Here is a 122,364-nt window from a genome sequence, read left to right as displayed (position 1 = left end):
CAATATACTGTCACATTTTATTGTTTGTGTGCTGGACGTTGTGTGCAGAGCTTTTTACAAACATCTATGGTCGAGTGAAGTTAGAAAACTTTGTTTTCATCCTACCTTATTTATCTGCAATGAAGATTTTATGCTCTGGTCAACTGTTTATTCAAATGTTATTATTTTTTAACGTACCACATGTCCAAATCTCACCCAATTCGACACTGCACCTCCCTGGACCACTAAGGACACACACACAAAGTGTTTAGGTGTGATGTCGATTAGTTGAACAATTTGTGAAAAAACGCTTTCCACAGTCAGACACACGTTTTTTGGAATTGAAGGTAGATTCGAAAATACAGTGACAGCAGGTTTGAGCAGCGTGTCCGTGCTCCTCCTGCAGTGAAATATTGACAGTGGGTTTTTTTTAAACTTTCTATGAAGCCTTTACTCTACACATTACACTCACAATCAAATGTGCAAAATTTACTCATGCAGAAAACAGCCCCTTTTTACACCTTTTCACTGTTATTAGAAGAGCTACAGACCACCAGGCTATGTTACTGCCCAAACAGACCACCCTCATACACCACACTATATATCTAATTCCACTCCTGTTGCACAATGTACGAATATTATCCCCTGTCTCAGACCGCCCTTCCCTCCTGTTCATCTCCCCCTCTATCAGCTTGCGTTGTGACTCATGTATTATTGTAGCGTTAACGTAGGGAAGCACCCGTTGACCGGAAGATCTGCTTCTGGAGATTGAGCCAGTTACTAAACGACACTTCCTGTCTCCCACTCCCCAATCCCCCCCTTCTAATGTTGCCTCACAGAACCATTATATTCACATTAAACAGTTTGACTTAATGATTTCTACCCTTTTGAGCTGTAGATAAGAGCTGTGCACTTATATAAGCAACACAGAGAACAATATTTTAATTCATTCTTGAGTAAATATTTCAAACAGTCAACCAACTTTACCTGCACACTGGCTGGGGATTGGGGAAACAGTGTGATTTTCCCTTAAGGGAACAGCATACCTTTGCATATTTTACGCCAAAAAATGTAGTTTGCATGACGAATATTTGTCACATTCTAATGAATCGTGACAAAATAAACAGTTGAGGGGAAAGTACAGCGAATCCTTTGTGAGACATCCTCCTTCAGACATTTTGCGTACAGACTTTGCCCACCACGATCCCCTCGGCAGAATGCCATATGAATCAGGGGTCGCAGGTCACAGCAGGTTTGCATTGAATCAAGCGCCAAATACACCCGGACACATGTTACAGATGTATCCTCCACTTCTTACCACCAATACATCTACATTTACGTCAAGGGGTTGTGGAAAAACTTAAGTTCAGGCCGAACGGGCGGATAATCACAACCAGGCTGGCTGAGGCTAAAAGAATAAGGGAAGGCTCGGATGATGGGGGATCAAAGAAGAAGGGGACGAGTGGAAGTTGTTGCCTTGCTCGATGTTAAACGGCGGGGTTAACCGCTCTGATGTGCGTGAAGGAGAAAGGTCGGAGCACAGCGTTTCATGGCGTTTGCCTGGGTGCGGCCGAGCGGCAGGCGAGTGCGGGGCGAGCGGGTCTGCAGGATTGAGATAAATTCAGAGGGGAGTCGAGAGGAAGCGCTCTCACATCACTTCCTCTCTTTGTTTCAGCCGCTATTTTCAAGGCTTGGAATGTAGTTCCTGCAAGAGGTGAAGGAATTCAAAACAAGTTCATTAACCTCTGCGTAGGGGAGCGTCGAGGTGGGAGAGGACGCTGGACGCGAGTAATTTGTTGTTGTGTTTTTGAATGAATTAGTCTTAACAAGAGTGCATGTGTTACTCTGTGTCTGTGGCGTTTATGAAACATTTCCCCAGTCAGTGTCAATTAACCCAATCAAACGTGGTTTCCTTACAACTGTGTGTGTTGTGTGTGTCCCAGGGTCTGTGGGAGAATGAGCGAACTCGAGCACCACGCCCTCATCACATCCTGTGGCAGGCCTGTCCTTGTGTGTGTGTCTCAGGCTGTGGTCCGCAGACACACCAAAGTCCTGCTGTCCCAGGACACTGACAAACACTGATCCCTACAAGGAAGCCTGTGTGTATATGTACATGTATGTGTATTTGTGTATGTACATGTGTACTCGCAGACTTACTATGCCCGTTACACATATTTGCTCAACTTTTTCCCATCAAACGAAAATTAATTTTGCTCAACAAGCACTGTATCTTCCCACAGCTCCGAACACCTGACACTTCCATTGTGTTGCATTGTTGCAGACAGGATGTCAGTCGTGTATGTCGACAGGCTTTTATTAGTAAGTGGGTACGTCTCTCTTGGGGACGTCTCCGTGCCCGGTTCTCTGCTCACAGACGTACGGAAATCCACCATTCTTCTGATAAAAAAAAAAAAGACCTCAGCCCCTCTGTAATGACTCTCTAGGAAACTGCAGTCAGCAGCAGAAGGATTTAGTTCTAGTTTGACAACCTCTCACAAATGTGAGAAAAAGGAATTCCCTATCTTTGGCCCTGTTGCCCGTTAATACAATGTGGTGTATTTGTAAGTTTTATGCGGTTGTAAATCTGTAAGTCTTAAACAGTCCAGTCAATAAATTTTCCTCTTTCTAATTGTTTAATCTGGATGATTTTTAGACCCCTGAAGATGTAAAGCCGCCAAGTATTTGACAAGAAATGCCAGAGTTGAGACACGTCTTAAAATAAACACAATTTTATTGTTCTTTCTTGTTTTTCAACTACATATCCCACATATATTTTCATCTTGACACTTCTACAGTGAGCAGACTTGAGCTGAGACATGTAGATATACTATGAGCGATGTAGCATGACCAGCGTGTGTGGGATTTTTTTTTCGTGTTGTAAGATTTAATCTTTTTTACAGGTAGGATGATGTTTTTAGTGATATGTACACTGATATATTTATATATAGGTTATTGTTAATTGAATTAACTGTCAGCTACAATACGTGAGAAAGTCTGTCAACAGTGTCTTTCACTTTGCTGCTTTGTGATACTTATGCTTCATGACTATGTTATGTTTTGCTTGTGACGAGCCAAGGGATGTAAACTAGCTTTAAGCTAACTCTGCATCAAATGGCAACATTTATGTTTAATAGTGACCATGGTCCCTTTACAAATAAAAATAAATAAACTGTTGTTTGTTACTCTGAGGCTAGGTTAACATTTTAGTACTGTTCTGCTAAAGGCAGCTAAATTGAGAGTGGCATCCACCCAAAAAAGCAACAAGGAGCATTTCCTGAAATGTCAAACGGCGCCTTTAGCAGACAAAATGGCGCACTGGTAAATAAACACACCTCAACATGTGGATGCTTTTAGTCTGGCCTGGTTAAATGTAGTAAGTGTTTCTCTTTATAAGGAAGGAACCCATTTGGATCATTGTTAGATACAACCTAACAATTGTTTTGCTGATGGCTTGTTTATCTTGAACGGGAGCTCGGCCTCCCTTCCTGTGTTTTACCACCCTCCTTTGTTCACATTTATTTCTTAACACCATGCCGTTCTTACCTTTTCTCCATCTGTGCCATCACTGCTGTTGACGGGGTACTGCCACTCTCACTTTGTGGGCATGTTAGGGCCCCCGTTGCTAATGTCTTTGACATAGTTATGAGAGCCCCTTGCCTCATAAAGCCTGTGTGCAGCAGCGTGCAGTAGCTGTAAGGAGAGAGGCCCATTTGTCAGCCTAGTTTACTGAAGCATTTTGCTCCTCGTGCGTTCCGGACCCATCGAAGTTTACAAGGCCATTATTTCTATTTTCATGGTCTCATATTCAAATGATTGACAACGTTAAGGAAGCAATGCAAAACCTGTGGGTATATTTTTCTGATTGTTTCCAATCTGAGGAGGTACGGGACCCAGTGCCCCGTGTGTGTGTCCCCCTCAGTTCAGCAGGCACATTCATAGAAATGCTGAACCGACTGTCACTTTAGATTTGCACCGATTTGCTCCGCATATAATCACATTTATACTAAATGGATGTCAAGGACGGTGGAGCTTTGGATCTCGTGTACAACTGGAGACAGACAGAGGATCAAGTAGCTGTAATGCTGAGACGGTTGCTCGGTGTTCCTGGGGGTCGGACATAAATCGCCTCCAGAGTCGCTCTGATATACCATAACTGCTTCTTTGCCATCTGTGCTCAGTTAGCGAGCTAGATACCTTTTTAATGAACCCATCATTACAACGTTAGGAGAAAGTGACGGCTTTGGGCTGGTATTCCCTCTCTGTGGTCCACGCATGGCTTCCCTACATGCAACTATTCAAACAGTACTCTACTGCATTATAGAGCTGCATTGCTCCAAACTTAGGGAAAAGAAAAAATCTCAATCCCCACATCAATGAGAATCAAGTTATAACCTGAGCAAAAGAGCAGGGTGGGGGTCGTACACACATAGCTGGATTCTCATAAACATCTCATGAGAGCAAGGAGTCATGCTGCTCCTCCTCTGGCACCACTTCACTCTAAACCTACAATCCTGCATGTTGCATTAAATGTTCCGACTTCTCTGCCACGACATGAACATGTGAGGGGAAACAGAGACAGAGCTGCAGCCTGGTGAGGACACACAGTGTAGAAGCAGAGCAAGGGAAGAATGTCTTCTTTTTCTAAATTAAACCTCAAAATATATAAATATCCATTATGTTGTGCAATCAGAGTTTACATTTTGGTTGTAAAAGTTGCGCTTGATGCAATAAATAGTACCAGAAATTGTGGAAATGAAATCAGGCAGTTTCATTTTCCTGAGTGGCAAAATCCTATGAATAATTTAAATTGATTAAATTTCTCATTACACTTGACGGACCCAAAAACTGAGAGAATACAAATATCACAGAGGTGCAATACACACAAGACACCAATTAAGAAGACACGTTTTTTTTGAGTTTTTGGTGATTAAGGGCCCGTGTAGATGTGCTGTAAACAAAAACATGTGATTTCCACAGTGGAATTTATATTTCATGTCCTGCCTCCTGGACGCTCTACAAAGATTCCAGCCCTTACCTGAATGTGACAGATATTTTCCTGTTGTTGGGTCTGATCCACACAACCTCATATGTGAAATGCAAACTAAATTGACACAAGACAACTTTAAACATCACAACCTCTATATGGTCATTTTCTGTCTCTTTTGGGTAGTTCTTACCCCTTTGTTGTTGTTTTGTGTGTGTTTGTGCAAATTGCATCTCTTTGTGGTTGTTTTGTGTCTCTTTAAGGTCATTTTTCATCTCTTTGTGGTCATTTAGAGTGTTTTAACTGAGCCCTATGACTTAACAGTCACAGAGGCTCTGACCCAGGGGCCCCCTGACCTCTTGGGCCCCTGGGCCGGGGGCCTCGTACGTCCAATCGATTAAACCCCCGGGCGCCATAAGGAAGGTCAATATACTGGGAGGTTGTCATTTTAAGTGAATGGTTGTTATTCACTTCCTGCAGACAGTGAGCAGATATCTGTTTAGTGTGTTTGCTGAAGTAATGAATGTACACAAATGAGTACTGTTCCTGAGGATTAAGCAGGAGTTATACATCATTATTGAGATTAGTACTGCAATGATCAGGTTAGGTAACTAATCTATTAACCAAACCATAGTTTTGATAGTTGATTTGTTGTTTTAAACAGCTGCAATTAATATTTCTGTATTAACAATTGATCACATGGCTTCTTGCCTGTGAGCCGGCCCCTGAAGTGACCAACAGACAAAGTTAGCAATTAGCATAGTGAATATAGTGATGTGTTAGAAGAGGGGAATGTAAATGAAAATAATAGTTACTTGTAACCGTAGACAAGATTATTTTGTAACTAAAGCAAACCTTGAGTAAAACGAGCTTGTTAACAGTGATAGTGCTTAGGAGGAAGCAGTCCATGTGTTGGGTGGTCTTGGTCTTAATGGACCAGTACCCCCTCTCTCTCCCTGAGGACAGCTCTGAGACAGATGGCTGAACAGAAACCTTCCTGCTCTCTGCTCCTCCCTGATGTCACTCAGCCTGCTTTGATGTAGTACCCCTCCATTCAGGAAAGAGGACATTATATTCGTGGCACGCATCAACAATCTATGAAATCAACTGGGCTCAGTCACAGGAAGATAATCACTTGTGTTGAGCTGTGTTCTTAAAGCACATTTACCATAACAAGCCTATTTGTCAATTTATCATAATGTTGAAGAGAAGCGAGGGGATGAATCTGTGGTAAAAAAAGGAGGGCAAATTAAAATGGGATTGCAGGATGTTAAGTAAAGAACAATTAAAAATGAATGATTCCTCTGTGTTGACCTGATTTCTACAAACAATAAGCCGACAGATCACAAGTGCTTTGCAGATGTCCTCACTGACAGAACCGTTTCCATTTGGTTCCAATGGAGATTTGATCGCCTTTTTAATTTACTGTATATTTCTCAGAGGTTCTGGTCTCTTTATAGGAACATTAACATGACACAGCCCCTTTTCTAACCTACAGCACTGAACAATTACAATCAGCTTGGAGAAACAACAGTACACTATGCTGGCAAGAAAAATGTTTGTGCGTCGGTCCACAGCTTTGGTCCAGACTGAAATATCTCAGAAACTACTGGATTGCCATGGTCTTCGAGGACAGGGGCATTGCAACAGTGTAGAAATAACAGACAGTTGATTTGAGCCTTGAGCTGAGAGGACCCAAGTCATGTGGGGCCCCAAGGTCCCTTTTGCATTGGCCCCCAAGTCCCTTGAAATGCGCCTGCCAGAGGATGCTGACTTCCATTATTCTCTGATAGTTCCTGTAGCACCACGAGATTTGCATATTTAGTTTTAGTGAAATATCTGAACAACTATTGGATAAATTGCCATAAAACTTGGTGCAAAACTTCATGCTCCTCTGAAGATGAAATGCAATCACAGTGGTGATCCCCTGACATTTCATGTCTCCAATGTTGTGTTAACTTTATAGTTATATAATTAAGTTTTTGACCAAATACCTGCAAAACTATAATTAAATTCTAACCAGATTATTTTAGCATATTAACACATTAAATATAATAATGTTTATTATTATCCAGTGAAATAAGCTCCACATCTGCAATACTAGAAGGGAGCACAGAGGGGGCATACCTCCACCAAAGCTAACGCCCTATCACGCCATGTTAAAGTAAGTGAAATAAAACTTCCTGGATCTGCTCGTTTATCTGTATCCACTCCAAAATTTCACGGAAATCGGTTCAGTGGTTTTTGAGTCTTTGAATAATCCTGCTGACTAACCATGCAGCAGCAATGAAAACATAACCTCCATGGCAGAGGTAACAAATGACGTCAAACACAACATGTGGCCTCACCATTCATGGTTCCAAGATGATGTATCCTCATGACTTCAGTGATCCCCTCAACATTTACTCCAGTGTAACCAGCAGATTGAACCTTTATACAAATATTTATGCGCACAGCACATTTATTTCAAACACATTTGATTAGATGTTAACAGTTGTTATTTGTGAAAACATACATGCTTCGTGTCTCCTTAACCATTCTTGAAATTATTAATGTTCTCACGCCGGTATCATTTCCCTGTTTAGTCTACTCCTGCAAAAGTTGGATAATAATCCTCAGAGGAAATCTAAGGATAACCCTCTTGGAAACAACACACACAGAAAAAAAAGTGTAGAATGGTTAATACTGCTGCTGACAAGCCGTCATTACAGTTGGCAACATGAAGACACATTTAACAGCCAAGAAATATTACATTTCTTCTTGTAACACTGCTCCTTGCTAAAAAAAAAAAAGGGTAGGAAAAGGAACATTTGATTATTCTGGAACAGGCAGGAGGAAATATTTGAGGATTATTGTGGCAGCACTTTGAGAGCGTCCACACTCGACACTCTTGCAGCCTCGAAGAACAAATCTTGGGAGACCCAGGGCCACAGTTGACATGGCCACTATTTCAAACTGTAGCCTCAGAGTGGGAGATTTTAATTACAACGGTAAATCAGACTCACGTGTTCCTGGGACACAGAGTTTGGTGGAATGTGTTTAACTCCCTAATCTCTCCGCACTGTTGATGACAGACTGACAAGGAGAGCTGGCAGCGGGAGGACGGAAATGCTGTGTGAAGTAGAGGCCATTAAAAAGGCCATTACCGCATGGATTTGTGAAGAAAATGCCCACACGAGACAAAATTAGTCGAGGATGTATTCGGTCTGGTCGGGTCTCTCAGAACTCGACTGCAGTTTTTGAATGATGTATTTTAAAACTGCCAGTGGACGTCGGAGCCGAGCACAGGAAGTCTTTGCATTTCCAGGAGGGCTGTGGACGAGTGCATGCCTCGGCTTTGTGTCATGCTGAGGGTGACAGGGGAGTGATGGGATGGTGGCAGGCCTTGGACAACAGGATATCCTGTTTGGCTGCTCAGCATGGAAATCCTACGCAGCAGAGACGCATTCTCCACCTCCAGTCTTGTTCCCTGGTCATTTGTGAATCAGCAAAGTTGATCAAATCTGACATAATGGTCGGTTTTTTTTGCAACATTTATTTGGAAACAAATAAATCCAACACTTGATCGACAAACTCAGCTTGAAGTTTAAAAATGTGAGGAGAGGTTGGAATGTTGCTGCACAACTTTAGTGATTTTCCATGTTGTCATACACGTGTCTGCCTATTTTACAGTAAACCACAATCACCCAGTGTTAACTCTGGCCTCACTTCTCTAGACAGTAATACATGTTATATCCCTATTGAAGTAGCACATCTCTAAAAGCTGTACTTTCTTCATTCTACTCCAGCTGTTGTGCTTTCCATTTTCAGCAAACAAAGTACAAGACTCACAGCAACGACACTCTGTCAACATGATTTAGGAAAGACACGTTATTTATCTTAAATACATTGGTACAATCAAAAGTTTGCTTTCAACAGTTGGCATTTCGAAGCTAGATTCTAGAATCCTACTGAGAGAGTGGGAGGTCTTTAGCCTCACTTGTGAATGTTAGGACCAATTTCATAATCAGACTAATCGCTGTAAATTGTAAACGGCAACATGAATGGAATAATCTATTAGCAACTCAAGTAAACATAATGTTAAAAATAATGTCTAATGTCTACTATTGGTGTCCATGTATTTAATTAAAAACAAAAAAACGGATAAATTGAATCTTCAATTTATGTTCTTGCATGTACTCTCTATGTTATGTTTCAATTGCATATTTTTAATGTTGTCATTGTTCCGGGCAATTCAAATAAAACTAACTCACCATTCTGATCAATTTAAATAAAATAAAAATGAAGGAAAACATGTGAACAGACGCATGTGCCTTCTCTCTTCAATCGTTTCCATAGTCACCAGATCTCTGCCCATTTGAACACAGGGGGTGACTTTAAAAAGTCTGTTCAGAGGAAAACAGACATGTCCGTGCTCACATGGACACACACGTGCAAACCAAAATTAAATATAGCAACAAAAACAAACTAACTGTGACACCAGCAAAAACATTAAGATGCACACAAGATAAAATCAAGATAAAATAGGAAGCACATGAAACACAATAATATTTTATATCTATTATTTTGTCTACCACATTTCCATGATTGCTGCATCTGTTAATCCTCTCGTCATTAAACTGTTTATTGTTCCCTGTTGAACCTCCCTTCTGTGCAGTCACACAGACACCTCCCTTGCTCTCTGTCGATGCAACACTGAGTTGTAATCTTATTATCTGTATTAAAATGTCTTTTTTTTAAAGCTTTTTTTGCGTTATTGTTGTGCGCAGCTGCCCTCTTGTTCGTGCCCCATCCAGGGTCACTGCTACTGCCCTTTAGCAAAGTCTGTCAGGCCCTCTCTGACGCAGATCCTTTTCCTGTCCAAGTGAGATTTTTATTGTTCCAAGGGTGCAGGCTCCGCAATCTCACTCCCCCAGCCTTTTCCCGTTTCCCCTTGAAGAGGAAGCGCTGCTATGCTTCAGTTTTTTTTGTTTTTTTTCCTCCCACATCTTCTCTGGGACAAATCTGGAACAACGACTGCGAAACTTTGCTTGTGTCAGCCAAGTCTTGATTTCAAAGAATGAAAAGAGTTCCTTAAAAAGAGGAACACACACACCAATGCATTCACAAACAGGCAAACACTGATTTTGCATCCTATATTTTAATGCGGCCCCCGAGCGTTCAGCCTTCTATTCACCTGCATCCCTGAATTGAAGCGTTCCCATGGTTCTTCAGCACGTAGTAGCTCATACAAATAGCTCCTGGAATGCAGGAAGGGTCAGACTGTTGGTAACTATGAGCACTTATATGAACACTTAAAAAAAATCCCAAACATTAGATACTCTAACAATAGACACAGACGTAAACCTTAAAAAAAATACAGGTCTTTTAAGTAGAGGAGCCGCCCGTGTTCTGGTTCATGCCCTCTGAATCCCAGCCACTGAACCATAACCAGTTACCACACACATGCACACAAAAAAGCCTTCCGTGAGTATGCGTGCACGCTTGCATGCACATTTGAACTGTGTGAGTGTGAGCGCCTGTTCTGCACGTACTTAGAATGACAAATGAGTCCTGGTTGTCAGACTAATCTTAGTCAAGCTCAGCTTCAAGGCAGAGGAGGAGCAGCCTGTCTGATTCGGTACATAGCAGCTACCACTGCTGAAAGCTTTTCTACATTAGGTACCTGATCTGAACCTGGAGGGTCTGAAACCATCAGGACAAGCTCCACAACCCTTAACTAGAATGACACTCAAAGCACACACACACACTTTCACCACGGCCCAAGAGTCTCCTTATGAAACCACCTTTGATTTCACTTTAACATTTTTATTTGCATCTGCAAGAAAAACACAGTCATATATATCAGTCCTGTAAACATGCCTGTTTTTATTCTCTGAGAAATCAACCAAAATGTTCAAAAACATCTCACAACTTTAAAGAAAGTGAAAAATAAATCTTGGACAGAACGCATACCTCTACCAAGACCTAACAGTTCCCTTAAATCCAACCAAGCTGCACCACATTCCACACCCTCATAGATACCAGTCCCTTCAATATGCCTGATGTTTTCATCAAGATTCATGATATAACCTGGAAAAACATTGAGAATGTTGAAACCCATCCTTCAGCTAAATCTTGTGGGAATCCGTCCTGTAGTTTTATGCGTATGTGTAAACAAACCAAACAACAAACAAACAGACAGGAGTGAAAACACAACATCCTTGGTGGAGGTGAATAATTTGAGTGAATTTGTGAATGTTTTTGATTTTTAAATGAATTCACTCTCCATGGAAAATGCCTTATCATGAGTGTGAAGAGTTACTCTGAGCAAACAATGAACAACATACATGGGCCATTATCCAGACCAGCACATATATATCTTTTGCAATCTGAGTGTGGATGAGTGACGGAATTTCTGTCTCTGAGCAACAGAAGCAACAGAAGCTCACAGCGGGAGGAGGAGGGAAACGAAACACACTCCTTATCAACGTGTTTGGCTTTAACAAGCTGCAATTTGACAGATTTGATCTCACAGTGACCTTAAACGCTGTAAACATGAGCCTATATGTGCAGCCGCTGTGCCATTAGCGTCAGTATGTGAGACTACAGCGAGTGGGGTTCTATCAAGCTCAGTTAATAGAAATAAACAGTTGATTCCTGTGTGTCCTCTCTGGACTGTGAAGGCAGCAGAAGACCCTGATGTTAGAGGAGCCTCTCGCTGCCCCCTTCAAGATGTCTGACTGCACCACAATGGTGGTGGTGGTTGTTGTTGGGGGGAGGCAGAGACATGCTTCAAAAAATCAGATTTGCGAGGCGGTTTGAGCAGGATGGAGAGTGTTTGTGCAGGAGTGGGGTTTTATCAGTGGCGAACACTCACAGGAAGTCCGCTTTGGGATTGTCCGTCCAATTCCTGCGTTCCACAGGAAGCCCTGCATAAAAAGCAAGTGAAAAACGCCCAAAGACATTTCATTTGCCACCAGTCCAGTCACCGGCAGCACCTCGAATCAGCCCGAGAGCTCCTTTTTCCACATGAAGCCACCGAGAAGAGCTTTAAAAGACATTGGCACCATGGAAGAAGCCTCTAATGCACCGCTCCGGCGGCTCGAGCCCAGGGCCGCCGCTCAGCCTGCCCACGCACCCGATGACCCCATTCTACGAGGGTAAGATTATTCTCTAATTTACTCTTTATTTTTTTCACGCTTTTCAAAGACCACGTTCATCTCCAGGTTTGTATGTGATGTACAAATGGGTTTTAAAGCTTATTTTCCTTTATACAATTTTCAAGAGGTTGGAATGTTTTATTTTGGCTCTCGATCAATTATTTTGATCAAACACTGTTTACTGTTTATGCATGATTAGGAAACAAACACATGTTCAGCTTAACAAAACTAACAAGCTAAACATATCAACCTGTCCACACAGGTCAGATACTGTAATGTAGGGTCGCACCTACAGTGCAACACTGTTGTATATAATGTTGTCGATTTAGACTCATGTGTAACAGTGGAAGAATCATTATGTGCATATTTCTGCACCATGTGGGCTACTGTAAAATATACTGCTGTGCCACAACAGATCGTCACTAATTTCTCTACAAATGTGAGAATTGACATTTAATGCAGGGTCTGTGAGCTGTAATCATTTACTAATGGGACTAACGGCGATGTAGTATTAGTACTTTGCACTAGTTAAGTAAAGTATGACATAAATACAGGCCTAACTTCTTCCTCTTGGCTTAGTATTACATTTATTCATTAATTCCAGCCTGTCAAATACTAATTGAACTGATTGACCTTAAGCATAATTTCAGCGGAGAATGATTGGCACATCAGCAATGACCATAAAAAAAAAAGAAACACCATTAAAAGCTATTAATGGCGGTAAATCAAAATAAGAAATTGACAACCAGGAAGTGTTTTATTCTAAAAGATATGTTTCTTAAAATTCACTTTCCAAGCAACAAAAAGAGAATTAAAAAAAAAGTACGGTAACTTTGAAAGATACTCACTTATTAGATTGGAAGCATGTTAGGAAGGAATCCCATAATTACAGATGATCAGTCTGTATCAGTGCAACACAGACACATGTCAAAGAAAATATTTTACTTTATTTCTCTCTTTTGTTATATTTTCTAAATGCACCGGGATTTCCCTCTTGTGGGGGATGAACACACACACACACACACACACACACACACACACACACACACACACACACACACACACACACACACACACACACACACACACACCTTAAATTAGGGCTGGATGATGTGGCCAACAATTATACCAAGACAAACAAATTCACGTCAGTCGATATCTTTCATGTCACATTATTATGTCTTTTAAGTTTGAAGATTGATTTTTTTCTCCTGAGTGAAGGTTGTGGTTTTAAAAGCTTGACATACAAATCTGAGGTTGATCACTTATAGGCTACTTCCTCTCCAGATTGTTGATATTGTTTTATCGCTCAGTCCCATCTTATCTCAGCTTCGTGCGTAAACCCCCCTCTGCAGTGACTCCGTACTCAACAATCAGCCCATAAACTCTGTGCTGGAAACGTCTCCGCAGGCTATAAATAAAGAAGTGAGGTGCTGACGTCACAGGGGGGTCCTCAGTACAGGCAGTGTGAGCTGGGACCCTCAGCTGGAGCAGCAGTAGTATAGTAGTAGTAGTAGTAGTAATAGTAATAGTAATAGTAGTAGAAGTAGAAGTAGTATCAGGAGGAGGTGCTTCCATCACCCCCCACGCTGTGTGAGTGTGAGCCGCAGGACAAACCTGAGGAGCAGCGGACTCTTCATCACCGGACCCTCACACTCCTGCAGCGGATTAAACCGGGACCCTCTCTCCGCCTCCTGCACTCGACCTCTGGGTTCGGGCTGGATTCACTGTAGGTGAAGCTGATCGTTCACGTGCACGGTTTGTGTTCATTCATGTCTCCATGCATGCGCACCCGCGGATATTATTGCCCCGCGTTGGCATGTGCGCGCGTGTCCTGCAGCATCTCTTCATGGTCAGTGAAGGATTGGTTGTTTGTTTGTTAGTATTTACTTTTGCGTGTATATCTTTAGTCGAATTCGAGTGTGCATGTAACTTTGCGTGCGTGTGCGTGCGTGAGACGGAGCTCTGAGTGAAGCGTGTTGCTCTGAAAGTCTCCTGGTAGGCTATGTGCAGGGCTGTAAAACAGCGCCCTCTCGTGGCGACTATGATGAGTACATGTGTCTGCTGAACTTGCTCCTTATGTGTCAGTAGGACACAAACAAAAACACTCACTGATCAGTTTTCCTTTTAGATCACAAGCATTAATTTCTATTCAGTTTAGTTTATCTTTTGCTAAACATAAAGAGATCTATTGAAAATAATATTTCACATAGTAACAATAAGAATACTACTACTACTAACATCAAAGGCAAGAAGCCAATTAATACAATGTCATTTAAAATCAAAGTTTAAAAATGATATAACACAACATTTAAAAAAAATACGTAATGAAAATTTAAACTCATAGACAGCAGATAAAACTATCACTTAAACATCACTGCTCGAGTAAAGAATAAAAGAAACATAAGTACAGCTAAAAGCAATCAAATAAAAGCCCTTTGGTAAAAGTACATTTGAGAAATCATTAAAAAACTTCAGGTCTGAGTTAATTTTGTAAAACTATTCCAAAAACAATTTTAAACTATTTGTATCCCCTAATTTATTAAGCTGAGCACCATTAGTTCAGTGATTTGTGAAGAGTCACATGAGTTTTTAATGTTTGAACAGCTTCACATTACATCATCATAATAAAACTGCCTTAATCCAATCACACAGCCGAGGTATTTTTATACACCACACCCATATAGTATAAACTTCACTGGGGAAAACGTTTCGCCCTGCAGCATCTTGTGACACTGCCAATTGTAACACATGTGCACTCAAGCGCGCGCGCACACACACACACACACACACACACACACACACACACACACACACACACACACACACACACACACACACACACACACACACACACACACACACACACACACACACACACACACACACACACACACACTTTGTCTTCAAAGCCCCCTCCCACCCTCGCTGCAGTAATTTGTGAATGAACACAGTCTTTAGAATGGGATCAGAGAGACATGTAGACTCGTCCACTGAGGCTCAGCATCACCTCAGAGGAGTCAACCTGCCATCACACCGGCTGGCTTTAATGCCAACGATGGAGGTTTCCCTGGGGGTTCTGTTAGGACAATATCGGAGAAAGTCCAATAAGCTGAGTGTTACACTCACTCTCCCTCCTCACAAACAGCCTGCTCAGCACTTCTTTTAATCCTGTACAGTATGTAACAATCTAATTTGGTGTGAAGGCATCCGGAGGGTTCTCTGTCTTTTGTCCCTGTCTTTTGTCTTTTCGTCTCTGGGTCTGTGCAGGTCAGCGAGAGTTCAGCCTCCTTATGTCCACAAGAACTCACGACTGACACAGGTTCAGCCACTAAAACCGAAGTTCTACATCTTTTACTGACTTACTCTAACTGAGTGGTTGCATCCCAACAAGTGTCCCCAGCAACATGTTATCTTCTCCTGGAGTCCAGTGTTGCATTGTGTGTGGTGTCAACATTAACCTCACATAGCTGAGCTGTGGTCCTCTCCTGAGATTAGCTCAGAAAACCGATCTTTACTGCTGCTCATAAAACGGTTTCAGACTTGAGGATGTAGTGCAACTAAACACGTAAGATCACGCCTCCCCAAACACACACTCAGGTTTATAGACTTTAAAATGGCTCACGAGGGAAAGACACTGAATCTATGATGAAAATAAAAATTTTGAAAAAGGTTAGAATTTCAGAAATTGCACAAATGATGGCAAACCTTAAAAGATTATAATTTAATTGTAAAAACTAAACTAAATATGACCAAAGCAGGAAATGCTAATAAAAATAGTGATGTAATTCAATTGTTGGTTGGCATTTTAATTCAAGGAAAAGTCCCACTTTAGGGTATAATAAAAATAATAACTTAATAATAACTTTAGTTTTATAGCAGCTTTAAATTGAGCGGTTACAAAGTGATGACACAATTGATAAATAAAAGATCTGAGGCTGCAAGCTTCGGTTCATATGGGGCCAACACTTCTGCTCTTTCTTTTAAAGTGATCAGTAAAAACTGAAAAACCACTGCAGCAGCTCTATGTTATACCATGGTGTCCTACTGCACAGCTCAAATTCATCCAACTAATGTGAGCACATTTTTCATTTCACAGTGGGACGTGAAGACTTCCGCCTCTTTCATATTCAGGGTTGAAGAGAAACAAGTCTGCGGCTTCTCACCCTCTTACCTCACCTGCTATAGTCGTAAATCACAGAGCTCCTATAGACGAGTGGCGGGTTACAAACTCTGATTTAATGTGCACTCATGCTTTTGAGAGTGGTTGCTGGTCTCACAGACATGACACAGCTGACTGTCACCGTCCATCCCTTCACTGCTCTTCAAAAGAAAAGCAGTTTTGTACTGTGGCTGCAGAGGAATGAACTTTCCATTTATGTTTCTGTGGGAACTTTTTAGGAGCTGTCCACTTGTTCACCTCACTTCTCAGCTCAGACCCCTGATGTGCCAAATCTGTCCTAATCTCTCGCCTCCTCTCGTTTACAGGTAGCTGGAGTTGTAATCCTCCTGGAGGAAAACGTTAAGAGACGTTAACTTCTATCCAGCAACCCCTCCCTCCTCCTCCCTCTCCTTCATCATCCTCCTCCTCTCCTCTTCCCTCCAACTGGCCCTGAGACGAGTGTGAGAGCCGGAGCGAGGGGGAACGTGGGAAAGAGGAAGACGATGTACCAAACGCTGCTTCTCTCCTCCTCCCTCTTCATCCTCCATGTGATGGGCACTCCACAGTTCTTCGCTCACCACGGGTAAAGGCTCGCTCACTCACTCCTCTTCCTGTGTTGTCGGTCAGACTCGTTCTGCTTGTTTCAGCAACGTCTTCACTCCACTCAACATTCTCTCCTGCCGGGAATGTATACAAATAGGTCAAATGACATTTAGATATTGAAGAGTGCGCTGTCTCTCGGGACCACAGCTCCGGCGGCTTCAGGGAGAGTCCGCAGGCTCACGCTGTCATTTTCAAAATAAACCGAAAGGTCAAGTGGAGCCAAAGAGGTCAAAGATCAGCTCTTAACTCTGACACATTCACGAGTGATTACATGGGTTAGTCAGGAGCAATTAGGCTAAAATCCAACATGTAGAGAGAGAAAAAAAACCTTGACACTTTAATCTGGACTTTCTCAAGCTTTCTGAATCCTACAGGAACAATTTAGGATCCAACCATCCCTGACGAAACTTCTCGTCTCAACCCAGATGCTATTTGCAGCCCAAACTCTGAGCTCCAGGTCACTTTTTAATATTTGATTCTCACGTCTCCCGTTATTTTCTGCAGGAGGAGGGTGTGTGGTCGAGACCTCCGTCACACTGTTGTCATGGCGACGGAGTCCTACATTGAACCGGTGCACAAGCCCTACATCACCGTGTGTCAGGGGCATCGCCTCTGCAGCACTTACAAGTAAGACGAGCTTCTCTCCCCATGCAGCAGCACAACAAACACATCAAACACATCAAACTCGCTGCTCAACAAGCAGAGTTGGACACACACAGATAATGTTGGCTGAACCGCACGTTCAGGCGTTCAGTGCACATGAGGACTGCGGTCAAAACTGTGTCGAAACTGTGTTCTGATGAAACCGTGATAAGATGTTTATTTGATGAAGAGGTAAACATTGCTCTACATGTTTAGGAAGGGAAAGCAGCCATAAATGGATCTTGACTTCCTCACACACACAAACACACACGCACACGCACACGCACACAGGTCTGCTCAGCTATCCTTATTAGGACTTTGCGTTGACTTCCTTTAATTGTGTACAGTCCAACCAAAACCTTATCTTTAACCTTAACCAATTCAAACCTAACCTTAACCTAACCACAATTCATATCTTACCGATTTGTAACCAGTGTTTATGCTGGAAAAAGTCTTAAGTCAATTTTCCTTTATGTACAGGACATAGACAGGATTGAAATGCTGTTTCCCTGTGATCCCTGGTGTAAACATATCAGTAGACATAAGTCCACAGTCAAAAAGGCACAGGATAGATGGGATATGAACTGAAGAATATGATTGTTCTACAGTTCAGCGGACATTACATTGGTAACATGGTTACTCTTTGCCTATCATTACCATAACCAAACTTAACCTTTACCTGAACCTGAACATAACCTTAACTAAACCAGAACCTAACTTAACCTAACTTTTAAAAATGTCATTAGATTTAAAATGTAATGATTTGCTTGTTGTCCCCATAAGGAAGACACGTCCACATAATGTGGTAAACAGATTCAGGTCCCCACAACATGAGTAAAACCTGGACCACACACACACACTAACATGTGTTTCGCTCAGAACTGGGTCATGATGGCACATATTTGGGAGGAATCTAAATATCGGGTACTTTGTGTAACTACGGGAAATGAAGGGCCGGCCTGCAGAGACCGCCGCTCTGTTTATTTTGGACTGTGTCTCCCTCCATACTTACACACTCTCAATCTCTCTCCAGCTCTGATGCTTTCTAGCTCCCCCTCCACATTCCCTCCATTTTAATCCTTCTTTTTTTTTTAAACTCTTCCCTCACAAACCAAAGTTCACTTTCACTTCTGAATTCTTGTGCACACTGTGTGGCCAGGTCTCAGACACTTACTCTAATCCCATCGCTTTGATGAAACGGTCACTCTGACTTTTGATTTTTAACCTCTTGCCTCAGTTTATCACCCTGCATCTCCTTTCGCAAACCAAACATACCAGAGTCTCAGCAGACTGCAGCAAATCTCAAATTTGACTACTGACTTTGCATCTCTCCTCCTGACCCCCCTCACTCCCTCCCTCCATTAACATTTCATCTCTGAAACACTCAGTGGTTTCTGGATTCCACCGAAGTCCCGTTCTTTCATCAGCGCCCTGGCAGCCTGACAGAGCGGGGGGGGAAACTGGAGGGGTTCCACCTCACACATGGAGGCGCTGATGGCGTGATTACCCAGAAACCCCCTAATGTCTGCTGGTGTCTGTGTTTTGTCTCCGCAGGACTGTGTACTCGGTGGCGTACCGGCAGGTGAGCAGGCTGACGTCACCTTCCCATCTCTACCCAGAGTGTTGCCCGGGTTGGAGGAGGCTTCACTCTCACAACTGCAACCAAGGTAACACAATGCTGATCCATTTTGGGAAATTCACTTGTACCTTAACATAAAGACTGGAACAAGAGAGAAACTGCTAGCCTAGCTTTATCTCAAGGTAACAATGAAAACAGATTTAATTTTAGGTTGTGGTTTGGCTATTTCTATTCGCAAATTAGCCATTTCCCAGTTCCCATAATGTTCATCCAGCTGAGAGACAGTCAACCACATACTCCCAGTGAAACCACAACTTTCCCACACTTCCCTTCAAATGTGTCTTACAGCCGTGTGTGGACAAACCTGCGTGAACGGAGGAACTTGCTTAAGACCCAACCAGTGCGCCTGTCCGCTGGGCTGGACAGGGCACCAGTGCCAGTCAGGTAAACACACATTTACTTGCACGAGCACACAAGTTCCGTGTGCATATTCCCATACACAAACCTATTTCCCCATCTTTCCCTGTCTATCAGATGTGGACGAGTGCAGCGAGCGGAGGCCGTGCGACCAGGAGTGCGTGAACACAGCTGGCAGCTATCGGTGCACGTGCAGGGACGGCTTCAGGCTCGACGGAGACGGCCGCTCTTGTCAAAGCCTTCCTCCTCCGCCTCCTCCTCCTGCAACGCCTTCCTCTCCCACCCAGGCAACAGTGGGTGGCCACACCGACACGGGTAAATGATCTGACGTGTTGCGGCCTTGGCGTGCGCTCACACAGTTTGTGTCTTGCAGCAGCAGCAGAAGAGAGGAACACAGCCAGCTTCGCGGTCCATTATTACTTTTGGTACGCGCTATGCCACTCTCAACTCGTACCGTGAGTAATAATGCACTGCGACTGGTGCAGACTCCAGACAGATGGCTCGTGGTCTCGGGGCCCCCACGCGGCGAGAGACGGGGACCAGTCGGACTCAGTAAAGCAAACATCTGACTCTAATAGAGCTCCCATGCTAATACAGACATATTTTCATCCCACACACGCCATAAAATGTTGCAATGTTGTCTCCGACCGTGTGTCTTAGCAACAACACAACCCCCTCCTCCTCCACGGCTACGTGGACCCCAGGTCATTCTTCTTTTTTTAATCCCTGTTCTCAGTCAGCGTTGTTGCTCTTTTGGGAATTTACGCAGCATGAAATAAAGAAGACTTCTTTTTAACCTCTGAGGGATGTTTTTTTTATTGTGAGTGACTGTAAATCTGAAGGCAAGGCTGACTTGTGTAATGTCAAAAACAGAAAGAAATATATCTCTATAATAGTGCCAGAGCGCCAAATTTCTCAGGCTTGGCTCCAAACTCCCTCATATTTATCAGCGTAAGGATAAAATCACACAAAATAAAACTCCTCATCTATAATGAAACGGCTCCCCCCCATGACTCAACATGATCAGTATTGCTGAGTCATCAGAAAAAGCACACAGAAAGAAGGGGGTGAAGAATATGACAGATTTTTCTACTTGTTGAAAGTGATGGATAGCTATCTGTGGGAGTTTCACCGCTCAGCTCTCTGTAAAAAATGCAAAGCCTGTAATTGGAGATGTTTCGCTCGAGGCTGCATCACTTTTATCTGTTCACAGATGTTTGAAGAGATGTAAGAAATGTAAACACAGGTTTAAAAGCAGACCCGACGCTCTGACACTGCCCCGAGCTGCTGCTGGAGTAGGAGTGTTGGACAACATTTCTGTCTCTCCATCTTCCTCTTTTTCACCTCCACGTCTCCCTCTTTTTCACCCTGCTCTTGGCCAGCACTTGTGTTCTCATTCCAGCTCCGTCAACCTCTGTCTGCTGGGGGTCATTTCCAGACAACCCCTCCTCCTCTTTCTCCTTTCTTTTTCCTCCTCACCCTGTTTCTCAACTCCTTCTTGTCTCATTAATGGGCCACATCTGGGAGAGATTGAGCCACGCTCGGTCTGCTTCCCTGCAACCGAAAGAACGGATGAGTCCTCGTCTATTTCGAGTTACCCCTCTCTTCGGGCTTGTGTTTTGCGGCCCGTTCCCATATCCGCTCTGTGCCCTGAATTCCTCTCTGACTTCCCTGCAGCTCTTGCGGCCTTTTTCCTGGTTTGTAGTTTTGAAACGTTGCAGTGACCATGAATCAAGAGAGAAGAGGGATTGCTGAACACAGGATTTCCAAAGGGAACTTCTAAGATTCAAACCTTGATGTATGTGTCTGTATTTGTATGGTCTGCACAGGTGGAAGTTTCAGCCAGGTGGAGAACGTGACGGAGGAGGTACAGAGCCTGAGGGAAAGAGTGGAGCTCCTGGAAAAGGTATTAATACATGAACAGGTTCACACACACACACACACACACACACACACACACACACACACACACACAGATTCCCCCCAGTCGTGCTCCCCATGAACACCTCTGATCCTTTTTTGATGGTCTGATGTAAAATTCTTGTTTCAAACCAAAGATTCTTTGAAATGCCAGAACAGCCTTTTAAAAATGTTTATGGCTTTCATTGAAATCCCGTCTGTGTTCAGTGCAAGAAGCACAAAGGGTAAATGAGTATTTTTTGAGCTACTTTAGATTTTTCATTAGTTGTTTCTTCCTCTCCTCCTCTTCCTCACTCCGTGCAGAAGTTGCAGTTGGTCCTGGCCCCCATCACGAGCTTCTTCCCACTATCGCTGGACGAGGGTGTGTCCGAGAAGACTACCTTGCTGTCCCACTCCTTCCAGCAATTAGACCGCATCGACTCCCTCAGCGAGCAGATTGGCTTCCTGGAGGAGCGCCTTGGCACATGTGAGTGACCGCAGGCTGACATTCGATGGTGCACAGATGAAATCGTAGAAGTGAGAGGAGGGAAAGTCCGATATTTAGTTGAACGCCATTGAAACTTTGTGTCCTTCCAACTTAAAAAAGATCAGTCAGTAAAAAGTCAAATTCTTCAGCTGTCTATAATTGAATTAAATCAAATGTTGTAAAGCTCAGATTAATAAATATCCAATAACATGATAAAATATTGTGCCTGCACTGTAATAACTTTATTTTGGCAATGATATGTCAAATGGTTCAATCAAAGTGGATCAAACTATTAGTGAAATCAAACATTTGCTCCTTAATTTGAACCTTAGAAAAACATTAAAGCTTCTTTTATATGCTTTTTGGTCATAAACCAAAATACTGGAGAAGTTCGACCTGTTTAGGTCACCAGAAGAAAAGACAATGATTCACCCTGAGGAGTCTGCACAAAGTTTCATGGCTTTTTCATCCAGTAGATGTTGAGACATTCACAAAATAATACAATTATCAACCTCATGGTGGCGCTAGAAGAACAGCGGAGGACCACCGGGTTTGCAGGAAAACATGGTGTTTCGAATGTTATTCTCCATTCGGCTATTTCACCATATTTTCAAATGATCACCACACAAAATAAAAGCTGTGTACTACAACCCTGACCTTAGTAACTATGGTAAACTGTGCAATATTATGGACTGTGCAATAACCATGTGCAATCTATGCACTTTATGATGTGAGGATCATTGGCACTTGATTTTACCATGTTATATCTTGTGTCTTTTTCTTTTTATGAATGTGTTCCTTATGCACCAAGTGGAGTGGCTCTATACATTCCGTTGTATCACGATGACAATAAAGCCTTTCTATTCTATTCTAATTATAGGGGAAGTTTAAATAACTCTGGGACTCTGATAATCCTTCAAGTCTGTCGTATATTGAATTGGTCCTAAATTTAATTCATTATGGTCTTTAAAATATCTTGTTGCAATAATTTGTTGCAACCGTGTGAATAGACGTAACACAGACCATCGAGTTGGAAAATCTGTTATCAATCATCTTTAGACCATTTATAGTCTGTACATTGTTTGGCTGCAGTAATTACTGGAGCTGTGCTCACAGCTCAGCAAAAAAATATGAGACATTTCATCCCACAAACAGAAATGTCTTGACAGTCAGAAGCAGAGAGGAGAGGAATTTAGTCTTTTCCATGGTTCAAGGAAATAAAACACCATGGTCATTTTCTCACTGATGATTTGAATGAGACATTTATCCACAGTGTCATTATCAGGCTAACATGTTGTTTAGCAAGTGTATCATGTTCTTCTCTTAGAGATAAATATGAATTATTGCCTTTTGCACGTTGGCGGGTGCACCTCATCTGTGGAGAACTTGCATGCACAGGCTCGTGGTTTGTGCCTCAGGTTCCCAGATGGCGTTGTGCCAGGCCACTGTTCGTGTTCTCTGGCGTTGCTTCGCGTGAGGCACCTCCGGGACATCGGATGTAGACATTTCATGTGTCGCTCGGATGAGTCAGGGAGCAGCATCGTCGACGCTTTAGCTCAGAAAGAGATGCACCCGCGACTCATCCAGGCTCAGCAAACACTGGAGTCCTACATATGAGCTGCCTTTTTTTAAATGAAATGATAAATGATAGTGGCTTTATCTTGTATGTCTTGTTTTTCTTTTAAATGCTATAAACCCTTTGTGATCCTGAAATAAAGTTTGATTGAATAGGTATGTATTTCATTCAAAAAAACTGAGCAGAATTCATTGTGTTTACCTTTTCTCCCCCTTCTCCCCCTGCAGGTTCTTGCCAGGAGAATTAACCACAGAACATCATCATTCTCAGACATCTCCCCCCACGACCCATGGAAGCACCACAGCATCCAGTGTGTGTTTGTGTGTGTGAGAGAGAGAGAGAGAGGGGATGGCAGAAAGCCGACACACAGCCTTGGTCTGTGTGTGTTAACACTGTGACGCAAACGATCTGTGATTTTCATTATTCCCAACAGCTTCATTTTACTTTTCTCATTGAATCACTGTCAAATGTGTGATTTGGTAACTGTATCTGTGTCTGGGTCAGTTTCTCCCCCTTACATCATCCCTGTAACTTCTAAATCAAACCTGCCTGAGGGGTCAAAGGTGAAAGTGGCCACTTTGTCTCTTTGTTTGTTTTGCATCGGTGCAGCTGTGTCCTCTGTCGGAGGCCCGGGGCAGATGTGGACATCTGTATTTATCTATTTAAATTATGATTATGTTCAGTTAGACATTTGTACCTAGTTTTGTAACATTTTGTAATAAAAAAAGTCTTAATCGAAACATGTGTGTGGATCACTGAATAATGTTTGCAGGTATGTGATCATGTCGACGCTGCTGATATAAGATTAGACAAACTCTCGATGCAGCTAACACAACACTGCAGGTCTAACACTGAACTCGACTCTATATATTCTCTAAACAGAGGTGGATGAAGACTTCAGATTCTTCACTTAGATAAAAATATCAACACTGCACTCAGCTCAGGAGGTATAGCGGGTCGCCCACAAACCATAAGTTGGCAGTTCGATCCCAGTCTCCCCCATTTCCTGTGCCTAAGTGTCCTTGTGGAACTAGAACGTCACTCAGTAGACTGCATAGCTCAGCCAAGGCCCAACAGCCCCCTAATGAAACCAGATCAATATCAGACTCCTAAACATGCCAGATTTTTTTTTCATCAAGATCCATGAATTATTCTAAGGAATCAGATTAAAATGTTGAAAATCTCACAATGTAAAAGAAAGTGGCTAAAAAAAAATGCTCCGCAACTTGATTCAGAGCCGCACCGAAATCGAATGGGTTATTCTCCGGGTCATGTCCCACCCCTCCACAAATATTCATGAAGTCGATCAGTAGTTTTTGCATAACCTTTGTGTGTGGTGCATTAATGAGTAAAAAATAATCTGGCGGTGTACAAATCAATTTAAAATAGAGAAACACAATAGACGATGCTTCGAATATTTTTAAAGAAAAATGTCACATTGTTCTAGTAAATCCATAAAACTGACTTCTTGTGAAACAGGCATTGGCAGACATGTAGAACTTAATAGAAAAGTAAATTAGTAGGATGGAAACATTTGCAAAGTTTGAAGGATGTAAAATGTTTTTAGTAGTTTTTTTGCCATTCACCCTTTCACACAGTGCATCTATGGGCAGCACTTTCTTTTCCTATTAAGGTCAATTTGGGGTTCGGTGTTTGTCTAAGGACACTTCGGCATGCAGACTGGGGAAGATTGAGATTGTACCACCGACCTTCTGTTCAGAGGACAACCTGTTCTAACCCCTGAGCCACAGCCGCCCCCGTCTTCAGAACTATGAAGTAGCAAAAAAAACTAAATGCTCAGGTAACATAAATGGAAATTGTGCTTAGTTAGATTGTACCTGTCACTGATTTGAATATAAACCAGAGCAGAGAGCCAAACAACTTAAGAAAAGAAAGAAAATCTTTATTTATTCTTTTGCAAGGCATTCACGTCTACCCAGAAGAGCTGAAAATCAAGAACACTACATCATCAATGTTAACCCGATAATATAATGAGCATCTATACCGTGTGTGTATTTACACACATATACAGTAAGGGACCACACATACACACACACACTCACGGCTCTGCAGCATGTCAGCTCAGTTTCTCATATCCATCTAAAGCTACCGCCAATTACACTTTAATAGCTTTGGTGAAAATCAGAGATAAAAAACTTTAAGTCATCTTTTTGTTTTTCAACCCAAACTCAGCATGAAAAGTGCTTTATTAAGGTTCAGAATACTTTGAATCTTTTTCCCTCCCAATATCTTACATATTAGTTTGTAAACGGGAAAAAAAATGAAATAAAAATTGCAGGGTTATTGCAGAGCCGGTTTGGTTCAAGCCCATGACACAAAGCTCACAAATCACATGTTTGAATTACAAAAGAACAATAAAATTAATGGATAAAACACTCCATAAGCAAAATGTATATGGTACAATTCATATTTTTTGGAAGAAACCAATTTGGTACTTTTTAGACATTCAAACCACTTGTTGCGAAGGTCAAATCTGCTATTACAGATAAGAAAAAGTCAATAAATATATTCAAACTAAGGGGGAAAAAAATGATTTGTTATAACAATTATTATTGTTGGGTGTATATTCTATACCAGCCTTGAACATAAACAAAGCTCTGTCCAAATGGGAGCTCAGCAGGCATCAGTAAAACTAGTGATGAACAGCAGTGTACAGGCTTAAAACCAGAGTATTGATTAAACCCATTCACAAGATGATCCGTGTGCACATCACCACGTCAGTCCAGATTTAACAATTAATGCTCAAATAAAAACATTTCCTCGATTTATCGCCAACTGTACGGAAGACAGCGCCCCACTTTAAAAAAAATGAATACGTACATAAATATCATGAATGCTGAAATACATTCTCTGAGGGTGTTTGATGGGCAAAATAAGGGATTTCACTAACATTGTAAAGGCAGTGAGAAATGTGAAATTTAAGACCTGGATGTAAACAAAAAAAAACTTCTATGAGGATAGACGTCATTAGTACAAACAATTTAAAACAATTATAAGCAAACAAGCAGAACAATCCAAAGTGCAACAACAACCACCAATCAAACTTAAGGCCAAAATTTCAACAACTTTTTTTTCTTTTTTAAATAATCTGATATTTTCTATAAGGTTAGGTAATTACTAAATCAGAAGATCACAACCAAAACAACTCCCATATTAATTAGTAAAAAAACATTTCACAAAATACATTTGATGTAATTAAACTCGTCTGAGATGTCGGGGTGTTAGTAATTAGTGAATCTTCAAGTTCAGACCAAGTTAAAAGGATTCTTGAGATCTAAATAACTCCATATACTCTTTACTTACAGCAAGAACCACATCATATCATTGGTAAAAAGGTAAATATATTCTTGGTAAAGGGTCATCAGTCAACACACGACTGATTCAGAAGGTCAGTCGGTAGAAGGGTCTTTACATCGGAAACCTCCCAGAAACCACTTTGTCATGGCACAGCAGGTGGCTTGCACTTTGGAACAGTAATGTTGAAACCGTTGGACATTGCACTTTATGAAAATCACCTTTTTTTGACACTTCTTAAATAGGTTCACTTGTGAGTTCCCTGCGAGGAGCAAAAAACATGTGATCACTTCTTTGAAAGAAAAACAACCAACAAAAAAAAAAAATATGATTAGCCGACATGAAAATAAATAGAAAAACAAAACAAAAAAAATTCAGCCAGAAGACACTTTGGAGCTCGGTGCTGCACGCAGGGCATTTCTAATCTTTTGGAGACAAACTGAAAGAAAGCACAATGGTACATCAACAACGCACAACACTGAAAACGGATCAGTCCATTAATCCAGTACAGATGGGTGCTATTGTTTTTGCACTGGATCTCGTAACCTTGAATTCCTCGCTTGCTGACATCATTAGGTATGTCATGGAGCTATTGGTCTTAAGAGTTGAAGAGCCAACATGGATGCGGAGTTTAATTTATAGCGACAGAACTAAAAGGAGTCCATGGTGAACCGTTGTCGACCTCTCACCTCCACGCAATCCAACGCTCGGAGAGACCCCGCTTCCTTTATTCTTTAGGCAAGAAACTGGAATGCAGAAAGGGGGAGAAGACACTAAAAGTAAAGGAAGGAAGGAGATACGGGTATGTTGAATGTGTGTGTGAGCATTCAAAGGTAACTAAAACAAATGCAGCATGAGCAGAACACATAAATAGCCACTGACGTTTATGAGCAGAAATAGAGAGAATGCAAAGCTCATCTGCTCGACAGAAAGCCAAAAGACGGAGAAAAAAAAAAAAGACAAAGAAAATAAAATGGCGGTCAAACAAGACCTGGCGTCCGAAGCAAGAGAATAAAGCAAGGTAGAGGGTGGAGAGAGCCATCCAAAAGGCATGCATGAAGAACGACACACATCCATACTGTTCGGCTCGTCCGTCCGTCACTCCGCTCACGGCGTGCTGCTGCAGACACAGTGAGGGTCGGGACTGACTGTGCTGTATGGCCAGGCCAGATGCGGACTGGACCAGGCATCTACGAGACAAGACATTTCATGACAAGTGACCTGTGTCTTGTTGTTTCCTGGCCAGGTAATGGGACAACCTGGGGGTGGGGGAGAGCAGGGAGGTCTGGAGGGGGGAGGAATGGGTCTCAGACAGGGACACGGGAGGAGGAGAGGCAGGAGTATGGTAAGTGTTCAGTGCCTCGAGGGCCCGTTGCTCTGGGGAACAGAGTTGGAGGTGTCCAGGAAGACCGAGCGCATCACGTTGAAGGATTTGTCGGAGAGGGACGCCACGTCATCAGACGTCATCCCTTTTGTGTCGATCTTTGGAAGGATCTTCAATCTGATGGTCCCTGTGGAGGCACAAAACTTTCCTGTCAGACGTCTCGCAGAACATCAAGTGACTGTTTGCATGCAAGTCATCCACTATGGGAGGTGGGACACATCAGACTGGCAAATAAAAAAAGTTTACCTGATTTGAACTGCTTTTCTTTCCGTAGGTAGAAGCTGTTGTAGGAGGAGAAAACGATGGGTATGATGGGCGCCTGGAAGACAAAAAGGAAGAGAAAACTAACAAACTATTCAAATATGTACGATCACCTCTAACACCAAAATGTATAATATCATCTCTAATCCAAAAATATGTACTGCATTATCACATCTTATTTTCCTGATTCAGAGTGGATTTGATTGTTGTTTTTTCCTTAGCTACTCAAAATATGAGAAAAAAAACAAGAAGAAATGCTTCACTGAACCAACATATTCACACACACACACACACACACACACACACACACACACACACACACACACACACACACACACACACACACACACACACACACACACACACACACACACACACACACACACACACACACACACACACACACACACCATCTCCTTCAACACTGCTAATAGAGGCCGAGTTGCTCTCCCGAGGCCCCAGTGGCCCTTCCACGGGACAGGCTGAGCCAAATGTGGCTCCCCCTGGGGGCTGTCCTGCTTCCACTCAATCAGGCCGGCTGGGTACAAATGGAAAAGGCTGCACAGTAACTCAGCAGAGGAGAATGCTAAGATCGCAACCATCAACATTCACATAGAAGTGAAGTGTGAAGCAAAGCCAACAGGGAAAAGCCCAAAACACAGGCCGTTTACTGCAGACCTCAAATTAAGTTATTCTGCCACCTAACTCCAACACACAAAACACATCCAAATCAAGTACCAAGATCAATGGAATGTACCAGATGGAATGAAATTCCTCACTGTGACCTTGACCTTTGACCCTAAGACACTGAAGTTTAAGCTGTTCATCTTTAAGTGCAAATGAATGTTTGTACCAAATTTGAAGACATTCCCTCAAGCTGATCTTAAGATATCATGTTCAGGAAAAACATATACACTTACTTCATGAGGCCATGAGATTGACCTTTGGCAACTAAAAATGAAAGTACAAAATGAAATGAAATCCAAGTTCAAGAGTAAATGTGTGAAACCGGCTACAGAGAAATGTCAACATATGTTTGGCTCATTGTGAAACTGCAGTGGGTCCTAAGACGTCAGCAGGCAGAGCTTCAATATGGCCCAGGATGCATTTACGTTCACAAATCAAAAAGAATGTGGACCCATTGTCCCAGACCACCTCTGAATGTGGAGTAATCGGTTCTAAACTGTTTCCTCAATGTGTCTTGCGTGCGTTCACACCTGAACTTGTGATCGGATCACCAGAGACAGATGTTTATACCAGGGATAAAATTGGACCTTAATGTGTTTGGTAATGAGGAGCAGCCCACAAGTGATATTTATCAGCAAGTCACAAAATAATGGCCTCACAACTTGAAACACACACACACACGGTCATAAACACTTTTGCTGGGGGATAAACAAGTTGCAGTTTGTAGCCAGATCAGATTCAACAGTTTTTTGAATTCATCCCACTTGTCTGACCCCGAGTGTGCAGTATGAAACGTCAGCTGAAGAACTGAAACCTTCCGCTGAGCTGACAATTACCAATCTACCTCTAATAATCTGCTTGTTGGGAGTTAGGGAGTAAGTTACATTGTGTAGAATGAACAACCATTTCAGAGAGAACAGAAACACAACTGACAGAACCAAAGCGCTGATCCTTTTTGAAAAAGGTCTAAACTAATAAAACTATTCTGACCATTTCAACTCATTCCGTTGTTAATTCCATTGCTAATAAGTGTGCAGTCAGTGGAGTGCACTCATCTTTGACTACCATCAGTTTTGTATTAAACATGGTGAAATCACACTGTTGCCTTGCTTGTGCCACATAAGGTTGCTAGCTCCCCCATGTGTCTAGAAGCAGCACAATGCTGACAACATGACCTCTCAGTCTTTCAGGAGACAGAAGTTTCCAGAAGACTAAAACAAGCCACAGTATCATCAGGGCTATATGAAGAGGATGAAAACTTCACTCACATGTATCTTGGCATGTAGGACAGCTTAAAATCACTCTACTCAGGATAAGGAAACCCAAAAAAGAAAGTGATAAGAGGAAAAGTACTTACTTGTGCCTGCACTGCCAGGTGGAAAGCACCTTTTTTAAATGGCAGCAGGTCGCCTGTCTGATTTCGCGTTCCTTCCGGGAACACCCACAGACGAATCTGTGAGGGCAACAAGAACATAGATTTAACTTATTATTATATTTTATTCCTTTATCTATCTGCAAAAAAAGACATCATATTTAAAAGGTATAAAAGTTGAGTTGTGCTGGTTAGATTGAATAAGCACTGTGTTTAGAAAAGTGCCTTAACAATAAAATGTATTATTAAAACCCCAAAAGAGATAAGATATCACCCCCCAAAAATGTAGAAATGAAATCTAAAATCATGGTTAACGTAGTTTACAATGTAAAACAAAAGAAAATATTAATGATTAAAATTAAATTTTATGTTATACGACACAAACAAATCAAATTTACTCTTCAAGATAAATGAGGCCAGAGGAAACTAAATTCAAGTATTCTGGATTTTCAAATAAGCTTCGAGTCTGAATTTAAAATTTATTTATTTCTGCTGTGCTTCCCTCAATTTAACACAGTACTGACAATGAGTTGTTCTAAATCTTGGACATAAAGGATGTGCATGTCTGGTCTTATATACTGTATGTAGATCACTGAACCAGCCCAAAAAAAAAAATCTATCAAATGAAAATGCATTACATACTTTTATATTATAGAAAGAATAATTGAAATTCAAACCGTGAACCATTCTGATTTAAATGGAGCTTCATGCATCATTACTGATAGATCTGTATCTGGTTTTGAAAACAGGCAGGTTACCTGGTCGTCCAACATGGTTTTGGCAGCGTCAGCCATGACACTCTTGGCATCGCTCGTCTTCTTGCGGTTGATGAAGACGATGCCGCCCAGCCAGCAGATGAGGCCCACTGTGCCGGCGTAGACCAACTCCTTCTTAGCGATCATGGTGCAACGGTCTGGTAAAATCTCCATCAGGCCTGAGGAACAAAGGAAAATAAGGTCAGTCATCTTAACTTTTAAAGACGTAAGACAGGCAGAGCTACTGGATGTTGTAACACTTTATTTGTAAACAGTGTCAGAGATGAGGTAAATGTGATTTTATACATGTTATTTGACATAAGAATATTAACAAAATCAATACGGTTGTTTCTATGAATTAAATACATTCTGCATTAAAATAGCAGGAACAGGAAGACGAAGAGATAAAGATAATTTATAATCTCATTAATACAATTAATTTCATGCACCTCTTTGCTCTGTAGGGTAAATCATAACTTTAAATTTACAAATATATTTTAGTGTAAGTTCATGAAAACTGTAACTAAAAGTTCCATAAAACTCTAAAGATATAAAGTGGATTAGAGAAATATGATCTTCTACATACTACAGCTGGTTTATCTTCTAACCAGGTAGAGAAATAAAATGTCATTCTAGCTTTTGATGAAATTTCAAAAGCAAACAAGCCATTACAATTAAAGACTGAAACAAATCTGTAATGTTGTTGACAGTATTAGTTTGGGAAACATTTTCATGCACAATGTTGGCCAATCATGAGTAACCCCTACCCTATCTCCATCTAGTCTTACTTACACAATAACTGCTTCATTTTTCAAGTATTTTCCACTGAAAGAAAAAGTATTTCAAGCCCTCCCTTTAAAACTCAGAGGTTTTATTGTGTTAATTGAAATGGTCTGTAACAATTTAAGGCCGCTCTACTTTTTGATTTTTGTAGCATCCGTGACATTCATACAGAAGACACATGTCCTTTGTCAAGTTTTCAAAAAGGAGATTTTAGTCCTTACTTGAAATGACATTATAAGCAGAAATGATTATGGTCACTAACAGCACATGTAGATCACATGTTATCCGTCATTAGTCACGCGAAATAAAACTACTGTCAAGGAAAAATCCTGCCAAGAACTGTGACTTCAAAACACCACGCAGCACTGAGTTTGACCATTTCTCTGTATCTCTGTTTACGCCCTGTTCAGACCTGTTATTACCATCTGTCTTAAGAGATCTGATCACAAGTCGACATTGGATCTTTCAAAACAATTATTAATGTGTCCATCTTCTTCGGAGTAGTTTGCTGGGGCAGCAGCATTTCAACTGCTGACAGGAAGAGACTGGACAGACTGATTAGGAGGGCCAGCTCGGTCCGGGGATACCCCCTTGACCCAGTGCAGGTGGTGGGACAGGAGGATGACGTTGAAGCTGTCTTCTCTGATGGACAACCAGTCCCACCCCCTGCAGGCCACCATTCGAGCACTGGGCAGTTCCTTCAGCGACAGACTGATTCACCCTCAGTGTCTGAAGGAGAGGCATCACAGGTCGTTCCTTCCTGCAGCAGTGAGACTGTACAACCAGCTCTGCTCCCAGTAGAACTACATGCACCGCCACTATGGACTGAACTTTAATACTTTAAGTCTCAACTGTGCAATATTCATTTGTCTGTGCAATATCAACGGTTCATGTGCAATCCTTTCACTGTAAACATCCTGACACTGCATATATTTCTTCCTGTCTGTACACTGTATATACTAGTTTAATCACATTCATATTTGTCTGTATTTCTACATATTCTTTTATATTCCTTACACTTAAGAATCACATGTTACTTATAACTTGCTGATGTCTTTTTGACTCTTGCTGCTGTAATACTGCAAATTTATCTTATCTTAATACCAGGTCGGAACAGGGCTAAAACAACAGAAACAGAGAAATGGTGAAACTCATTGTTGCTTGAACTCAGTTCCTTACCGGATTGTTCCCTTAACAGTTTTAACATCTGTGACTAATGAAGGACTACATGTGCTCTACATGTGACAGTATAGACCATTAGCATTTCTGCCAATTATTTCATGTTGTGTAAAGGCCTTTTCACACTAGACATGTTTTTGTGTAATTAATTAGCTGTATCCAGTCAATGAAAACTTTCACATTTTTATTTTTAGGACATAAGTTGATTTTCAGAGGTTATGCTTCCGACATGGGCACATCTAACCAATCAGAATATGTTGACGTCACATGACGAGGCAGTAGTAGAAGAATGACTTCCTCCTCTATCCAGTCTGATAAAGTACATTTTTTGATTATTTTGTCGTAAGCCATTGCTTCTGTTTTGAAATGGATGTGATGGAGCCGACTTGAAGCAATAGGATCACAACACCTGTCTAAGAAAATGAATGAACCAAGTGTGCACAGTAAAGACTTTAAAAAGAGGCAAACTAATTGTCAGATTAAATACTCGAGAAAAAACTTAATCTTGGTTCCAGCAGTTCTTCAAACTGCAAACATCCTGAAATCCATCCTGAAGCAGCTGTGATAAATTAAAGCTCCTGAACCAACCGGTGAACTGACCAAGTTCTCCTCCCTTAGCAGTATGGAGGTAATTTGTCTTTTATAAAGTAAAAGGACCAGATCATCATCACTTGATGTTTATTCTCTTTTTTTTAAATCTTTATAATTTAACCTTATTATATCAATTATGCAGAACACCTGAATCACCACCTTAAAAAAAATGACCTTCACAAATGGAGGATATATTTATGTTAAGCTGCATTCACTGCATTTATACTAGAAGTTACTTTAAAGTATAAATCCTATCAGAAAAAGTGCTTAAAACCTAGCCTTAACTATAAAGGTGATGTGAGGATTTTAGTTCCGAACAGTCTCATCACATCAGCTTTACTATGTGCAGCTATTAATGTCTGGGCGTAGCTGTTGGCATGGTAACTTGGACGCCGAATCAGACTCCTGCCGAGTTTCTTTAGCACTAATTAGATGCCTCTCTCCCCCTGCTGTCAGCACCCTGGCCTGGAGCCTGGCCTCGTCACTCACCAGCTCTGAAAACACTCTCTCGTGTGCAAGTGCTCTCGCTCAGGCGCTGATGAAGAGATAACATACCTCCGCTAATTTACGGTCCTCAACAATGAGCTTTACCAGTGAGAGGAATGACACAATACTGAAAGACATGCCCACACATGCAAAATCAAAGATGAACACAGGATGAAACAGGAGTCAAAACCTTGCTACAACTTGATCTTATTCAATCTACACTGATGTTAAATGGTATCCAGTAAATGTAGAACTGGCCAGAGATGCATTCATTATTTAAGCGCTGTACATATTGATCAATGTGTTCTGTGCCAAATCAGAACCAACAAATAAGATGTTAAAATCATTTCTGTGGGTGCTTGTTACTCTGCTGCGTGTTATTCTCCATTTCTTCAGAAAAGTTTAACGTTTGGATGTGATTAACCTGATTGGTCTTCACATTTAGTTAAAGTAAATGGTAAAGGTTCGGTGCGGACCTGCCCCCACTGAATCAGGAAAGGTATTAACAGCGTTTTTGCCTTTGAAGGTCAGAAACAAGGTTCATGTCTTTGATGCATTGTTTACATTTGATCAAGTAAGTTTGGGATTCTCATTGTAATTTAATTTTACTTCAGTACGTCCTGTCGTCATCACTTACATGGGCTGCATCTACCCATACTTGACTTTGATTGGTAGGTAGACGGGCATGCGTATGATGTCCAAATGTCTTTCCATTTGAATGGAACTGCGGCTTTGTCTCGTTGGTCATTTTTCAGTGGTGGCCACGGTCACTTGTCCAACTGTCTGAAAAGGGAGTGCTGACATTCTCTGCTTCATGCTCAGACAAGCCAGAGACAGGATGTCAGCACTGACCAAACTGAAAATGGGTTAAAAATCTAAATCCTTCCACTTTGTAACATCCAAAACATAGACAAGTCATTCTTATAGGAGCATATTCTCCCTCCACTTGCTTTCCTTGATATGAAAACTGTAAATGTTAAATGCACTGTATTCATATAGCACTTTTTTAAGTCTTATTGACCACTTTACAGTACAAGTTGTTTACATCTATTCATGCACACATTTATACGCCTCTTAATGCTACTGTGAAATATTCACTTCACCAGGTTTCCATGAAGCAGGGAGCAGTTTGTAAACCATCCTTGTTAGTTTCATTGAACAGTAGCAGCTTGTATGTTTTATTGGCCATGGAGAGGAGACTCGCCACATGTGTGCTGTGGAACATATTTATGTGTAGGCAAATCTTTCAAAACGTTTCACAACATCTCTAATGTATGTGCACCAGTTTTCAGATCACCATTTATAAGGTTTCAAACCTGGAAATCAAACTAATGCACTGGGAAAACAGTGACAAATTTGAATTTGTAATATATTTGTAAAAAGAGAGCTGTGGTTTTGAAGGAAAACTCAGATATAAAGCAATATTTGCAGAGATTTAAAAACAAGGTCAGCCTTTTAAAACATGATGCAAGGCTTCAAAACTGGGTTTCCATAACACAAAACATTTATTAAATTTAAAGCTTTCGAAAGCCCTTTTTTCAGTTTCAGAATATGCCATGATATTTCTCTCATATCAGAGTGGATGTTTATATGCTAAAATTAAAGTTGACACTGTTGCGTAAAAGTTAGTTTCATTCCATTTGTTTAATTTCTGTGTAGTACGGGACCCACCCAATACATCCAGGGAACTCTGATGGTTGGAGATGATGACATAGGGTCCCTCTGTCTGCAGATGCTCCCAACCGCTCACTTCAAACCGCAGACCCAGGAAATACTTCACGTGACGAACCAGGATGCGGATAATCCTGTAGGGAGGGAAAGGTTAATTACCACCCTGAATTTGTATAGGTTACTGTTCACAGTCATGTGAGTGCAGTAGGCTACGTGTTATTAACCAAAACCCTCACTGGAAAGGTAAAGAGTTTAACAGGCTTTTAATATTCCTCTATGAATAAGGTACTATCTTTCATTCTACAAATGCCAGATACTTTAAATTTGACCTTGTGCCAGTCATTATTGTCTCAACATAAAAAACATCTGGTAGCTTAACAACGTGCAATACAACAAACATCAGCTTTGTTTGTTTCTTGGTTGGTTAGTTAGATAATTGCCTGTAGTAAGTACAACGCTCCAATAACTTTGAAAAACACTGTTCTAACATCTGCCTGTTTTATAAAGACACTGAAAAGAAACAAATAGAGGAAAGTTATGCCTCATATTATATACCAGTGTCAAATAGGGTTGAGGGTCATGATCACAATATTTAGCCCAGATTGGGGCTTAAAAAAAAAAAGACTTTACAGTTGATTTGATTGATTTGTGGCCACTAGGGTGAATACAAACTTTCAATCAGGCCGACAAATTTACCACCACCACAACGCCAACGTATGTTCTTGCTATGGGAAACAGCTGCCTAGTCGACAGGAGGAGTTAGTCAGAATATTCACTCTCCGCTTTGTCCTCACCAGCTCTTGAGAAAAACAAATGGGTATTCAGCTGCTCAATGTTCAACTCTTTACCAGTTTTATTGCAAAACCTTCTGGAGTTCACAGACTACAGCTGTTGTTGATATCAAGTTACTTTGTCAAGGTTCCAAAAACAAAACGTCAACATTATCAGTGGCATTGTTTCCTGTTTATACCCCTTCTGGTCAGGGTTCATCTTTTTGGACTTGTAAAACCTTTGTAGAGGCAGAGATAACATCTGAACTCTGCTAAGACATATCAGAAGTGAACTCTGGCCTGACTTGGAAAGCTTTCATTGAGATGGTAATCACCAAACTCGATACATGTTTTTTTAAAAGTGTTTCTCACCCACCAATCACTGTGGGACTTGATCCGGTCCCTTTACGGCTATATCCAAATGAATGTGTTCATTTGAAAATCTTAACATTCGCCCTCCACACAAACATTTTAGCTCAATATCAGTAATAATCCCTGTCCATACTAACACACCTGAAAAAGAATATGATGTGACCCTTCATTTACACTGGGCATATGCATGACAGTGTAAACAGAAAGCAGATGGATTACTCTGCAGTCGGTTGCTTACTCAAAGAAAACACTAAGAATGATAAATAACATTGTTGAAAAGTAAGACAAGTTATTTCTCTTCTGGGGCTGACAAAGAAATGGAAATGTAAGTCTTCATAAAGTTCTGTCCTCTCCTTTGGTAGTTGAGTCGTGACTGATAAGAATCTGTCAGAAAGCGAATGCAGGGGACTGTCATAATCTCAAAGCCTCATAGTTTTGCCTGTCTATTCTACAACGCAACCCCAGATTTTCTAAACATCTCCAGTGGTGTGGACGTCAGGTCTAAACTTACCAACAGTAATGCATTTTAAAAACTTAAACATACATTTGTGGATGCAGCCTTAAATACCGGCACCTCAGCTCTATGGCATTTTCTCCTCAGCCCCTGCAACACTTTCAAAGGTCTGCCTTGTTTTCCCACTAGTGCACTGTCCCACCTCGGTCACACAGAGTACAGCTGCTTACAGTAAACTCTGGTGCTGGAAAGACTGAGATGAGAACTCTGGCATTTTATGTCCAGACCAATTCAACACTATAATGAACGACTTGTGTCTCCATTACAAGCCATTATCTGATCATCTGTTGATTGTGGTTTCACTCTTTTTCCTCTTGGAGCCAAAGGCAGTAAAATGGTAGCAACAAAAAAATAACTACATCCAAACTGTGGTCCCACACAGTGCTTTGAGCAAAGATTAATGAGTCTGTAGATCTATCCATTAAATTATGGAACATTTGAATTAGGCTAAAGAAACAAAGCGTCTGTGCAAATCATTGATTCATTCTATTTGTTTTCAATTTGCAACTAACTCACATCCTGAATGTTCTCAGGTATCAGCTGAATGCAGATTTTACATCTAAATTCAAAATGTACAGATCACATATGTAAGTTGAAGATTAGAAAAATTAAAGATTAACTGAAATGTAGTGATGCTGAAACAAAGGTTTTCTTTAAAGTGTATTTTTTACAAAGAATGCATAAAACTGAGGATATTAAATAATAAATAAAGAATAAAACAAGATCACACAGAGAAAATAAATAAAAGCACCGATATTGAAATTCGTTGTCCAAGCTGGAATGGCAAGAATTTTCCCATGCAAATATGAACCACAAACTTTGTATAACAAACTAGCCGTTCTCCCACAACGGACTCCTACACCAGCAACTTGAATGGCCTTCCCTTAGATTCACTCCGAGAGAAATCATCTGCTCAAAAAATAACCCATGTACCTTCCTCATCAGTGAATCATATCCCCTCTCAAACCTGTTCCTGCTTGTGTTGTTGTCCTGATATGCCCTAGTTTAAAAAAAAAAAAAGCCTTCTACCAACTCCTTTTAAGTTTTTCATGTGGTAATTTTCTTATAAGTTTGCTATCTAAAGCCATTTTCAGACATGATCTGGAGAATTTCAGAGTTTGCCTTTCACACATGCACAACACAGCGGGAGGTTCTCTGCACAGACGCGTTCACAACAGCAACACATCCTCCACATTATTCAGGCGAGAGGTGAAGCAGCCGGGTGCAGTAGGCAGAGACAGGAAGTGACGTATTAACACCACTATACAGATCACGTGCAACACACAGACATCGGTGTCGGCTCTTATCACCACAAACTCTTTTGACATCTCTGTGTGTGTCTTCTACGTCACTGCTTTTTCAGCGGGAGATATTAGCTTTCCTTTAGTCGCTCGCAGTGAATCCAGCAGGACAGCCCCACTGTGTGGATTTCTATGGACTTTATACTAGGAGGCCAGGCGGAGAATATCCATAGAGACGGCAAAGCGTCTCACTCGGGAATTTGCCTTCACACATGCACCTACTGCGGAGTTCAGTCCATGTATGAAAGCAGCTTTAAATGCTACTGTGAGAAATGCTTTACATTTCCAACTTCAATGTGGAATGCATGCTGCTACTCATTAATAAGAATCACATATTTCCAATATCCTGTTCCGGATGAAGGGAACCAAATGAGTGAGGTTGTGGTAATTCTGTGTTGTTTTGCTCACACTAATTACAGGATTGGAAAAAACACTAAAGTACATATCAATAGACTTTTCATCCTGATGCCAGTGCTGATAATGTTTTTAGTCAATAACTGAAGACGTACAGACAACTACTAAGAGCCATCACCTCTTATACCGCTTTACACCAAAATTAGCAGGTATACGTCCGTGGGTAAACAAGCTATATTCCCATTGCCAGTGGAGATATTTAATGTTCAACGTGATGAATGCCCTGGAAACCAACACTTCTGAAGTGGGAACACAACAGAAGAAAGCACCATGGAGACCAGTGATAGTTATGGTGGTTTCACTTTTATCTCTTTTACCTCACTCCCTCTTTCAAACTTAACACCAACTGAATGATTCTTAAATTGGCGGAAGTTAAAACGTGTCATAACGCAAAGGGTGCAGCTTCAGCATCTAGGCGGGCAAAATACAGAAAAGGAAGAAGAAATAAGCACTTTAGGTTTTATGTTTCCATTGCTGCCAATCGAAGCTGGAGCAGATAAAAACCTGTGTCTCCTGCAGATTCATTTGATCCAGAAGTGAATCCGATTGTATCCATTCCCAATGCGGACAAAAGGCAGATGGAAGTGGGCTATTCGACCAGTGGAAAGGGGGCCTTAGAGATTCAGTCCAACAAGTGGTTCAGAAGACATAGTAAAGCTGATTCAGTTTTTCTCTAAAACTAGTCTGACTGTTTGTTTATTTGGTGGCAAGAATTGTTTGGGGTACCAATAAATTTAATTTGGAAAGCTTGGAAAACCAAACATGAAAAGGTTCTTTTGGAGATTGAGCATAAATCTCACCACTTGCACACCAGAATTAAAGTTTAAATAAAGTATGTTTTAAGAGGAAGCATATTAAATAGCCAGTTCCCTTTGAATAATGTCCTAACAATACATCATATGAAATAAATTCATATGTGATGACCTTGCTAACTTACAAGATTATTTTTTCTTAAATATGGCAATTAATGATGATTTACAGTATAGATTTACAATGCTTTCTATTCTCAGGAAGTAAATCTGACAGATTATCACAATATTTTCAAGGTCTGAACCCTTGTGTTTATCACCAATCAACTCACTTTAAGCAAAGCTTGCACATATATATATGTTTGATTGTCTCCCTATGGTAATATAACTTAACCGTTAAACCAGAATATAGTCTTTGGCTTATCTTTCAACACAGACGTACAGTGATAACTCACTCAGTCAAGTGCAAAAGCCACTGGTTATGCAATGACTCATCCAGTGTTCAAGGGGAATTAAATGGCCTCGGTTGGATTATTGTCATGACCAATCCACTGGACTTCCTTCTAGTTCATTCCATTATCAGCCTCTAAATAAGTTCCTTTGGAGCCTGCAGAGCATGATGACAGTTAGATTGATCAGATACCAGGACAGGTCTCGTGCAACCTGGCTGCTCACAGATAAAAAAGGTGAGTCTGACCTATTATGCAAAAAATATTACACCAGCAAACAAAGACACCAGCAGTGAATCTAAATCAAGTGTTAAATGTTCCGAGGGCTGTTCAGGACATGGGGATGGCCACAGGATCAGAATGACACTGCAGAGGATAGATTCAATGGGGAGAAGATGGGTAGTTTTTACAGTGTGGGTTTTAAAAAGGTCAGTACAACAGACTGAGTGACAACACCACTACTTAGTCAAACAGACAGCAACACTGACCGTCTCCCACTCGTGTTAGAAGTCATTACACAGTATGGAATCTGAGCTCAAACAATTGTGAGTGAGAGAACTATGTGTCTGTCCTTTATCTGTTGTCATGAGATCCTGACTGATAAATACCATTGGAGCCCTGGCCTCAAGTATTTGTTCACATTACTGACTGATTGTGTGTCACTGTATTTGCCAACAAGAGTGTTCAGGGAAATGCAACCACAACTGACACCTGAGTTCTTTGGATGCCTTTTTTCCAACTGTACATGTAAAACGCTTGTTACTTGTTCTCATTCAAGTCTTCCAAGTCAGCCGAGAAGCAACTATTCCATCCCAGAATACAAGTGTTTTACGGACCTGTTTAATAGCCAACGCCTGCGACAGACTCCACTGTACTTAATTACGCTTCTTTTTGCCAGAGCTGGCTACTGTGAAGAAGAACCAAAATCGATCACTCCTTGTGCAAAAGGTTTGACCCCGGTTCAGTAACTTTGTCAAAGTCAACAGGTCTCGCTAACCTTTGAGCTGTCAGAACGGTACACTGGGGCAACATGACACCGCAACCACGTGTAACAGGACTGCGAAACAGTTATTCCAAGAGCAGCACGGGCTACTGTTGTAGCTGACAGGCCTTTTGTCAGCAGATCCAATGCCAAGTGAGATTGCACTGAGGATAGACCTCATAACTATCCCAAGTAACCCAGGGGAACTTGCCATCTGGCATCCATCTATTCAAGGTAATTACTGGAATGCAGTCATCTGTGTTCAGCAATTCATCCTTGCCATCTAGGCTTAACCAAAACAACAAATCCCCACCCCCCACAACAAAGTGGGCACTAACCCTCAAGGCGTACTACATTCCTAACAGGACAGATATCGGTTGACTAGGTCAGTGTGTGTCAAGTATGAAATAATCTATTTACACCTGTAGTAAGGCTGAGGGGTCTTTCATATGGAGCTCAAATCTGCATCTACAGCAGATGTTCTCAAACTGGGGGGCATGGATGACCAGGGAAAAAACACCAAGTTACAGTCATGTGATTTACAGAAGAAAAATAAGCAAATAAATGCTGCCATGTTGACATTTACCTACATACAACTCAATTGGTATCCTTTTTTAATCAGTTGCTTCCCCTATTATTGTTAATGAAAAACCAGATTGTTTCAAGGGGTTTGAAATTTTTGCCACTTCTGAAGGGGGGCATGCAAGAAAAAGTTTGAGAACCACCGATCTACAGTATCTTATCGACCATTGGAGAGAGGTAGTTGTAAGTGGTGCTGCATTAGACTGGATTGTATAAAATCAGAAGTTTCTATTAATCTGCCCCTCACATACAAGTAACTGAAGGCTGAGAGACATGTAAATATTACCCAACACCACCAAAAAGACAGTGTCATTCAGACACTTTGAATAAACAAAACTGAACAATCACAGGCTCCATCAAGGTCTGATTTACTGGAGGGATGTTGGTCTGATTGTTTGCCAATTCAATTTCGAGGTGACAACCTTGCTACACTGTTAAACTGATTTAGCTAGCATGGTGTCCAGTTTCACCACATGCAGCGCCTGTGAGAGTGATGGGACGTGGTGGCATTCAGTGGGCAGATGTGCTCATGTAACTCAGCTAACACCACCAGGCATTCTTGGTAGTTATTTAGCGTTATTTAAGGGAAGCACTGTCAGGAACCCATGTTGGGACTAGTCCGAGCTGAGCTGGTTTCAATGAGGGTAAACACGACAATGCTAGCTGTGTTGTTTTCAGCTAACACGTTGCTAAAGCCGGGGAGTCAGGGGGGCTAATGTTAGCATGTGTGTGATTTAAAAGCATCAAGTACTTGACTTGTTTGGTTTCCCTCTACAGTGCGAGACATGTATTTAAACTACAGGCTCCTTGTGGGAGAAGTGATGTACCATCATTTACAAGCTCTGCAACGAAAACGCTGTTATTTCTAGCTAATATCTTATATATATATATATATATTTGAATGTTTAAAATCAACCCGCGGCTAGCCAGTAAGCTCGCCGGCTAACCGGCTAACGCTGGGGCTAGCAGCTGGACGTGTGGCATTCATTACGCAAAACCCCCCCCCAAAAAAAATCTCACCTCATGTTCTCTACGTCTCTGCCGCCGCTCTTCAGTATGCACAGAGGGATGGCGACCAGCGCCAGGACCATCATCCAGGCCACATAGAAGCACTTTTTGAAATAGAAAACAAACGTGCTGCTGGTCCACATCAGCAGCGGCACCAGCAGCAGCGGAATCACCCACAGCGCGTCCATAGCGAGCCGCCGCTGCACCGACCAACTCGCCACTGACAGCGGGAACACACGAGGGGGCTCTGGACGGGAGGGGGGGGGGTGGAGAAGCCGTTAGCACGCCGGTAGGGCTACGGTGCGAGAGGCGAGGGAAGCGCCGGGACCCGGGCGAACATTACACCGTCAAACAGCACTCCTTTACGGGCACGGCAGCAGCAGCTGTACCGAGGCTCGTCCGCAGCTGCCCAGAAATGAACGTGAAGCTCATCTGTTGCTAAACGGCATCACGAGGAGGAGTCTACACGTCATCAGTTGTATTTTTTCCCCCTTCCATTTCCGGTTACTGGACCGTTCTGACGTCAACACAACTACCCACTATCAATGCAATCTGGTTGTTGGAATAGATCGAACTAGTTTTACCTGTTTGCTTTAACTGGCAATTCCTCCTTTTCCAGGATACTTGATGTTTGACCCAACATCCAAATGTCCCTTTGCTTTATTCACCCCATGTGGCTTCACTCTCTCCAAAAGGGCTGTCCAGACCAGATTGGCGGCCGATTACTTATGTCTAAATGGATTAGCAGTGATAATCCAATCCTTGGCTGTAATCTCACTCTGTCCGGTAGTCTTGACTATGTTGTTTCAGCCCATGTGGAGGAGCTCTACTTGACATGATTTGGAAGATTAGGATGAATGGGTCGTTAATCCTGTTGTAATATGTGTAGTTACCCTGATCATTGGCTGAAACCAGTCTACTGAGAACAGGCACAGCTGATGTGCACCTCTTTGTGAAATAATCAGAAGCAAGAGCGTGATGGAGACTAAACAAACAGGTTTTAAAGATTGCCCTTTAAAAATCAGTCAACGGATCAAAACTGTTTTAGTTTGATTCAGGCAACTTTTTAATCCCAGAAGGGTAAATCGCTACACAGTCATACCCATTCATGTAAATAAATAATGAATGAATTAGTAGCCACAATCAGACATAAACATGCCAGTGACCAGCGAGCAAATCAACAACTTCAAGCATTTAGTAACCTGATAGCAGAAGGAATTAGAGTAATGATTTGTTTTAGAAGCTCATACATAACAGCGCCAGCCTGAGGGCATAACATCCACCCTCTGATCTTGATCTGCAACAAAATTTAAAGAGTTCTTCCCTAATCCATACCACATCCTATCTCCAAGTTTCATGGTTTCCTATGATTTTTGTGTTATCCTGTCAGACCAACATACTGCCATACCGGCACATGTGGACCTGTGTGACAGATATTGAGGATTGATTAAGTGATTGATCAAACTGACATTACAGTTTGTGTCTGTGCCAGTATAGAGTTGACATGTCTGACAGTGTTGGTCATGTAAACTGTATGTAGTGGCAATGTGAATACGTTTGTTTAATATATTGGTGGTTTTGTGTATAATTGTGCTTGAATGGAGTCATGATCAAGTTTGAATGTTTTTTACAAAACAGAGACGATCAACATTTACTGTAAGAGAGGCTGCTTCCAAGATATGTGCACAAAGTTCTGAGAAAAGCCTCAAATTTACACCCAACTACATTTTTGATTTGTTAATCAATAGTTGGTGATATACGGATGATGAAGAAACACTATGGTTGTGGAGTAACACTTTGTGCGTCATTAACTTAGTGGTTGTTCACACTGGAACACCCGAACTTTCATACACAGCACCCATATTTGTCTACTACAAGAAAAATACTCACTTTGATGTCAACTGTCTAATATCGGATTATGTGAATGAAAGTCAAACACATATACATAAAGTGAGTTGCTCAAATTGAGCATATAGTGTTTGATCAGGCAGGTCACGAAGTTAAAGCTCAGCCCCAATTCAGTGAGTTAGCAGACAGCAGCAGATGTCTGTCCCCGCTCACATCAGCTGACTGCTCAGCTGATCCCCTCCTATACATTCATTTGGCAAAGCTCATATTGCAACACTCTATTTAAGCTGCGTTAGCTGTCTGCTCTTCCTTCTTCCACTGCAAAGCCAGTTCACAACCCACCTCCACCCAAACACCTCCTTATCTTACAGAATCTGACATGATCAACGTCATGTAACGTCAGTTTTCATTGTTGCCTTCCTCTGTGCCAGGGTCTTCTAGCTGCTGCTCTCCATGCCTTACTTTTCATGAAGGCTCATGGAAGTATAGAGGGAGATCCCAGAACAGAGTCATACTACCAAATACAACTTGTTGTAATAATTGAAATCAAATTGAATTTGACTAAAGTGATCACGACTGAAATAAGATCCATAAAACCTCATTTATGCAGGAACTTTTTTTGAACAGTAAAAGTTTAGTTAAAAGCCTTATTTCTTATGAAAACTTTGAAGTTAGCCCATTTAGCACCAATTGCCATGTGCATGTGTGTGGACTGTATTTCTGAATGGAGGGATCAGTCACTGTCTTAATGTTGATGGCTGGCCCTGGGGTGCTTGCTTTGTGGGCCCATAACTGACAAAGTATGCACCAAATCTTTAATGGACTTATACAACTATTGTATCTCCACCAAACATCCATGACAAAGCTGCCTGTCTAAGCAAAGCATAAACTGGAGACACTTGTGTTTTATGTCGGTGGTTCCCTTGGGGAGACACTTAAGAAGGGTCAAAAGATAATGTCCAGAAATCAATTTAAAAACTCTTTGAAAGGTCTTATTTTTGCCAGTATTGTTACAAAAGCTAAAAATATTTTAATTAACTGTAAAATAAAACCATGCAAATAATCACCAGCAATCATTCTCTTTATCTCCATGATTATGATGATGACAGATTAGCAACAGCATCAGTTACAGCAGGTAAATTTACAGCACCACATGAAACACTTTGTGAAGTTGCTCAAATCAATATATTTATAGATTATTGGCGTCCCAAGTTTCGGGCACGGTTATTTTGGGGGTCATGGGTTGAACTTTTTGGGAACCCCCTCTTTATGAAATACAATATGTACTATCTAGCCTGAAAAATCTGTTGTTTGGATTCATAATCCACAGAAGTAATGTGGGCTGTAAACTAATGAACCCAAGCACAGTATCGAGCTGGGAACATGGACTGGGAATAAGTTAATTAGGTTTTTGTTGGAAAATAGTTGTGGGCAGGGAATCTGTGTAATGGCATGAGAGCCAGGGGTTTGGGGCCGGCAACAAGGAAAAACTGAATTAATAGCAGGAATAGCTTCAGAATTAGCCAGAGAAAACACAAGGCTGGAGGGTAACACTAACTGGTCGCAGAGAACATGATCCGGAAGACTGGAGGTGGTGGAGCTGAGTATAAGTAGGAGGTTTGGCTGTGGAGATTGGGTGCAACACACACACACACACACACACACACACACACACACACACACACACACACACACACACACACACACACACACACACACACACACACACACACACACACACACACACACACACAGTTGTGTCTTCAGAGGACATATCATTGACTTGCTTTGATTTCCTGGAAACTTGCTCTAACCTACAAGCCTAACCATAACTTAACCTTAGAACCTGTTTTCACCTTAAAATGTAATGATTTACATTATGGGGACTTGCTCTTTTTCCATAAGGAAACATGAGTAATGCCCAGACCACAAAAAAACACACACACACACAAACTGAAACCAGATGCTATGGAGATGTAACAAGAAGGAAACTTGATACACTAATACACTTATACTATAATATATCAACGAGCATGGTAGTGCTTATGTCATCTGTGTGTTTGTGTATTGTTGGAGATGAAAGTTATGATTTTTGTGGAAAGATTTATGACATGTATCTTTTTCAATGAGTGATTGTAATGTGTATTTTATATATATGCTTATTTGGTTTTATCAGATTTCTCTTTTATTTTACAAAAATCCTATGTAAAGTGTCATAGAGCAATGAGAATCTCTACAGACAGAAATAAAAGCGCTATTCAAATAAAATGATATTATTATTGTAGTGCATCAGTGCATCTAACGCACTTTCATGCATTTTAGAGGATCATAGCGATACATTCACCTGATGTAGCAACAAAAACGAGCTTGTTGAAAGATTAGACCAAAATATGACTCAAGTTGCCATTTCCTTTTTTGCTCACCATAAATGGAATCTGCTGTAACACCTTTCACTTCTGCTTGCACTTTAGCACTAAACCACTAACCCGCAAAAGCTGAAAACTCGCTGGAGGAATTAAATGGTTACGAAGTATCCTGAATAAATTAAGGAGATATATCAGATTGAACTGTTAACGCTACATTTATGCTACCATTGATATTTATCACACCAGCATTTCTGCAGTCAGACTTCACCTCTCCGCAGTCATTATCAGATATACCTCTGGGTGTCCATTAATGAGGTGTAAATGTGCAGTTTACCTTATAAAACTAAATCCCTGTCCGTGTCAGCTGGTGCTCCGTTAAACCAATTACGTTTCCTGACAACACTGTGAAGTAAGTGCTGATTCATCTCTTCCTGACAGTGTGGAAGGTGTTCTACAGGGGAATCAAGCGGGGATGCAGAGATAAATGCTCGTCTCAGTTTTCAATTTTCCTCTGCAGATAAAATATTTTCTTGAGAGGCCTTTTAGGAATAAGCTATACCTGAGCTAAGGCAGTTAAAAAGGCCCAGCTTCACATTCGAAGACTGATTCAACTAAAAGTTCTGAATCCCCAAGAGGAAAGCCGGGTGAAACTGAGGGTGCACTGCTTGCTGGGAAGCTGGCATTCTCAATGTGGAAAGAAACCTCTGATAGGGGAAAGATCCAGCTGTTGTGGTTGGGTGTCACATCCAGGTTCTCATCACCAAGCCGGCCTAGTAGGGTCTGAGGTGTCCCCAGGCCAGATCCTCTCCCTCCAGCAAGTTCTCTGCCCACCACTGGGTCTCTTCCTGGTTGGACGTTGCCTGTAAACCTCCAGCAGAAGGTGTACAAGAGGCATCCTCATTAGATGCCCGAACCACCTCAACTGTCCTCAACCTTGTGAGAAGTGATTAAGAGAAACAGGTTATTCATGAACATGGCTTGTTGTGATAGGACATGTGTGTGAGCCATAAATCTGTTCAACATGAACATCACATGAGGATTCACAAATATTCATGCTATCAGAAACCTTTACTTAGGCTGTGTTGAATCAGAGGAAGAGCCACGACTGATGATGTCAAACATTGGAAGGAGGCGGTAAAAGCTGTTGATATGATGAAAGTATCTCATGTGACACAAGTCACTGGTCTTCCTGCTCTCAGAGGAGCTGTTTACTCTTATTTCTCAACATCTCAAAATACTCAATTTCAGTAGTTTGTGGTTTTGTGTTTCCACACCCTGTGTCTGACGTTGACAGTGCGGACGATCCTTGAGCACCCCCTGTTGGTAGAACATTTTTTATATCAAATGACCTGATGTTTCTATATGACAGCACAAACCAAGAAATGTAGAAAAAACAAGTTGGTCTACTACCAATGACTCCCAACCTTGACTGATGCTAAGACAGCAGAAAAATCCATTTAGTCAAATGCCGTTTTATTTCAGTAATACTTGTGGGCTGTAATGTGCCTATAGTTTAAGTAATCAACAGTTAAAAGATATATAAAATATATGTATTTTTAAGTTTTCACTTAAATCTAAATCTCCAATTATAAATGCAAATACAGCTGCAACATATACTGTACATATAAAAATGTCTTGATTAGGCTGATAATCAACATTATTGCCACCCACACTTATGACTTCTTTGGTTGCACATGCATATACATTAGCAGCTAAATGGAATCCAGCCAACATTCATTTTATTATTTACGCATGTTTTCTTTCCTATCATCGCGTGTTAAAATGTTTTCCATGAAAAAGGGCTATGTAACCCAAAAGTTATTACTTGCTAACAGTCTATGCCAAGTGAAGTCTTGTAGCAAATACATTTTGCATTTTTACTGCATGGAAACAAGTGGCTTCCTCAAACAATATAGGTATAAAAGGAGTATATAGTTCCCTTTGGGAAGTGGTAAGCAGGAATATGAAGTTAACATGATTTCTTGTAAATTAGCTGAAATGTGCCAAAACATGTTAATGATTATTGAAGGCATGTTTTTAGTACATCATATCTAATGCTGTACAGTTTTGGAAGCAAAAACCATGAAGCAGCTGCACATCTTCCAACTGTCAACAGGCCACTAGAGGGGAAGGAGCACTTCCTCTCAGGTTTTTATATTTCAGGTCCTGATGAGGTGAGCTGTTTCAGGTAGTGAGTAATTTCACTGAGTGATTTCAAAAGATCAACTTACTTTGCTTTAAATTTGTGTAATATTCAACTGAAGTTGTGTCGTTGTTTATTATTTAGTTGTGTTCTGTGTTTATTCATCAAAAAGCCTTTATTTCTGCAATTCTTTCTCTTGCACGTAATGCTCCCTGTGGTGTTTTTCTGTTTTGTACACATCTAACCACTAGATGGTGGTGTTGTTGTAGTAATACTGGCCAGATAACTGACCATAACCCACCACAGTAAAGATGGTGGCCATGATGATTGCAACTGAGGTGTATGTATCATGTCTAGATCACGTGTTGAGGAATATAAACACAGTACATGGAGGTAACTGACTTTAAAGGCCTTTTTTCACAGCAGACATCAGCTGGTGTCACCAATAACATTACCAAAGACTCAATGCTGTTTGAGCCATGACATCAGACGCTGTAGCATTGACTTATTTACATAAACATGTGATATTCCCACTGTGAGAGGCCAAAATGTCTTCTTTTTGTATAAATAATATATCTGCAGCTCTCCGAATATTTGCAGCATCTGAGGAATCTACAAAGGAATCTAAGAGAAGGGCACTCAGGAGAGTGCATACCTCAGCCAAGACCACATGATTGTCTAGTATTTATATTTAACAGAAATAGTTTTTTAAATCAGCGAGTGTATAACCAAGACTTTATTTACCATAAAATATAGTTAAAGAACTGAAAATAAAATGCTGGATCTGCACCTTAATCCAGATCAAAAAATGTAATGGGTTTTTGCCAAGCCCAGGCTTTTGTGGAAATCAGTTCAGTAGTTTGTGCCTAATCCTGCTAATAAATAAACCATCAAACAAACAAGACATGGGTAAAAACACAAGCTCCTTGGCTGAGGTAATAACTAAGAGCTGTTTGAAGATACAGGAACTCCTTGCAATGGAATTTAATTAGATGTCCTTGTCCTGTCAGGAGAGATTTATCAACAGGGACAAGATGGAGCGATATAAGAAGGCAAAGACTCTTTTAGACTTTTTAAAATAGAAGTGCACTGAATAATTACGGAAATGATGGGTTGCCCATATTTACTTTTAAATAAAGAGGTATAGCCAATAAGCTGAAAGAAACTGTTTCATCACCATCTTAGCTGAGGCATAGACGGAACAGATCTCTTCAGATTCTTGCAGCGGCAAGATTTCTAAACTCTGCACCTTCCAACGCAACATCCTGTATGATGTTAGTGGCGGCTTGTGGCTGTTGTGTGTGTGTGTGTGTGGGCAAGTGCAAAGTGAATCTAGGGTGCTGCTGCATGCACGATTACAGAGACACAGAGAGAGAGAGGAAACGTTTCAGTGAAATGTTCTCAAATACGTGTAGAGAGAGGGTTTGCCACCAGGCACCCAGGGCTCTGGAATGAATTAAAATTCTGACTGTTAAAATAATAAATAAGTCTGAGACGTGTGTTCTTTTAAATATCAACTAAAATGTACTTTTTTGGGAAGGTGCCAGGCTATTTTGGTCATTTATTACCTTTACGATTTATGTACTTCCTTCTGTATTCCAACCAATTGTTTAAGTTATAATTATTGTTATTGTTATTATCATTATTAGAGAGAGAGATGAGGGCAAAAAGAGAAAGTAGTTGTTTGTATGTGGACCCTCTGGGGGCTGCTCAATGAAACATCTGCCATGGGTGTGACCTTTGAGACCCACCCACCTGCCCGGAGCTCCTGCTGCCACACTGAGAGATAGAGAGAGAGCATTAGTGAAGACTTAACAGCACAACCCTGCAGGGACCCACCATCACCACCACCACCATCACCACCACCACCATCATCACCAACAACCTCTCCTTTTCCAGCCTGTGCGCGCGCACTAGCAGCTGTCACTGGGTTTGAGGCGGGTGCCCGCGCCGAGCAGAGCAGCATATAGAGACTCCCCCCGTGTGGAGATTATGCCGCAGCTCTTGGCCATCTTGTATCAGACAGGATGAGACTCTGAAGAAACTAAATTAGCTGTGAGCTGAAGAAGCTGAAGAAGCTGAAGAAGAAGAAGCAGCGGGGTTTGGGCTTCTTCTCTCCCGCTGACTGACACCGCAGAGGCACAAATTAGGTCTGCGTGCGCGCCTGTGCGTGCGTGGGAACTGAAAACACCTCGTACACGAGCTGTGGATTATTCCGAGGACACCGCACTGAAACCATGAGCTGGGGGTCAGAGCTATGGGTGAGTCCTGCACTAGAGCCGTACGTGTATGCGGACATGGATGGAGCTAACGGGCGTGTGGGGGCGCAGCGGCTCCATTTTTGATTTTCATTCGCCGCTAAAACGACGGTTCGCTCTGCGCCGCTCTGTGGATGTTCAGCCCGCGGGCATGTTAGCCGACAGGGGGCTAATTTGTAGCGGTGATAGCCAGAGCGTGTGTGTGTGTTTTCTAGTGTGTGTGTGTGTGTGTGTGTTGAAATCCACCACTAAATATTTGTGTAACATGGTGTTGTTAGCAAGAAGGGGCGTCCAGAAACACACGCAGCTAGCTCCACATCCATTTTAAACCACGCTCCGCACACAAACACACACCCCCTCACACCGTGCAGCTGAGATTGTGTGTGTTCATGTTGTGGTGACACTTGTCGTCTGTAAGCGTCTGGTAGACGTGTAACAAGCTGGCGCATCTCACAGGTTGTGTCCTCACTGCCATCAGAGGAGGTGGGCGATGAGTAGGGCTAAGAGATGATACAATAACTAATGTCATGTGATCAATAGAGTTATAACGAGTTCAATACATATCAATACATTGATTACGACCTAAACAAGAAGGTGAGAAGATATTCTACCTCAGATTAGGAAAATATTTTATGCTGTGTAGCTTTAGCGTGTCATCAAAGGATAATTGGAAGTTTATCTCGATAATTATCGTTATCGACTGAAATTTGTTTATCTTGATAACACGTGTTTCCATATTTCCCAGCCCTAACGTTGAGTTCTCCTGTTTACCTGCACCACATTGTTGTTTGATTACAAATCAGTGGTGGAAAGTTAACTGGTTAATGAATATATTTTATTACATCTGAAGTTCAGTACAACCTTATAACCATTACCATAAGAGCAATTGGATATTTCATGGTGTGAACATGAGTATCACGAGTATAGTGACCAAAATGATCACATTTATCAATATTTTCATGGTAATTTGGTAATGTTTATACATATTCAAAATAAAATAAAAATATATAGCAGCATGTTACACATTATCAATTGTCCAACATTAACATTGTAGAATATCAGAAGTCATTGAAGAATGACAGCAAACTAAATATTATATTTCATATGTTCAGTTCCCCATGACAGCAAATTAGACTAACTGACTCAAGACTTAAGTTGAATAATTTACTGAACTTCAGACAAATACAAATAATAATGTCACTGATACTCCCAACTGCTACTAACTATCAATCAAATCTCCATGGTAAATACTTTAATTAAAGATTGAAAGCCAAATTAATAATTGCTTGAATGAATCTTCTATAAATGTCACAAATCCGGGTCACCACCTCATTAATGTCTGATTTTATTCATCAAGCAACCAGAGCATACCACTGTTTGTGAGCAACACTAGAAGACAAAGCAGGAGCCGAATGACCTTACTGCAATTCATTCCTGTGCTATGATGTCACTTTTTTTTTTTTCCAAACCCAACTTACATTGACTTCGGAAAAGCTTAATTTATCCGATCTTTGTATTAGCTCTTATCAAACCGGCCTGCTGTATCAATGGTCATTTCCCCCATACCTTCACAAACTATAAACTGCAGCATGGTAACGGTGAAGATTACAGGAGTGTGTCAAACTATTTTTACGACTTGATAATGAGCAGTTGGGGTGGGTTGGAATTCCTGCTGTCAGGGTTTTGTTTCAGTGTTCCATGTTGTTATTTTGTTGTGGAAATGATCCGCTGGGAAATCATTCTCCTGTCTGTGTTCTGAGAAACAGAGGTGAACAGAGGCACTGGCTTGTTGTTGCAGGATTCACTTCAGAGTGACTGAATAGTAGTATGTGTGTACTTGTGTGCATGAGTTACTCCATGGAGTTTCCATTTGAACCTGAGGGAGGGGACACATTTTATTTACTTCAACTCATTTTGCCCCCTTTATACAGCAAGCAACATTTTTTTACATGGTTTGTTCAGTTTAATGGATATCCCTATAGGGATGATTGAACATCAATGATCCTGCACAGCACCTGATCACAATTCTTTCAGTGTAGAGCACTTGTATTTCTTTGATAAAACTGCTGTCTTAAGTTAGAGTTGTTTCCCCTCTACCAAGCAGCAAAGGGGAGACAATTGAGTGAGGGATGGGGGAGGCACTTCCCTTAATTCTCCGGTAATTTACCTGGTCCAGAGTTCACAGACAAAACCACCAGTGCCCCACATTCTTTGCATTTTCCCAGTGTTGCCAGTGTAGTTTTACTTTACTGCTGCAATGCTTGACCGAGAAACGCTGCAGCCCAGGTAGTCATGCAAAGCGAACATAGCCTTGAGGTACTTTACAGGCTTTCATGTGTACCTTGAGTCTGGAAAACGTTGTGTGCAAGTTTTTTTTTTAAAACAGAGCCCGAGCTTGTGCAGAGAATAATGTATTACAACCAGATGCTGGCTTTTTTTCCTTTTGCGGGTTGAATGGAATCCAGACACTTGTTGCTTTAATCTTAGTTCCCTTTACAGTGCTGCTGAGCTGTAACTCTACAGGTGGCTGTTGCTACTGCAGAGGGCACACTGTTTATTTTTTGTTGTCCTAAACATTAAATCTTATCAGCACTGTAGCAGCACCCTCACTTACATGCAGTGCAAGAGCAGGATGTTGTGGGTTGTGATTAAGGCTACAAGTTAATATTACTAGGGCTACAACAAAAAAATATTTTTATTAAAATTTAATCTGCAGGTTAATTTCTTGATTAAACAGTTTATGAAAGAAATATAAGTCAATGTCTCAAATGCATGTTTTTTTCAATTAACAGTCCAGAACACAGAAAATGTAGTTAATAGTTTATTCTGTAAAACACAAATAAACAGCAAATCCTCACATTTGAGGATTGAAAAGGGAAGTGAGTGAAGTCACAGATGAGCAGATGTTTCACAAACGCAGCGATATTCTTCCCCATAACTGTATAATAGAATGGAATTGAAATTTTATTGATGTTGAGTCTGAGCTTAACTGAATCAAATTACATTGATCAAGAATAGCCCATTTGAGTGGATGAATATGGGATTGGGAAATGACTGGAAAAGAGCGCTCACATTCACATAAACAAAGGCATAAACAGAAATGAGTGTGGTGGACCTTTATTGTTTAGGCTTCGTGAGTCACCATGCGTAAAGCGCCACACTCAGTTGATGGACTCCAAAAAGTCAAATGCCTTTGGTGCAACATCACGGCACTGATAACAGTCTTCACTGTTTTCGTAAAGAGAGACTCTGGGGATGTTTGCATGAAAATTATGATCATCACTGTCCCATCATTACCAACATGGCACCAACAGAGGTGGTGTCATTACATTGTAACAGCAGAGTTTTGGTCATATTCTTAGGAAATGCCACTTATCTTTTTGAGCAAGCAGTACCAATAACACTAGCATGCACAGAAAGGACCCCAAATTCCGTCCAGTCTTTTATGCACAAACGCTACCAGGAAGAAGGAAGTTGAATGTGGTGAAACGTATGACTGTTTCTCTGCGGAACAGAAGTAAAAAAAAAAAGGGGAAAACTTTGAAATGAGTATATTGTAATTGACTATAGAGGCATTACACACTGAAGTTAACCATTCTAAATCAGGCTCAAATGTTTCGAAGGAAGCCTGAAGAAAGGGAGACCGCAACACCTCAGAAGTATTTCCTTTAGGGGCTTGAATGTCAGTGCTAGAACTGGCACTGTAAGCAGCAGCTCTAGGTGCTACTAACCAGGCCAAACTTGTATCGTGAGAGGAAATCAAACAGACAGGTGCTTGTGCCACATTGACACACACACACACACATAGCAGATCAGATTGAAAATCTACGTTAAATCTTGCTTTGTGTCAAACAATGTGTCTACTACACCTATGACACACCTTGAAAGTTTCACTTCTCTTGTGTATGATTTGGGAACAGGATGTAAACTTTGTTTCACACCCAGTGTCAAACAGGAGTTCCCTAACTCTCCTCAGCTGTAGGATGTAAAGGTGAATTTACGCTACACAAATTATTAATGAGGCAACATGGACAAGCCTGAAACCCTTCTCAAAGAGCAGCTGCTTAAGGTGAGTTAAACCAGCAGAGGGGTCATCAGAATTGGCGCATGGGTGGTCCCTTCCTGGACCTACTTTGACGGTTAGATGGTGCGTTACTTTGTTTATTCAGCATCAGCTGAGGCATGAATATCTGTCTTCCCACCAGGGACAAATTCTCTCGTCTTTTGAATTGTATGCACATGTCAATCTGTTGCCCATCGACCCTGATGTAATTGTAAAGGGAAAGTGGTATTGTCCACAGAAGCCTTTTAAATGTCACTCGTTTTTGTTCTTGTCATTAAGTACTTTGCCAGAGGGGCCACAGACAGAAAACGTCAGTCACAACCTCGTGGTCTATCTTGTTTGCATGGATTTTTAGCCATGCATGCACGGCAGTGAGGCGTCAGGGCAGATCTCCTGGTGTAGAGTTTTATTCTGAGCATTTAAATAAAACCTGGTGTTAGACTGAGATTCCCCCCCCCCTCTCAACCTCATCTCTTGCTGCTCACTTGACATTCAGGCCACTTCCAGAGCTGAAACCCGAGCTAGTTTGTTTCCTTCTGTCAGTGTGTAGGACTCAGGAGGGGGTGAGAGACTGCAACATTTGGCAGTCTTCGACAGACCTGTACCCCCTCACCCCCTCACCTCCACCCACCTGCTGACTCAGTGAAACTACCCCAAGCTCATTTTCTCCTCCCCTCTATTCTTTGAGCTCCAGTGTGACGGTAAAACGGAGATGAATGAATGCACATTAGATCTGAAGGCTCCAGACTGCACCCTGGAGAGTAAAGAGAAGAGATAAAGGAGACCGAAAAAGGGGGTGGGTGATGGGGTATTCAAGCAGAGAAGGGTCACAATGACAGGTGTAATTGATATGCAGATGAATTGCCATGAAGAAGCATTTTTGTTTTGTAAATTGGCAACTGGTTTGATCATCAAATTAGTCATTAAATAATTTCCTTAAAGCAAAAACGCCCATAATTTGATAGTTACAGCTTCTCGAGTGGGAGAGCTTCCAGCTTTTTAGTGTCTTAACATTGTAGTGACTTGGATTTCTTTGTTTTTTTTCAGTGTTGGTCGTAAAGAAAACAAGATATTTAAAGAGATCTCCTTGCGCTCTTGGATTTGTGACTGGCATATATGTCTATTGTTCTATGTTTTATTCCACGATTAATAAAGATATTCTGTCCAAGTGTAGTCCCTCTACTTCCTCCAAACTGAATAGGTGAGGTCAGCTATATCGTCATCCTCCCTGTGAAACGGTGACTCATTCCTTCCCGCCAGACTACTGAAGCCTCTAATTTTTAGTCATGGCCTTTTATCTGTTTGTATTATCAGACTTTAATCACTGCTGCGACAGTAGAAATTATAGCTTTGATGGGCCTCAGTCACATGACCACCGGCATTCTGTCACCTAAAGCCTTACACACTTCCACGTTCTCCTAATTACTATTGTATTGTACTACATCCTGTTAGTGTCGTTTGTTTCCCCTAACAGAGTAATGGAGTAACACTAGCATAGAGATGCTACTGCTTTGTTGGCTGTTAAGTCGATATTCAAAGTGGAGGATGCTGCATTTTTTTATTCAGTGTGTCCTTTGAAACATCTGCTCATTGTAGGCAACACAGTGTAGCTTATTATAAAGTTGTAATGGCAGTGATAGCATGTGAGTAGCGTGACAAAAGTATTAAACACAGACTGTATATACAGATGGATGACATGATGGCTAGACGGCTTAAGCCAAAGCGTCTCGGTTGCGGTTTGGTGACTGGCTGTATAGGTAATTAACCCAGCCTCCTCTATGTTAGTGGATTGGACATCCAGCAGACTACATTTTACATCTCAAAGATGGTTTCCCTGTGTTGTTCGAATGTTTATTTTTCCAATAAGTTTGGTTTTAGTTAGTTGATGCTCTAAAAATGGAGTCAAATGTCATGACTAGCAGTTGAGACTGATGGTCAAGCGCGTGTATCACTGGACCTCAATAATGCGGCTCCATCCAGACTCTGGAAGGAAGTGGAGATGCATCATCCATCTTTATACAGTTTATGATATTGAACTACAGAAAAACCAATGCAAAGAAATCTGAAAAAAACACATACTAATGAAATGTGTTTTAGTAGCATTTGAGTTTATTTAGTCAAGAAAAATAAATGGCATTGTACTCACATGTGGTTTGAATATATACAAGAAATATTATAGTAACTGTTTTTCAAACATTCTCAACTCTACATGAATTAAGTAACAAATGAGCAGGAAACTTTCCCGAAATTTAAAGGAAATAAGAAAAAGGTGTGTTTTGCCTGAATGAAATCCGAATTTTTCTTTTCTTTTATTTGTGCAGACGTTACCTCTTGAGAGCAAATTATTATGACAGCACAGTCTGCAACTGTGTGTGCCAAAGTGCTAAAGATACTAGCGTAAATTTTACTGCCTCTGTTATTTCAGTTCTCCATCTGTCATCTTTTGTGATCATGAAGTGAGAGAAAGTTTCTTAGGCCAAGAAACACTTGGGTTTGCTGCCTTTGTCACAGTAATGGTCATTTGTTTTGCTTCCTACAAATGTACCAGATGTGGTCAATAGACATGGTCCGTGTTAAGATTTTCAGTCTGAACTTTACGGCTGCTTGATGTGAAATGAGTCAAAGCCAGCGTAAAAACTGGCTCATGAAGCCATGCTTTTACCACATTTTATATCATTTTTTCCACTGCTTGAAAATATGAATTGCCAAAGAGTGGTCAAGCATTTACTCCAACCCCCTCATACTCTGTTTACATCATGCTGACTCACTTGCACTCCCCAGGCTCTCTGAGACAGATGTTCATGGATACACATTTATTGCGATATAGGATGACAGAACTGCAGTAGACCAACTCTTTTTTTTACAGTTGTTACACCCCTTCTCAATATACTGTATGTTAGCTTAGAAATCACTGGGGGCCATACAAGTGTATTAAACACAATGAGTGATTTGAGTCTCTTTGAGTTGACTAACCTTCTTTTTGACATTTAAGTAGCTCCATCTTTACTCATATCCTAAGATGAGGCATGTCAGAGTGAAACAGTGAATTTATACGTATCTCAAGTCCTCGGAGGCCTCCTTCCCTTGAAAATAGGATTGTAAAGATTCTAGCATCAGCATAAAACCTGTAGTTGTTTTAAATGGAGAATAGAGCTGTGGCCTCCCAGGTCCTTTTTGGTTAAAGTGTTTGCTTTTCATTCAGTAGAATAAAAGCAGCTGATGAACTCAAACAGCAAACTCTGTTTGGTGTAAGAGGTGGAGATCCGATATAATATCTTAATCTCTCGAGCCTAACTCCCAGGAATTAACCATGTTTTCTTATTCTACAAAACTATTTAATTTAGAGTTCATTATTCTGGAGTAAATCTGAGGAAGAGTGAGACAGTGTTCACTTTACTGTAGATTTGCCCAATGGTTCTTACCATCACTCATGCTATCAACCACAGCAGCTACTGGAAATATTAATATGTGTTAACTATTCCAACAAAGTACAATCCAAGGTTATTCTAGCCGTCCCTGCATGACTTCAATCTTGTCTAATGACACCGTTCTACAGTATATAAACTAAATGAGCTAAATTATTTAGGCAAACACAGCATTAAATAAAAACAAGGGTCAGTCTTCTTCGGAAGCTGAATGACTAACTGATTCCGGCGGCAGTATGCCACAAGACGTTTGATGCTGAAACATTAAATGTAAGTGTCAAGTTTGGCAGTTGGAAACACCAAGGAACATTGACACTGCCTTGTCATGTCCGGCTGCAGCTCTGTTGCTGTAAGGGCAGAACAAGAAGGTGACGTGGATCACGTGAATCCTCCGTACACAAGACCGTGAAATTTCCGTTCAGCCTTCATGGTCTCGAAGGCCCTCTCCTTCATGGGCTGTGGAGACAGCGACTTCTTAAGGGAGGCAGCCCCTGAATTGGGACACAGCTAAACAGAAATGCAATACATGGTTGGCACATTGGCCACATAGTACATGAGTCCTATTGCAGTATGTACTGTATGACTTCATCTTCAGGCAAGTGATTTGACTCTTGTTATTTGAAGCTAAGTCATTAAGCTGTAGCTGTTGTGAGTAAAGAGCCGTTACACCAAGAGATGCCACTGACAGAAAAAGCATCAGACAGATCTATTTATGAAGCGAAACTGTGAGCAAGACACATAGCTCGGGTCGGTGTATGTGTAAAACACAGCTATGTTTAATCTGGTCTCTCATTTACTCATATCATGTTTGCAAATACACTTAATTATAAGCTAGTCCTGTTTGAATGTTTATTTCCCCCAAATTCGTCAAGATCCATTAAAGCTGTAATTCAATTTAATAAATGTATATTAATTATAAAGGCATCAGTTTGACCAACGGCAAAGGAGCAGGTACTTATTATGTTCTTCAGCAGAAATTGTGTATGTGGGACATAACATAGTAGCACCTAGCCTGAGTTTCTTGGCAAGAGATTCAACTGAACCATGTATAGCAACTATACGTTCAGAGGGCAGCTGAGCAGGGGTGTCATTTACAATAACACTTAATTCAAATTTTGACCCACAACAAATTCCATGCATCAGTGTTTCCTTACTGGATGCAATAAACTCTGGAGCTTGGCTTTCACAAATGATGAAAGCAGCGTTGCATCATGCTAGGTTCAGACAGAAATTTTCTAATTATATTCTTGTTTGAGTCAGGTTTGGACAGTTTCTGGACATGTTACTAGGGGACTGGCAGGAAACGTAGTGGTAAATGTCCAAAGCAATTGACTCAAGACATTTGTTTTCTCACATACAGCCCCTTCAGAAAATTTCAGGAAAATGTCTGGTTTCGGTGCATGTCTGAAAGCAGCAATACTCTCGCCATGTCAGCCAGTGCCATTGTACCAATACTTATCCACCAGTTCCCATAAGCTTTACCTGCCCTATCCATTTAATATTATCAGTCTGATGGGCTCAGGACTGGCCTATCACAGGCAAATCTGGATTGCCTCCAACTCATTAAAAAAATAACCAGGGATGGATTTCACTTGAAGCCAATCACTTACTATAATGTAGCAGTTAAGTTTATAAAGTGTCACTGCAGTTCTCTCATATTGCGCAAAGATTTCCTTGATTTCAGGGAAAATGTTATATAAGAATTAAAGAGCTTTATCCTCCAAAATGAACAAAAGCAGGCAGCTCAACAGGAACAATGGCTAATGTGTGCTTGCTGGCCGAGCACGATTAATCCACCTAACAGCCTATTGGGCGGTGAAGGCAGTTACAAGGGAGGTGTAGTAATCAGATTAATAACAGCGTCATCTAATCAGGTTCTGTGCTGGTTCAAATATTTCTGTTGTTCCCTCTCATTACACCTTGGGTTCTGCCTGGAGTCTGTGTGCTACGAATGATGAAAATGATCTTAGATTAGGAATTATGAGGCTATATGATGTGTTGAGATCCAGTTTTTGCATTACTTTTGACCAAGACTTATTCCCCTGTGTGATATCCCACTGAGATGGATTAACTACATTCTGGACTCCATTTTTGCAACCTTGAAAAACATGACCATGTTGCGCAGAAAAAGCGAGTTTTTTGTTTTCCTGGACAGCGTTCGTTCTGTGAAATCAGAAAAAGAAGAGCAAAATGAAGAGAACCAGCTGAGCCCTTACGAAGAGTATCTGCAGGTGCTACTGCAGATGAAAATGACCAGTGCTGTAAGTGAGCAGACACGTTATTCTTTCCATTTAAACAGACAGTATCATAAGTCAAGCAAGAGCAACAAAGGCTGTTTGCCAGTGACTCAATGTCTGTAGCATGTAGGGGTACAATGGAACATCATGACGAGCAGTGAGTTTCCGATTTGTAAAATCAAGAACTTGTTACACGCTTGCCCATTCATTTACGCACAAGGTGCAGAGCCTAAAGAAATGCTGAAGTAAAAGTCTCTTTGATGTGAATGAAAGTGTTGAGCACACTTCCAGTCACAGTGACTCACAACCGAGAGGAGGCAGTTTCCTGTCGCTTAACCGCCATAAGAAGGTTTGATAAAGTGAAGTGATGACTCGCACGTGGTCACTGCTCACAACTCTTGCCTGACACGGACAGAGGTACAGGGAGTTAAATACCAACTGGGACCGTGTACTAGCAGGCCCAGGCAAGAAAACATTTTAAGGACACATGAGAGCGATACGCGTGTGTGCCTATACCAACACGCATTCTTAGATTTCAGACAGGCAGAGACGTTGTTTCTATAAATATCTACATGGCATGCAAACAAGAGCTCTTACACCTAAGGTCACCCACCGCCTCAAACAGCTGTTCATATTTTGGAGAAAGTTTGTGAGTCTGTACATGTGCATGTGGCATTTGCCTGCAAGTGGACATGCGCATGTTTAGTTCTTTCAGAGCACATCACCTAACATCAGTCAATTGGTGACTGACCCTTAATAGTGTCTGTAAATATTTGTCGGCTAAAATTGGCTGACCTTATATCTTCTTTACGCTTGACTTAAATCACACTTGCATAAAGGTATATAGGGTGAGGGTACAAATAAGTCATAGTTAACCTTTAATAACCTGAATTGAACAAGCTGTAGGCAGCTATTCAAGCACATCATCATTGTCAGTCTTTGTTTATGTGTGTGCACATGGGTTTGTGCCCACTGTCTCTTTTGCTGTGACTCTTCTCTGACACATGGGTTACACTGGGCTATGGCGTCGTTGTTCCGCCCCGTCTTTCTCTGACAAAGCCTGTTGTGTGTCCGAGAGAGGGCTTGGCATCTCCCCCAAATATTTGTTCTTGCTGCTTAACACCCACTGTTGCAAGATACAGTGAAGCGACACATTGACCAACTCAAGGTCGACAGTAGATTTCAGTGGTTCTGCTTTACTGAACACAGAGCATTAGGCCTTTTCCACCTCTTTGCTTTATCCGTCAAGGGAGAACTAGTTTCTCCTGGAAAAATTGGGCTATTTATTAGTATCTGAATTGGCAGCACCTTCACAGTGTAATGAACAGTTTTGGATGAGTGTGGTTTTGTTGTCACCTCTCTCATTCCAACTGCAGTTTTGGGATTGTCAGCAAACCAGATTCCTACACACAGAGTAAAAATATCTGTGAAGATTCTCAGTTATCCAGGTCATGGTTTCTTCAGGAGTTGTACAAGCATACAGGCAACAGGACTTGCTTGTGTTTCTTTCAGACGTTGCCCTTCTCATCCAAGATGCTTTTACAGTTCTAGTATAGTATATAAAACCTATACTAAAACCATTTCTCTCAGACTAAAGAGAAAAGATCTGATTTATGTGGGTTTGGATATGAGGCAATCAGTGCTTACACTCTTCCTCTGTCTCAAACGGTTAAGTACATGTTCTATGTGGGGGCTCAATCCACTGAAAAGAAGTCAAGCTCAGTAGGAGGGATTTGAGTTCTTTTTCTGAGCTGTTAGCCAGGGTTCAGATCTTTTTCAGCACAAGCACACCCCCTCCAAAACTTGCCAACTGTCCTTGCTCCTTGCTCAACACATTAAGGAAGAAAAAGACAAAAGCATCTATAGGCCCTTTCGCTCCATTGTCCTCCCCCTAGCAGAACATCTGTCCCCTCAGCCTCTGTGGATTAACCCCTACTCTGGCGTGACATATACTTTTCTTCATCTCAACGGGTTTCCTGTCAAGAGCTAGATCTCATAGTCACCACTGATACAATCTGAAAGCTTGAAGCTAAGTTTAAAGTGTGAATCATAGTTGCGAAAACCAACTTTTTTCTTTCAATAACATTTTGCACATCAGATAATTCAAATTTTTAAATGATTTTAATGCTTGTAGGTCAACAGTTACTGTATATTGATCTCAGTAACATTTACATGGGCATGTAAATGCCATGTCAATTATATGTTGGTGTTCAAGTAGTAACTATGTCATGCCTGTACTCTTGTTCAGTCAGGCACACTATTCACCCATCTATAAAATCCTCTTTCCACTAATACAGCACCAATTAAAAGTTGATTGGACTAGAATTACATAATGGTTGGCAACGTACCAAACAATGGAAAAAACATGTTCTTTTCTTAATCAAGTAAAGTCATTATCTTTTCTTGTATGTCTTGAAAATATGATTTTATCTTGTGATTTATGTCCTAACCCCAATTCCTGCTAATGGTGAAGGACTGTTAATACTCTCTGCTGCCTTCTGTGGTAGAAAAGAGAAAAGACAGCCAAAAAAAAGCTTTACTGTGGAACTCAGATATGTACTGGATTTGTGGTCAAGCATCACTATATATCTGAGAGTGAAAATTACACAGAATGTTACAATACTTGTGTATTTTATTGTCCCCATCATATTAGATTAGCTATAAATGAATGGAAAGTTAAGTATTTAATACAATTTTATATAAGAAAGAATATCTTGATAATAGTCTGAAGACTTACTATATAAAACAAGAACTGAATTTACATTGGTCAACATAGGATAGTGTGTGTAGTAATATACATTTATAACAGCCAGGAACAATCTATTAGAATTAGGCTGTACAGTTGTACTAACTCTTAAATCAGACTGATATCCAGCCTCCCAGCTGTGATATAAATATTAAAGGTGTATTCCTGAAGATAGATCATTTGATTCCCTCATGCTTTGGTAAGAAATCTAAATCAAGGTGGGAATGGCATACTCTGTCTCTACCGGTACATATACTTTGTAAAGAGGTAACTAGTGAATGTAGACACACTGAATGCTGGACTATGCAGAACATACATTTGATATAATGGAAATCCCCCAAATTAAACATCAAACAGTTTTTATACTTTATGCTATTGATTATATATTTAGTTGTTGTACTTATCAGCTTACTTGCTGACAGTATTTCTTGATCTCAGTATTTGGTCACCATCAGGAATCCGATGAATTGAATAGCAGCAGCAGGTCTGTTATTTAGGTGCAGGAAAACCACCATTCATTGTATTACACACTTAATTATTTGTTGTTCTTCTCTTTGTGTTCTCCTTTTTATGCAGGCGTCAATATTTTATTGTATGTTTTTTACCAGAGACTGCAGATGAAAACTAGCCTGCATTGCTAGATATGGCAGATTCACATGTTGGACTTCAGTGCGCATGTTAATTAATGCACACAGACCATTTTAAATAAATCAAAATAAATATAATGACCATTCATTGATTATTAACTGTAGCTGTTGTGGGGCAAAGATGACCAAGACATGGAAATCCTATGAGACCATGTCCGTCTGCTCCAGTCTCATCTCTGTCTTGTTCTATTCCATCAGTGTTAAACAGAGAGAAAAGAGAAACCCCCTGTTGTAGGGATAGAGGTCAATCGGCCCTATACTATGTCTGTGATCTGAAATGGTAGCTAAATAATGTGCATTAGTTCAGATTAACCGGCAGTCCAATACATTAAACCTGCACCATAATCCCCATCAGCAGTTGGGAAGGGTTGGAGGTCAGGAGGCTGATCCCTAAACAAACGTGTATTTGTGTTTCTTTTTAACAGCACATGAGCAACCTATAGTCATGTTCACTAACTGTTAGGTGTCTCCTTTGTTCTCAGTTTGAGCCTGCTTCCCATTTCCTGGATCGTAACAAATATTTGGCTAAGTAGTTGTATTTATTTTCCTTCATGTTCTACCACAATAGTACACGCATCACAGTGAGTGGGATTGTGTCCTGAAATAACAAGCAGAGTGGGGTTGGTCCGTCCCCTGATGGGATCCCCCGCTTATTCCCTCCTGCAGAAACAAGGTCAGGTGTCAGGAGGCCCCAGATGACAGAGTGGAAGTAAGAGCAGGAGCAGGAATTATTAGTCTTTGGTAACAGGCCCATAAGGAGGGGGCTCACAAAAAATTCATGTGGAGGTTTGACTTTTTGAGTAACTACTCTTTAGCCAGGCACCATATCATTTGCATGCAGTGCACACATGTTAACATGAGAAATTGGAAAAGGGATTCATTTTCACACTTTTTTAAATCGATATTTTTATAAAAGAGAATAGTCACATCTGTCCTTGGCATCCTGCCAAGAGACATTAAATCAATGGAAAATATTTTTTATCCATATAGCTCTCTGTGCTTATAGTTATCAAGATCATGGCACATTTAGAAATGTTGAAAATCTGCATCATAACATTTAAATAGAATTCATTTTTTATTTTTTTATTTCTATATATTTGAATCTCTCATCATCACTCTCAGAATTTCAGACTAGCATTTGTGTTTTACAGGGCTGCAATTTATTATTTTCAGTAAAACGCCATATCTCGCAATGTAAAAAAAAAAATCCTGGATGCTCCCCTGATCCTGTTGCGCTACCAAAATACTTCCTTCATTGGCCCACGTCCCATCTTACACCAAGTTTCATGGTAATCTGTGTACTTATTTTTGGGGTGAAAACAAATATCAATATTGCTGCCTACCAATCTGTCAGTTGGCCAATTTCTTCATTTCTGAAGTTTGTAGCTTTTGTCCTCTCTGTCTTGAATTCCAACCATTTACTTATAGATTTGTTATAGATTGATCTGCTCTCAAAATGTATAAACTGTCTGGGGAAAGGTCCTTTACAAGCTGGAGTGGCTCAGACGAGACGACTTTTCTGTGTCTGACACAGTTTTGTCTTCTCTGATATATCCCTCCCTCTGATTCATCATTTATTAATCTGCTCGCTCTCTTGTTGCTGGGGAACATATCTGTGTGATGGATTTTCCATTTCCCTTTGTCCCATCTGACATTAGCAAAGATTCTTGAGCTCTGTGACTCATCAAGTTGCAGATCATAACCTCAATGGTGTTGTCTTATTTCATAAATATATATATATACTTTGTTTATCACATTTGAAATACAACAGAGGCAGCAACAGAGTTCATGAGGCCCCTGCAGCGTAGGCTACCTCCCCCCCTCCAAATCTAATCCCCTCCCATGTAATCCCGCCTCTTCTGTCCTTTCAAGCCCCCCTCTCTGTTTTTCTGCTCTCTCCCTTACTGTCCTCCTCTCCCATCCCACTTATTCCACCTTACGCCTGATGGAGCATTAAGCCTGAATGCTGTGGGCAGCCGCGGCCTCAGATTCAGAGTGGTGTGTGTGTGAGAGTGAAGCTGTGCTGCATCGGTTCCTCCCTTGCTCTCCTCTTCCTTCTTCCAGACATTTGGGAAAATACTCTGTACAGTTTCTTTGTTAGCTAGTGGGAGAGGGGTCAGCGGACATTGTTCCCAACCCACTCTCACTAAACCACACTTGCTCCAATTTGGATACCTGGGAAATGTGGATGCCTTTGTTGTGGAAGAAGACGAGTTGGATGGACTTTTACTAGATTTGGAGATTCCAACAGGGTCCACATCCCACACACTGGATAAGATGGTGCCCCTGCAAAAAAGGGTAATCTGAGTTATGTGCGCGGAGGAGCGTGTGTGTGTGTGTCAGGGGAGGATTTCATGTGCATGATGTGGCTGCAGTGACGTTATTGTGCATTTTCCTCTGGTGATTATGAAGCAAATGCTGTTTGATGACTTTAATTGGCACATGGGGTCTGAGCATGCTCCTGAGAATTAAAGGGGAAGAGGTGCTTGTTGAAGAAGCGAGCAAAAACAAGAAATTGATGTTCGATGGCAGAGAAACAGAAAAGCAACAACAAAGAGGTGAAGGAGGTGCCTGTGTATTTCAGTAAAATGTCTTAATTGTTTGCTTTTATCTCGTCATTCTACTGTTGAGTGGCTTGTTGATGAGTGATTGCTCATTGAAACTGACTAACAATGCAGACTGGGACCCCCCTCCCCACTCAAAGCACTCCCTATTGTTTCCTTGAGTGCTTCATTTGGAAGTTGTGAATACAGTTTCAAAAGATGTTCAAGAGATCTTACGCTTCATATGTCGACAATGCAACAGTTTATTTTATGACTTTTTTGTCTGCTCTTATTTTAACCCACCCCTGAAAAAGACATAGTTACACATTAAGTGCTGCAGTACTGTGAAGGCTATCTCACACTTTTCTTTGCCACAACCACTTCCTGCGTACGAAAGCAATTGCAGATGTGACAGAGAACATTTCATGGTTTGCTCAGAGAATCAGTCGAAACCAGCTTCGAGTGTCGTGCTAGAAGAACTATTAGCTCAGGAAGAATACAGACATGGTAGAAGAAAGGATGGGGGACTGTTGGAGCCACACCAAGGTCGTTCTGTTTTTTGGTTCATCTCTATAAATTATACCTACACTGTCGTAAGAAGAGTGTTAAAAGTAACCATATGATTGTCAGTAAATCTCAGCTCTGTGTGTGCTTGTGTGGTAATAGATATTCCAGGTGAAACGCTGTCTTTTTTTCTGAACTGATGAAATTCAAAACATGACCTCAGCCAACTAGTTGTGCATTTTTTCCTCACATGTCATGAGCAGATCGTGAATAATGAGTTCAGCCTGAACAGCTGTATTTGGTTATCAGAAGTGTAGACTCTTAGTGTCTGTCTTTAGGCCCTTCAGTGTCTCCCACAGAATTAGATTCTACTTGTGCTGATCGATGGAGCAGGGGGATATTCCAAAATACCCATTTTGTTTGTGCATCTTCTAATGTAATACCAGAGAATGCCTTCTTCTAGGACCTTCTCTGTAGAGGATATGCAATGTCTGTAGACACTTCTCCCAATAGAAGAACACATCTTTTGTGGATGGTGGTGCTCTCTTGGACCGATGAAAATATATAAATGAAAAATGAAAAAATGGGTCATTCAATTTCAGGTCTTCTTTGGCAGACCTCACAACAGATTAGGAAACTCCGTTGTCACAAACGTTTTTTTATAGTCATCACATCTCCAGTGGACAGGGTCATTCATGGGACAGACTCGCAACAGTTGAAGGTGTTAAATATCTGAACTGCAGCCAAGAGAGTGGGCCAGATGCTTTCGTCTGTTCTGTGACTGAGAATAAACCCACTGACTGACATATGTGTACATGCCTGACTAGTTTGGTTGAGAGGAGTCCGACGAACAATATTTCTACAACAAATGAGGCACAAAGCTGGAGTTTAACTTTCAGACTCAATTATTAAGAATCTCAAATACTCAATTACCACGATTAATCGTATTTGATGTGTATTGGAATTAACTACTTGCAATAGGTCATACAATGCAATGCAACATCCTCATCAAGTTGATTCAATCTTTTGATATGGTCTTTCCTAAATGTAAATGATGATTAATGCCACCTCCCTTGTACTTGAATGATTTAATCATTACATCGTCTTCTTCTTTGCTACAGGATCAGTTTGACAACTTGGAGAAGCACACACAGTGGGGGATCGAATTTGTGGAGAAGTACACCAAATTTGTCAAGGAGAGATCAGAGATCGAAACCAACTATGCAAAACAAATTAGGTAAGTGCTCAAGCTGATGCCTGATATTTTGGGTTTGCGTCGCAGTGTAGTTATATCGACTATTTCACATCCAGATGGCTTAGTTAAGAACCCCCCCCTCTCTACGGCAGAATCTGACCTACTGAAGTGTCCTTGAAACAAGAGACAGGATCCTCGGCAGCTCATTATGTAGCTGACCGTGACCTCTGACCTCCCTCTGGAGGAGGAAACTGAAACGGGAATTCCCATATGGAGCGTTGTGTCTTAAGACTTATAATATTATTCAAATAAGTATCACTGTTGTTGCTCTGCAGTGAAACAGAATTGATTTTCGCAAGTGTAGAGGATGATTAACAAGCAGAGGAGGATGTCTGCTTCCTCTTCCCTCCTTCTCTCTTTTGGTTTTATAAGAATCTCTCCGTCTACCTCTCTTGTGTGTGCGTGCTGTCTGTTGTTGTCGCTGGATTCTGCCTCAGACAAGAGGAAGTCAGCTTGTGGGGGGATGGGGTGGAGCTTGTGTTACCATGGAGACTAGAAGGTATCAGCATTTTCAACCCCAGGTTTGACCCAGATTTCTTTTTTCCCCTATCCAACCACAAGTGTCGGCCCCGCCCCCTTCAGCTCACTCCACGCACACACACACACACTCTGTTTTTTATGGGAAGTGATGTGAGCGAGGATCCATCCCTTCAGGCCTCCTGCATCCCGACACAGCGGGAGATACCCACAAATCCACAATCCTTATCTTTAAAGAGGCCACTACAATATGGCTAATGCTCTAAGTATTGACCCCCCAACCCCCCCATTTCATAGTGACTAGCCAATACCAATCAAGCATTCCCACTGTAACTGATCCTCTACAGACCCCACAAGTCCGCTTTTTGAGAATTAAGTCAGCTTGAGATAAGAGGACTAGCTGACTATGTTTACATGCAAGCATTACCCTCATAACCCTGCACCCATTAACTTTTTACAATTAATGACAGTCACATATCTGAGAGAAATATACGTACGTTCTTACAGATGCTGTTTTATATTTGTGGATATTCCTTAAAGATATTATACGTAACAATTCTTCATTAAAATGTCTGAAAACATGGACAGAAACTTGCATCATCCAAAATATTTCCAACAATGTTCAAGCCTAGAGAAATTGCCAATTTTATTCAAGGTATTGGAACGTTTCACTTTAGTTGCCTTATAATTGCATCATATCCACTTTTCCCTTGACTTTGCACGTCTCAGTCAACTTCCGGGGCAAACAACGTTTGACAAACAAATTTTTAAAAGGTCAGCTGTTTTCCTTAAACTGGATCCCGATTATTCATTGCCGTTTGAGGTGCGTTCTGTTGCTGAAGCTCTCCCATTAAAGTGCAAATGCACAGAGGACCCAAGAACAATTTATTAAAAGCTCCAGAGATCCCACGCTGCTTCATGATTAATAAGTTACATATTGTCCATTTCATTTATCCTTTAATTTTGTTTCTTTTTTGTTTTTCTATTTGCTTGGATTTGTTCACATCTGGACATTTTTGATAATGAAATCCTAAATACTTTCCTTTAAAGCCGACTAATTCGTTGTTTGGACAAATAAAAAACATCCTCGCAGATTTACACTTGCACTTGAACACATGTAGACAACTCATGATGTAATTGGTCAGCATCTGTCGACAGTATGTCTGACAAAAGGACAGAGATGGACTCATCTTGCCATGGAAGGTTGGCTTTTATTGAACTTCAGGCCCCACAGATGGTGCGGATGTTTTCAGTTGCTGTGATTACACACAGGGCCGGCTGTCAAACTGGGTCTGTTATCTAGCAGACACACACACAAAGCCCTTCCAGAATGTCGACATTTGTACACTTGTCAGAAGAGGCTAAAATAAGGAAATTAGGACGTGCAGGCAGGATATCGTGAGTCAGAAGGTTTTCCTGTGTTTCTAGCACACTATAAGTCTTTGTTGTTGTGCAACTTGGCCAACTAATTATCCCCTTTAATCGATTCATGTTCCAATAAACTAATGGAATTGGCGCTTTTGATGTAGTCGTCTGTTCTCTCATCTGTGTAGTTGGGGAGATTTTGATGTCTCTTTCTTCTATTTAAGTGACAATAGAACTTTTCACGATCAATATCCTAACATAAAAAAATGTATGAGTAATCGATATTTTTTACTGAGGGGTGCATTCTGTGTACTGGTACATTTACCCCTACCATCCACTCTACTCCGGAGTTTTTCAAGCGCCTAAAAGTCTTTAATCTGAAAACTCTGCGGCTGTATTCTAGTCTGGATGGGCAAAAAGGAGATGTATGGAAACTGTAAAGCAGTTCCCCGCATTTGCTTCCTGATTTGTTCTCATCAGTCATGACACAACTATCAGTGGTGAAGGCAAAACGTTGTTAACACCTACTGTTCCAACTCATCGTTGGTCCAAGAAATTGAACCGCCCATTTCCTGTAACTAAGCAAGTAACTGCAGAGTAGACAATCTGCTTCCTGTTTGCACCTGCCTGTGTATGCGAGTGGTCACGTGATATACATTTTCATGCTTGTTAGTATGGATTCGGATTATTACTGATGCAGAGCTAAAACACTGGTATGGATGGAGATCATAAAACACTGTTTTAAAACCAAATGTATCAGTCTGAATATAGCTATAAGCTACTGGCCCTGATGCTCACTGGCAAAATGTATACATTTTAGTTATTTAACTAAGTTAGTTGATTTACAGAATAGTAATCAGCTGCTGTTTTGATAAATGATTAGCGCTTTAGGTAATTTTTCAAGAACAGAAGCCAAACATGTTGTGGTTCTAGCTTCTCCCTCGGGCACATTTGATGCTTTTTATTATTCACACAATTGCAAAGAAAGTTTTTAACATTAAGAAATAGTCCACATTCTTTGCCAATTTTATGGCATCTATCCTTTCTATCACCACAGCAACTCCACACTGCCCTAATCCATAGATAATCCTCTTCTCTTGCATCGGTGTAAACATGCACAATGCTTCAGTCTAGTCATTGCAGGGCAATGTACTAATGCCTCCTCCTCCTCCTCTTCCTCCTCCTCCGCCTCCTCCCCCAAATTCCAGTCTGGAATAATCCATAACACAGTTAGAATAAGGCCCTGCTAACAAAAGACACGGTGAGGATGAAGAAAAAACAAGTCTGGGGTTATATGATCTAAATATGTATGGACATTTTCTTCCAGTAGGTTTTAAGTAAGATTCATACTGAATCATTTACCAGAAAGAGACACACACACATTGGCACAGACATAACCTCATGACACACATGCACCAAGATACACTTAATCCCAGTCAAGTGCAAACTGCCACTGTAATTTGAAAATCCCATAAATCCATAGTTACGGTCAGCAGCCTTATACAATCTGACAGTTGACATCTGACTGCGAGTGAATGAATGAGTGAGTGGGAACCAGGGCTATAATTAGAGATGGGCTCAGAAGGACAACGAGAGAGATAGACAGATAGATCTGCCTAGCAACAGTGCAAACACCACCAGGGAGGAGGAGGAGGAGGAGAGGTATGGGGGGGTGTGGGCAGAGAGAGCTGGATGGAGGAGGGCAGACACACATTACACGTCTTTTTTTCTGCTTTTTTTTTTAAAGATATGCATTATTTATTTCAGCAGCAATTAAGCATGGCTCTCTGACAAGTTGTACATGCTGAGACATTTACATTCCGTCAGTGAGTAAAGTGCTATAATCTCACAACAAGGGCAACTAGCTCCCACCATCGCCAGATCCCTTTTTCGAAATGGGTTTACCAGGCTTCTGATGATAAACTAACGTGTCGACAGCCCAACGTCAAGCAAGTAGAACAGCAGAAGATACTCTCTTTAAGCTCTGGCCAATGAGTGAAATATGCTCCAATTTTCAGTCTTGTTTAGCTTCTTACTCTGTCAGGTTCTCTTTTCCTCTGGACACCGTCCTCTTCAGTTTCTTCCGTGGCTCTGCCATAATATCCACACTAAGAATGGCAATCTAGTTGTACTACTAATAGCTAGCTATTAGCTGCTAGCTCTGGCTCTGCTTGTTGGTGTGTGACATATTCATTCTTCCTGTTATGAGTTTGTGTTCTGTTAAAATTATTTTTAAGCTGTTTTAAGATATAATAACTACCCAGTGTTGCTTTACGATTTTTTACAAAATTTCACGACTTTTATTAGAGTTTGTCTAAACATTAATTTCTTATAAGCTCTGGACAGACTTAAAATCAGTGGTTTGTCTTGTTTGTGTCTGTCGTTTTTTGTTTGTACTTTTCATTTCAAATTGACAACAGTGCTCTTTAATTACTCAAAGGATCCTGAAGGATCAAGTACACAATGTGCACCCAAATCAGTCTGAGCAGAGTGCTTATTATTATGTTCTGCTGACATACACTGTCATGATCAAACAAATGTGACATGATCAATTGTAGCCTGACAAACAACACAACCAAGTGGAGAACAGGACATTGAAAGCATCACCGCTTCACCTCCAGCCAGCATAGTGACACCATACATGTCGCTTTTCCTTCTCCTCCTCCTCAAGCCGCATTCATCTCATGCCACTGACACACAGCCGGAGTCAAAACAAGGGCAATGGCTGCATGAGAAAAGCATACTTGTTTCTGGTGACTGGGTTTGCATGAATACTCCTGGGGGCGATGATTTATGACCCTAAGAGAGGATGGCAATGTAGTAGCAGGAGCAGAAAGCACTCTGCCGGATTGAATGGTGTTCTGGATGATCCTTTGGCAGTTTCTTAAGGGCCGTGTCAGGGAAATATAATGGGAATGGTGCATTTCCCATCTGCAGACTGGGCTCTTAGGAGCGATCGACAGAAAGAAATGTCTGACAATGCTGAACTCTTTGTCCTCACAGGAATTTATCAAAGAAGTATCAACCCAAGAAGAACTCACGAGAAGAGGAGGAGAGCAAGTGAGTCACAGGATACCACACAACATGAAAAACAGATACTCGCATATCTGTCTGTTATATATAAACTACAATCACCCAAAAAGTGCCTGAAAGGTGCTGATTTTATATACACATACACAGCATAAGTGATTATTAAACAAAAGAAATTCCAGATTTATTGATAATCAAAAAAGTCACTGCTTTCAGCTATTCAGTTCTGTGATTGGATACTACTACATTGCCCAATGTTTTCTATGTGTAATTGCCTGAGAAATAAATTAAAGTAATTTGAACAAACACAAAACAAATTATAACAAATTTGCAACTAAATTTAATATATAGACCTAAATAATCAGGAGTAGAGCCCCCTGGGCAGTTTGCTCCATTGGTAATCTAGTGTTGTTACACTCTTCAACTAAGGAAGTTTTTTACACCTCAGATTTTGTATGGATTAGTTAAATGAGACATAACTTGGTAATTAGTCGGTATAGCTGTGTATTTAGCAGACATATGAGAGTTGTATTGACAAACTAATTTCTCTCCAGAAAGCAAGTTTTTCAAGCATGTTTCTTTAAGATCACAAATCTGTTCCAAACCAATTCTTAACTATTTCTCAGTTAATATATTGGCAACTTTACAGTCATATCTCAGGAGGTAGAGTGGTTCAGACAAGACACTGAACACCAAATCGCCTCTGACGACTCTGCCAGCAGTGTATGATTAATAATGGCTTATATTTGTATAGCGCCTTTAACAGGACCCAAGGACGCTTTACATGTCTGTGAGGACAAAACAGTAGAGAAAAGTAAAAAGTAACAAGACAAATACAGAACAGGATAGAATTTAGCAGCAGATGATTGATCTATGATAGACTTACCATTTCTGAGCAAAGTTGCACTATGTCAGACAAGTTGTGCACATAGATGCATCGTGTAAGCTTTGAGTGGTCATCAAGACCAGAAAAGAACTCTGTAAATACAGACCATTTACCATTTCTTCTAACATGCTCTCCTGTGTCTCACCAGGTTCACCTTCTGTCGAGCCTTCCTGACAACACTTAATGAGTTAAATGACTATGCAGGTCAACACGAAGTCATATCGGAGAACTTAACATCTCAAATCATCACCGAGCTGTCACGTTACCTGCAGGAGCTCAAGTCTGAGAGAAAAGCGGTAAGACATCTTTGTTTATAATATCTCTACTACCATATTAAGTTTAGACAGCAGAATAGGGTAAAATAAAACAGACACAGTGGTGTTGAAGAAATTAAGTAACCCATTCCCTCTAATCCCTCTATTCTCTCTCAACTGAGGTCACTGCTGAGTAAATATAGATTCACCCAAAGGCTCGCCAGAAGTAGAGAACGTGACTGAGTGAATCCTTTTTATGGAACAAAGTCATCGTCTCTCTCATTACGGCCCTATTTCTCTTTTTAAAAGCCCGCTTGTAAAAATATTGTCTCACCACATGCTATTCTTAAATGTTGAAGTCACTTTCCTCCTCGCCATTAGAAAGTGATTTGGAAGAGAGATGGACCTGCACGGTCCACGGTTCATAGATAACAGTGTGGTGCTCACAAAATGAGAGAGGGCCACTCAGCTGGAAAAAAGTACTCTCTGAAAAATCTGTCATGGACTCTTGTGTCACAGAAGTCCAGCTGAGGGAACTGGAGTGGAAAACCAAAACCAGAGGGCACACAGCAAAGTGACCTTTTACAAAAACGTTTTTTCAAATACGAGTTTATGTTCATGTGCACAGCTGTTGACGCATCAGTGTTGCACTCCGTAAACACAGGAAACCCTTGGTCACATTATAAGTGATCAGTTTTAAATTTTAGGTTCAGCTTTGGTTGCACCAAACACAGAGAAAAGGGGACTTTCCAACACTTCTGAAGGGGAATCATCCATTAGTCAAGGCCTGTTATGTTCTTTTGCCTTTAGTTTAGCTTGGCTTGGTTCAGCCTTTGGATAACAGCAGTCTCTGTCTACTGTCCAGATTTGGCTCTTGTCACAGAGGGTCACTGGACAGACCCCTGCTGCCCCGCGGCTGCAGGATGTCACACTGACACCCCTCTTCCTCTTCATTTCTCTGGTCATTTCCTCTTCTTTTCCTCTGTTCCATGTATCCATATCACAGTTTCTCTTTCTCCCCTCTGTCCTTCTCTTTATGTCCTCACAGTGTCTCCTTCACAAACTTAGTGGCCCTTGTTTTCTCAGTGCTCTGTGCATCTTTTAGATATGGTGAATAGCTTGTCATGTGTCTTAACTAAAGAAGCACACAACAGTGTTTCTTCAGTTAGACAGTGCAGGGGGGGGGGGGGTTCCCTTCAAAGCATGATCCCATAACTTACAGTATATTGTGCGAACAGAGGATTCTTTCATTTTATTGCATTGGGCAAATGGTTTCTCAGACATATTCAGAATAGTGTCCTTGTTGGGTAAATTCAGCTTTTATTTTTTCTAGTTTTTTTCCCCCCCATAAAATCACCCGCGGCCACAATAAGCTCATGAATGATGAACAACAATCCTCTTCAGAGCCGGACCAATAAGGATTTTTGGGGGATGATGCCAATATTGATATTAGTGGGTATACATATTTCAGACACCAATGTATCAGCAAATATTTTTTAATAAAAATCATTGGCAATGATTCCTAAGATGTCATTATCAAGCCCTTATGACAAAGAAATGCAATTGATGCTTGATATTTTACAATTTAACCATAAAGCTTATTACAAATAACTATAAAAAAAGAAATACATATACAACCAAAAATATAGAACTTGAATTAAGAAAATTAATTTTTATAAACTTTTCATATTAGCACATGTATATCTGCAAACATACAGTAAACGCTGATACTGAAATGTCTGTGGAAGGCTCATATCGGTCGGTCAGGCTCCACCTTGGTGAAGGCTTCAGAGAAGAACAGCAAACCCTAGTTACAAAGAAAAAGGCTTTCATCAAAACAGGTCTTTATATGTGAATATATATTTTCTACAAAAACATTTAGGGTTCAGAACAGTACAAATTGTACACTTTTGGTGCCATTCTTCACCAGATCTCCTGCTTCATCTTTTTATTTATTTTATTTCATTGCATATCAGTCTATAATAACAATGCTTTAGAAATGCTGAAAGGTTATCATAAACCAGTCAAGCCTCATGACTTCCCCAAGCTTCCTTTCATCATTTTCTCTGGTTTCATTTACATAAATTTGTAGGCACCACTCAATGTGTTTTTCTGTTGTAGCTTTTTGATTTGTGTCTGTCAGACACAGCTATGCGGGCAAAACCCAGACAGTGGGATTAGAAGAGGACCAGGGTCTCCTGGGTTTACAGTGCGCTTACTGGACAGGTACGGCCCACTCTACAAATCCAGACGGAGAACAAAATAATAATACCTCATTAGTTTCCCTGGTGGGGTTTTGTAACTCTCCCCACCTCCCTGTGCTGTTTCCCCCGAGTGAACCTCTCGCTGAGCTCAGCTTGGGGTGGCAGAGGAGGTGAAGCCAAGAATGTTGTCTTAAAGGATTTTATTTCAGGTCAAATATACTTGTTTTTACTGAAGTGGACGGTTGTTTTATAAGAGAGACTATACTTGATTTAATGTGTTACGCAAATATATTTTAGTATAGAAAAACAGATTCATGATAACATCAAAAACTTACTTTCTCATATGCCGTGCATTGCATGTTTATGCTGTACTTAATATTATAATAGGTAAGCATTAAGAGCAGGCAAGGTTAATATGGGATGAAGAGCCTAAGTCTCACTGGACTGTGATTGTGCTGAGGAGTCACAATAAGGTGTTCGGTCAGTATGCTGCTGTGCACGAGGACAGATCAACACCGTTAAAGCGATAAAATGTAAGATTTGCCTTCTGCTATAATCGGGTGTTTGCAGTCCGAGCCCCCCCACATGCACACATGGGCATTCACACTTTCATGCTCACAAACCTTTTCGGATTTGGTTGTAAACATTCACTGCATTCAGCCCAGATCAGTACGGTAGCATACAATCTTACACAGCAAGCAAGGAGCCGACACAGTTATCAATGTCCGAGCATGATGTGTATCAAATCACATTGAATCGTTCGGCTAAAACCTCTATTGGAATGGGTTCACCTGGCCTCTGATGATAAACTAGTGAGTCAACAATGTCAGGCAAGCAGAACAGCACGAGATAAAGCAAACAAAGCAAAAGCTGTGATTTACTACTTATAACAACAACACTTTTAGCTCTCACCAACAAGTGAAATATGCTCAGATATTCACTCTTGGTCAGTTTCTTACTTGGCCACTTTCTCTTTTTCTCGTATTTGTCTTCGGTGGCTCTGCCATGACGTCCACACTGAGAATTGCAAGCTAGTTGTCTCTTATAACTAGCTCTGGCTCTGGTTGTTGGTGTGTGACGTATGCCGTAAAGCAGGTCGTTATGTTCCAGCACGGTACCCCAGAGTTACATGGTGCAGTTCCAGGCGTCCAGGGCGCGCTGTGGTAATGACAGATATGCCGTCCTCCCTATTATCAGTTTATGTAATGTCAGAATGATTTTGAAGCTGCTATCCTAAAAACGACGTAGTGTTGCTTTAAACACTCTGCACCACCTCCCAAGATGTAACACATGTAATGCTTGTAACATTTATGAAAGTCAATACATAATATTAACTGTGTGTATCAACATGTGTTAATGGAAGAGTCCACTCGAGCGTTAGTTCTGTGTGTATCCGTTCTCAGCCACAGTAGCACATGATGATATCTTTTCTTGCTGGGAGGGAACTTCTATCTTTGTTATCCTGCTGTAATGTGACATGTGCAACCAGCCTGAACCAGCCCAACTCTCATTCTGCCACCCTGGCTGAGAAAATAAAGCAAAGCATTTAGGGTAAAGTCAGCTAAGCCCCATAACACCCTGTAAAACTACTTTTTTTCACTGGGTGGGTTTGGCAGAGGATGCTGTCCTCATTTGTCTCCTGAGAGGCAGAGAAGAGCGATGCAAGCACTCTGTTAGAACAACGTGTCTCCCCGGGGTGGCCTCATATGCCTTCTTCTTTCTGTTGAGTGGAAAGACAAATAGGAAGCTGAGAGGGAGAACTGATCACTGGATCCTCACATAGTCACTGAAACAACTTTAGTAAAGTATGAATAAAGAAACATCACGTAATCGTCTAAACATGAGGAGAAAAATCTCAGTGGAGCTTTCATGAGTTTTCATTGTCTCAAGATCTAGTTTGACTCGTGGCCATTTCTAGTACCTAATGATTATGTGAGTTGACATCTGCACAGGACTTCAGGTGCACATTCCTACAAACTAAGTCAGTTGGAGTTGGAGTTCTCCCACAAGTAAAGTGTAAAAGTGTTTGTTCCTCTCTTGTTTTTTTCTCTCACCTCACGTCTCTGTTTTGCCCAAAGTGTGTTGCATATTTTTGGAATGAACAGCTTGTGAATCCCTTAGGGTTTACGTCACACTCCAGAGCAAGTCTGTCCCACTTCAGCTCAGTCTGGTACAAGGACGACTCTGGAAAATAGGAAGGCAAATAAGGTAGAGAGCAGATAGACTCTGCAGAAGACACTGAACGACACACCACTCGGAAAAGTGGTTTATTTCCTATCTTTAGCGGGGTCTTTCAGTTTAAGAGCAGGACTTATTGATTTCATGTTCAGATTTGGTCCTGCTTTCACTCTGTTCATGTACTCTCTTATGGAATTCTTAAAGAAGTAAAGCTCACAAGCTAACAAGTCTGCCAAAATTCCCCTATTTGAGTGCGAGCGCAGAGTTTTGAGGGAAAGCATTACAAAATCTGAGCTCTTGAAAGAGATAAGAAAGAACACCAAAAATTATTTAGTGACATCTGACTCTATAAAGTCCCTGTATTTCATTACTTCAAATAATACTACACCTATGTTTTCATTCTTGCATGCCTTTGTTCTGTTTCAAGGGTTGTTGTGCATTGGTTATAACTACAGGGGTGAGCTTGAAAAATTCCTTTGTCTATGACGATGTAGTCATAACACAGAGAGCAGGCCTGCTTCATGTTATTAAGTAAATATAAAATCTGCTCTCTCTGATATAATGTGTTTTATTTACTTTTATTACAGTTACTATATTGATAATACCTCTTCTGGCTCTTGGATTTATTTTCCCTCACCCTGTCTTTTCAATGCCATCGGGGTGTGAGAGGGAGAGTGGCAGCGTCAGGTCACCGACCTGTTGAAGTGGCCCAGATGTCCCTGGCAGTTCCAGCAGTCACACGCTGTTACTGAGAAGGATGAGTGGAAGAAAGACGGGGTGTGTCGTTTCTCTCTCTTGTGCTGAGCCAAGTGAATTTAAATATTTAGGGAGGTCAGTGCTGCAGAACATCAGCCGAAATGACAGCATGCATTTACCTGCATCCCTGAGAGTGAATGAGCCCTGCTTGTTTTGGTTTGGTCAGAGCAAACACTGATGTGGTCAGTAGATCTTCATCCTATACGACAGATCTGAACCTGACGGACGTGTTTGGGTTGAGTGTCCACGTAGTTTGTTTATCTTCATAGTGATTGAAGGTTTGTTGATGCAGACAGCCCGAGATGCTGGATATTGCTCAGAAATGTTGTTATGGAGACAAATATTTGGTCAGAAGAATGCTTCACAGTAACAATGAAGTCACCCAGTCTGGTGAGTGTGTGGTGAGAAGGCTTTATGGCATCTTCCCTGCATCTTATCATCATTACTACATTTTTAGATTTAGTCATTGAAAAGATTGTCCCTATCTAACAGGAATTTGAAGGTCTGGGTCTTCAAAAAAATGAAGTACTTGATCATACATTGGTTTGACAGCACAACCATCACCTGCGCCACAATGTCCCTGTTTTCTGTCTGAGCTTAAGTACTTCCTCTGAAACACTGGAGCACTTCCTTATTTTCTATCAGCTTCCCTCGAAACTTTGGGAAATGAGAAGTGCAACATGCCTGAGGTAAACTATGCCATGTTCTCACCAACTCCTCTTATGTCCAGCATTGTTCAGGTAACATTTCACTTTAGGCCTCCTGAATTAGTTTTAATTTCACATCTCTGTGTATGCGTTTTTCGGCAGAATACTGAGGACTTCCTTGTGCGGTCCAAAATACAGCTTTCTGTTCTTTATAATGGTTCTTTATAAGGGCTCGGGGCCGTTGTTCATCGATATTCAGCTCAGCCACAGGCCCTTGCTTCCGCAGACTGCGTAACCAAGGGAACATTCATTGATATTCAGGTCTCTATGTCATTTTCTTTTGAATCTGATTCTTTTTAGACTTTTTTATCAGATTAACTCGACCACAGGTAACAAAGACATTATTTTGCATTCAGTACAAGTAATCACAAATTGATTTAAACCTACAAAGGGTTAGAATTAGTCTGTGTTTGAACGTCCAGGCGATCTGGCTGTGAGCCACACAGAGGGACTGTAGAGTGATGTGCTCTGCCTCTGGGCCAAGTCCTCTGCTCTCCTGGAGGGAGATAAGCCAAGTGAGGCCTGTTACAAAAACACAGGCCTGTGTGTGTATGTCTTTTTTGGTCAACAACTGCCACCTAGCTGTGTCCGATATGACACATTTTGCATATTCCAGAATCCACTGTGGCCTGTCTGTCTGTTTTTCATGGTGTTGTGTTTACTGTAAGCTTCTTGTTTCGTGTCCAGTCACCTAGTTCATTTCTCAGTTTCTTTTTCTACTTTCCTACTTTCTCATCAAACAGTTTTCACTGTCTTGTCCTGAATATTTTCTGCCCCTATTGCCATACATATAGGGACCCATAGCTTAAATCCAATGTTTGTTGAGAGGCAGACATTTGCCAAAACATGAATCTATCAGCAGTCAGAACAAGTATGTTCTTAATGATGCCAACATGATCACAATGGCAGTGCTAACATCCTGATGTTAAGTAAGAATAATGTTGACCATGCTTACCATTTACATAAAAACAAAGTACACCAGAGGCTCCTGTAGTAGTTGATAAGAATGGAAAAACACTATATGGATACAGTGCATTATATAGATAATGCGTATAGATGCATTTATTAGACAATTCAAATTTTGATCGAATGATTGCTCTGGAGGAAAAGTCAGGGGATCACCAACAGTTGATGAGACATTTCATTCAAAACCACAAATGCCACCTCATAGTGGCCTTTCAGAGAAAAAGTTGGGGGGAACTCCCAAACTGCCATCTATAGAAATATGACTGCTCTTTGGACTGAAGCCATTATGTGCATGTATTTTTTGTATTAACCATTTTTGACTGTGATGTGTTTGCCAAATTCCCCCTCAGGGACATTACAAACTAAATATACAAACCCTTTCTCGGTTTAAATATTCCTTGTAAGGAATTGCATAGATTTCATGGTTACATGTACTGATTTTATGAAATCCCTGTGTATCTTGAATGTTTGCAGCAACCCAAGCCATTGGCTTCATGCTCTTTTACAGGAGATGAGATGTTATAGCTACATAAAACAGCATCTCTTCTGTGTGTCTAACTGGTCCCTTGCTCATCATTGTTACTTGATCTCCAGTATTTTTAACTTTTTTAAAGAAGCTGAGTGGAGTTTCCACTCAGCTTCCTCATTCAGTAGGTTTTTATTAATGGTGCTAAAATGTGTGTTACTGTTAGACACACAGTGTTTCTGCACCTGCGTTGAACTGTTGGGATAAAATGTGGTTGCTCTTTAATCAAATAGACTTATAGCCATCTGCTGGAGCTTGAACAAATCTCTGGGCGTTAATCCTGTGGTTTATGCCATCATAATTTGTAATGTAGTCACAGTATAGTATCTATTTGAATTTGCCCTACTTTCTCAGTTCACATTAATACTTCCCTGTCACAGTGGGAGTAATATGCATGGTGTTTAATGGTATGGTTGAGGCCTGCATTCCCAGTGCTTTTATTTTATTATCCTGACTAGGTGAAGGTCAAGTTCACCTGCTTTCAAATCCCTGAAGCTTGTGAAGAGTGTGATAATATTTCTATTTTCTCCATCTCTTCTTACAGCACTTCCACGATGGGCGTAAGGCACAGCAGCACGTTGAGAGCTCATGGAAACAGCTGGAATCGGTGAGTGTGTTTATGTGTAGTACACAGTATCACCATGGTTACAAGTTGCTCCGGAAACACATCAAGTCAAAACTCGAAACTAACTTAGTGACATCTGTCTGCAGTTTACTGTATCAATAAAGTCATAAAGTGCAACTTCATGTATAGTGTTAACACTTGAATCACTTAAAACCATGAATGGGAACACAAACTCATTCCTGACATAAAATGTAGTATACCATGTATTGAAAAAACATTTTATATATATGCTTTCATTTGCTATTCATTAGTCAAATTATACATCAAATACATCAAGGCCCACCACTGCAGAATATAAGTATAAAAACACAGTATATGCAACTGTGCAGAGATGGTCCAATGACCTTACTCGCTCGAGGCCCTTTTTTCATGCAGTTATCAACAGCCTTACAATCAGTCATGAACATCAGCAGCATGTAATACAAAAGCACATGCTACAATAGAAAGCAAGGGAGGAGTCTTGTCTCTATAAAATATATTATCCTCTTAAATTGAGGGAGGACTGTATGAAAGCATATTGCATTCACTTGAGAGAAAAAAAGCATCTGCTGTTTTTTTTAGTTACTCAGAATGTTATCTCTGAATTCTGAGTAAAGTCATCATGAGAAAAAGATTCAGCTTGTTTTCTGAATGAATCAGATAACTTACCTCACGTGATGTCTAATTTAGTCAAGTTTAGGAGAGATGAATCAAATATCCTGCCTGTGTAGTTTGAACTAGTTTTATTTTGGTTTGGGTTTGAGACATTCAGAGATACATGTGCCATTAAGAAATGTGGATGGCATTGTTAATCATTTGTTGGCTTTACACAGGCACCTCAGGACTTTGGGATTGTTCAGACGGAAAGTACAAAGATTTTGATCTATGTCGCTAATTCAGAAAAATGTTTTTTTCTCAAGTGAATGTAGTACACTTCTGAAGAACTGTCTGTAAAAGAAAAAACAAAACAAAACAGAGGGCTGTGTACAGAGCCCTGAGGGACCTCATGATCTGTCCTCAAACTCAGTGATTCATTTCTTTTGCTTGAAACTGAGACATAGTAGACTTTTATATGACTAACAGGCACTACAGATGAAATAATACAATTTGAATAAGATTATAATGACTATTAGGTAATGTGTTATGACATAATGTATCTGTGTCATCTGCTGCCTGGATGACACACTGATAATGCTAAGAATGTATGCAGAAGATGACTCAGTGTCCCTTAATATCAGTTGTGTCAGTTTTATTAAATCAGTTGTAGACCAAACTTTGTTAGAATGTTAAACATCATTGTTTACTACTGCTCTACCACTAAAACTAGATAAGAGCAGGTCCAGGAGTGTCTATGTTATTTATTTTAGTTTAAGAGCTAAAAGTGAGATTGCACAGAACCACCACCACCACCTCTTATCTCTGCCTGGCCCCTTTGGTTGGAGAGAGAGAGAGTGTGAGAGAGATGCATAACCCGCCTTGTCCTGCAACTTCTCTGCGAGTTCAATGATCCCATTGTGTGTGTGTGCGAGGCCGATAGGCATGGTTCAGAGTGCACGCTGGCCCAACAAACACTGATTGTTCAGTTCGAGGGGTCGAAAGAGGGTTGGATGAATGCTTGTTTTTCTGCACACAAATGACCACTATGAGCATTTGTTTAATCTGCAGGCTGCAGACTCTGACAGACCCAAAGGCTGTCTCAGTGACATAAACTAATCTCAGTCACACACAATGCTGGGCCTGAAATGTATATGACGTATGTGTACATGTTATGACGTCTATTAATATGCTTATTTAAAAAGGTCAAGCTACTCATTCAATATCTATGATCATATTAATTTTGGTTTTCCTTTTTTTCCCGTCAGTGTAAAAGACGGTTTGAGAGAGACTGCAAAGAGGCAGACAGAGCACAGCAATACTTTGAGAGGATGGATGCTGACATTAACGTGACTAAGGCTGACGTGGAAAAGGTATGTGTCATCTCGTGCAGCAGACACCAATCACACAAGCTTGTCCCATCTCCTCCATGCTTAAAACACAGCTTCCCCTTTTGATTGCCTGGCCTTCTTCACTCTCCCAAAGAGCACCCTCACCGACCCATTCATTGTTTTTCTTTTGCATTTATTGCCCCCTTTCCCCCCTGATTCCACTGAGCTTGAAAAGACAGTAAAGACTGAGTGACCATGTGTAAAGGCCCTGTGTGTAAAAGCTGGCATTGTCTCAGTGGCGCAGTGATCTGCTGCTAAAACAAAGCTGATCGTGGCACCGGGTCCTCATTATCACTGTAGTGCAGCCACCAAAACACTCTGCTTAGCAACAGACAGGAAGAGACTGTGTGTCCATGGCAGTGCTTGTGTGTGGTTGTGTGTTTATGTGGATATGTATTATACATATACAGAGCTGGCTTTCCTCTCTCTCTCTTTCTCAGGGACACATTTAAACTTGTACTTGGGTGATTTTGTGATGATACGTCTTCTATGATAAATCAACACATGTAGCAAACATCCAACTCTTAGGACTTGTACACCAGAGCCCCTAGGGCCCGTAGCTGATGTCATTTCCTGTTGTCATAACCAATTAAATGAGCCCTTAAAGCCTCAGCCCTTAACCCACACAGCTCCCACGCCCGCAAGGCATCATGGGTCAGCAGCGCGTGCTCCTGCTGCTTCATCAGCTGTTGGAGCAGAGCTGCAGCTCAGAGTCGACACAGTTCAGACCCGATTATTATGCAAATACAGGTTGGAATAAAGAGTCTTTCTGCGCTGAGCCAGAGAGCTACAGTGGGCTCAGGCTAACACTGAACTCAACTGGAAAGACCCGGCACAACAAGAGCTGTGTTGTTTCTGATTACAGTTGTTCCATTTATTGAAGCATGAAAGACTCATACATTACACAGAATTCTGGTAGAGGAAGAGAAACAAATCTGCATTTTTTTCGCTTTTCATTTACTCATTACTCACTATCACTGTTTGTGTAAAGTGATTATGTAAACAACTCCGTAATATAAGATCAGATAAGACTTTATTTTCCTGATGGGAATTTGTCTTGGACATATACAGTATCTGCTTATGTACATACATTCAATCGCTGTCACCTGTACACATACACTCACATAGCACACATACTGTTATCAACCAACACATTGCAAACTGCCCATTGTATTACTCGTACTTTTAACGGCAAAATGTGCATTAATTGCATTTCTGCTGACAGTGTCTGTTAAGTTTTCAGTTTTGGGTTAAGGATGAAAAACAGCCAGTGTTTTCCATAGAATTGATTCAGTCTGTAGCGTTTGTGCACATGCACACACATGCAGTTCAATGTCACATACAGCAGAGCCCAAATGACAGGAATACAGACTTTAGAGTTAAAAAGGAATTCTGGCATGTGAGAGAGCTGAACTTAATGCCACTCGTGGGTACGTACACAGCTGCAGCTGAAACTATGAGGTCTGACTATCGGCGTGTAAGTTAAAAACTTTATGGGCGCAAGAGTGCGAGAGGGTGAGACCAAGCAAAGGCAAATATCGCTGCAGCCAGCTCTACAAGTAATGAACCAGAGCAAAACACTAACTAAGAGATCTTTTATATTTTTATAAGTGTAAATATTTTTGGCTCATTATGAAACTGTGGTGGAACAAATTAAAACATGGCGGCCAACAGAATAGATCATTAATGGTAAACTGTCAAATCCAAGAAAGATCAAATTAAAAAACCACATAATCCCTTTTAAACGTCCAGATTTTAGTTTTTTATTTCTTTCTTTGTTATTTAAAGGAATATTGTGGCATGTTCACCCAGGTCTTACCCTCATTGTAGTTGCCAATCTGACCACTGGTTTAAAATAGTTTTGCATTCCTTCATTGTAGAGAAGTATAGTTGAAAAGAACAGACACAGAGATAAACCATTTCATGTGCTGAAGTGAAAACTAAGTGTTTCTTTTCTTGAGAAGTTTCCAAATCTCTAAAGCGGAGGTGATAAGTTATGAGCCATAATTAGAGGCAGTGACAGTAAAATGCACCGCAATTTCTTCTTAAGGTTTGACCAGCATAGTGATGATAGTAAATGTGATGCTCAATTTCTCCCTTTCAGATAAGCCTCACTTTTAAAAAAAAAAAATTTGCTGCTACAAATGATAGAGGTGATAAAATGTCAAATATTAGCTCTCTCATTTGTTATTCCTCTCTGTGTGGGTGTTTCGACTGACCTCAGCTCACTTTTTCGCCTACTCACATTTCCGTTGTTCAAAAATGAAGAGCTTATAATAGAAATGACTGAATTCCCTCATATCAGTCACTGTGGAGAAAGATTGGATTAGGGTACAACACATTAAAAAAAAAGTATTCTCTTACGTGTGTTTTTCTGACAGGTACCCAATTTGTGTACAATTTCCATTGTTTTATCTGTAGCATCAATTCTATCAACTTTAATTTTATAACTGGAATCTTGAAAAAGTGTGTGAATGTGCAGATGGATGAAAAAGTGTGTGAGTTTGTCGTGTTTGTGTTTTCTGTACATCTTCAGTGAGCCATCATTGGAACATCATGTTCAGATTAAAGCAGCGTTAATGGTCAAGTGCCCACTTTATTTTGATGTAATAAGTAAATTTGGTCATAAAACTAAGCCGCAGGACAGAACTATGTCTCAGTGTGTTTTTACTTTGCGTAGTCATATTCCTGGGTATCTATCCCCAGATAGGATGAAATGTAACAACTTTTTTGACTACCTTTGGTCATAGTTTAAGCCTCTGGGTATAAGTAGGTCTGGAACGGGAAGGACAGATGCATGATGGGAGAAGAAAGAAAGAGCAGAAACATGAATATTTGGCATATTTGTGTGTGGTATTGTGCAGCTAAAGGCCCCAATAGAATTTAATAAGCTACAAATAAAGTAATTATATTATTCTACTTCCTCAACAAATTTACTTGTCGCTTACAATTAGCAAGAAACGGCCAATAAAGATATGTTCTGACAAGCTAAGTTCCAGGAGTTTAACATTGTGTAATGTGATGTCTCCCACTAATGCAGAAGAGCTGCTGTTTGTCGAGCTGAGGTATTGTGGTTTTCTGCTCAGCTGGAGCAAACCTCTAACTGTTCCCTCTTCTCTTCTGGCAAACTAAATCCTATAATTTGGGGTTTGGAGTCACTGACCAGATATCCACAACAGCCTGCTCCAGTTTTCTGAGGAACCCCTGGCCCTCACACACACACACACTCACAAACTTCCCAACTGTGACGATCCCGTCATATAGCAATTAAGAAATAACATTGTAATGCATTTCTAGAAGCGTAACAGAGTGTTTTGTAACCAGTGTTTTTTGCTGCTACTGCGTTTGTGTACTGTGATACCAGCTTCCCCTTCTGACTCATGATAGGCCTGGTGGTCTAGGAAGTGCATCTATGGCAACTTCTTGTTTAGCTGTAAACGGCTAACAAACTTTTTTTTCTTTATGTGTGTGTGTGTTATTTTGTGCTATGCCTTGAAGCGAAGTTCACTCAAGGTAGGTCAAGCGGACAGAGAGTCTTTTATATCTGTGGGATCGCACACTGTCTCTACAATACAGCCTCAACCAGATATCACTGTTAACACAGCCCTGTCCTGTCTGCCCGTGATCAGTGGCTTGCCTCTTTGTCTTCTGCTGAACACTGTGTCACCCTGAGGTTTATATGTGTGGTGGAAAATGAAATGAGCGAAAACGATGACAGATGTTGTGTAAGCCGTCAAATTTCAAACCAACTTTCATTCTGATTTTCTCTGTGTGTTCCATTCTCAGTTTTGTTCCTAGATTGGTTGGTATGTTGGTAGGTAGGTGGGGAGATTGATAGATTGGCACATAGGTAGGTAGATAGGTAGGTAGACTGATAAGTTGGTAGGTAGATAGGTAGATTCGTAGGTACACAGGTAGGTAGGTTGGTAGAGAGGTATTTATATATATATATATATATATATATATATAAAAAGATCGATATAAAGGTAGATAGGTAGTTAGATTGGTAGGTAGGTAGATAGAGTGGTAAATGGGTAGTTTGGTAGGTAGATTGTTAGAGAGATAGGTGGATTGTTAGATAGATAGGTAGATTGTTAGATAGATAGGTAGATTGTTAGATAGATAGGTAGATTGTTAGATAGATAGGTAGATTGTTAGATAGATAGGTGGATTGTTAGATAGATAGGTGGATTGTTAGTTGGTGTGTGTGTAACAGCATAGCAGTAACAAATGACAACAGGATGTGATGCGGCTTGTTTTGTGGGTTCGTCATCCGCCAGGTTACCATAGCAACGTTTCTTTAATCTCATAATTTCTCAACACAACACATTCACTTTGCATGCATCTACACCAGTAAAGCACATTTCCATTGTTGCATGCTCACATAGATTTAAAACAGCTGTACTTTCACATGTGCTTTTTAGCTCTCCCCTGGATTCCTATTTTTTTGCAAACTGTGACTATCATTTTCCACTAAGGTATTATCTGTCATCCTTCATGTGCCGGATATAATGCACCTTTGTGTCTGACGTCCTCCTTTTCTTCTACTATATCATCTATAACGAACCCATATGTGTGTGAGTGTTAGAGTTAGGATGAAGTCCTTTAAATGATTCCCCTTCAGGACTGGGGCAGATCAGGGTCATGTTCCGTCTACTGTCCCGCACAGTTATGTGGCTCCAGTTATTTTTCCATCTGCATTCAACCGACTGAATGTTGATTGCAATCACAGGTTCATAAGGTGACTCTTTGTTACAGATAGACCAATGAAACCAAGATTTATGTGTGGAAAGGCCTTAGATCCAATGGAAAGAGGAAACAGATATGAGTACTTAGCTGCACAATCACACACATACACACAATGCACATACACAGACACATGCTGTCTAGCTGAGATAATCTCATCTCCATCTGTTAGCCATGGATCTGGAATAGGCTGCTCCCGCTGCGTTTCTGACTGCCCGCTACCCTTCTTAAGACGGAACTAGCTTAAAATAATCAACATTATCAATGGTAAAGAAAGGCTAGACTGGGCGGGCAATGGAAATCCAAATCCCTCCTTTTTCTGCAGCCATTGCAGGCTACCTTTTTATATGTTTGTCCTGGCCTACATATAGTCTAATGCCAAAGGCTGTTGCTGCTGTCGGACGTCGATGTGCAGCTGTGACCGTGCGTCCACGACCTCTATGTTTTATATGTGCATGCATGAACACTCATATGCACAAATGTGTCAACCCATGTGGGTCGTTGTGCTCTGGCTGAGTGTGTGTGTGTGTGTGTGTGTGTGTGTGTGTGTGTGTGTGTGTGTGTGTGTGTGTGTGTGTGTGTGTGTGTGTGTGTGTGTGTGTGTGTGTGTGTGTGTGTATAACCCATATGTCTGTGTTAATCAGGGAACACTGAGGTGTAATGAGGAGAGTGTGTGTTTGATGTGCATGTTTGTTTTCTTTAATTTCTTCAGGCACGACAGCAAGCTCAGATGAGACACCAGATGGCTGCTGACAGTAAGAGCGATTACTCCTCCTATCTGCAAAAGTTCAACCAGGAGCAGAATGACCATTACTACACAATTATCCCCAACATATTCCAGGTAAATACAACAGCACCACAACATATAACATGCTTCAGTTGATTTGTTATTGCAGATGCTTGCACTTAAAACTCGTGAAACAAACGTACATTTTTTTGGGGTAACCAAGTTATTTAGCCTGCCCACCCAAATAGCTTTGCCTCCACCCAAGTATTTTTGGGGGATTTTTGTCTTTCAACACGCCGGACGTGCAGACTGATTAAAAAGTTGGCCAGAAAGGTGCATTCGTGTGCAATCATTAGTTGGCTTGGGAATTCAGTGCCGTTTTTGCTGGCCACCACCCCCACTCCCCTCAGGTCTAACAACTAAAAATAAATTCCCAACATGTGGTGAAACACTGAGGATAACAAACCAAAAGCATTAAAGAGTGCAGCTATTTTGTGCATTGTTCATTTTGACAGCTTGTGAGCTTGTGTTTAGGATATAAAAACTAGGCTTTGCATATATATATTCATGATCATGTCCTCGTGATATTTTTAAGAGTCAATCAATAAAGAATGAAAAGATAAAAAATGCATAAAAGATTTACCATATGCTACAGCTCTTGCACAGTTTCATTTGAAGCTCAGTGTATAATTTCCAAAGCAAGCCGTGCCCACTCAAACTTTACTCTTTCTCTAGTAAAGCTTGTGTTTACGTATAGATAATAATTGTTCCGATTTGAATGTAGAAACTTCAAGACATGGAGGAGAAAAGAATCGAGCGGCTAGGAGTGTGCATGAAGACGTTTGCAGACGTGGACCGCCAAGTGCTGCCCATCGTGGGGAAATGTTTAGACGGCATGACGAAATCAGCGGATTCCATCGAGCCCAAGACTGTGAGTACACTGAGTGAGATATATGCACACGCGCACACACACACCACCATATGGGCCATATTACTCACTCAGCTAGGCTGTCTGTCACAGCCCACACGCTGCCGATTAGGCTTCACTCAAGCAACAAGTGTGCAGGTGGGTTGTGTCTCCTGGGGGGCTTTTTGAAAATACAAACAACCCACCTGTGAACAACAAAGTGGTGTGGGAGGGCAGCGTTTTAGCTCAGAGTATAGCCAAACAAAATGATTGAATCTATGTGTTGACCTCCTCTTCCTGCTCCAATGAGCAGCGAGCACACACTGTATTTCCCCCCTGAACTACTCTCAGTGATTGTTTTAAGTTTCCGAAAAACGCACACCATAGTTCCCCTATAAAAGGGACATTCCACTGATTTTACAAAGGAAGTTCAGTTTGTCTTTCTTACTACTTAGACGGTGAAAACATTTGCATGATATCTTGTGGGTCTGGAGAAAGATTTGTCTGTTTACATCAATGATGTATTTATGGAGCTGATGCACTCTCTAATGAAAGATGCCACTGAGATGCATTATGGGAAATTGACTCTAGACCTGTGCTAGGGGCAAACAGAATATTGAAAAATATATTTTGATATCATTATTTTTATAATCTTAGTCTTGTGAAGTGGAAATGAAGTACAGTACTGAATCTCAGGATTTCACCTTTAGTTTCAGAGGTACTTCCTGTCAATGAGCTCAATGAGATCACAACAGCAACTTTCACACGATGCTGAAAATCTGAAGAAAACTGATTTTCAGTTTTTTAGTTTTTGACAAGACACAGATCCGATTGGCACTGATTTCATATCAGCTTTAGCATTAACTGATAAGGTGTCAAAAATGTACTTTGTGTTTTACCTAATGTAATGTTAGCAGCCTTCTCCCTTGTGCCTGACCATGATGCATATAATCCATCCTCTTAGAAAGTTTCTACATAAAGGTCCTCTTACATAAAGGTTTCCTGCTCTTCATCTCTTGTTGATTGAAATAGCAGGATGGCTGACTTAATCTATTCATGAGTTCAGATTGCACTTGCACTTTATATATTTATATATATACACACTTATCATATCTACACTACCTACCTCTATTGCTGCTAGTCTTGTATCAATACTGTTCATATTCCATATCTATTTCTTACTGTACATATCTTATTTATTTACATATTCCACTTTTACTGCTTTTTTGCACTTCTGGTTAGATGCTAAACTGCATTTCGTTGTCTCAGTACTTGTGCTCTGTGCAATGACAAAGCTGAATCTAGTTGAATCTATCTAGGATCTAGATTAAAAGTCCATCTATTGTCATTGAAACGGACGACAAATGCAACTTTTTTACACACTTATCACTGTAAACTGTAACTGTTAAACATGGATCTGAACTAGGGCTGCACGATATATCGAAAAAGGTATCGCCATCGCGATATCAACACGCGCCATATACGTATCCCAAAAGACGGCTTGAACTGCGATAAATGTTTTTTCATGTGCCATGCATTCACACTCTGCATATATTTGGCCACTCAGATGGAATCAATGAATCATTGTCGGAAAAAGAGAATAGAGAGAGAACATAGAATTGCGAGGTGGCTCCGTCAAATCTCGCTCCGCCTCCTCCCGAATAAATTCTACTGAGGAAACATCTGTGTCAAATTCATTACTATGAGCGGTTGGTTATATAAAAAAATTGCGTAGCTTATTTATGATAGTCCCAGAACCTGAGGGAAAAGTAACTGGAGTTAATGGAAATGCGTTATTTTAAGCTCCTAAGAGTCCTTTTATTTTCAATGTAAAACTGCTTCAAAAGAAATATACTGTTATTGGCTTTATGTCTGTCTCATGGCTTATTTATTATTTGGATACTGAGAAAAAAAAGCCAGATTCTCCAATGATGAAGAGAAAAATGGAAAAAATGAACATGATATATTGAGATGTCACATGTTGGCCGCCTGCCATATGACAAAAAACAAGATTAGCTCCGGGGATCACATACTATGTGTGTGTGCATGGCCCGGCTCCAGGGAGATGACTCCAGCCTGTGACTGTCTGCTGCAGTAAACAACAGCGGGGAATAACACATCGCATGTTCCTGTCTTCTCTGTATCTCTCTTCCTCTCTCTGTCTCTCATGTATACATCAGCACATCTTTAGACCTCTGATCCTATAACTCTAACCAGACCCTCTGCCTTTATCAGCACAGATAGGTCGATGCACGCTGCACTTGATTAATGTGCTTCTTCCTGTGTCTGAAGAGCGTGGTCGTGTCCCCGACCTCAGCGTTTTGTCATAAGTCCCATGCCTGACAGATTTAGTCTTTTCCTCTTTCTTCTGTGGCCCACTAACAAAATCATGGCAGCCGCTCTCCTTTCATGGTACACTCACACAACTGTTTTCAGTCAGAAACTACTTGACAACAGGAATCACTGAGTCCCGCTTTTGTGTTGCAACTTATCTCCAGACCTGCTGATAAACAGGACAATTTTCTGAACAAACAGAAATCCCGGAGTTTAAACAGCTTATATTTAAAAGGAAGTTTTCAAAAGATAGTATTTTTAATAGTTTTTAAGGGCTGTCAGTAGAGCAAATACCTCCGCCAAGGCCCATCAGTTCACTAATTGCACAATATTGTACACTTGCCAGTTTTCTTGACATGAAGATCTGTGAATTATTCTCTGAGAAATCAACTAAGAGTTAAAAAATCTCACAATGTTAAACAAAGAGAAGAAATAGTGTTGGCTCTGCCCCGTGATCCAAATCCACACCAAAATTGAATGGACTCTTTTCTGACCCTTTACTTCATCCTTCTAGAGAGTTTTGTGGAATTCCGTCCAGTAGTTTTTGCGTAATCCTACTAATTAACAGACAAGAAGATGAAAACATAATCTTGGCACTGATTGCTGTGACCCCCCTGTTCCCCACCAGGACTCTCAGCAGGTGGTGGAGTCCTACAAGTCTGGATTCGAGCCCCCTGGAGAAGTGGAGTTCGAGGACTACAGCCAGGCCATGAAGAGGACGGCGTCCGAGACCAGCCTGTCCAACACCAAAGAGGCCAAGGAGAGGCCTGCTGGCAAGAGCAAGGGCAAACTGTGGCCTTTCATTAAGAACAAGAACAAGGTAACACGTGAATGCACACTCAACGAAGAGTCACTTCCACACTCAAACGTATGGCAACGCCTCACTGGTCGCAGTGAATTACTTTTCTGCACATTTGGAGGACACGTTGCACTTTGGGGAGATTTTAAATGGTCGATGGTTACTTTATGTTGGTTTTGTCTCGTGATATAGTGGCTATAAAATATATAATCAGTGGAGTATCTGTTGCATTTTGATTATTATTCTTTGACTTCTGTTAAGCTGAAGAACACTTCCGCCAGTTCTTTGTTAGTATTGCCATTTTTGTTGTTATTATTTGCCACCCCCTATTTTCTCCTCCCTGGCAATCACCCTCACCGATTTTGGAGCCTCCCTCCTGTAACACACACTAATGCATTTCCACCTTCAACTTGTGGATGGACTCATCTGGCAGATATTAACCTGATCTAGCAGTCTCTCTTAACCGTCTTTCCACTGACTGGTGATCGGGCCTCGAGTCGCCTCCTTCACTTTCCTGCTTCTGTACAGCATAAACTGATCTCTGACTGCCTCACGGGCTGGTGGCACTGTTGGCACTGAATTAGATCAGAGCATGAGTGAGTAACTGGGCGTGTGTGTGTTTGTGGAAGAGGAAGGATGAAATCAAGGGGGTGTAGTTCTACATGAGAAGCCCCAGCTCACTGACTTGACAGAAAATGGTGTAAAAACATGTGCTTGAACTCTCAAACATAAAATACATATAGTCTACGTATCATATGTTTTTAATCTTATCTGTAGAAACCATAGATTGTATTTAAAGATGGACGACATGACAGCTCTGGAAAAAATTAAGCCAAAGCATCTTGATCACCACCTGGTGGCTGGCTGCAGTATAGGTCATAAACCTCATCCGTGATAGCGAATGGGAATTGGGCCAAATTAACAAGCCAAGGTACATGTCAAATAAATGTTCTCAAAGATGGTTTCTTTCATTTTAAGTAGTTATTATCACACTCATGTAGTTTAATTTATTTTGTTCATTTCAGTTGAATAATGAAGTGGAGACTTGTCGTCCATCTTTATATACAGTCTATGGTAGACACATGGGTAACCAACATACTCAGGATTACTTTTCTGTAGAAAGTGTTTGGCGGCACAGTCATACACAGAGGTATCGTTGCTATGCAGTCACACACCTGCATGCAAGTAGAAGAGAACACTGATATTTCAGTATAGAAGCACCATGACTGTCCTTAAAGAACCAGGGTCTCTGGGGACTAAATCTCTTGCCCATGCATGCGCACAGTGTGGTATCCTCGAACTCGCCACTGCTTCATATTCTTAACTCCTAAACTGGTCCATGAATTATGCAGTCACAAGTTTTAGGACAGCGATAAGCAATTAGTGGTCTCTGATGAGGACCTCAAATTCAGCGGCTGGCATCCTAGGGGATGTGCTGAATTCTCGTCCTAACTGGCATGCTACAAAGGAGGGGTAAAAAAGGAAAGGGATTTCTAAAGCAGAAGCCTGCATGTGCTTTGACTGGAGCTCTTTGCTGTTTGCTTCGTCGCAGTCGCCTGCTTTAACACAATTTACGCTGCCTACTCACTCTGGTTGTTTTTCTTCTTTTTAACTGTTTTTTTTATGTTTTATGTGTTTGACATTTTTTTCTCCACAACATAACTACTGATACACTAGGTCCGATGGCCCTTCAATTGTCTTTTATGTTCTGTTTGGGTTTTCTGTTGTGTGATTATTTTTTAATATTTGTCGGAGGCTTATTTATTTCGTTTTCTGTTCCCTCCTCCTTTTCCTCCTTTGTCTTTTTTGTTGGTTTCTCGCCCCCTTTCTTCTTCTTCTTTTATGTTTTTTCCTCCTTCTCCTCCTCCTGTCCGTCTCGGCTCCTTTATCTTACTGGTAGCTTATGTCCCTGTTAACGTCCCCCCACCAGCCCCCACCTGCCCCCCCAGCCTCATCCCCGCCCTCACCCTCTACTGTTCCCAACGACCCCCAGTCTCCCAAGCAGCACAAGGAGCCCCTCTCCCACCGCCTCAACGACTTCATGGCCTCCAAACCCAAAATGCACTGCCTCCGGAGCCTGAGGCGAGGGGTAAGTGTGTGTGTGTGTGTGTCCGCCAAGCTTTTGTGCATGCATGTCCATACACCTGTATGAGCTCAGAGCTGTGTACCTGCTACTCTGTATGAGTGAAGTAATATATTACCTCTGTAACCAGTAGCTGAGTGCCTCTATAGGTCAGCAGTGGGACCATATTGAGCCACAACTGCTTTAAATGTTCACATTTTGTTGTCAAAATCAATGCTATTATTACTGAATATATATATATATATATATATATATATATATATATATATATATATATATATATATATATATATATATATATATATATATATATATATATATATATATATATATATATATATATATATATAACTAATGAACAGGCCCCTCACCTACCTTCACTCATACAGTGCTCAGGCTTTGTGCTTCGCATGCTTATGTAGCGCTTAACTGTGAATCCATCGTATGTCTGACTCACTAGCAGTCTCTCCATCTTGTCCCTTCATCTTTCATATTAACCGTGCTCACAATGACAGTCCCTCCCTCCCCACTTTCCTCCTTCTTGACAGAAATGAGCAAAACCCCTGAGCAGTAGCATGGAGGCAGCAGTCGCTCCCCTCGCACTTCTCTGCAGTCTGTGCTGGAGGCACTTTTTGTTTTGTTATATTTTGCATATGAATTGAGAAAAAAAAGAGGATTTAATATCACAGGAGAAAGCAAGTCAGGCGTTGTGGGTTTGGCAGCAGGCTGACACTTCAGTGCAAAGTGAGAAGGCCATGTCATTTAAGAAGGCTTCCTGGAGAGTGGCTGTGTCAGCACCAGCCGAGGGTGTTGGTGGGTGACGTCACCCGTTCCTCTTCTAGAGTCCTGTCAGTGTGTGTACAGACAGGGTTGCTAGGCAGGGGTTAGGTCATAGCGCGCCTTCCTGTTCTGCACCCCACCCTCCAACTCTCCCTGAACTCAGGAACGGGTGGCATCTCATGTGTTCTTTCCAGGCCCCACAAATAGATTTTTTTTTGTTTATGCTTTATTTTGAAAGGGTAGCAGGTGCCCAAAGTAAATACATCAGTGTGAATGGGTGCTAACATGACGTCTGAAAAAGGCCAAAAGAACAATGCAGCGCTGCAGTGCAGTTTGTGAGCATATTGTAGAGGAAACGATTGAAGGTCAGCAGAAAAAAGGGAAGTGGGTATTTTTTTCTGGCGCCAGACAAATATAGCAGGAAGTGCCTGTTTCTCACAGCGGAAATGCTGCAACAACTTGAAGAGCGATAAAAAATGTTCAAAGTTAAATCACATGCATTGTATTCAACTAACATAGGTTTAAAAGACTAGTTTGACCTTAGTGTAACATTTTATGCACAAATATAAAGTTGAATGATGTTTTTAAGGCCATAAGAGGTCAGAAACTGTCATAGCAGAAAATCTAGTTCTCCTTTTTAAATTAATTCTTGCATCCATATCTCATAACAAAATATTTAAATAATTTCTTCTCCTCTTCATGTCTCACAGTTTCCTGTTTATGTTTTTCATGTATATAGATGTTGTTTGATTTAGAGTACATTTTTATAAATTTGCCATATAAATTTATAGGTGCATACAAGGCAACAGAAGGTGGAGTCATAATCCAGTAAAATGACAAGAGGTCCTGTAAGGACACGAGCTCCACTACCTCACTGACACAGACAGTTTGGATTAATGGCTCTTAACAACTGCTGATGTAAGAGCAGTTCTCCACCTCCATCTGGTCAAATCAAGATAACTAGTGATAATACTCTAACACCAGTACTACAGTGTCTTTTGTCTTTGTTTAGGAATTAGTTATATACTGCTGTAAAGTACAAATTGATATTTCTCAGCAATATCATATGTATGCTCCCGGTGCTCTATCATGCAGTCATACTTAGACAGTATAATCATGAAACATGTATTGTTGTACTTAAGTTGCTTTAGACTGATCCTAAAAAGGCTTAAACCTAACTTAGTGAACCCTGAACAAACCCTAGAACGATTTCCAGAAACAAGAGCAAGATATAAAACATACTTTCAGTTTTATTCTGTGGTTAAAGCTGCAGCCAAATAAAGAACGTTTCCGTCCCGCTGTTAAGAAGGAGAACATAGCATCACATCAGGGATTAGAATAGTTTTACCATTGGCGGTGTGGTGTTGCAGCTCTCTGCACAGTGGAAGGATGTCTACCTCTGCAGGAGATCCTGTTAGTGTTGCATATTAGCTGTGTAATCCATTCACAGTCACTGTATATGTGCGCGTGTATGTGTGTGTCTGGGAGTCAAATTTCCGATATAAACGCATAAGAGTACAGTATAAGAGCTTTAAGACGTCAGTGCTGTTTTATGAGCTCTCATTGACAAAGCTACTGTATATGTTCTCTCTGACGACCACCACAGCAGCAATCCCCGCGCTCGCTCATTTGTCACAAAGAGCTAATGAAGAGGACTCTGGGCCGGCCCACGTATGCTTTCGAAGCCAGGCAATATGTTGTAAGTGTGTGTCTGGTGGACGTCAGTGAGTACCAGCAGCGTGTATGTGTGTGTGCAGGTGCATGGTCGGAAGGAAGTATGAATGACTGAGTGTGTGATCAGTAAAAGCCATGTACAACACAGACAGCAGCCTCATTAATAACAATTTGTTGTGTGACACACTCAGTCTCTGTGACCAGATTGTTTGTCACAATTAATGAGGATTTAGTTTCCCTCACAATGGAAGCTAGTGTCTGTGCCTGGCTCGTTATTGATCACATGGTGCTGACGCGTGTAGAACCAGGACGTATGACTGCAGAAGATGATGACTTCATCCCGCATCACATGTTATCAGCTTGAGGTTTCTTGTCACTCGCCGTGTCCCGCAGCTGTTTCAGGGCTTCCCCACGGAGCATCAATGAGGGGGGGGGGTCAATTCTCAAAGTGTCACAAGCACCTGTAGATGTGTGTGTGGGGGGGTTGTGGGTGTGAGGATCCCACCCAGCACTCATCCCCAAGTGTTGGTCACACTTTGGACGTGGGCTCAGCCTACAGTACCCAGAATTCACCCCTCCAGGGCTTTCTTTGTGCTGATGTGCCATACAGCAGCAGTGTTATCTGTCTGTAAGTACTTTGGTATACCTGTATATCCATGTGTGTCTGGGTGGTCGGGAATAGTTCATGTACATTATATCAATATATTCACAAGAATCACATGTAGCTATTTACCGAGGGTGAATAATAAAACGCTTATTATGCTCAGGAATCTGCAGCATTTATCATTGTTTAGAGCAGGAATAGCCAATCAGAGACAAGGATTTCCGCAGCATCTGCCTCGATCTTCATTCCTTCAAAAATACACACATAAGTAGCATTGTATTCTGCATTTATGATTTAAAATTTTGATAAAACAAATAATTTGTTTTTAATTGCAAATGTCTTGAGATATCCTGAAACAATCAATAGGTTTAGAATACATAAATACAGATTCAATATTTGGACTAAATTAAAGGGAACCACTCTGGCAACCTGTCTCGAGTGTATCGTGTTCTCTCCCAATGTCAGCTGGGATTGGTTCAGCCTCTTTTGCTGCTCCTAAACGATCGGCTGAATAGATAATGGACGTATAAAGGAATACCAAACTTGATCCTGAAATAAATTTTGCTGCTGGTAGATGGTGGACATTAGAGATCATCGTGCAAGAGATTTAAGGCAACATGACCCTTTATATTTCCAGACCTGACAAATGCAGTAAAACAAGTTATTAAAAGTGGTCTAACATCATATTAAATGCTCAAATACAATGCAAAATGTAAAACTACTCAATTTTGATTCCATATTCATTCATTTATATTGATTCTTGGGTTTATGAGTAGGAGGAAATGAAAAGAGGAAGAAATCATTTCTACCTTTTTCTTTCATTCATCTTTCTTTTATGGCCAAAATTTACTTTAACAAGAAAGTCAGAATTTCTCTTAAAGCCAGGGTCAGACAGTATTCAGGCAATGTGAGACTTGTTATATCAGTAGGGAGGCGAGTTGGAGGATCACAAGGCGTCGTAGTGAGAACGGGCCCCTCCAGGTGGATGATTTGATTAGTGGACTAAAGCGAGTGGAGCTCCTCAGTGCACCAGCTTGTGAGCCTCTAACAGGATTACAAGTCATCTGCTGCAGCTCTAGCAGCCAGTGGTCGTTAACCTGCTCTCCTCTCTGTGTTCTATGTGTTCAAAACATAACCTGCGTCCTCTCTGGAATCTCTCAACCATGACGATCAAAATTAAACACCATCATTTCTTTAGTTCCTATCATTCGTCTTTTAGTTCATGATTGCTCTCACTCGTTTTCCACAGTCATTCAGCTGCTTTCATCTGAAGAGTATTTTAAACCTGGATATGATTTACAGTCATAACAAGAAGCGTCTCTCCAGCTTGTCTGTGCACAGTATACCTGCCTCCATGTCAACAAATGGATCTGCTTTGGTGTCACATGCTTTTGGCGCCATCTGCTGTCACTTACATAGTAATGGCAGCATGGCGGGATCAAGAAGTAAAGGATACACATATCCATCCCTTTCGCAGTCAATATCCTTCTACTTCTTCCTCCACGTTTATTTTCATCTGTCCTTCCTTTCATACTTTACTACATGCTTGTGCTTTAGGTTGGTCCTTTCTTACCAACTTATTTCTCATTTTTTCATTAATCCATCATGTTAGAAAAGTTAAACTTCACCTCATCAGAAAAGAGCGGGGGCTCTAGATTTAAAGTTGCCGTACCCTCTTTTTTGTTAAATGGTGAAGTTTGGCAAAGCATCATCATAAAATACCTGTTTTCTTTTTTTTTGTTTAAAGGAATATGAAAGAAATGCTCGTGAGTTTCTCCTGATGTTGACTTTTGTCTGTTGTCTCTTTCTCTCTCCTCGCTCCTCGCTCCTCGCCATTTCTATCTCCTCTGCCCCCACACATGAAGCTTTCTCTCAAGCTGGTAAGCATGACCGTATAACCACACGACCTTAGCGGCATGACCACAGCACGCATGTCACGTCCTCCCAGTAACACATTGTTAATAACGCCCTTATTGTTTTTTGTTTTGCTCTTTTTGGATTTGAGATAATGGTATTACATTTTTTTTTTTTTTGCTGTGACTCAACGATGGACCCCCGACTCATGTCGTTGTCTCATTTTACATGTCATTGTTTTGTTGTTTGTTTTTTTATGTTGTGGTCGTGTTCTCGTCATGTCTTTCCCCAAAACTGTGTCTGTGGTCTCTGTGGTGCAGATCACACTCAATTCCCACGTCCGGAATCTCATTGAGGTGATCAGATTTACTCTATGTTCTATCTGTCCGTCTTGTAGCCTGGTCTGGTAGTCCCCACTGTCTCGACAAATTGTGTTTGTGTAACAAATACTAATCTGATCTGACGTAGTGGTCGCTCACTTTTGTCCTTACACTGCATGCCAAGTTTCATTCAGTAGAATGCTGTTCTGTAAAACCCATCCAAGCTTGATTATATTTTATGATATTTTCAGACCAGTACACTTTAAATATTTAACTATGTGACATCTTGGGAAATGCGTTTCAAGATTCCTTACACTCTCATGTTTGTGCAATAAATATGAAGCCACATCAAGGAAACAGTTGTCTTAGAGTCAATGTCAACCTGTTTTCCGGGATTATGCTTTCTGTAGGTAATACAATTCCGCTCCCATCACCTCAAAAGCCCATTAATCAACATATCATGTCTTGCTTGATTAATTGGTACAAACATCAAACTCATGTGTCAAGTGTAAGGTTCTCGTAGGTTTCACGTAGAGGACTATACGTGACAGCATCGGAGAATTCAGACGTAGCTAAGTCATTTTCTCATCGCACGGAAGTACGTCATCATTGCTGCACAAACATCAACATTTTCCCACATGGCACTAGTTTGTTTTCACATCATACAGCACTCTCTGTACTGTATGATATCTGCACTCCCCTCCAACCCAATGCATGATGGTATATTTTGACCATCAGTTGTACTCTATGTACATTTGATGGTCACTAATTGTATCCCACAATGCATTGTGGGATACAATTAGTCCACTATATGGTATAAAAGTTCTTATTAAAGATTCAGGCAGCGCTACAACAAGTCTCTGGTCCTGGTTAAAGAAACAATTCACTGTTTATTACCCAGCTTCCAGTGTTTATGCTAAGCTAAGCTAACTGCCCGCTGGATCTAGCTTTCCATACACAAGAGCGGATCTCAGCAAGAACGTGGAAAAGGGCATTCCCCAAAATGAACCGAAAATCAGGCCTTTTTAGTATTTGTGTAGTTTCAGTATCCTTGTATTCAGTGTGAATGTTTCCATACAAAACAATACATTTGTGAATTATCCATCCTAAATGAATCATACTACAAATAACAGACATATCACGCCTGTTAATAGTTTTAGCTTTGATCATGTAGAGTTGAGATTAACCTTTGTTGTTTGTCCTGGGAAACAAAGAATGCAAACACTAACACGTGACGTCTGTAGTGTAACTTGAGAATGAGAACGGAGCATGTCCCTGCATGATGATTGACAGATGTCTGTTATGTTGCATGCCCGGTAAGTGTTGCATGCTGATGCAGGGAGAAAGGGTAAGATCGTCGTGGTAACCTAGCTGCTGTGACCTTTGACCTGGCTCATGTGCAGTGAATCCTGACCTTGAAGTCCGTAGCTCCAGCAGTTGTAACCTGTGGTGCCGCTGTGACCCATCTCAACGAGATCCAATCGCAGGCCTTGATCTATTCAGTCCACACAGCACACACTTCTATTTTATTACACACCAAAAAAATTGAAAGAGGCTGGAGTCTCATTGGGTTTTATTATAAAGAAAATCTATAAACATACTTAGATGAATCAATAAGGAATTGGAACCAATGAAGGTGAACAGTTCACATAGCATGAAAAAGTGTTTTATTCTAATAATATCATGGTTAGAGTTAATCCTATTTACGTATATATATTTACCTATAGACATTTTAAATTCAAACATCCAACTTTTCTGTCCTTGTGACAGTAAAGAGTTGTCCCCAGTCCCCGCCCCCTCAACTCTCAGCCAGTCACATGTCCTCGTCAAGGCTTACTAACAACATTTTGGGCTCTGTTATCAACTACATGAGAGTCAGTTATGGATGTTTCCCATAAAAACTATCATGGAAGTTGCTGTTGGATGGTGTTAATCTGAGGTGGGGAAGTTTACCAGAAGTGCATCTGTCAAACCAACGACTTAGTCCTCAACCTCTTTTCTCTCATAAGAGAAACAGTCCCCTTATAAAACCACGTTGAGACTCAATAGATCCAGATTCTTATTTGGATCTGCACCAAATTGAACACACTCAAAGATATCAATACCCTAAACATGCCTGATATTTTTCATCAAGGATTTATTTTCTTAGAAATCAAAGAAGATGCGGAAAACGTAATGTTAAAGAAAGTTTGGAAAATCCTGGATTTGCTCCCTGATGAGCACCAAACTGTAATGGGTTGTTCCCTGATCCATTCCCGCATCCTTCCACCAAGTTGCATAGCAATCTGTCCTGGAGTTTTGTGCAGCGTGACTCACCAGTTAAGTGTTACAGCCCGGAAACCTCCTCATCAGGAGATATGACCCATTAGGAAGCCAAAAAAAAAAACCTCCCACCCACCCAGCCTCCGGTTTCAGAACACACAGTTCTGTCAGACAGCTTCAGATGCATTAGCCAGCTCACACTAAAAGTCTTTATGAGCATAAGATGCATTTAATGTCATATTCCATTTGCGATGCATTCATAGTTTAGGTGTGGCGGCTGAATAGGTGAAAGGCCTCGCGTCTATATGCAGACAAACATCCCGGCTCTCAGTGAGTGTGTGGTAGAGAGTGGCTGCAGTATCTCCTTCAGGTTGAATTACGTGCTCAGACCATAACATGAGCTCCATTTGTGGAGCTGTCATCCATTTATCCATTCATCTTGGTTCACAGGGTTTAAGGCAAAGGGAGATACTGCACCTTATTTAGTAAAGATCCCTGTCAAAACAGCAACACAACAAATCATGGGTCATAAAAGCTCTTTTTTCTTTATCTTACAGTTTCCTTTTCTCCTTTTTTGGTTCTCCTTCCTCCCTCTTCCCCCCCTCTCTTAGGGTTCTGGACCAGAAGACTTCAGCCACCTACCGCCAGAGCAGAGAAGGAAGAAGCTCCAGGGAAAGATTGATGAGTTAAATAAAGACATTCAGAAAGAGATGGACCAGAGGTATCCTCCTAAAGTTTCACACCATTTCCCCTCCATATATGACAAGTAATAGTTGTGCTTAAAATACTGAGTGTAGTAATTTGCTCTCGCAGGGACGCTCTTACTAAGATGAAAGACGTGTACGTGAAGAACCCTCAGATGGGAGACCCCGCCAGTGTGGACCCCCGACTATCAGAAATAGGCCAGAACATCGAGAAGCTCCAGTTTGAATTGCAGAAGTTCGAGGTTAGTCCAATTGGTGCCAGTCGCAGCTCTCGTTTCTGTGTGAATGTTAGTGTTGGCAAAGTTATCGTGTTTAGTTTATCTGAGACAGTAAATAATGGAGTTCTTAACACACACGCATGCACACACACACACCCAGCTGGTGAAGTTCCAAAGAAGACTGCTGCTCGTCCATATTAGGAGAAGATGTGATGCAGCTGGAGGAGCGGACCGACTGCATGGCCCACGAGGAGGCGAAGAAACATTGGCCTGGTTTAACCCTGTAAATAAATGGCAAACGAGGTGGAGTGCCAGAGAGAGAGATGTGTTCTCCCTCTGAATTCTGTTGCCAAAATATAAATCTGATCCATGGATAAACAGAATACCATTACGCTTGGTATGATTTTAAAGATGTCATGCAGGAAAAAAAACAGCTCAGCTGCAGCCAACACACACACATAATCCTCGCGTGTGTTTCAGGGCTGGTTAGCAGAGGTGGAGGAGAGGATGCCATCCAAGAGCGACACACACCGGAGAAGTGGGATCTTCGAGACGCAGAACAACACGACAGTGAGCAACAACTGTGCGCAGGACAGAGAGAGGTATGGTATACTCATGACAAACAAAATCACACCGGTCCCATGCGCCCCGGGGGTGTTGCACCTCTTATTTGTTCGAAAGAAAACTATGTATGTTTTCACAGTTTATTTACTGTGTGTGTTGGCCCTTGAGCAGCCCGGACGGCAGCTACACGGAGGAGCAGAATTCAGAGACTCAGGTCAAAGTCAGCACCCACCCCGTCCCCACCACCAGCACGCCGGAGTTTGACGATGAGTTTGACGACGAGGAGACCTTGCCCACCATCGGCACCTGTAAAGCCTTGTACCCCTTTGAAGGTAACTCTAATATTTAAATTATAACACATAAACCCCCAAAACACATGAAGCTTGTTGGTTTGTTGCCACACACGTACTCTCTATTGGTCGACTGCTGGTGACGTCATTCTAGTTCTACTTTTTGCACCATTTTACTACAGTTTGCAAATTGAACAATTCAACATTTTGCTTGAAATAGTGTACAACAGCTTCTGGGTACGTTTTCTCTCGTTTAGTGGGTGTGTCAGAGCTGTTGCTCAGTCACAGGATTTCCATGAGGTCATAAAAAATAAAAAAAATTAATCAACAGAATTTCAGGCCATAAAAAGTCTGAAATATGTCAAGATATTGCATCCTAGATATGTGTAGGTAGTTTAAAGTTTAATGCTACATCCGTTGCACTTCTCAATGATACAGATATTAGCACGCCGTAATGAAAATACAAAAAAGAGCAACATGGAACTGATAACACCCTGGTCAGAATCTATCTGAGTCCACCCTGTTTGGCTGTGGGAAACACTATAGTTACCGACTGTCTCTGTAGTTTGAGAGATAACTTGGTGCTTTGTGGATTATTCTCTACTAGGCTACTTCACCTCATCTTCAATTATGAGGAAGTGAAAGTAATTCTCGGACTCCAATATTCCATATCCCTTCATATCTGGCAATACTTGACATAGGTCTTTAATTTAATTGTTTATAGCTTTAAAGAAAATGGATTTTTAAGTTCTCTTCAAATACTGTTGCCTGGTGTTTGCATCAGTTGAAGTTGTTAGAAGCAGCTTTTCTAGACAACAAAAGCAGAGACTGTTACATCAGGTCAAATAAACGTTTTGCAGGGATGAACGCAACTCTGTTGTTTTAGGAAACAGACTGAACTGGGCCCTGACTTCTACAGATGGAGGAATGTGATTTGATTTCTTTCGAATGACTAAGAGTAGGGGTGTGACCTCCCTGAAGAAATATGTGAAGAAGGAGAGTGGATACATAATCGTTTCTGTGTTACTCATTTTCACATTCGAATTCTCAAAGGTTGACAAATATAGTGCTGGGTGTAAATCAGAGAGAGAGGGGTCATAGTTATTTTGCGATAACTTATTAAATGTCATCAAGCTCTAACCATGGACAACAGGGAAGCACACTTTTAGTGCTCGAATATGTTTATCTTCTCAATGAAGATTGTGAAATAATTTCCTATTTTTTGGACAGTTTGTATCAAGTTAAGCACATTATAGTACAGTGATAAACACTGTTACAGAGGATGATGTAGGTCATCATCATTAGAAGCAAAGGAAAACCTACAAATCAGCACTAAATAAGAGAAGAGGCCCAGCAGGAATAGGTGCAATGCCAATATTAGAATAAACTCCTGTAGTTACTAATAGATAAAATCATCTACAAATGCTTATTACCAATTTTGTTTGGAAATTGATTGAGGAGGCTTCCACCTGCAGACAGTCTCTGGCTGCTGCTGTACCTTTAAATAATACACATGGAAATATTAAGTGAAGAAGAAAAACAACTGCACAGAAGAGTGTTGCAGGTTGACGTTAAGCCTCATTCAGCTCCCAACTACTGTGTTTTATGTGCAAGTTAGCAGAGTTACTCTGTCGGCTGATGCCATTTTCTAAGCAGCATCATGGCCCGTTTTGTCGTGTGACTTACAAATACAAGTCTAATCTAAGTGAAGTTAGTTAAAGGTAGTTCATATCCTCTTACGCCTCTTTTCTATTCTTTCTTCGTCCATGTTTGCAGGTCACAACGAGGGCACCATCGCCGTGACCGAGGGCGAGCTGTTGTACGTCATAGAGGAAGACAAAGGAGACGGGTGGACGCGAGTGCGCAGGAACGAGGACGAGGAGGGATACGTCCCCTCGTCCTACGTCGAGGTCTTTTTGGAAACAAATGCCAAAGGTGCTATGACATACATTTAACTCAGCAAGTCAATGTGGTAATGTTCCTGTGAGTCAGCAAGTTTAAAGATGGCCACTGGTAGCTCACGTAAGAGAATACCCTCCCTCCCCTCACACCCACACACTCTGTCCCAGAGGGAAGGACCAATCACATTTGTCCATTGTGCCTCATGACAGTTGGGCCAGTTGTGGCAGATTGTGCGAGCGAGTGTCACTGAGCTCTGAACAAAACTTAGTAACCTTAATGATGTTGAGCTCAGCATTATGGGACAAGTCCTGTGTACATTATAAAAAACTATACTTGATTTTTTTCTTTTCTTGTTAAGATGTAAAATGTCTGATCACCATGTTCTGCTTTTAATCGAGAGTCGGATCCACGACTTGTGACAAATATTTGAGCTTGTGTTTGAGCCTAAACTGAGTGAGCGTGTGCACCATCTGTAGTGACGCTGCAGTGGCATCACAGATCAGAGTTACCGCGTCTCGGTCACTTTGTTGGACTGTAAAGGAAAACGCATGCTCCATGTGCAATCGTACAAATGTAATTTAAATCTGCTGTAACATATGAAAACATATTTTTGTAGGCTAAAGAGGAAAAAAAGAGAAAAAAGCCCCCTTCAAGTGTTGCATGCTGTAGATTGATCATAGTGCTGTAACGACATTAAGAAGTTGATAAAGCAAGTATTCTCTGCTGCTGCGGGTTTATTTTATGAAATCAATGATTTAATTAGTAACTAATTATCCCCTTAAGTTTTTTTTTCTTGCTATTGGAATCCACGTTTTGATAATGAGGGCGTTAGGCTGTTCTGGTCCGTTTTTACAGGCCAGTGGTAAAAGGAATTAAAGGACTGAGCATTAGCTGCACTAAGCTCTGTGGTGAGACTGGGCTGAGATACTGAGCTGGTCGTGACTTTTAAAGCTTTGTGGTTTTCTTGCATGTGTCTCTGAGCGGCACCTCACTAGAAAAGCATGGTGTGTGTGTGTAGCCTCTGTCGTTTCACTTCACTCCTACTGGTCACGTTCAGACCTGGTATTAACGTCCGTCCTGTCGAGGGCGTAACTTTGGGTTGATCATTTGGAAAGTTGAAGTGGAATGACATTGTCAAATACTTGATAATTCCTAAATTATTATTATTTCTTATCAATGAATAAATAATCACTATTTATATGTCATACTTGCCAGTTAATACCAACTAGCATGTAGCCAAGTAGCTAAAATACATTTGCTGCAAATCAAAATTGAGTCAAGAAAACCACTTTATCATGATTTATAACAAATGTTTTTCATGACACTATGGCTATTGGGGGGAGATTGTGCAGGCAGGTTTTTATTAACCCCCCCCCCTCCCTATGTAAAGCCGTTGTATCCTGTGGTGGTCAGCGCTAAGTTCAGGCCTGAACGCACCTCAATGCGTCCGGAGATCCGATCACTCAGACTACATCTGGGGAAACATTCTTTTAGCTGTGTGTACGCAAGGACCACCTACTCAGTCCTTTGAACCGCCAGAGTTTTACAATGAATCAAACGTATTCTTCTCAGTACCCATCCATTATTTGATCTATGATCTATGTATACATATGATGTCCGTGTTAATTTGCATGTAGAGGGTGGAAGTGAGAAACGATCACAAGTGGTCACAGAAGACACATTCAGGACGCATTGTAATACCTGATGTGAAGAGACTAACTTAGCGCTGACCACTTGTAATGGGATCTCTCAGGAGGGATGTTAATACCAGGGCTGAACAGGGCCACCGAGACAATCTGTCCTTTACACTCAGAAATCATCTCGTTCATCACTCAATGCACAAGCCTTCGTTTAACGTCCTGTCACACTTCAGCCTTTTCAACTCGTTACTGGCACAGTATGAGGTTCAGGGTGTAATTTTACATCAGTGACATAAATACAACATTTCTCACAGCCTGTGGTGCATGTGGCAGTGTTGGTGGGAGTTTTCCTCATGGTTTCATCGTTCTCAGCATGTTGTGACCGAGTCAAGAGGCTGCACTCTAACATGCGTTGGAGCCAGATGAAAACTTAAGTGGAACAAGCTGAAAGGCTCTTAGTTAAACCTCTTTGGGTTAAATGAGGTCTTTGACACATTAATTATTATCAGTTTAAAAGTTGTTTGCACTGTCATCTTTCTTCCTCCTTCCCATGTCAGAATTATTGGGTTGCTGTCTTTGACTCATCCGTTTTTAAAAGCTATCTAACTTTTCTTTTTGTCATTTTTTTTTTGTCTGTTTGTATTTCTTTTTTTTTTTTAATTGCAGATTCCTAAAAGTGTGGGGCTGGCTGAGGAATGGCAGGGCAAGCACGCCTCGGAGATACCACCACGTTCCTCACACGCTCAAAGTGAAAGACGACCCGAGTCTAAAGAGACGACCCATAATATCACATCTCAATTTCCAAAAAATTAACTTTATCAGCACTGTTGCGCTTCCTCTGCTAAACTCTGCAATGTGAAGCAAGGATAAGAGAATTTCATCTAAATTTTAGAGCTCATAACCTTTTACCTTCTTAATAACACCCATTCAGAAGTCACAGACCACAGTACACATCTTCTTTGTGTTGCTTTCAGCAAAGCTTCGCTTCTTAATGTAACTAACTCCGCTTGCACCACGCGCAGTCATGAAATTTGGCTTTTGGCTTCCTCAGACTGAGCGTCACCCCTCTTTTTCCTTACCTTTCCCCCGTTACACACATGGCAGAGGGTGTGGTCAGAGAGAAGATGGAGACCACCAGGAGCCTGCGGACAAAAAACCAGCGGGAGAACCCATGACACCCCTCATCCAGTAGTGTGTGTGTGTGTGGGTCATGAACTCCTCACTCACTCACTCATTGACTTCATAAAGAATCATCCAAGGATCGTCCACCTTCATAAGAGGCTGTAAAAACCTCATTCACTTCCCCCTGCTTCCTTCCCACTAAAGTAACTAAACTCCACATTTGCAGGTTTCACCCACCTGAAAGAACAGGAAGTGAAGGTGCTGATCATCGGTTTCTGTGTCATGTGCTTCTGGTTTGTTTGAGTGACCTGGATGCTTGTATGTTATTTTTAACGGAATTCCAGTTCCAGTATTTTTCAACCTAGGCCCCATATATATATATATATATATGGCACTTACAAAAACGTTGCCTCCACCAGCAGCTGTGACAGCAGTGGCTACAATGTAATCTTATGGGGCAACTGCGACAGCAACTAAAAGTGCTTTTTTTCACCAATAAAATCTGGAGTCTGGTAACATTTCACATGTCGCTCAACGAGAAGTCCCACTCTGAACTGTGCAGCAGCTCTTTGTCCCTCTCTTCATTTGTGCTTCAGTTTGTAGGAGATTTTCGTCCATATCCTCCAGCTCTAACTTTAACGGGACACTTTGTGGACTGTCGCAGTTGCCCCATAAGATTACATTTAAGCCACTGTCATTGAGTTACGGCTGCCGGCAGAGGTGATCATTTCTACAACGTTTTTGTAAGTACAATGGTTAAAATTCCCTTTTAAGGTGTTGTGTGTCGTAAATGTCCAGTTTACTCCACTCCCACATTCCCAGGACCAGCTGGAGGAAAAAAGAAGTGATGGATGATGTGGTCATTCACCATCACTCTCATCATCCACCGGTCTTCCTGTCTTGTCACTGGTGCTTGTTCTTCTCTCTGACCACACCACCCTAATCACTTCCACGGCCCCTCCTCCCTCCTCAGGCGGCTCAGGCTTACCCTTGGCTGCTTTCAGCCCCATTCCTCCCCTGCCCCTCACCCTCTTTTTTTTTTATTTGCAACAGCTCAGGGGCGTTGTGGTGTGCTGCATGCTTGCCCTGTCGTCCTCCTCGCCCCCCTCTGCTGGTGGCCCGGAGGAGTTGGTACTGGGCGTGTTTGGTCAAGCTTATGCGCCCCCTCCCTCCAGCCTTTCTGTTCAGTTAACCCTCATTGCCTGGTCGTACTGTTTCAATAACCTGGATGCTACTGTTTGGGTTCGGTGCCTGTGGTTTTTTAAAATGTCTTTTCTGTTGTTGGTTCAGAAAGCATGTTTCCCCTGTTTGTTTGTTTTTTAACAGCGAGTGAGTGATCACCTCCTCCACAGTTAAATCTCAAAACTGCAACAAGGACCTGAATTCTTTTTCTGAATGATCTTATGCATAGATAGTTCATGAAAGTCTCGTGCATTTGTTTGACAGTCCAGTATGTATGTAAAAAATGTTAGTATTGTATGTTTTCGATCAGAGTGTCTAACACAAGTTGTTAGTTTACAGTTGATCACCTTGTGCTTGGTCCAAGCAGCAGTCAACCCAAAAAAGAAAAAGAAGAAGTTATGATTTACACCTGATGTGTTTTTAGGATGGCCCGCCTACTGCCTATTCTACTGTATATGAAAATATACTGTGATTCATCTTCCTGTGAACTTGTGACTGAAGTGTGACAGAAATCACCTGTTTCGGGGCTTTTCACCCGTTTTACGTTCGCCCACTGCGAGAGAGAATGATGCAGATGTTTCCTGTGATGTGGCGAAAGGATCAAGATGTGATTTATCTCAAAAGTCTCGGGGGCAAATTTCAAGACTTTTTTTTTTTATATAATCACGAGGAATTATGCCCACCCCTCCAACCCACCTTCCTGCTCAACGGCACATAATGTATGTGATTTTTAAGATTTCTGTTTTATAATTTTATTGATCTTAAGTTGAGATTCTGCTTTCCTGGTTTTATTTTAAGCTGGAAATTATTGTTGTAGCTTTCTTTTTTCTCTCTGCCTGAACGGGACTAAAATCCCTTTTAACTGCAAATATAACGTAACAGTTGCGTTGCTTGTCTTTTTTTTTTTCTTTGGATGAAGCCATTTGCTGAATATTCATCTGATGCAGAATATTATGAACACTTCCCAACAACGATGAGTGATGGACACAGACAGTTTGGACTCTTGATGGAAGGAAAGATCAAAGCCCTGCTGAAGCTTAAAAATAAAAAATACCATGTTCGCTTTTTTCGCCACCGTCTCAAAAACGTCAAGATATCAAACACTTGTGTCGTATTATTTTTCTGAGTGAAACATGACAATATAAACCTGACGAGGTAAAGACCACCACTTCAACGGCAGCAATAGTTTTATAATGTCTGCCTGTGCTCTACGACAAGACCACCACAAACCTTTCAGTTGACTCCCCTGAATAACCGCCTGTACAGAGGAAATGGCGCGATGGAATTAGAGAGAGTATATATGAATATATAAATAAAGTTTAAAAAGGACAAACATCTATTTTAACTATTGGAGAGTCTTGCCATGACTTCTGCTTTGCAAAGTAAGACTTCTTTTTCCTTTGTGAGGTCTACCAAATGGTGTGTTTTGCACTTTTTCGTTTGTGTTCCATTTGGTAGCCCATGCTTGTGTTTTGGAGCACTGAATACTTTGTATTGTGTTTACTGTGCCAATTAAATATGCCTGGAAAGTAAATGAGTTGGGGCTTTTCTTCTTCCTCTGGGGAGTCGGACTCAATCATGAGCCACATGCAAACGCCCACAGTGTCGATCATCAATAACAACAGCTCTAATTATCCAATATAACTACTCTGTTTATGAGATCGCACTACATATGTTTACAGCAGTAATGCCGGTTATGATTTATGACTTTTAATCATAATACTTAATTAAGTGGATGTTATGCTCGCCACAATAGAACCACGTCCTCGTGTCATAACAAAACTGCAAATTATATTATTTCTGTGGTCAGAATCTTGGTCATGTCATTTATTTGTATCAATATATTTATTTATTTAGTCAATAAAGTAACATTTTTGTTTTGACAGCTCAAGATGATGTCTCTAAATTTATTTTGAGACTGACCAATGATCCTAAACTCAAAGACAAATCATTTAGAATAAAAAATATACGTAAAGAGGAAATCAGGAAATCTTCACATTTGAGAATTTGCTTGATTGATAATTTTATCAACAAGCTCTTGCTTCTTAATTTTCTAAATGCTTAATTTGTCGCCCAAGGTGGCAGTTCAAAGCAAGCTGGAGAGCAAACAAAAGATCATTGACAAATCATCTACACATGTAAAAGACAAGACTAAACACTGGCAAATTAAAACATTAATATCTGTAGATATCTGAAAAAGGAACCAACGCATCAATCTGCGATTAGGGCAAGGCAAGGAATGAAGAAAAGTGGGAACGCTAGAATCAACATAAACTTCAAAGTGTTGTAACGCCCAGATCAGAGCAAGACTTTCTTTTTCAATAACAGAATATTTGATTTGGTATGAATTGAACTTTCTGGAGAAAAAACTCACAGGGCGCTCAACCCCATCACTGTCACCCTGAAACAATTTAGCATCTGCTCAGAGGAAAATGAAAAATATTTATGACCGTAAGGCCAAGACTCGCAACTTCAGTCCAGGTGACCAGGTTCTGGCTTTGTTGCCACTAGTGTGTTCACCGTTTCAAGCCAAATTCCACGGCCCTTTTACAGTTTTGCGCAAGTTGTCTGAGCAGAATTACCTGCTGTCTACGCCAAAACGTAGAAAGTCAACTCAGCTCTGCCATGTAAATCTCTTAAAGCCTTATTATACTCGTGAGTCGCCATTTTGTGAGAGTGTGCCGCAACACACTGTGAAACCTGTGCTAATGACAGACACTGTTGGTAGACGCTCACCTGCTGCTGAGATGTCTGTACAGGAGGAAGATGGAGTGGTTCCACCCGATGAAAGCCGGCTGCGTGGTCGGTTGAAAAATTCAGAGTCACTACGTGATTTGGGTTCAGTATTTGGCCATTTGTCCGGTGAACGGTCTGCTGAGTTGTCTGTTTTGCTCAACAACTATATATGTTTGTTTAATGATGTTCCAACTTGTACACACTTGTTGGAGCATGACATTGATGTAGGTGATGCACAACCAGTCCGCCAGAGGTTTTACAGGATATCTCAGGAAAAACGTAAGGTAATGGAGAAAGAAATAGAGTACATGCTAGACAATCGCATTGCTGAACCGTCAGCTTCCAGCTGGGCGTCTCCGTGCTTGCTTGTGGATAAATCAGATAAAAGTCCTCGGTTCTGTACTGACTACCGTAAAGTAAATGGTATAACAAAACCTGATGCTTATCCACTGCCACGCATGGAAGACTGTGTAGATCAGGTTGGTTCAGCTAATTTTGTTAGCAAATTTGATCTGCTCAGAGGATATTGGCAAGTACCGCTGTCCCAGAGAGGGAGAGAGATCTCTGCTTTTATTACCCCATTTGGACTGTTTTCCTATTCCGTGATGAGTTTTGGATTGAGGAATGCACCGGCAACTTTCCAGCGCCTTATGAACATGGTAGTGTCTGGGCTGGAGGGGTGTGCTGTGTATCTTGATGATGTGGTGATTTATAGTGATACCTGGGAAGATCATGTCTGAATTAAAAGGCTATTTGACCGCTTGCGTGACGCCAACCTAACTGTCAACTTGGCAAAGTGTGAGTTTGCCAAGGCCACTGTTACCTATCTGGGTAAAGTGGTAGGGCAAGGGCAAGTGCGGCCTATTCAGGCAAAGGTATTTGCAATTAAAAACTATCCAGTGCCGACCACCAAGAAGGAGCTCATGCGTTTTTTGGGCTTGGTGGGATACTACCGAAGTTTTTGCAGGAACTTCTCTTCTGTTGTTGCTCCTTTAACAGATCTGTTGAAGGCTAGAGCCAAATATATCTGGTCAGGTTCCTGCCAACAAGCCTTTGATAATGTAAGAACTGTTCTGTGCTCACCCCCTGTTCTCATGGCACCCTGCATGAACCGTCCTTTTGCCTTGCAGGTGGATGCGAGTGACGTAGGTGCAGGTGCTGTGTTGTTTCAGGGTGACAGTGATGGGGTTGAGCGCCCTGTGAGTTTTTTCTCCAGAAAGTTCAATTCATACCAAATCAATTATTCTGTTATTGAAAAAGAAAGTCTTGCTCTGATCTGGGCGTTACAACACTTTGAAGTTTATGTTGATTCTAGCGTTCCCATTTTGATATACACTGACCACAATCCCATTACTTTTCTTCATTCCTTGCCTTGCCCTAATCGCAGATTGATGCGTTGGTTCCTTTTTCTGCAGTCCTACTGTTTGGATATTCGTCACATCAAGGGCTCTGAGAACATTGTGGCGGATGCATTGTCTCGAGCGCCTTGCTCTTGAGTATTTTACAGTTGTCTTCTCAGTCAACTATTTGTCTCCTCTGCCTCGCTTAAAAGTGCTTCTCCAGACGTCGGGAGTTGCTGGGTGGCAGGGAGCAGAGTGAGTGGACTATAGAGGTGAGTATTGTAAACTACAAAATAGAGTCAAATTGTTAGGGAAATTAGTTTGTAATATTAATTGAAGCTATTTGAGAAATGATATACCCTGATGGTATTGTTGGTAAAATTGTTGGTATTACCAAAAAAACAAAACATTGGTATGTTATGTGTATGTATGTCGGGATTCCCGTGGGAACCCCTCTCTTATGGGGGTGGCGACGCCTTCCACCCTCGCCTGGACACTAGGTGTCCCTGTTCTCTTTTCCCCTGAGCTGTAGGTGGAGGTGACGTCAGTGTTAATCAGTGCACACCTCGGCCAGGTGTGCTGTGCCCTTTTAAAAAGGCCTTGCCACGTTCATCTCTGGGTCTTGCGCTCTTGGCGGGACGAGGTTGGCTCTCCCTGACTCCTGACTGCAGCATCCTTTTCGGTTTTTGTTCTTGGACACACGTTGTGTTGTTGATTATAATTTATTTTGTTAATAAACATCTGAAAGAGCAACAGTCCACTCGTGTCATCTCCCTCCTTGTCACAATCTTTGAGCCGGGCTGTGACACATGGGACAAATGGGCTTTTTCTGTTTAACACAAATCTAAGAGGGTGCATTAGTGAGTCATGAAATTGGATTTTATTCTGAAAGCATCATCAGTCAGAAACTTCTTTTTGGATGTTTCTTCCTTTGGCCACTAGGGGGTAGGCATGTTCCATCTAAATCTGGTAATTTGGTGAAAAGGAGTTTCCAACAGAACCCTCTGTTCTTCTTTTCTTTTTCTGTTGAGTGCTTTTTGAACATGATAAAACTTTCACAGGTGGTTGTTGAATAACAGAAACTATCTTTGCTCCACAGAGCTGCAGCTGTGATCAGTCCCTTCAAACAAACACACTTTAAACAGCCTGATTGGCCTCTGCTCACTACCCTAACCCTCCCTTTCAAACATGAGTCTGAACTTTGTAATGGGTTGACAGGGACAACCCATCAATTTATATAATTCACGAGAGTTAGCCTGGAATAACTGAAATATCACCTGTTCAAATAAAGCAGAGGCAAAATGCAGACATTAATGTAAATCAGGTCTGAAATGCCAAAAGAGACAAGTGGTATTCCGTCAGAGGGATAGAGAATTAAAAAATAAGACGACAACTGCAACAAGCATGTAAACTAGATTCAAACTGGCAAAATAAGATGAAACCACAGCATCACAAGGTACAACTGACTTTGTATTCCTATGTGAACGTTTCATCCCGAAGCAACAACCCCCTTCTATGAGAGGCCACTGCTTTCACCCTCACTGGAGAGACTGAATCAAAGCAGCCTTAGACAAATCCTCCTTCTGTCTGTAGGCCCACGTGCTTTGTGTTTTATTAAAGCCTGTGGAAATCTACACTCTGTACGTTGTTTGATTGCTGCTAACTTGTCATCTCTGTAGCTCCGCAGACTTCACACATCTTGGCCACATCTGTCTTGTGAGAGATTTTAAACTCAATGAGATCTTTACCTGGATACAGAAATGTTCATGGGGTTAACTATTCTCATGTTCAAGGTTTGTTTCGTAAACCAAACTAATCCTCTGCCATGGCAGCACATTCAAATGACTTTAGTTCGTCGTACACTTATAAGCCTTCTTCTGTAAAAGCTTCTCATTAATTTAGTCTCATTAGCTCCTGTGACTAACAGCAGCTCAGGGTTATTGTATGATTCTCTGGGTGCTGGAGGGCAGAGGGCAGGCATCAGGTCATGTGAACATGGAGGTTCATATGTCTGAACAACTTGCTGACAGTGTGAAGGAGGAAGACACTGAACTCAGTTCACCTGCAGTGAGTGTGACAGGAGCCTGATGGTTCTGACTGATGTTCCATCTCCATGTTAAAAAAAGATAAGAGCAGTTCTCTTTTTAGCCATGCTGCCATGTTAGGGATGGTAATGTCTGATCGTTTCCACCACACTAATCTGTCCCAACAACGACTGGACAGATGAGTGCAAAATGTATTCACCTTCATGGTCCCAGATGATCTATCCGAATGTTTTTATCCATAAAATATCTATATTGCAAATCCTTTAGGGTAAAACTGGATCCCAGCTGACTGGGTGAAAGGTGGGGGTACACCCTGGTCAGGTACGTCACAGTACGTCACACGCATAGACAAACATTCACACTTGCGTTTAAACCTATAGGGTCAATTTAAAGTCTCTCTTTAACCTAACCCCGATCTGCATGTCTTTGGATTGTGGGAGGAAGCCAGAGAAGACCCACCCAGACACGTGGAGAACATGCAAACTCCACACACAAAGAACCTGGATTCAAACCTTCTCTACAGCTGTTGGATGGAGTGTGATGTGTAATTAGGTGCAGATATTTTTGTTCTTAGAATGAATTGTAATGTCATCGGATTAAAATTGAGTTAGTGTTACTCTTGTTTGTTCATACATCTCTGCACAGTTTCTACAAATCCGTCCATCATTTTGCTCAATGTCTCAGTTTTATTTTGTTAAAAAACTGCATCATTTTGACTTGTGATTATAGGGAAGCTCATTTCTACCACTTTGTTAAAATGTATTATAAAGATTAAATTTATCAAAATAACGAGTTAGTATTTAAAAATAATGACTTACGATCTCATCATTTTGATTTAGCATTCATCTTTTTTTCCTTTCAATGGCAGAAATGCATTTCCATAGATTTGACCCTGCTCTTGAGATGTAACATTTTATTGAACTGTTTTCTGCTCCACGATTAAATAAATAGTAACTGTGAACAGCTGATATGTTGGCTTGCACGAGTCCTCTGCCTTCCTCCGTGCAGATGGGAACGACATTATTGCCACATGACGTGGCCTAAAGTTACAGATTCCCTTCACTCTGAAATCCACAAAATCCAAAAGAGATTCAACTGTGACTTTAACACCACTTTCCTGGGGCCTAATGATACGATTTAAGACTCTTGACAAAGCCAAAGTAAAAAGATCTCAGGTGAACCAGCAGCAAATTCAAGAAGTCCATAAAATGATCATGATTCAATTTTCACTGCTTTGAAAAAAGACAATTTATAAATATTTTCAAATGTTATCAAAAGGTCAAATTTGCATCAGCTTTTACTCTCATGGTTAAATCATCTTCCGCAGAGAATGGAGTAAACACTGTCTGCTACTGTGGCCATGTTTTTTCCCTGAATCAATAAATTCTGTGGCCTGTTTGAAAGGTTTTGTAATGGGGTTTTTTGGCCTGTGGTCACAGTGTGTTCTACCTGCTGCTTTCAGCCTGTTCCATTACTGCTGTGTTCCTGCGGCCTGATGAGGAAAGCACACCTCTGGAGATCAGCCCAGTCCGTCCCGTCATTAATTTGGGTGCTGCTGCCAAACACATCCAGGCCCTCACCTCGTGCCCTGTACGTGTGTGTGCGTGTTTAAGCAGCTGCGCAACTTGCTTTGTTGTTGTGGATTAAGAGACTTGTAATTTATTTTTAAACACTTTTAAACCTTTCTTTGTGAGTGTAGCCATTTATATCTTAACTTCCTGTGAGTACACACTAGTAGAGGAAGTACTTGAACGTCTTACTTCACTAAAAGTACGAATAAAATCGACAGATACTGTACAAATGTACTCAAACTGTAAAAGTTAGCCAGAAGAGCCTGAGGGCCTCATGGACCTCTTTCCCTCTGTTTTCTGAAGAAGTTCCAGCATGGACACGGTGCAGGTGTGCACAATGAGCAACATTATTATTCACAGTCTTTGTAATGGCAACGTCAAAATCAAGCCTGGAATGAGTAAACATCTTTCAATGCTGAACAGCACTCAGCTGCTGGCCGGCTGCAGCCCGAAGACATTTCTCAAAGGCCAAAATATGTCCAATCTAGAACGTATGTGGAAAAAGGAAAAGACAGAAACCACCGGTTAACAAGAGACACAGTGACTCGTCCACCCCCTGGACGCCTGCTAAGCTCCATGTCACAGTTACAGACAGACAAGCCATTAATAGGCCGCACTTTCATTTTAGACACAATGGCACACAGAGAAGCAGAAACCACAGACGGTTTGCCCGTGAAACAAAGAAGGAAAGCAAGGAAAAGGAAGAATGTGCTAAAAAAAAAAAGAGGTCAGAGAGAAGCTGGTTCTTGCATTTGGATCAGATATTCTGTCAGCGGGCTGAGCTGTGATAATATACTTGAGCTGTGGCTCCAGTTTTTCTGAAATATGCTGCACTATATTACTATTTAGCAAGAAGGGCAACAAAGTAGACTAGTTACTCTGCCGTCTGCCAGGGAGCGTCCGTGAAGAGATTCCAGACTCATCCATTAAAATGATCCTGATATGTGGGTTTTCTGTGTTGACACGGTGAAAATATTTTTCATACATGTCTAATATCTCGTATTTTCACATAAGGAGAAGTATAAAAATGTCAAATTATTCCAAGTGACATAAATGAGGAGGTTCCCGGAATATTTTCCGTCTTGTAGGGGGGTCCTTTGAGAAAAAACGCTTTAAAACCTCTGCTCCATCTCTCATCTATATTTTTAAAAAAGCATAAAAGACGAAGAACTCTGGTGCAGAAAGGAGAAAATGAGCCCCGAGTTGCTTTGACAGAGCTCTTGTGTTGATTCAGGGCACCTACCGACTCCAGCAGTCATAATTTTCTCGGAGCTGAAACAGCAGGAGGTTAAAGCACCACTGATGTGTGCTATAAGTTTACACTGGGCCCGGGGGCGTGTCGGCAGATACTTCACTTTCCCCACAGCGAGCCCTGGCTGCATGCTACAGCCACACAGCTCTGCTCTTTAATTAGCTGCTGCTAATTACAGACAAAGGCATGCAACTGCGGGTCAGAGACCATAAAACAATCACAGAAAATCTCCCTCCGCTCCGAGTGCACTCTCACTTTCCTTTCCTTGCCTTTTGTCCGTCTCCCCAGGCATCAGCAAAAAAAAAAATGATGATGATGGAACCTATTTATTCTCTGGTGCAGTAGTGGAAAATATGCTGCCGCTGAGTGGGGGAAAATTTCAGCTCCCAACCAGAGTGGCAAACCGAGCGCTGCTGCATTCATGCTCATATGTAATTTTATGTATTTCTCCAATCAAGTGAAGTGGCCATTCTAAATCTGCCTGTTCTCTTGTCCTGTGTTGATGCTCGGGAGCTACTTCAGAATTGATCCTTGTAGTGAGACAGTCCTCAAACGGTTCTACAACAAACTGTCACTTTTTATTCTTTGTGTGCTGAGCTTTTTATAAACAGTCTATGTTGCAGAGTGAAGTTAGAAAAAAAATCCTCATTATCCTACCGGGTTTATCTGCAATGAGGATTTTATAGTCACTGTCACTGTCAAATGAAAACTGAATTTGCTTTATTACCGTTCACGTGTGTGGTTTATATCTAACTTTGAATGATTTACTGAATTGTTAAACAATCTGGAGACGCAACTTCACAACTTTCCAGAATAAAAGCTTTGGAATTAATCTCGATATAAAGCATTTCAGTTACAACACGCTAAAGAGAAGTGATTCTTTGAATTTTGGCGTCATGATGGAGATCAGCACCCAAGACGCCTGAGAGTTGGTGAAATAAAAATAATTAGATGATCAAAATGATAAAGCCCGCCTCGCCCGCTGACTGCTACGGAGTGCTGGTCGGCTTTTATTAACATTTTATTAATTTTGAATGTATCGCGTGTCCAAATTACACCAACATTGACACCGCACTTCCCCGGGCCATTAAGAATACACAGGCCAAGTGAGAAGCCAATTACATGAAAGGTTCATGACATATGGTATAGGTTCTACATACAGTCAGACGTTTGTGATATTAGTAGGTAGGTTTCTCTAAATGGTCTGAATGCACTCTGGGAACAGAAGCTTGTTCTTTGGACGATATGGTAAACATCACATTAATGGAAGGAAACCAAAGGAGACAAAGCCTCTGACGCAGGGATCCAAAATATGCCCACATGCTGTAGGTTTTCAGAAAAAAGCAGTAACCTGATGATCTCCATATTTCCACTTGTGGCTCAATGAGTGTTTAAGTCCTCTCTTCGTGTGGTTTTGGAAACATGTGCTCGGGAGTTCCTGTGAGAACGCAGGCAACAGCGAGCGAGCAAGCCGTCACCCTTTAAAAAGACAACCCCCAACACTTGTTAAAAAAAAAGTAAAACAACACCGGCCAACAATGAAATTCCTCCACTGACCTCTCCACCTTGAGTTGTAATTTGGTTTCAACAGTGGCTCCGAGCCACATGGACAGATTGCAGTGTGACATTTTTACCGGAGG

General features: G+C 41.1%; 3 protein-coding genes across 31 annotated transcripts; 2 read left to right on the top strand and 1 right to left on the bottom strand.

Annotated features, from left to right (window-relative positions):
• Nucleotides 1–11,901: 11,901 nt before the first annotated feature.
• On the top strand, nt 11,902–24,210 carry egfl7 (EGF-like-domain, multiple 7). Of its 2 annotated transcripts, none has more exons than XM_035184320.2 (9): nt 11,902–12,105; nt 16,594–16,850; nt 17,375–17,497; nt 19,067–19,179; nt 19,440–19,535; nt 19,626–19,823; nt 21,338–21,414; nt 21,732–21,894; nt 23,698–24,210. In XM_035184320.2, the coding sequence occupies exons 2-9, from the start codon at nt 16,771–16,773 to the stop codon at nt 23,715–23,717; spliced, it is 870 nt and encodes a 289-aa protein (XP_035040211.1). In that variant the 5' UTR covers nt 11,902–12,105; nt 16,594–16,770; the 3' UTR covers nt 23,718–24,210. The 2 variants fall into 2 exon arrangements, with proteins under 2 accessions (XP_035040211.1, XP_035040213.1); XM_035184322.2 differs by lacking the exon at nt 11,902–12,105 and adding an exon at nt 13,576–13,834.
• A 1,142-nt stretch (nt 24,211–25,352) lies between these two features.
• Nucleotides 25,353–43,576, bottom strand: agpat2 (1-acylglycerol-3-phosphate O-acyltransferase 2 (lysophosphatidic acid acyltransferase, beta)). Its single transcript, XM_035184323.2, has 6 exons — nt 43,108–43,576; nt 35,955–36,088; nt 31,248–31,423; nt 30,475–30,570; nt 28,416–28,488; nt 25,353–28,296 (listed from the first exon to the last, which is right to left on the bottom strand). Exons 1-6 carry the CDS (start codon nt 43,281–43,283, stop codon nt 28,139–28,141), a joined length of 813 nt encoding a protein of 270 aa, XP_035040214.1. The 5' UTR covers nt 43,284–43,576; the 3' UTR covers nt 25,353–28,138.
• Nucleotides 43,577–51,282: 7,706 nt separating this feature from the next.
• Nucleotides 51,283–113,314, top strand: LOC118098152 (formin-binding protein 1). 28 transcript variants are annotated; one of them, XM_035141660.2, is made up of 19 exons: nt 61,076–61,459; nt 68,997–69,112; nt 73,976–74,032; nt 75,037–75,184; nt 83,024–83,086; nt 84,946–85,050; nt 88,567–88,581; nt 90,527–90,655; nt 91,326–91,472; nt 94,411–94,602; nt 96,482–96,670; nt 101,588–101,602; nt 101,897–101,932; nt 104,770–104,879; nt 104,972–105,104; nt 105,561–105,682; nt 105,804–105,976; nt 107,711–107,869; nt 110,143–113,314. In XM_035141660.2, exons 1-19 carry the CDS (start codon nt 61,307–61,309, stop codon nt 110,148–110,150), a joined length of 2,070 nt encoding a protein of 689 aa, XP_034997551.1. In that variant the 5' UTR covers nt 61,076–61,306; the 3' UTR covers nt 110,151–113,314. The 28 variants fall into 28 exon arrangements, with proteins under 28 accessions (XP_034997563.1, XP_034997562.1, XP_034997550.1 ...); XM_035141672.2 differs by lacking the exons at nt 61,076–61,459; nt 110,143–113,314 and adding an exon at nt 51,283–51,713 and having other exon boundaries at nt 107,711–108,561; XM_035141671.1 differs by lacking the exons at nt 61,076–61,459; nt 110,143–113,314 and adding an exon at nt 55,540–55,779 and having other exon boundaries at nt 107,711–108,561.
• Nucleotides 113,315–122,364: the final 9,050 nt, after the last annotated feature.

This window comes from Hippoglossus stenolepis, chromosome 18 (assembly GCF_022539355.2).
Source record: "Hippoglossus stenolepis isolate QCI-W04-F060 chromosome 18, HSTE1.2, whole genome shotgun sequence".
Lineage (NCBI taxonomy): Eukaryota > Metazoa > Chordata > Actinopteri > Pleuronectiformes > Pleuronectidae > Hippoglossus > Hippoglossus stenolepis.
Note: the sequence above shows the minus strand (reverse complement) of the source record. Positions and strands in the feature narration are given on the sequence as shown.

Excerpts from the sequence above, each read along its gene's own strand:
- LOC118098152 (XM_035141659.1), top strand. The coding sequence starts at position 61,307 with ATGACCATGTTGCGCAGAAAAAGCGAGTTTTTTGTTTTCCTGGACAGC. Across the intron at positions 69,113-73,975 it reads AACTATGCAAAACAAATTAG|GAATTTATCAAAGAAGTATC; the intron begins GTAAGTGCTCAA and ends TTGTCCTCACAG. Across the intron at positions 74,033-75,036 it reads CGAGAAGAGGAGGAGAGCAA|GTTCACCTTCTGTCGAGCCT; the intron begins GTGAGTCACAGG and ends GTGTCTCACCAG.
- agpat2 (XM_035184323.2), bottom strand. The coding sequence starts at position 43,283 with ATGGACGCGCTGTGGGTGATTCCGCTGCTGCTGGTGCCGCTGCTGATG. Across the intron at positions 28,489-30,474 it reads ACCTGGCAGTGCAGGCACAA|GCGCCCATCATACCCATCGT; the intron begins GTAAGTACTTTT and ends TTTGTCTTCCAG. Across the intron at positions 28,297-28,415 it reads AGAAAAGCAGTTCAAATCAG|GGACCATCAGATTGAAGATC; the intron begins GTAAACTTTTTT and ends GTGCCTCCACAG.
- egfl7 (XM_035184320.2), top strand. The coding sequence starts at position 16,771 with ATGTACCAAACGCTGCTTCTCTCCTCCTCCCTCTTCATCCTCCATGTG. Across the intron at positions 19,180-19,439 it reads CTCTCACAACTGCAACCAAG|CCGTGTGTGGACAAACCTGC; the intron begins GTAACACAATGC and ends TGTGTCTTACAG. Across the intron at positions 19,824-21,337 it reads GGGTGGCCACACCGACACGG|GTGGAAGTTTCAGCCAGGTG; the intron begins GTAAATGATCTG and ends TGGTCTGCACAG.